Source organism: Calonectris borealis, chromosome 19 (genome assembly GCF_964195595.1).
Source record: "Calonectris borealis chromosome 19, bCalBor7.hap1.2, whole genome shotgun sequence".
NCBI classification, from domain to species: domain Eukaryota; kingdom Metazoa; phylum Chordata; class Aves; order Procellariiformes; family Procellariidae; genus Calonectris; species Calonectris borealis.
Window position 1 is genome coordinate 2,940,461 of NC_134330.1, and position 123,837 is coordinate 3,064,297.

Genomic DNA, 123,837 nt, shown 5'->3' on the forward strand with positions numbered 1-123,837 from the left:
TGCATTTCCAGGCACTGGAAACGGAGCTGGCCAACACCTCGGGGCCGCCGACGCGGGCTCGGTGCCCATCGCAGGATAAAAAGCAAGCAAAGAATTTGGGAGCATGAGCAACGGAGCGGTGTCATCAGGGCCACAGTGACCTCCTCAGCCAGGCTGGATACAGCCGGGGCAGTTTGTCCTCTTGATGCCCTCCAAACTCATCAACAGGGACACAGCTCATTCAAGCCAACGGCCGAGAATGGGAACATGCAGTTTTCATTATGAAGGTTAAGTATATTTCCTAAAAATAACCCCCTGTTTGGGGCTTTTAGTATCAGAAATAAAACCATATACACCCATAAAACTTGATTATAATTAGTCACACAAGTAAAATTGTAAGTGTAATTAACTGCAGCAATTAAATGAAATGCTTTTGGGACATTATTTCCCTTCTTGAAATTGAATGCAATTTGCATTTAAGGTTCTATTATAAAAGGTGTAAGATTGTAATCAATTTGGGTTATTTTACTATATTTTACCTACTAATATCTTCCAAAATGATTTAGACGTCTAGTACTTAAACACGGTTCCGATTAAAAAAAATCCGAACAGCTGACACTATTTTAATAACTATGGTTTTTGTTTTCTTGTAATCTATCTCTTCCTAGCTAAACTTTTCCATGCCCTTTCTTTTTATCATATGAAGACAACCTCACAAAAATATATCAGTTTCCATCGACTGAAATTACCTTCATAATGTCAACACCCATTCACTTCCCACATTACTAAGACTACTCGTTGTTCCCAGCACGTAGGAGAAAGATCTTGATTGATTAGTTTCCAGATATGTGTGGTTATGAAGAATTTATGAGAGAGAAAGGAAGGCAGAAGTTTTACATTTTTCTGATTGTGCTGATGTGGAGATTAAGCCCTAAATAAATCATAGTCATTTTCTATCAAGAATGCTATATCTTTGACAACATAGAATCATTTGAGTTTGTTGTACATTAAACACTCAGCATTACATAAAATGCTTTCTTACATGCAGTAAAACATAATGTTTTATGTCCTGGAACCCAACAGCCACTGCTGAACCTATGAATAATTCTGGGAGAAAAACAGTAAGCTCCCTATGGTAATGGAAAGCTGCTGCTGAAAAGAGCAGGATAAAGGCACAAAGTCAACCACCGAGGTGCTGAAGTCTTCCTCCAGCCCCTTCAGCTGAAATTCACTGCAAATGGTGGCTACTTGGCTGTCTGTGCAGCAGTTCAATCCAAACACATACAAGTAAAAGGGAGGATTCACCATTAATTTCCATGTCCTCAGAGAATTTCAGTGCTCCAAATCATCGATATAGCTCAAACATTTTGGGAACTGGGTGTGGGACAGTCCCAGTCCAAGGAGTGTCCCTGTGTATAGAGAGCTCAGATGAAGTCTACGAAGCAGGTTGTAAGCAGAAAAATTGCCAAAGCTCCATTTACTTCAATGGTTTTACAACAGGGTGATTGGCAGAGAACACGGCGTCTTATCAAGCACTGCAAAAAGGACTCCAGTGTCACTCATATAAAAAAACCCGAAATGGGTTTCTATTGTCCCAATTGTTAATATTGCGGTGCCAGAGCATAAACGGGAAGTTCGGGTTTATGATCCCACAGATATGAATGCACATGTTATGGAACAAGATTGATTTATTTTAAAACACAGCTATTAAAGCTCATAAAACACAAACATTCAGATTGCATGGAAATACATTTAAAAAGTCAGTGCAACTTCTACTGCAGCCATAGGAATGTTCTGAGATTGTGACAGAGAAGAGTTGGTAGGACAACAGGCAATCCACGGTTCATGATTTCCAAATGCCTCACGTAAAGCTTATTAAAAAGAAAAATCACGCCTGACCATTCCTCAGCAAGGACCGAGTGACCTCAGTAACAGATTCAGCCTCAAGAAAGAGATTTCAGCTTGGTGAAACAGAGTGGTTTGTTTTGCTAACATGAGGCAACACACATAGGAAGTTTATAAAAGGGCTGTACACCAGAAGTATATACACAGAAGCACCTCTGGCAGATAAAATTCGTTTACAAAAGAAAAAGAGTACACACAGTAAGCGTTGTAAGATGGAATTAACTCTTCCAATAGCTCATTTCCCCCACTTTGACTAAGACATATATGGCTAAGTCAGTCTTAACTTCTCCAGAAAAGAGAGCTGCCTAGAGTTTTCAACTTTCTGGCTAAACAGACTAAATAGAGGCTTAAAAAAAAAAATAAAGATTGAGATAAGGGTAAAAAAACCCCAACGCATGAGAAAGTAAAAGTTTACTTTACGAAAGTTATTTTGCAAAATTTGCCCCCAGCAGAGCCTATAGAAGCAATAGCGTAACTTGCTTTTCCATTTAGAAAATCAGGAAGACCAGTACAATAATAAAATCTGCCGGTCGCATGAGCAGTGGTAATAAAAACTTCAGTATCAGTGCCTGCTTCGCTGTAACTTACTGCCAAGTTCCTGTCAAGAAAGCTGAAATGGAATGATTAACACATCCTGCGCCCTCATTATAGAGCACTCAATTATCCCAGGATATTCCGTGGCAAATAGATCGTTTTCAATACAACACTGTACCACGCTCTCTGCACTGCAAACTCTGTAAAGCTTGGCCAGCAGCGGTCTGCTTTTCTGCACCTGATCCTAATCCTGGGGTTCTCTGTTTGGTTTTCCTGTCTTCAAACTTACCTGGAAGGGAATTTAAGAAAAGGCAATGCTGTTATACCGATGCTCTTAACACTCCTGGGTTAGAATTTGTGTTTAGTAATTTGTATAAGAAGCTCCTTGCAGCGTGTTCTCAATAAACAGTGCCGTTTGTTCTTATTAAGAGGAATTTGACTGTCACTGATGACTTCTAAGAGTACTCTACCATCAGTAACATTATTTCTAATCCTGGAAGGACAGTACTTTCCTCTCCTCCTACGCCTTGCTCCTTTTCCCTTTTTTTTAAAAACCATCCCAGTGTTACAAATGGCACCATTACCGTTCTTTCGTAAGCAAACCAGCTATGCAACACAACCCTCGACTCTTAGAATTATGCCTTTCCTGATGGATTGGAGGAGTTATGGGAACTCAGATTAAACGGACAAGACAATTGTAAGACTCAAGACTTCCATATGTACCTATATATAGGCATACGCACACATATATATACATCAGTGGAAGCAGTAACACATGAAATAAAAGGAAATGGCAAGTACATTTCTAAAACGTAGAAGGATACAAGACATAGAGAGGATATCGTAATACACAGCTACATTGTACACAAGAAAGAAAGGTAGCTACCTTCATCTATAGCTGAAAGACTCAATCACATATAAATAAGCTTTTTGTAATAGCATTTACTAGATGCAAATTGTAAATCAGAATGCTAGCAGCATTCCACAAACTCAGCCTGCTGCTCCTGCGCATCATGTCGTGATACAGTAAAATGGCTCCGTCGATTATCAGTTCATTTGCTCTCTGCAAGGTGTTCTGGGACAGGGAGTTGGAGAAGTGGGGCAAAAATTGACCCAAATAAAATTTTTGTTAAAAAAGATGAAGATAAATAGCAAGCCAGCCTGGAAGAAGTTGTCGTCTACACAAACTACTATAATAGCGATTTATTTTTTTTAACTGATCTGTAACAATTTCCATTAGAAATTATTTTAAGTTCATATTTAAGTTTCAGTTTTCATCGGGGCAGAAGGCAGGGAATCCAAACACTCACAGCTAGTGAGACTTCTTATTGTGATGGGAGTTTGACTTTTTTACCAGTATGCAGTAATGCCTACTGGACTCTGAAGATGGGTTCCTAGCACCTCCACCAGAACTAGCAGAAAGCCAAGGAATTCAAAGACAGCTTTGTAGGTCACACCGAACGGCACTGCTCCCCCTAGACCACCGCTTTTCTAGAGAGCTGCTCTCCACTGTTCCTGTTTCCAGAGTCAGGCATTTGGGCTCCAGGCATCAGCACCGCTTTCACCCAAATCCATCTGGAACTGTTTGTTAAAGCAAATGAAATCAAAGCGATTCATGGTGTGACTCTGTAAGCCTGGCAGGATCACCTATGCAGAGGCCGAAGGTCCAAAGCTGATAGACTGAAGTGCACAGCCAGGGAACAACCTGCCACATGAGGGTCTCTCCAGCAGATAACTGCAAAGACTAGATGACAATACTAATATTCTGAAACAAAAATTCAATTAGGGCCCTAACAAAAGAAATAAAGTCCCACATAGGGCACAGCACAGCACCCAGAAATTAACACAGCCGCGTAGCACGCGAAGGGTATGAACTCCTGCAAAGCAGAGAGCAGAGCTTTACAGCCACCCTGCTAGCAATTGCATCATGTGCTGCGACAAATTAAAAGTATCTAACACATTTTTCAGGCTGACCTTATAACATTTATTAGAGTGCTGTGGCTTTGAGGAAGAACACACGTGAATCGCAAGGCTTTCAGTTAAACTGTGAGAATAGATAGCAGCAACCGTTTAAAGAACCCCAGCAGAAATAAAGGTTGTGAGGACACTTGAAAACTGGTTCACTGGGGATCAATTCACTCGGAGCCAGGGCGTACAACTGTGGACGTGGAAAAACTACAAATAGTACAAGCGACCTGCCCATAACACATTCTGGTTTTGGTAGTCCGATTATTTGGGGGATCTAAGTAGTAGAATTACTGCAAAATATTTGGTACAGCTTGCAAGGGATTGTCAGCATAAGTCAGTTCAGCTAGGGTAGGTATTCTACCTTAAAAGTAATTGTGGTAAAGGCAACTGTAAGCAGGTTGAAGGTCTCTGTAAATTGTTCAGGTTGTTCTCTAGCTGATAGGCCAGAACAACCAGCCAAAATAAATCTGGCCTCTCTCTGCAAGTATTCTTCCTCAAATACCTTCCTTTGGAGTAATCTTTTATTTTAAGCAAAATACATAAACAAAAGAAAATAATGTCAGTGTTTTACTATTGTACACGTGAATCCAAAATACCCCTTATAATCATCACCAAAATAAATTATTGTACCGGTTTGAAATGGTGGGAAACTTCAGTTTTCCTTTCATTCAGATGGAGAAGATTTTATAGTAAGACATTCCTCCGGAGTAGTATATATTTTCATGGATTCAGATAAAAGTTATCGCATATTTTTTCATATCAAGCTTACGTACATTAGATTTAATACTGTGGGAAACAGAAAAAGAGCCTGATGAGAAGCTTAAATGATCATTTCTATGCAAGAGAAATAAACAATGCCATTTCCAATGCTCTTGTAAGACCCCCTTAAAACAACAGCTTTCCACAGACTTCTGAAAACAAAAAAGCAGATATTTGTGCAAAGAATCTATTTTCATATTTGAATGACTGTAGCCTCTTTCTGTAGGCTAGTAACTCTGTGCAGCATTTTTCCGGTAAGCAGTTTACAGCTGAATTATAAGACAGAAAACCCAGCTAAGAAAACACTCCCCTATCCCCCTTTTTGCTCTTTTTTTTTTTTTTTAACCACAGAGCAAAGAAAAAGAAGTTTTGTTTAACAGACTGGAGCGATCTGAAAAATCAGAGCTCAGGTTGCGTACGTGTCAGCTTTTCCATCGCTGACACTGTTTTCTTCAGCTATTCTGCATTTATGTTTAAAAGGTCATTAAGCAAGAGACAAAAGGTGAAGTGCAATGTTACAGATTTATAACCTGCCTGAGCACTTGTTGGACAAAGGGTCAATGCTGCCTTGAACACAAAGGCCTGGGTAAAGGAGGCGTCTGCTTTCTACCCTGAAACATCAAAGCCAGCAGCTAAAGGAAGCAAGACCAAACCCAGCTAAGAGTGAAATCTATTAGGAGGGGATATTCACATCTGTGTTCTACCCCTTACCTTCCTTTAATTAACTCCTAGTATTTTTTATTTATTTATTTGAACTCTACCCGTCTTCACACTCAGCCTCTCTTTTGCTGTATTCGACTGCCTGCCACTCACATGAAAGAGAAGCAACTTCAAAATATAGTGAGCGTTTTTGTCCCAGTTAAATCAAGTAGGTTAAACAACAGTCCAAGCTTCTTATCCCTACAGATTTTGTGCTAAAAGCTAATCTTTCCTCAGGTCACTCATAATTCTTACTTCTTTAATCTGCTGCTAGTTTGCCTCGTGCCTCATTAAGCAGTCAAATCTCTGGATTATGCCAAAAGTAAAATTTAATGACTTCTTTAATTGAGTCACTATTTGAAAATATCATATACTCTAAAGGCAATTGTATTCTAGCTTATATTTCATTCATAATCATTTAAAGAAATATAATTAGAAGGAAAGGTAAGAAGTTTAAACAGCCAGTGTGACTCTTTGTTCACATCTCATGGTCAAATTGGTCCTCTGATACGCTGCCAACTTTTTATCAAAAAGCTTCCACTAAAATTCCCTTTGTTACAAGTTAAGTACTGGGGCTGCCTATGCTCAAAGAGGCTGTGGGCCCAGAGATTCATTCCCTCGCGTATGTCTTTTAAAAAGGAACATTTTTATAATCAAAACTGAAGATAAAAAGGCAAGACCACGTGGCAAGCAAACATTTACAATTCACTTGCTTGTGAGCAAGGTCATAAACATGAGCGTGCGCTAATGGTCAATGTGCATCATTTGGGTTTTCCTGCGTAGAATCCTTTCCTGCCCCTTGAAGAAGCGTGCTGATATAACGTGAATGGTTTTGATTAAAAAGTTTCCAAAGGGGTTTTATTCCATACCAAAAGGAAAACGTCAACAAAAATCTAATATTCTGTTCAGTTTGCTGGTGGATCACAAAAGAAAACCTCCAGCATCTAGATGAAGCATTGAGCCATGAACATCTGAACATCAGAGCTTAAAAGTTCAGCCAGTTCTACCCTTGTGAGTTTGGAAATGAGTTCAAATCATAGGAGAGTTCAGGCTGGAAGGGCCCTCAGAGGTCTCCAGTCCAGCCTCCTGCTCAGAGCAGGGCTGGTGGGCAGTCAGACCAGGCAGCTGAGGGTTTCGTCCGGGTGGTTCTTGAAACCTCCAGGGTTTCACCTCACAGCTGCTGTGTCAGCCTGTCCCCCTGCTGCACCGCCTCTCGGGGAACAAGTTTCTCCTTCTACCAGGTCAGAACCGCTCTCACTTAAATTTCTGCCTGTTGCCTCCATCCGCCCGCCTTGCACCACCGAAGAGGCTGGCGGCATCTTTGCAATTACCCCCTCCTCTGTCTTGAACTGGAGGGGGCTCGGGGAAGCAGACGCTGTACTCTAGATGTGGCCTAACGAGCGCTGAGCGGAGAGGGACGATCACTTCCCTCAATCTACTGGCTCGGCTCCTGCCAACGAGGCTCTGGGTGCTCTTCGCCTTCCTCACTGGCGTCCTGCTCTGCTGGCTCCTGCTGAGCTCCTTGTCCCAATCCTGAGCATGCTCTGAGGCTGCATCCAGCAGTACTTGTTCATCCAACCCCCACTGCTGAGCTCTTCCTCCCTACTCTTCCTCCCCACCTCAGGCAAGCCGCCTTCACGCACAAACCTGTGTACGTTCTTCTCCCCATGGTACACGCCTGCGTGGCGCCGGCACCGAGCGCGGCACAGGGGGCAGTTGTCAACGTGTCAGTGGAGCGCTTTGGAGGAGGAGGGTCTGTCTGAGGAGGGGCCAGATCTCTGCAATCACGTTGTTCCTTGCATTGTCTCGTTACTCCAAACATCGTAATACAAACACCGTTTGTAAGGCTTTCTTAATTTGCCACTGGTGGTGTTGGATCCTGTTTCTGGCTCTGAAGCAGCAGCTTTCCTTTGTTGTTATCCAGTTCTTAACTAACATGCTCTCCTCAGTTTTCCTGCAGTTCCTCATTGGGAGGCCAAGGTTTATTTATAATACATATAAATATTTTCTCCATCAAAAAGCTGCATTAAGCGAAGGGACAATTTTTAATCTGCAAACCATCTCAGTCATTGCATGCTAAACATAAAGAAGGTTTAGATTAATACTGTGCTTTCTATATCACATTTCAGCAAATTTTAAACAAGATCAGCCACGTACCCAGAGCTACTGAAATACCTGGCCAAGCTTCTCTCCGATGTTATGATTGAGTTAAGCCTGTTGCCTCAAACCATTTCTTTGACTCCAAACATAGCCAGCACATAATCCACCACCTTTCCCATTTATTTGTCAGTTTAGTTCCTTTCTTTGGCAAGGAACCAAAAAACCCTCAAATGGATGGTGTAAAGACAATATAAGTCACAAGATAATTTGAGGAAATAAAAAATTTATAAAAGATTCAGTAAGAAGAAGATATGTATTTGCAGACAAGATCTGAAAGTCTAGATAAGATGACCTGGCTGTTACAGAATACTGACAAACCAAAGTAAAATGAAGGTATTTTAGAAAAGAAAATATCTTCATTTAACTTTTTTTTTTTAAATTTATTTTATTTTATTTTTTTAAAATCAACTGTATCTATAAGCATTAGGGCATGCCCAAATTCAGTGACGACACTGCTTTGAGCAGAAGGCTGGACTGGATCAACTCTTGAAGTTCCTTCCAACCTGAATTATTTTAGGATTCAATAGTTCTATGCAAAATTATACACCATGCTATTATTTAATTTGTGTTAAGTCTGTGTTACACTCTGTGGGAAAGGCAGATGCTATAAAACAACCCTGATCCCTTCAGTTAGAGTAAAGGGGAAATGTATCTGTTTCCTTCACAAGAGAAACTGAAATCCGCCTTGGTGAGGCCCCCAAGAGCAACCCGTGCTTCCCACTTTCTGGAAAAGGGAGAAGCACGTTATTTTAGCATGTTACACAGAACTGAGAACCAACCTACTGAGAAATGTTGAGAGCAGTTAGGATATACTATTTCCAAAATCCAGAAAGCACAGTCATCACGCACAAGAGCTCTACGAGCTACCTCGTTTGTACTTTGCACCCAATAGAAATCTAATGCTGAAAAAAATTTCAGCAGTACGTAAGATAAATAACATTGCTTAACCGAGTACAAGGAGTCCTGTATTTTCAGAGATCAGACAAACACTTTAACAAAGGCTGTGAAGCATCTGCTGCTATATTTATTTTTTTTGCAGGGGATGGGACTTCATGAACTCTGATAAACAAAAGCAGCACGCGACCCCCCTGAGGACATCTGTTTGCTCTGCAGTCGTGATTTTTAAACACAGTGATAGAAGTCAGAGGGCGAGGTTCAGTAAGTCAGGTAACGTGGGGCAGGGGATTCAGCTGCCTTAGCTCTGTTTTTACAATTTTATATTGACAGGAGACTTGAATGGCTGGAACCAGCACTGCGGCGATGGTTTATATCTAAAGACTAAGGAGAACATCAGAATCCGAGAGTTTTCAAGAACTGCTGTTAGGTATCACACACACTGCTACCAGCCGGAAAAAACACAGGCCGTTCCTTGAAACCGTGTGATCCCTTCGTCTGGCCCCAAACGCCGACAGGAAAGTAAGTAAGGACTTTGATGGAAGCCTACGCGGTGGCAATCAGACTGGAAACACGCAGTAGGACCGCAGCTTCAAATCCATCCAAAGGAAGTATTTAACTGTTAGAGATCTGTCTGGAATGATCCTAAATACAAACGAAAGGTGTACTTTGCCATTATTTTTCCTCCTTTGTTTTCTACGCTAACAATTAACAGAGAGAGCCTGCTGGATGTGCTCTTGTACAAATGGATGTTCTTTTCATACTTATTTATTTTTCTTTTTTTAGTCTTAAAATGAGTATCCATACATGCTTTTGTTGTCTCTGCACTTCTCACAGACTTGAATAAACAGAGGAAAGCAGCTCGGGTTGGTTTTATCCCCACTGCCTGTTTCAGGGCCACCACCACCACACCAGACGCAAATGCTGCCAGCAACCGATTGCATTAAAGCACAACGATTAACTGCAGTGTAACAAACTAAAAGAAATTTTCCTTGTGATTTTCAGTCTTGAAGTCACTTTTCATGAAACCTAAATAAAAGACTAAACTTGATTTTCCCGTATCTTTCAACTACGCCTATAGATGAACACTTACATGAGCCTCTGACATGTCCTACGGACACCCTGATGTCCTGCTCAGTTATCTTTCCTCAGAGCCTTTGTTTGCCCAGACAAAAGGACTAAATGGCAAAAACTAGGAAAACTGATAAAGTCTGTCTGATTGATAAACATTATTTAATCCCAAAAAACCAAGAAACCTGAGTTTGTGTGTCTATATGATAAAAAAGCTGGGATGTCACCCATCTGTTTTAGTTTCTTTGTGAGCTGCTGAGACTCGTGAAGTGAGCAACCATCAGCGAGAGCAGCACTTCTGGATTCTACAAATACACTCAGAAAATTTTGTTTTTTATTAAATCCAGAAGCATCCTTAATATATTTTCTAGTTTGTGGCTGATTTTGCTAAAGGGGCCTTATCAAACATTGCTTTTAATTTTCACAAACAGGAAATCTTTTACACATGAACAAGGAAGTTGGAGGCTTGTCCCAAACAAAAGGCACAATCTTCCAAGCTTCTGTCAGGTTTTTATTTTCCTGAAACGATAAGTCAGCAAGCATGGATGACTGCATTTTACTAACTTCTTGCTTCAATTTACTGGACCTAAGGGAAAAAGTGTAACAAAAGCTGCAATTAATACAGACGCTGATCCTACGGGCCCTCGGCCAGCCGGGGCAGCGGTGCCCGCAGTCCGTGCGCTTTCTCAGGACACTGAATGGCCCCGATCTGTAGATAACGGATAAATCTACGATACAGAGAAAAGCAGCGACACAACCTCCTGTGCCAGCCACACGGAGCGCAGGGAACAGAAGGATACCCTCCGGCCGTAACCAGCCACTCCAGAACAGATGCAAACAATAGGATAAAGATGAAAAATACTTTTGGAGTTGGGCTTTTAAGATTTAAGGGGAAGTGAGGGTGGCCATCTCCTATTGCTAGCAGGGCATTGGCAGGAGTTGGTGCATCCACGCTTCCCATCACGCTGGGGGAAATAAAGAGTGGTTTGCATAAGAAGGTACTTCCCCTACTGCGTCTTTCCCCTTCCCAGGAGAAAGGCCAAAAGCCATTCTATCGATGGACTTTACTCACCGTTAAAAGGAAGGCTACCGAACTACCTTCGAGTGTAGGCCATGTATTTTTAGCACTTCAGACACATATACAGGTATGTGGGCAAAATTCCAGCACAGTTCATTTCACGATTGCTCCTACCTGACAAAATGCTAATTTCAGGAAAGTCCTCACCTGAAACTTGTACAGTTTTGATCAGAGAAGTGAAAGGCATTCAGCAGCAGAAAATGGCTGCATTTTTTTGCAGTGATATGACCCCTTCATCTATTTAATGGCCTCTGCTACACCGCTGAATTGATTAAAGCTTTACTACTGAAAACAGCACGTACAAACATCTTTGGTAATTAGAAATTTTTTTTTTTTAAATTGTATTTTCAATACCTAAAAGCCTTAACAGGGGAAATTCACAATAGGAGCAACTACAGATTGTATTCCTTGATTCAAATTAAATTTTCAATATTGAAAATGCACAAATGACTCAAACGACACTGTGGAATTATCACATCTGTGAAGAATGACCACTGTGAATGCTCTGAAAAATTATCACTAGGCAATAAAAACGACTGCATTGAGCAAGCATTATCATTTAATGCTGCACAAATCTCCAATTGCAGCTGATAAATACAGGAAGAGATGGCTTCATTTCCAGAGACATGAGCTTCTCTGGCATCATCCTTGGTGATACTGATGCGTGCTAATCCTTGGTTAAATCTATTTAGTGTCTTCAAGGGCCATAAATAAGAACAATAGTTCATTTCCAGCTAAACATAACCACACTGTTTTTGGAAACATTCAAAAAACAAACAACCCCAAGCTATATGTGACTCCTGATAGACCAGCTTGCTGTGGACTTTGGTTCAGTTGCCAACTCAACCAGATTTACTTCCTTTTTGGAAAAAAGCATTATTATAATTGTAGTCTCATACAGTCAGTGTCTGCTCAGAGGAAATGTCTCAACACTATATACAATCAAGAACAAAATACACGAGCAGACACTCATAGATGCAGAAGCAGCAGCAGGAACATATCTAAAGTACCTTCAGGTCCTTGTTTCAAAGGCACTGTTTCCGAGAGCAAAACCTTCATGTACCTAAGGGATCATTTCACTTACTTTTGAAATGGATTGTTTTCTAAGAATAAGTGTCATTACTATTAACAGCAGTACTGAACAAGGGATTCAACTGAGAAAATACCAAACTTACCTTTTGTAAACAGTAGAAGAGTTTCAGATGAAAACACAGCTCAGGTACAGTCTGCTTAACAGAGCCATTGGAGTTACAGTTTCCTTTTCAGAAATTCCATGAACCAACAACTGGATTCATCTTCTGAAGTTTTATTTTACTTCTAAACTGCAATCCATCTGCAAGTACACATGTCCAAGCAACAGCAAGATCAGTTTTGACCTCTTACTGCATGTTTGCCTCCAAGTTGTTACCCCTCCAGTGACTAAGTGAAAGATTTTCGCCTGTGACTTTCCACTTTATTAGCCTTAAGTCTTGCATCAACTAAAACCTAGCAGTAGAATACATCTAAAATACACTGGCATACATTAAAATAATATCAACAAACGTGCATCATGAATGGAAAAGATTCTAGAAGAAATCTCCTATTCAACTCTGATAAAAAGCCCCAATACTTGCTCAAATAGAGTATTCTCTTCCTTTCCTTTTTAAATCTCGGTGTTATGATCTGACACATGCAGGGAGTGCCTCCTCTAGCAGTAACATATCAAGTGAGCCAGATCTCCAGTAGAATTTACCTTGATAAACTTAGTTTGTACCCTGTGCAAAATTTTCCCAAGGACTTTTTGCTATTAGCATTAACCTCACAGTTCTTTGGATTCATGAAGAAGTGTATCTTCCTAAAAAGCCGTTGTTAGTCTCTGTTTAGATAAAACTCCATCTTATTTCTGCAGGTAGTACCAGAAAGTGGGCTTCAGGATGGCTTCAAGTTTTTTTCCCTTCTTAAAGAAAAGAAACCTAGTGGCACATTTGCCACAACTTGTAAAGAAAAATAAAATGTAACCGAACACATCACCCTCTGTATTAACCACAGCCACAATACAGGGAACTGCTACAATACGTGAACCGTTGTAATATGAAAAAATTTAACTTCAGAAATTGTTCCTCCTGGTGAGGCAAAACCCTGTGCTAATAAGCAATATGCAGGTGATTCCCACTGCAGATAAACTTTGTTCTATTTTCTTATTTTAACAGGTTAAAAATAAGTTCTTTTTGTGAGAGCACATTATGAAACGCAAATTCAGGCTTCTGCTGAAGAGCGGCAGAGCGGACAAGGCGGGCAGCGCTGCCGCCGCGTGGTTGTGAGCACCGTTGCACTGCCCCAACTCGAGCTGAACGCAAAAACTCAGCACATGCCATTAAAAGATTTGTCTTGTAACTTCCTATCAAACCCTCCAATGATGGAATTCGTTGCATTTTCTTATAATCCCATTCTTTCTGGAACATTTTGAAGCAAAGCCTTTTTTTTTACTTACTTCGCTGTTAAAACTCAAAAGGAGCCTTATTTAACACAGCATGAGAACCTGAAAAAAATTATTACAGCTCGAATTTTAATTGTCTGAGTACACATATAAAAATTAAGCAATTAAACATTTTAAAAGACTTTTTTTTTCCCTCCCCGCTTTAATAACCTGCAGAAGGATTCTCAAGGGTAGGTAAGAAGGGATCCCATGCGCAGCCACAGTGATGTGTGTCATCACTGATCTCACTTCAGATCTATCAAAATGACACCACAGAAAAATGTGAGAACCACTGAATTAACATGGTTCAGTGCACTAGTTCTTCAGACTTATTTGTAAGAAGGAGAAGCCTCACTCTCTCTCATGTACACAGGCACACATTTTAAATAGGATTAAATAGACTAATTCTAAAAAACTGAACAGAATGTTCTTAAAAGGAAAACTAACATAACTTAAATACAAAACTTAGAAGAGCCGAAATATCTTGGTACTTAGAACTAAGGGCTACGCTGGACAAACTCCAAAGAATTGCTGTATGCTTACTCACACTTTCCAATCTTTTGGATTGACAAATCCATTTAAGCTTAATGAAAACAGTACAGAAACTTCAAAGCAGGAAAACAGCTATTAAAAATTATCTGACAAGAAGTGACACTTTATCTGCATCCACAGTATTTAATTTGTTTGAATAATATAGTTACAGATAAACAGGTTCACTCCATATACAATTACCGATACCTTTTTTTTTAATACAGCTCATATTCCAGTACATCAACACTATTTTATTTACAAGGTATTTATGTACATTAACATCTTTCTAAAGTCAGTGCATTGTCAATAAGTTTTATACAATAATTTACAAAGTGAATGTAGTTAATAGTTAACTTAATAAATTTACTACTAATTCATGAATTAATTTAATTTAAAAAATTAATTACAACCAATGTAACAAACACAGAAGATCAAATAACATTAGTAGATTGTGCTACCTGCTTAAATAAAACATTTTAAAGTAAATCAGTTGAAAATCTTTCACTTTTCATGGAGTTTGCGTAGGGAGGAGTAGACAAATGGGTATTGAAAAAGCTTCTAACCTAGAAATTCACAAGTCATGTTTGCTTTTCTTCAGTCTCAATGTTTAGACCACTTTAAAGATAAAAGACCATATAGGATAGGGAGCAACACTTTACAAGTAAGACAATACTTATTTTGGAACTGATCTGCTGTCCTCGAAGAGGCACGACCTCCAACAAAGGCAGGGAGGTTTTTGCCTGAGAAAAGACAGCAAGATCAGCTGATATAATTTCTTAAATGGATAAAACTCAGATCTTTCTGGAAATTATAAACTTACTGGTAGGTTTGGCATTCTTGTAAAACACATTAAAATGAATCCAAACATTTATTTCAGAGAGCAACCGTGTAAGTAATCACTTTTGTTAGTGAGGATACAAAATCTAAAGAATTTGGAAGATGACATATGACAAAATTAGTAAGCTGCTTAGACTCAGCTGAAGAACAAAAGGCCGAAAGAGTGAAACTTTTACCTTCATTCGGATATGCAAACAATTTAACACTGAAAATGTTTAAAGAAATGCCTACTCAAAATAACCATCTTTTCTCCAGTCTCTGCTAAGACTCGCTCATGCTTTCCTTCACGCAATAAGCCCATTGACTTAAAAGAGCATGTTGCAAGGGCACGGAAAGCAATTCTGGTTTAATTGCAAGTATATGCATAACCTGTTGCAAAAAAAGAAAATTTGAAAAGGTAACCAAATTTTGAAGAAAAGAAACTCCATTAAATTATGAAAACAATAAAATAAACCATCCATGAATGCTACGATAGCTACCTGACAGCCACAGCTTCTTATTCGTTTGAAATACACAGTGGATAATTCACAGCCATTCACTCCAGAGCCCTTACAACAACAAAAACAAGCTATGTTTTTGAATTTAATCATACGAGTTTTTAAAAGTGCAAATTTAAAAGCAACACCAGTCATGAAACATAAGCTCAAGCATCTTTCCTTCCAAAAGCTGGGAACATTTTGTGCAATGTGCACATTTTAAGACACCATGCGTGTAACCACAACTACTCTCCTCAACCTGAAGTGTCTTCTTGAGGCATCTCAAAAGTTTGAGATAGCACTCTTCAGGCAGAAAAGCCATTCCTGAAACATGTTGATCTGCACAGCCAACACATGGAGAAAACAGAATTATAACAAACCATGTAGAAATTAATCTCTTCTCAAATTATGATTTGGTTGTGCTCCCAACATACAGAAAGAAATTGACACACACTAATGGTGGCAAAACTGGAAACGTCTCCTACTCTTGATGTTCATTTTTTAAATTTGTGCACTTTTCACTCTCTTGCTTTCCCTGTTTTGCCAATAAAATGCAATAAAACTGCAGGAAAAAGGAGGTAGCAATATCATGTTGTCCAAAGACAACACTACAATTTTTCTTCCCCATTATCTTGAACCTAGAGAGAGCCTTAGGGGTTTGTTAGAACAGTTGGTAAACTCTACACTACTTTGTTTAGCTCTTATTTGGACTATTTAATTTAGCTCTTATTTGGTCCTAGTCGGCTTTTCTCAAACCATTTTATTTAAAGGCCAATGGCAGTCTCAGCCTGATGTCTAACATCAGAAATGTTTAGAGCATGTAGTGAGATAACAGAACAAAACAATACTATCTTTATATTAACTGCTATTTAATTAGGGTTTTCTTTTTGTGCTTTCAGATCACAGGGTACAATAACTACACTTAGGTTATCTGTTTCAATAACATTTTTGCCAAATTTAAGTTTCAGGATGTTATCCCTCACATTCTCAAAGCAGGCCATGGAAGATCATCTGCTTACTGTAAAACACAGTACTTCTTATAATCTGACTCAAAATCTTCATCCATGCTGCTTGTGTCTGCCATCTTTTTGCCGTCTATCTTTGGCAGAAATTGTGCATAGTCTACCCCCTGCTGCTCATAGAAAAGAATGTAGGCAGAGTCGGTGTCGATTTCATCGGGATGCAATTCCTGCAAAAGAGAAAAACGTTCTGAAATGCGCAATGGGACAATTGTGTTACTGTCACTGAACTTAAAATACGTGCAATTGCCCTAGAAACAGGATTTTTAACTGGCTGTTTACAACCAGAAGAATCCCATTTTCTGTCTCCCTTATTACAGTTATCAGGCTCTGTTATTTACTTGGAAAGCATGACAAATTTTATAGTGATAAATGCACATGCTTAGAAATGTCGGAACTTAATTATTCAGTAATTGAATACAAAACAGCTAGCATAATGAAAAAATATTCTTGGACTTCCATTTTTAGTAGTTTTTCCATCTTTGTACAAAATAAGCATCTTTCCTTAACCATGGCAGCAGCTGACAAACAGATGTTAAATTGAAGAAAAAAATCTCTGGTACAATTTCAGTTAACGATTTTAATATTTATCTAATGCAACTTTTGAGATGCTCATGATTTCAAAGAAGAGTTCTCACAAGATGTAAATTTCTTGGGCTCAAGGTAACCAAGACAAAAATTATTTGCTACAAAAATAAATTATTTACCTTACAGCTACTGTCATTGTAGCAGTACCACTTGTTGTTCGGGTTTTTGGCATAAGTGACATAATGACCCCCTCCCATAATTCCTGAATGGCACTGAAGAAACAAAGAAGAAAATAAATTCTGGATCAAACATCAAAAGTCAGAATTCACAGAATAAATGATTCATAAATCATTCATGATCTTTAAGTGAGTGACAATGGTTCATGACAACCTATATATCTGGAGCTGACTAAGCTTACATACTCAAGCAGAAAAAACATTATACAGAGATATTCTTTTCAGTTGTACTCAGTTTTATGGCAAATTTCTTTTGCTGACAATGGCTCTGCTTTGTTCTCCTTCTCAATAGACCCCTACTTTTTGTAATGAAAACAATAGAGTAAATGCGTTTAGTAAAAACAATGCCACATAAAGATAGTTTATTTGCATAAAAAAAGTCAACTTACCGAAATTGCATATAGATTGTAAATAGGGTTAACACACACTTCTTCTCTTTGGTCATCTGTAATATCATCCTCACTGTGGTTATCAATTTGACCGTTGATACTGCCATTACTGTACGCATTCTGCTCACAGATGTATCCATTGGCTAGAGTCATCTCACTGTCCTGAGCAGTATATAGTTCACTCTGGCTACCACCCAGAACCTGCCCTCTAGTAAGAGCATCACTTTGATCAGAAGTAAATCTCTGTTCCTGGTCAGTACCATTCTCTTTACTTGCATCCAAATTTTCTTTGCTACTTGACAGTTTGTTTTTACCCAGTTGTGGTAGCCGCAGACGCCCTTTACCTCTTCCTAAAGTCCTTGGGCTACTATTTGGGCTACTGTTTTTACTTGAAGGACAGCTGGTCCCACTTTTCCTCCCCAAAGACGGAGATGCTGAAACATAAAACATGTGGACTACTAAGATAAGTAAACACATAGTCTAGATTTTTTTTAAAAGTGTTTTTTTGAATAACTAAACATTTAAAAATATTGTTTCACTACAACTAATGAGTAGTACATAAAACTATCTTTGCACACACACATACATACACCTATGAACTGAAATTTAACTCTTTTACGCAGGAGCACATTCCTCACCCTTAATCCAGCTCACTTACACAAGGAGACAGTGCCAATATCTATTGTCACTGAGTAACTTTTTCTTTTAATCTTTTTTTATGGTAAAGCTTCACTAAGCTTTCCAGGGCAAACAACAGAAATGAGTGTTTCAAAATAAGTGTAGTGCTTTGGCCAAAGAAACATTAAAATTTTGTTCATAATACAATTCCCCCCCGCCCCCTCCAAATATCAGTATTGACTGGAATTTTCCCTAATTATTACCTACCTTTGATATTATTCAAGACAGTAGTGTTAAGGGAGGATGGACTTCTGTTCAGTGTATCTCCTTCTCCTAGTGTGTAAGTGATCTGCAGATCTATTTTTCTAGACTCCCCTTGGAGAGTCCGTGGTTCAGGAAGGCTGTCAACCTGGAGCGTTAGCTGCTTTCTTTGAAAATGACTTGGATCCCTTTGCACCAAAAAGGCACTTGGGTCAAAATTTTCTCTGGGAAATTTAACAATTTTCTGAGATTTTATCCAGCGGCCATTTACGAACTGAAATCTTTTCAGGTGAATGATCTAAGGAAAAACATGTTAGAGAAAATTAAAGGAGGACAATTATATCGCAGTGAGTAATTTCACTGTTTAAAAATAATTTTCCCCCAAACACACACATTTTATCATACGCTAATAAAAACCAGTAACAATGCTGTTGTGTGACAATTTGGATTTTGGGATCAAGCTGGTAAAATACGGAACTAATATTTTCATGGGGAAATGATGGAAAAGGTTGCTTCAATTTGGTGATCAGCACTGTGTGTTTTGAATAACCTACCAGATTTGGAAAGCAACAAACGCAGGTGTTACACAACTAGACAAAAGATCATGTTAGTGGAAAGGCTGCCTAAGCGTGAATTCTATGTCAGAACAGATGACACTGAATGCAAAATGCCACTATTTCCTGCAATGTATCAGCTAAAAAGATTCAAAAAAGGATTTGAGTTTTGTTTTATTTGCCTGCGTTACAGAAATGCATGAAACAAACTAAGTTAAGGCCCCTCCTGAGACTGTGAACAAAAGCAAATCTTCTTATTCCGAACAAGATGACATACCTAGTGATTCAAATTTGTGATCAATGTACTTTGGTTTTGTTGCTGTAGAGGAAAATTACACAAAATCATACCAAAATAGGGGGAAGTCTCCAAAGATCCAGTTTTTTGGTGGCCAAACAATGGGTCTTGCATTTGGAACAGTAGTACATCTCATCCTCCCCCAGTTCTTCCTCACTGGTGAAGGCTCTAAGACAACTATCCAGATTGATGGGCTCTGCTTGAGCTCGTCGGCTTTGTTCAACACTTTCATGTTCTTCTACAATCTAAAGTGAGATAAAACTGTATCTGACTTGGAAACATATACAAACTACTCAGAGGAAGGAAGGCTCTATTCACAGTAACATATAAATAATATCATATAGTTATTTAGGATTAAAGATAAAAAACTAGGTACACCAAGTTTTAGCAGAAATTTTATTGCAATTATGAAGAGGCAGACACACAAATAATGCACTGTCCTTATTCTTGGATTCTGCTTACCAAATTATCCGTAAAGCACAAGTTTATAGATTCAACTCACAAGTTTGAACAGCTATTCTACATTGACTCAGCTATAGGCTTACCTTTAGACATGTTTTGTTGACTCAATGAGGAAACAGATTTACTCACATGCATAAGTGTTTATAGCACTGGTGTGCTTAGAAAATGTATCAAATTAACATATTTTGTAATATATTCTGGAGGCTAGATCAAAAGCAACTCACAACAGACAGAAAATACACTGCTGTGGTTTCTTAAAAGCTTCCCTTCCACATTATGGTCACATAAGAGGTCTAACACAAAGACATTAATTTATCCAGAATATACTGTTCAATGATTACTGACTTTATTTTAACATTAAATGGACAACAGAAGCATCAATTGCAAAAAAAAAGAAAAAAAAAAAGGAAAAAAACTTGGTGAAATGGGTTGTGCTTCAGAGCTATTAACAAAGGGTTTGCATGGAAATTTTACCCGTTCTTGCGATGTCTGGTAGCGCAGATGGAGTGCTGTCGGATCCCAGTCTACAGCAATGTAAGCATTCCCAACACAAGCTCTATCTTCTGTGCACTCAATTTTACAGCCACGGCAAAATCTAAATCAGAAAGTTCTAACTGCGGTAAGTAAACTGTCCAATAACGAAGTTTTACATTACTTCACACTCCAGTTCTGCTCCTTATTTTGTAACATATGCACCCCCAAAGTTTCAGGCCTTGCCTTCAGTGTAAAAGAGAGGCATTTTTATAAAACAATAATCAGTGTCGGTTTGCTATTTTACTACAAAACTTTAATAGAGATGAGAAATTGAAGCAGTTGGGTGAGCTCAACCATCTACCTTGGTATAATGCTGACCAAGCCTACCTATGACACCAAAAAACTACAAAGCTTTGTCTCCATAAATATTTTACAACATGATAGTTAACATACTTTATCTAGTTGTAAGAGACTTTTTTTTTAACTGAGTATATGGTCTGAATACCTTCCAGCAAGCGTCTGAAATTTTCATTAGCGTGTCTTTGTTTAGGGAAAATTCCAAGCGTGCTTCCAGGGTGAATTTCTTATTGTCCATTTTAGTTCTTACTCTTCAAATGGCACAGGAACTAGCAAGGGCAAATGATTATATCTAGAAGTTTGGTTTTGTATGAAACCCCCCAAAATCATCCAGATATGTACACAAATGTGCCTGCATATATGCACAAATGCACACAGAATATTATAAGGTGCTAAGAGGGTTTTGATAATCTTATGTCTGTCTCCTAATTCAAAGTTTCTGTGTCAACAGAGCTTCCAGCTCTCCAAGTCATAAAAGCTATTCAACAGTGAAAGTCTGCCATATGAGGGTTTTGGTTAAATTAGATTCTAGATTCTTATAGTTTGGTATTACCTCTGAAGTCTGAAACGTATCAAAAACCCATTACCATAAATTAAATTTCTGCTGCAGCGATTCCCTTCCTTAAATCTAAAAAGGACAATTTACCTGTACCATGGACACCAAGCACAAGAATTTCCATCCTTCTGAACTACCCTTAGGGTGAACGGATACTGATATCCCATGCTATCATCACTGAAACAGAAGAGAACGCAACAGGAAACATGAGCACTTGTTCAGACTGTCAATTACCTTCCTTCACTACACTTCCTCTGATTACTTTAAAAAAACCACCAACACACCCCCCCCGCCAAATTATAATTTTGATTAGATTAAGCTATTAAAACAAGACCAGCCTTTACATTGCCTAAATTTGTTAGATATAATGAATTATCAATCACTGGATGAGAATGAACCAACCAATTTGTGTAAAGTCAACCTGTAAGTGCAGCTAGAAGGTATACTACATTTAACTGTATTAAAAAGGATTAAAAGTTATGTATAATTATTGCCGTTATTAAATTGCAGGACTCCAAAATGACTACTTGCAAAAATAACCCACTAAATGGAATCTGCAGGCAGAAAGCATCTGGGGTAAAAGCACACACAATTGTTCCTGAAGTTGTTGACATTTAAAGCTTAATTATACATTAAAAAACATACGTTCATTCAACAGAGGTATTATGCCAAGTCAAAACTGATAAAGATGAAGAATGAATATAGTTTTAAATCTTGTAAGCAAGTCTACGCCACTGTATTATGTCATTCAAGCCAAAGACTGAGATGCCAAACTCACCAGTCTTGTGCATGATTACTAGCTTCCTGAGGCGGGAGAGGGCTAGCAAGCCTGGAAACCTGAATCCACACTGCATCATACAGGTCTTTTTTCCGTGTATGAACTGTACAAGGAACAATTAGTGGCATTCCAAAGAGACTAGGACGATTCTTCTGAGATGAAAGAAAATATAATTCTGTCCGCATCTGCGTATGTGAAATAAAAGAATGACTCAGATATAAGTATGCATTAACTCACATTACCGTAATTACTAGGATGTTGACCTTGTTACTTATTTCAGGCTTTGGCAATTAAAATAAACCATTAATTCTATTAAAAGTACTCAATTTCAGCAATTTTTTCCGATATTAAATACTGTAAATCTTGATCACTGACTTTAAATTGCCTGAAAACTTTTTTGTATTTTATGATACTATGGCAATGTTATTTAGGCATTAGACCACATCAACATAAATCTGTATTTCCACCATGTGCAATATTTTATATTTCATATGACACATATTTCTTACTTTTCCCACCACATGGTAATATTGTTATGCAGACATGCACCTAATGATGCTAATACCTGTCCCAAAATGACCTCTACACTAGGCAAGCTTATGTTTGCTAGAGAAAGAAAACTTTTACGTCTAAAGGAGGCACTACAGACTCGTACACAACTTATTCCAAGCAGACAAACTAAACTTCGTGCTACATCTCCCATTTATAAGAAAGATTTAACACGCCAAGTTAATGACATAAGTTTTATACAATTAATCCCTTCCATTGATAAGATTTTTGACAATGACAAGTGTGGATTCCTGGAATAGCTTCACCAACAACTTTTACTGGTTTTAAAGCAGTGTAACTAGCAGCTTGTAATGGCTTAAAAGCATTATACCAATCATCTATGAGACTCTACAAAATCTGAATCAAGACAACAGTGATGACAGTGGTTAGTGGCCACTACTTGAAAGAATAAAGCAAAGAAGCCTCATACAAACACACAGTAAAGAGGGAAGTTAAATGGCCTCCTGGCCCATATCCACCAGGCTCTAAACATCAACAGACTCTGAAGTCTGGACACAGGGTGCACAGAACCCGTGGCTATTTGAGGTGTTCAGTCATCCAGCTTTGACATTTAGAGTTCAATTTAACTACAGATGCTTTTACAAAGAATAGTTCACGCTAACAGAATGACCCAGGAAAGTACTATATATCTTCACTCTGTTTCCATATAAGAAATAAGGCTTTTCCACATAATGGGAAAGAAATGCATTTCTAGTAGCTCCTCTAATAAGAATTTTTTCTGCTCAAAGAATCTGGAACATTTAATCAGAGAGTTAGCGAACGCCTAAGTATGCATCTCAGCATTAAAGAACTGGGAAGCATGCCAGTACTAAGGAAAGAAAAATACACCAACATTAGACATTACGATTTAAATTTACAAGAGTTGTGTTTCTGTAGAACTTGGCGCTCACTTAAGAGGGAAATGTATTCATGCTCCCTCTTCTTAAGAAACAAAGATTAATTTATCATATGGACATTAAAAAATCCTCGCTGACTTTTTCTCAAAGTGTGTTAGGCAAACAATTTATAACAAATGCAAAATCTACTAACCATTTTTCTGTGGACTGCAATTATATACCCTGTACATGGACTATCAGAAAGCAAGGGCACATGACCGTTGAGAGTCCAGTTGGCAAGGTTACGCTCTGTTCCACATGGCACTACAGTATTTGGCATTCCGTTTGGAATTAGGGTTGGTTTAGGAAGGTCCCCATTCATCATTATATTGGGTGCTCCGTTAGCTGATGGCCCAGTTGAGACATCTGTAGATAGACAATTACATTCTCAATTATCTACAGTAATCAGAATTGATCACAAGATTTTTATCCTTTCCATTCTGTTCATGGCATTTCATGAAACATCTTCTACCCTCCTTAAGACCAACATCTAACCTTTTACTTGCCTACAACTTTGCAAAATCAGAGCATGCAAGAGCAAATAACAACAGAGGTGTTTACAACCCATATATGAAACCACAAACAATAAAACCAAAAGCGAACACCATGCTTCCAATATTTTACATGTCCTGCCTTAGAGCCAATCCACAAGTAATAAAATATTTTGCGTGTTTCTTGTGTCTTTAACTAAAATAAGTATATAGCAATCTTCAGACTGCTATCCTGGGCATGATCCTAAAAAGGATCACAGACCATCACTGAGGCTGCTCACAGCTTCTTTGTGGATCAGAATTCTAACTTATTTGTCTTTTCTTTAATCCTCACTGTTTACTTATTGCTAAGAAGTAAGGTTTTCTCCTGAATTTCTCCAGTACCTAAGCACTGTGCGTTTTAAATGAACAGGAAAATAAATATGTTTTCTTTTACCTGTCTGCACAGGACTTGATGCTGACGTCGGGGATCCTGGAATTGGTATTTCAAATGCACACAAAAACCCACTCACTGATAACCGGACTTTCTGGTTGTCTTGAGGAAAGTTCTTCAGTAAAAAAGGGAAAGTTAGTCAGAAATGTATATACTTCTGTCTGTGACTCCAAACATGTTTTGTTCTTTTGAAAACAGTGTATCTATCAGCTCATCTCTCCCCTCTCATCTGCTTTCTTACATCTTCTTAGAAGGTAAAAAGGGACCCAACAAGCAGACCCCTTTGCAGATCCCTGCAGCAAGACCTCAGAGAGTTATTAATGGTTCTCTACGCAGGCTGAGAGCACCAGTTTCAAGCAGTTTTATCCTATTCAATGACAGCAAAAAAATTATATATATATGCACACATATACATACACACTATATAGAACTAAACCAATCATTACTTATGCTTCCAACACCTTGACAGTGTTTAAATTCATCACAGCACTCTAACTTGAGATGATTTTATCCTTTTTTTCCTAAAAATATAATTAGTAATCAATTCAATTAAGCTTCTGCAAGCTTGTATATCACTATTAATTTTGTTTACAAGTGGTTTATTTTGGTTCAGTTTACTTTGATTTTAAATCTATTTAAAGCAAGCCAAATTATGGTTTACGAATGAAATAAAAGTTCATATAGAGATATAACTAAGCTGACTTTATCACACTTTCAGTTAAATTATTTCACAGTTCTTGCAAGCAAAGCTTAATGTCAAAAAGAATGAAAAAGTATGCTGATGTAACTAATAAAAATACCAGAAGTATGCTGCCCCAATGACTAATATTTTTTCTTCTTACCTTTATATTGGAGCTATGCACTTCTGCAAGTAGAATCTGTTCTGGTTTTAGCCCACAGAGTTCACTTAACTGTTTTTTCAAACCTGTATACTTTTCATCCATGTTCAATCTCAGGCCATATCGAACAGGAGTAGTACCATCTAATTTAATTACTTTAAAGGGGTAAAGAAACACACTGGTCAGCAAACCAGGAAAGTTTTAATGAGAATAATACATTACAGCTACTTACTTATTAGAAAGTATTTTTTCCCCACTTTAGGATATGATTTTTTTTTCTTATCAACCGATTTTCAAGGTCTGCAAATAAATGTCAGAAAACTCCTTGCTGCATAGGCAGTAGAAAATGGTTTCAAAATTTGTTTCATTTTTTATCATCTTTCCTTTTGCCTCTTTTCCAACAATACTTGGGTTCTCCATAGTATAGTTCATGACTCAAAGTATTTTTTGTTGGTACGCTCCCTCCAGGCCTTCTTTTTCACTCCAGGTAGATTTAGGACCACCTCCACAATACAAATTTTCAGTGAACAGAAGGAAAGTTCTCAAAATCTCCATTTTACATGTTTCTGTATTAAGTCCTTTAGTCAAGACTGAAAATGGGCCATCTATGCTCCATTTTTAAAGGTTTTATTTTAGTTTAACTGTATTCCAATGAAAATTCTTGTACTCTATTATATTAAAATGGTTATATTATTTTGAAGCGTAAGTGCTAACATAAAATTTGGATGTTTTAGAGCTCTTCTACATATACAATTTTTATTTTAGCAATGACAAGTTTATAGGGAGTTAAACACTACTACTCACCTGTAATTTCTAGGTGCATGTAGCTATCCATTGGCAAAGGCAAGGATAAAAAATTAAAAGGGTCAAATCTAACACTTATATGTCCACAAGTTTTACATTTGACTTGTGATTTCAGCTGCCCATGAAATAAATCTACAACAATGGATCTGTTTCTTCTCAGATGGTTTTCCCAGGCCTAAAATGACGTACAAAACAAAAACAAAAACAAAGTTAGAAACTGAAGACTACTTGCTTCAACTGCAGGAAGGAGGATATGCTGCAAGACCTCCAAAGCTTCACTGGCCTTTGAAATTATTTCCAAAGAAGTTCTTTACCAATTTCTAATAAATAGGAAGTATTTAGTTTCAACGTGAGTAAAGAAAAGTTATTTCAATAACACAATAATCAAGGTATGACATCATTTAAAGTACTTCTGAAAGGATCATCAGGTATCTTGAAAAATTTTGATACTCCATAATTCTGAGGAATTGTTCACAATTATTGTGAAGTATCATCTTTATTCCTTTATTATAATACTTAAAACTCATTTTCATTTCAAAGGTGAAATTGACTCCTTAAATCACAGATCTAACAAATTCCAAAAGACAGTACAGTCCTGAAAAGAGTATTGCCACAGACAGTCTCAACAACTTAGCAGCTTAGCACTATAAGGAAAGAAAAAACAGCAAAAAACCAAACCCTAAACCCCAAACTTTAACCCATACCTCTGCTGCTACTTCCCAGTCTGGTCGACCATCACTATCTTTCAATTCCACATATGGCTTATCATGAACTCTGTTCAAATCCTCATGAAGACCATCCAAAAGAAAAGCCAGAAGCTCCTGGGAGTCTTGCTGCTGAAAGCCATTAAATCTTGGAGCGTATTTTGCTATTGTCCACTATAAAAAAAGCCAGAAAGTTATTTGACATCATGTAACAGAAGTTGTAACAATAAATCAAAATATTGTAGACAAGACACATGCTGTCAACGAGCACAAATTAAATTGCCAAGAGTTAAAGGTAAGTCCCTATGCTTTCAGGACAAAAGACCATTTACAGTCAAATGCATAATCTGTTGTCCCTAACAAGGGCTATAAAAGCCTTATCTTATACCACAACCTCTGATTCGTATCAGGTAACTCCTTTGACCTTACAGCCACTGAACCATGATTAGATTCCACAGAAAGCTGCTCAAGCCCTGAGCGCCAGGACTGATGCACCGTGGCCTCCTCCAGACGTGCATCTTGCCCCTGCACAGCCCCTTTCTGAACACCTCCCCTACATTCCTTACAGGCAAGAAAGCAAATTCTGTGACCAGTTTGCAGTAACATATGGGATGACTGACTGCCCAGGATATGGTCATTGGCTTCACAGCCAACTTCTAACACGTGAAATATATGCCCGTTTCCTTCCCTTCCTCTAGGGGAGATACCGAGTTGAGTCCCAGAACCATTACAATACAGGTGACATCAGGAAAAAGTGCATTAAAAGATTTCTGCTATTCTGCTATTGCTTTCTACCTTTAAACAACACACATCACAGACTTACCCGCAGCTTTAACGGTGCTATGTTCTTCTGAGTTCCACTCCACAACTCCTGAACCAAATCCCCGTAGCACTTGGCCATGTGTCCTTTCATTCCTATTGGATTTGTCCTAGAAATCATCAAGTAATTAATACCACACAAAGTTTAAACAAAGTTCAAGCATGGGCGTAAACAAGAAAGTGCAAAGGCTTCTTGCTGAACTGTTTTAACTCTCCCAGAAGCAAAAGAGATTGTATTTTCATGTAGCTAATCTAGTATCTACTGCATAGCTGATGGTTGATAACACTGAACTTAAAAGGATTTATTCATACTGTCTACTTCTGAAAGCTGAAACTCATTTTAAAGAAATGTTACAGCATCTAAAATGCCAATGGTCTCAAACAGAAAATTACCTGTTAAGCTCATAAAGATGTCTTCCTGAGATGAAATACCGTGTTAGAGGTTGTGTATTACTGACACACTGGATACTGGAGTTCATGAAACATGTGTTACCCAGATTGCTTAATCCAGTAGCACCCTTTTCAGTAGGAACTGAGAAAAAGAAAACATAATTATACCAATTGTGCAGATGTGAAAAGTTCAGAATGGTATATCAGTAAAGTTAAGAATATGACCTTTTTACAATAACCAATTCTATTTAACCTGCTCCCAATTACAAGACTACAGCTGGCAACAGAGGACCAGCCTGTTCAAAATACTTGCTCTCTTAACTCTACTTAAGTTAATAGAAATTGAGGTATTTTGTTGGAACTGATACACCACAGACAATCCATACAAACTATTTTCAGGTAAATAATTATGGTACTGAAATTTCTGCATTAATTTGTTAAAATCTTAACTATTCTTTATCTTAAAAAAATCCAAGATAATAAACACAAAATTGAGAATTTGCTATGTACCATTTGCTACTGCTGCATCTGAACATCTACAAATTTATCTGTCTATACATCCAACCCTCCCACATTTCCAGCATCTAAGTTAATAAAACAGAAAGAACAAGCAAAGCAGCACAGGCATAAAAGACCTCTTCCAATGTTAAGAGCACTTATATTAAAAAAAATTGTTCCAACATAATATAGCCTCTTGGATTTTTCTTCTCATCATAATTCAATTACTATGCTGAAATACTTACCTTTATGTCTGTCTATTTTACTGCTGTTTGCTATAAAAGACATCTCTTCTGGCCAGCTCATGTCTTTGTTTCGAACTAGAAAGAGATATGGTATAAGGATTTTTTAAAATTGTTTGTTCTTACTCCAGAGAGCTTATACAGCTGAAGAGGTCTAATTAAAATTTTCTAATATCTAATTGAGATTAGAAATTTGCTTATTTTTAGTTATTATTTTTGCTAGTTTTCATTTCAATGTTTCCAGTCATTATTGGAAATCATTCTAATATTGGCATCATTCCCACCATGCCAGTGACATCTTCAGAAAGCAGCCTTGAGATTTCTTTCCTGTTGGATAACAATTTTTTTAGTACTTCTTCTAACACTTAATAAGGATCCCCCAGATTTGAACAAATCTGTTCACTTCATGAGCAATCACTAATATTTTTTGTTGTTATGAGCCAATAAAAGATTCACGTGTATTTCAAAATAGAGACAAATTACATGTGTTTCAAGATAAAGTGGGACAAAAAAAATGCAAGCTTTCCTAGACTAGTTTTACAACCACCTCCCCATAGGATCCCTCTGTAAACCTCTATCTTGCATTGACACAAGCCATACCGCAAACTGGCTTAAGGAATTAAGCTAGCTGAAAAAAGCGAGTTATTTTTCACTAGATCACTTCTCACGGCCAGTTATCAGATAGGTGTCAAGTAGTTGTCCACGGGTAAGGCAGGTGGCATAATACACAGAGGAAGGGCAGACTGCTTCTTTCAGTGGCAATGTTGACTTAATGCTGGTTTGTTTATGGAACTACAGCCTCAGGGTTCTGTTTCACCTGATACAGCAAGGTGCAGTCCCTCTCCCCTCTCTCTACATATAAATTCCCGTTTCTTCTCTTGTGTCTAGTGATTAATGCAGATACACAGTGAACTGCATCAGCCACTCTGTCAATTTTAAATTGATTAAATATGAGCTAAGCCAAGTGGCAAAAAGGATGAGTCCATCTAGCACACCAACCTGAGGTGTAATATAAAGCTACACTAAGAGAAACTTGTACGGAAACAATGCAAGACCCGGACTTCTATATAGCCTCTGTGATGTAAGGACAACAGTAGAGCGGATTAAGTATGTATGCTTCGGTTTCTCACAGTAAAAGATTAGACAAAAAGTCAGGTCAAACTAGCTGAAAACACAGCTGGTCCATGCACCCTGATACCTTTGACAAAGGCTTAATGTATTTGTGACTGACAGCACTGCCTAGTGTAGTAGCGCATGGCAGGAGGATGAGAGACAATGGACATAAATTGAAACAAGAAAGGTTGAGATTGTTTATGATGACTTTTCACCATGACGAGAGTCAGTCAAGCAGCCAAGTCCAAATGCATTAGGTTCTCTCCAGATGTGAAAATAAAAGCAGCTTGCAATGAAAATCTTAGAAATGAACCTGACATGGACTGAAACATGCAGTTTTCTTCACCTTTTGCTTTATGAATAAGAATGTGTTCATGCAAATATCATAACCTGAACTCTTGTAAAATTAGTGAAAGAAAAATCAGATAATGAAAAAGCCTCAGATGCCTCAACACCACTTTTGTTAAATCTCTGGTATTTTAGTTCTTACTGTAAGCGCAGTGGATTATTCGAAGCTTTGGTATTTCTTCCTTTATTTCTTTCAATACATACATATATAGAGATAGACATCTATTTACACATACTCTTCCTTCTCAAAACATATCAAAAAATAAAATATTTGGGCAGTAGGCCTATATATTTGTGTAGTTTGCGCTATTACAAAAACAGGTACTACACACAATTTATTAACCATATAAACTCATATGAAACTATGTGGTTTTAGTGTGTAAACCAATTATAGGCCCTTTTTATACCTTCTATTACTAAATGCTGCTCATCTTGGATTTTAAGATACTCCAGTCTGTGATCTTCATCATCCAGCAAAGTAAGATAGTTCTGCAGGAGTAAAAAATACGTCATATAGTTATTACTTCTAGATTTAAAATTCTCTGAGGATATTTTAATCTCGAAGCAATGAAATTAAAACAGTATTAACCATTTCTTCACAAAAATGAGAGCACCAGTTTCCTACCTATGTTAATTAAATACTGATCTCCAGAAGCATCTAGTTCAATGCTTTAATTTTATGTGGTATTTCTTTAGAATGAGAGAATTACATGCACTTAATGATTTGGAGGAATACATTCTGCATGTTCATTGTGATTTGTTCACACACACATTTGAAAAAGATCCTGGATGGCTGAGCATCATGCGTGTCAACGAAAGAATATATTTTTATTTCCATTTAAAACAGTTTCTACGAAACTTCATATTAAGCCTTTTAATAGGTCAACCAACTGCCAATGTTTAAATACATGACAGGATAATTTAATGTTTATCATGCTACTAAGAAAACAAACGATAAGTTTTCTGGGTCATTAACACCAAAATCTAAATTTCACTGCTTGGAGTGCACAAAAAATTCTAGAAAATAAGTGGCAAGAGTTTTCCAACCTAGGCGGTTAAATTGCAAAGGAAACTTACGTACACTGTTTTTTTTCTGTGCATGTGTATTTAATAGTTTCTAGAAAAGATAAGATATACAATATCCAATAGTCAATTAAAAAAAAAAAAAAGAAGAAAAAAGACCGACATTACCTCACTGTTGTATAACCAGAGGCGCATATCTTCTTCCTTTATACGTAGCCTCTGGGAGAGATATTCATGTATCTCTTTAATTGTTTGCATTCGACTAAAGCAGCCGGTGTAAGCCAACACTCTTTTTAACGGAGCATTTGGTGAAGGTACGTTCCCTGGATTCACAATCATAAGAAAAGGGAAAAGGCAATGTATATACCCATAGGCCAACTGAAATCAGATCAATAACAACTTATATACTACATATACTACAAGCACTTCTTGTGAAAAAGTTCTACTCCTTTTGTTTATGGATAAAATAATGAGTTAGATTGAAAGCTAGTTGTTACTAACCCTTTGGGACAACAAACTTGCTATCAAAAAGCAGATAAATTTATCTCTCTTCTTACCAAAACCTGTTAGAAAATTGCTCCCCTAAGATTCTCATAGGAAATAAATAATTTAAAAGACTGGACTATTCTTTTTTTCTCTTAAAGACAGAGTATCAAAGACAATGGTAATTTTCAAAATAAAGAACTTCAAAATTCCATGAGAATTTTCTTTTTGAGAGCACATTGTAAGTAAAAAATAAGGTCAAAAAAGTCAGTCTGACTGTTCTTGGAAGTAGCATAACTTTGCTCCAGCTCTTCTACGAAGATGAATGCTGATCTGTGAAGATGAAATCAGCCTGGAAGTTTCACAATAAAAGTATTCTTAATAACTAACTTCCTCAAAACATATTCTGTGAAGATGCCTAGGATTTTCATCAGAATTTCTCAACAATCTCATGTTTGCAACACAAACTAATTCCATCAGTCGAGATTGTTGCTATTTCTATAATATGAGCTCATCTTTAAATAAAACATTTGCACAAGCTCAGTTTGAAAGAGATGAGACCAACTTTACATGCTTTATTTTTTGAGCTTCTTTAGTTTAAACTTAGGAAGTTTCCCATTCCTCACAGATACAGGTCTGTAAAAGCTTTTATTATACAGCCAAACCCAAGTGCACAACTGCATTACTTCAGTAACCATAGAAGTGACATTGTTCTACATTCACTGTCAAAAGATTAAAATAAAATAAATAGTACCATATGAAAAGATGCAATATTACATGCAATTTGACAAGGGAGTAAAACTATACTGTAATCATCTTATAAGTCAGCAAAGCATCAGTTTTGCTTCAGTGTACCAAGCAAAGTACTCATTTTTTTTAAAGAACACGAAAAAGCATTTTCTGAGATTAGGGATCAGAGGATTAGTCATAAGATTACAGCAAGAAAGCATATTCGAAAACTCAAAAAGATTAATAACTGATTGGACAAATAAATTAGTGCAGAGCAAAATAATTCCAAATCAAGATAAAATTTGGCACATCAGAAGATTCTCTTTATTTGAATTTGGGCATTTTAGGATATCCAAACAAAGCAGTTTCCATTTTATTAGGTCTAGTAGGAAAAATGAATTTGGGTAGCAGGCAGTTTCTGTAGCGGAACTTGATCAAGCAGGCAGCCACTATCTACATGTTAAGTTTGAGATTCTACCAAAGCAGTGAAAAATTGAGCATCTGCATGAGATTTTTAAACACAGGCTAACACTAGCAAGGCTGAAGGATTTAATTTTCAGTCAGTTGAGCCCATTTCTGGATATACTGTTATTGTGAATGCATATGTATATCTGTGTGTATCCAAACGCACATGCATGTGAACATCAGGTATTTCTTCAAATCTATTCCGCAAGGCAAGTATGCAACTGTGCATACAAACTGGTCACTGAAAACAAATCCTGTAACACTTTTGAGCTGAAATGTGAAGCTGCAATCTAAAGATTATTCTTTTATCCCATTACTTGTACAATCTTTTGGTGCGCATCACCACCACAACTATGGCACATATATTTTAGCTGGATGTTTATACTTTCTACCGAATTGTCTTTCTGAACCGCATCAAATAATAGTCTTCATATTCCATCAATTCAATCCCTTTCTAAAGAGTATTAAATAATTTTGGGCATTAAAGCCTAGCTGCCCAAGTAACTCGGAACCTGTTGGCTAAACAATGATTTAATTTAATATACCACTGTACTATCAGATACACACACCCACCCCAATGCACAGATGCATCTATTCTATGGCTACAGAATTAACTACCAACAGGATTAATCAGATCTGCCCTTCTCAGCTGTTTAGTTTATGCAGTGCTCATTTCTCACTTTCAACTCACCAATCTATTTGCAGTAACTATGCGACTTAACTGACTTCACTGAAAATGCTCCCTCATGCCTCTTCCTTTCAAGAGAAGATAGAAGGGAAGCCTTTAAATCTTTACCAAATGCTGATTGTGCCTTACAGTTGATTAGCTGGTGTACAAGCACAGTGGCAGCAAGCTTCTACAGCTGTGGGTCTCGCTTTCTTAGAAACTGCGCACTTGTATTCTTGCTGCATTCTTAAGTTACCTCTAGGTAAATGCTGAGGAAACATTCTCAGGCTCATCATACCCATATTCACCCAGATGTTTGACTGCTGCGTTCGAGTGGCAGGCTGCTGTCTCAGGAAGAGCAGATAGCGAGGAAATAACTCTAGTTCAGGCACATTTGTTTTGCTGTTTTTGATCACCTAGTAAAGACGTTTAAAACACATTTTAGAGACTGCTGTTCTAAGCGTGTAGAAAATCCCAATAGGAACAGGAAGTAATGATTAAAGCAGATGGTTAAAAAAACCAAACTATGTTTTACTAGGAGACGAGAAATCCTCTAAACTACTTATGGGGTCTTAGGCAAATATCCACAGGAATAACAATTTACTGATTTCTAAGCACTTTTTAAAGCTTATTAGTCGCAGATTGTCAAAAGCAAACACTTATTTAATGGAGCATAGATTCCTGTACAACACCATGGAAAGAACATTTTTATAATTCCTGAAGTATATGTGAATTTACAATGAACCTCATTAATTTTACTCAGCGTACACTTCAATATAAAAGTTTACAACTGTTGAAAAAAACTTACGCATGCTGAATAAGACATTTGTTCTGAACTTTTTGAACTATAGGATTGAATTAAAACCTTCATACTGTATGAACAGACTGAAACTTACTTTTGTTGCATTTTGATATGTTGACAGAAAAAGCTGAAATTACCCCAGAACATGACCTGCAGCTTTTCAGTCACCATTTCTACAAAGATTTTGCTATCTGGATCCGCCCAAAGTAGACATACGTAAATGGCAGGAATGTTCACTATTTTTGTGACCATGTGAAGCAGAAGAAAACACTCAGCTTAAGCTGTGAGAAGCAATATAATGCACTGAAGTACCATGGTATTAAACTTCAGTTACAACAAAAACAATAGTCATGACATTTTCTGGAAAGAAACAACATAACAGTCCCTACTGCGGGGTGGGACACTGGGACTGTAAGTGCCTGTATACATGGTTGCAAGTAATCAAATGGTCTTCAAGAATTCAAGCGTTCAGATAACTGTCAAAACGTTCCTTAATTATGGACTGAAAAGCTAAAGTTTATACATACATTATTTATATTTTTTTGCAGACAGGATACCCAAACTAAAATTTTCTCATTCTGAATAGAAGTCTCTTTTCCAGTGACCCTATCGCAAAAATCTCAAGCACATTAGTTTGTGCTGTGCATAAAGAGATGTGGCCTTTTCTGGATCATGAAAGGTGTTTGTTTCCATGGAGAATGTGTGGGAGGAGGGTAACAGAAACCGGTGATTTTTCACTGTAAAATACTACAGCTTCACTGTTAGTACTACGGCTAACAGACCAAATCACCAAAAATCATACAGCTAGTTCTCTCCCATTTGTGACACTAAATATTTGTCACACCAACCACCTAATCTCTATCGCTACCATAAAAAGAAAAAATCCCCTCAGTTCCTTTTTTAAAGCGTAGCTCCTGTAAGAGACTACCTGACACAGAATAAACCAACCACTATATGGAATAAATATACTCAACAGAAATTAAAGAAAGTTTCCAATTACTCTAAGTGGACAGAGCAAATTACTTCAATCTTTCTTGCATCTAACATCAGCCTTTTTATAAATTCAAAATTAATAATTCAAGGCATGCCAGCTTTAACTCTGAATGATTATGACCTATCAATCGTTTTGCAATATTACATACAGAGAAACAGAGAGATAGCTCAACAAATTGTGAGTAAATTATATGATTTAACAATGACTATTGCTATACAATTACTGCTTCTCTTTCAGAAATACTCTTGCTGTTTTAACTGCAACCAAAAAATCTCATTGGGATAACACAGACTAATTATTAGTCCACTTAGTCAATTCCATTTAATATATAGCACTTTCAAGTTTGAAAATTATATTCTGCAATACATTCTGCATTGTACCCAAAATTAATTTTTAATTACAGATATTACAGCTTTAATATAGAAAAAACTAGTGATAGTTACAGAAAGTGAATTTTAGTTCTTCAAGGTTTTTTTCTTTTAATAAAATGTTTATGCAAACAAGTACAAGTATCACCCTACCTTTGATACGCTCTTTCTAATTAGTTAATTTCATTGCAAGGTTTTAAGTGATTACAGGCAACTAGATAATTGTCGATATAAAAACACAGCATTACCAATTTGCAAATACATTTTTTATTACACAATGGAAACACTTACATTAATTGTCTGTAAAACTATTTCACAATTTTATTGTGATTCATTGGCTTTTCTGCTTACCGTCAAATGTAAGAAATGTAAAAATTCACTACATATGAATTATTTGCTCACAAATGAGTATTCCATAAGTTTGGAGGAGTGTTACTGATTTTGCGCTGAAGAATGAGAATGATCATCACTTGCCTCACCAGTAAGATTTTTAGTTACTCATTAGAAAAAATAAAGGCAATTACTGTAATACTAGAAGAATGACACAAAAGAACTATTTATTTTGAATATGTGATCTGCTCAAAATAACAATTGGTATTCACATGGCCACGATACATAATACTTGCAACAAAAATCAAAACTGAAGAATTAAAACAAGAAGAGAAGCCTGACCGGATGAGCGTATCAGTTGAGATTACTGGTCTTTGCTTTTAGCACTGAACATGGTTAATCAGAATCACGCTGATTCTGCCCTAGACAGTAGATGCCAACTCAGTTTTAGCATCTACATCTTGAGGAATTGCTTATGACAAATGCTTTACTGAAAAACCTTTGACTAGAAGCTGAACGACTTAACTAGTCTGTGCAGTACTCAAAAGCTGATATGCTCATATGCAAATTCTTTTCAGGAATACCGACTCCTGCTGCTTTTTAGATCTTCACCAAATCTTGCACGTTGTGTCTATGACACTGAACTTGAAGGACAGCAATTGTTACCTTCCCCCCACTTCATGAAATTGTAAGAGAGAAGAAATGCATTTTCAAAGCTGCAGGTGTCCCAGTTTTAATTTTACTGGTTTTGCAAACCAGTTGAAAATTTATCTTAGCTTTTAAATGTGAGTGTTTTGATACCAAGTCTTTTAAACTGATCTCAAGTTTACTTTTGTCTGCTTTAGCAATCATGATCAGTTGAGCAGCACTTCTGCCCTGTTGCAATATCTCCTGGGGTTTGTGCTGCAAACCTCCTGGTAAATATCCACAACTTTCTATCCATGTCCATTTCTGAGACTGCTTTTTCCCAACTCTTCAGGACTTTTCATTTAGACTATCCATTTTGGATGAAGTGGGAGATGACCATAAAAGATTACCTTGTGCAACTGGCAGAAGCTTGGACACATTAGGTTGTTATATTATCAGGGTGGTTATGGCAAGTAAACAGTGTCTAGAATCACAACTTACCGGCCTGGGCAGGGACAGATTTGCTCCATACCAATGGTAAAGTGCTCTCCAAACTGGTTCTGGTACCATTATGTAGTCCTTTCCTTCAATCAGCTGTGGAGATCGCTTTAATCTTCCACCCTCCATTGTTAATGATGCAGCCTTTAAACAAAAAGGGATTTTGTCAAATCTCAAGTGCAAAAAATAGTATACAGCTACAGCAATTTCAGTTCATGAACACAGAACACTTTTTAATTATTAAAAAACTTTTAAGTAGCAATTAGCAACTGCTTTTCAAACTGAAAGATGGTATTTAAATGTAACAATAATTAGCGCTGAAGTTTCACTACTTACTATTTCTCTAAAAGGCTATCCAATATAAAATTTGTATTACCTTTCTCTCTTGTGTCACCTACTCTGACAACTTCAGATACTGCATAGAGAAATCCAATCTATACTCATCATTGATGGTGCTGGTCTGTTTTATGTTTTGTTTGCATGAATACTGGAAAAACTGTCAGGTTTTTTTTACTATTTAATCATTTTCTGGTTTTATGCAATAGCAATAAACTCTCATATTTAGATTGGAAACGCTGAAGAAAAGTGTTTAATTATTAAAATATTTTACAGTTAATGCTGAAAGTTGTGTTTTCATAAATGTCTTTTTCATTCGTAAGTTTTGTGAAGCTGTTTAAGAACATTTTGAGTGTTTCTCTTCTCACAAAACACTCAATAATAGCCTCAGAAACAGAATACAATTTTCTCCTCTTAAAATATGAGTAAGAAACCCAACCTTTGTTATATGACAAAGCAGTGTCAATTTAGAATTAATCCACTAGCTGAAAAAACCAACACATAAAAAGCTGTGATAAAAGTATGCTAAAAGATACTTTTCCTGCATTTATATGACTCAGATACATTTACCTTCACTGGTTCTTGCGTTACTAGGGGTTGGTTATCAATAGCTCCTGGTTTCTGAGGATTAAGCTGTAGCAAAGTATTCCCATTGGTTCCAAGGAAACATTGGTTATTATTGTCCGAAGTATTATGCTGCCTAGCAAAACATACATCAGTCCCTGGTGTGCCAGCGTAAAGAGTATCTGTAACAGAACACAAGGAAAAAAAATCTCCATTTCAGTTCATGAGTCCATAACATAAATAAATCAGTTAAACTGTTGTATCCTTTTTTTTTTTGTTTTTAAAAAAGGCTGTTGAAGAAGTTTGCTGTCCTTCATACTTCAGGAAAACATGCAACTCTGCCAAACTACAGAGTGAGAAATATACTTGTAGTCTCAGAAAAGGTAAAGAAGTGGATATATGAGATCCAAATACCAAAGCAGATACTTACACAAATACTGGTTTGAAAACAGCCTAACTAGGTTTGCACGAGCAAATGTGTTTGGCGTTTTCTTGTTGTCTGGATGTTTGAATATCAAACCCTTGAAAATCTTATATACAAAACTGAATATATATGCAATAATGCCTTATTTTTATTTTGTCCTCTTGAAACAGCAAGTATTTTTATTCTTACAGAACTTCCTTTTGTTATGCAGAACACTAAATCTAAATTTCAAGTTAGAAAAAAGAAGAAAGAACCTTTAATCTAAAACTTGTCTCCCTTCCTGCCCTTCCTTTATTCCCCAACCCCCACCCCAAAAATCATCACAGTAATTTATCTTCTTTAAATTGAAGTTACAATTTTAAGATACAGATTTTAAAATACCAGATGCAACATTCAGCTGTCTTATAAGGAAAAAAACATCATCTCAAATTCTCCCAAGAACTGACTGAACTAAAAATCTCTTCTTCTTTCAGAAAGATGGCTCCTAGATTCTGCACAAACTCACTTAAATCACATACCCTGTAAAACTGTAAGTACATTTTTCCTAATTTTTTTTCTGCTTCTTTCCTCTTTGTAGTATCTGAGGTCATCTCATTGCAAGACATAGTACAATACCAACTAGGTATAAACTAGAAACAACTTAATGTGAAGGACGGGGGGTGGAAATCCACTCAGAAAATAAATGATAGGACAAAAACTATCTTGGAGACAATTCTGGAAACTAATCACAGCATAAAAGATGAATTGCTGTTTAAACAAGACTGTTTCTTGTTTATCCACCACAGACTAAAAAATCCCAGTAATTCACCGACGTCCACACGTAGGCCACTTCTGCAATCTAAACTGTGTTATCTTTTCGCCTGGAGGAATCCATGCAGTATCTAGTTTTCTCAAAACCTGTTCTACATTAAACCTCCAAGGAAATAAGATGTTATGCTTACTGCTGCTAGTAGTCTCTGAGGCTTCTGATGCAGTAGAAATATTATCTGAAAACTTTTCTTCTGTTGCACTGAAGTAATTAAGACCTCCCATTTTGTCTTCTCCCTGTTCTGAAGTATTGGCTGCAGCAACTATGAGTGAATTCTTACCTCCACTCAAGACAGATGAAGGCTCTATCACAACAGGGTTTGCATCCTAAAATTGGTAGGCAAGTAGAAAAGTTAATTATAAGCCAATACCGAAGACATTTAGCATCAGCCAAATCAATCACCAACATTCACAGCTGTGTGACCACTTTTGCATATCACGAGCTTTATAGGAAAAAAATACTTTCTAGATCTACTGATGAAAAATCTCCAGAAACAAACAGCCAAAATTGTGAAACCAATTGAATAAATGCTTCTGCACAATATAAAAAATTGTGAAATACCAGAATTATTTTCTCCATCTAGATACATAAAAAGACAAACATTTTAGACAGCTATAATTACAGACTATAAATATGTGAAGATTTGTGCTTGTTGAATTTCATATGGTTAAATGAGAACAGCAAGCACAAGAACAAAAAAACATTCTTTCCTCAAACCTGCAACATTTTAGTCTTCTCTAACTTTGTTTTGAAACAAAGTTCCTTTGTTTCCTTTGGAGAAACAGCATTGCAAAGGCACTCTTAGGCAAGATAAAGGTGGGTGAAAAAAATCTGCATCCCCCAAAAGCACAACTTGCCAGTCCGCTACAGACAAGATGCAAGAAGAATCCTACCCAATTTAGAGCACCAGTAACAACAAGAAATGTCAATAAATGAGAAAACAGAAGAAAAAGGGAATTAACTGAGCCTTAGAGAGGAAAAAAGAAAAGCCATGCAATGAATATCACTGTAACAACATTGGAAAAAGTGCTTTATGTTGTCCCCTATTTATCACAACACTAAACATAAAATCTTGTCAAATAACAAAACTGTGCAGTAAAGCTAAAAGTATAAAAATAAGGCTAAAATATATGTTGGAATTACAGTAATCATTTATAGAGTTTCACAGAAATTCTGAGTGTTGTCTTTGCTCAAGAGGTAGACAGTGATGGCATTGTGCTATTATGCAAAGGATTAGGTATGAAATCATGTGCACATCTGAGCACTTATACTATGACAAGGATCGAATTACCTCGTATTTCAGGCATTTAAGCCATCATTTGTCCAATTCATTGTGCACAAAAAATAACTAATTACATGGTTAGTTAAAGCATACTTTGCAGTTTTCTGAATATTTTTAGTTATTTGTATTTATAAAACAACTCAAATACTTATATGATTACTTATCCCTATATAAAACTCTTTTGAGAAATAGTTTATTTCACTTATTCTACATTCTTGGTTGTGTAAGCTGCAAAGAACATTTATTTCCATCTCAATTAAATTTTATTAAATTCAATTTTATTAAATATTTCTTTTGTAAAATTCATAGTGATGCTTTAACTTGGAATATTTTAGTTGGAGGGTATTAAAGAGCACCCTGTAACTATAAGGTTTTAGTAGGACTCCTTTGATCACCATCAGGTACTGGACTACTTTTCATCATTGCCTATAAATCAAAATATACCAATTCCCTCCTTTATTTGTCCAGAAAATGCACAGTGTGTATTTGTGGCCTAAGCAGAGTCAAAACCAAAACAGGTAGCTTTATTATCAAATGGATCAAAAGACTTAAGAGAAGTACTATTGTGAGAGTACATTTTTATTCAGAAAAGTATTCTGACATGCAGGAATGATGAAACAAAGTACAGAAAGAGGTGACAGTTTAATGAAATTATAGTGAAAAGCTCACCATGTGACAATGATTCAGCAAAACAATTATTTTCCACTAAGAGACAGGAGATGCTTAATTTCAAGCATTATTGGTAAGCAGTCATTTGCTCCCCACTCTTTTTTCATCAACACATTCACAAATACAAAGAAATCACTTATTCAGTATACATTATTATTATTATACGTACGTATTTGACATATTCTTTCCACTGATGCCACCATGGCATTGCAATAAGAAACCAGTTGTGCCCTGGCTGAAGGCCATACCTGCTTTCTCTTTCTAACCAGCCTCTGCACATAAAGAATGAACAACATAAGTTGAAGCAGGGAAATTAAAGTCCTTCTTTTGAAAATATTAAAAGGTGACTCTGAAACCCATTTAAGATTCTGAGCAAAACACGTACCTAATAATCTGTCCTTCCTCTTCTGGAGTGGCAGGTCGTAGCCCCAAAACTATATGACACACCTGGAAAAAGAAAGTAATTCTTATTAAGAACTACTATGAAACAAGCATTAAGTAAATGAAAGAAAAGAATAACTGTAATGGGACTTTTCAGAAAATTCGTTTTAATTATGTAGCAAGATCACCTCAAATTGAACAAACTATTAAAAAAAGAAGTATTTTGAGCTATGAGATTCACAACCTGTTCCCACTGTTAAGAGAAAAATACCAAGAATGTCAAATGCCCCAAGACAATTTAAGGTGAACAGAAAATGAATTTTCATTATTTTCATGTCTGAAGCACACGGTATGAAAGATCACAGTAACTGACATGGATCGGATATACAAAAAGTTAAGATGTCTATATGTACTGGAGAGAGGGAATGAGGAATTGGGAGAATGCAAGCTGCTGGAAGAGGATAAGCCAAAGGTGTTTAAAAAAAAAAAAAAAAGAATGAAAAAAGGAAGGGGGGAAAATGTGGAGAAGTGTTTATATAAGGGACTGAAAGGAAAACAAGCACACGAAGAGACTGAGGGAGAAGTTTAAAGTAGCCCAACCAATCAGTCACCACTGAAAATGCTCTCAAAATTGTACATCATTCTCCAAATGTCTGACGCTTTTTTTTTCCTTTTGCCCTGTTTTGGTTGTGGGTTTTTTTTTTTTGAAACAAACACAGAAGAAAAAGGCACCATCCCTTAGGCAGGTACTTGATTTGGGTGGGGTTTTCTTCTGAGTACGAGACAGCAGTCCCAGCTGGCTAATATTTTACTCCTCTCTTCCTAGTAAAACCGTCCTGGCCTTGGCTGCAGTGACGTCTCTGGCTGGTTTCTCCCAGCAGCTCCCCAGCCACAGGGCATGCGGCAGGGAGTGATGAGCGGAGGGAAACAGACTCTGCAGGATTCTTTGTTTCCCATTGCAGGGAGGAGGGTCAGCTGTCTCGTCTCCGAGACGGTTTTCAAATTGGTTGCTACTCATAACATGATTTATAGTCTTTTCCTTATGTCTCTTTTGAGGCTATCAATTTGCATCTCAGCTGGAGATTTCTAATGACTGGTGAGATCTCTTATTTAAATTTATATTACAATGTGAGAGACCATTTCACATTCTGAATAAAACAAAGGCCATTTGCTGCTGGGAAGCAACAGATTTTCCAGCACACACAACACAGCTGGCTCTAATGTTTCTTTTTAAACTCATGTAACACTGTGCTAGTATCAGATTCTTCATATAAACTAACCCCGCTGCAAACAAACCAATTTGTTGTCAAGCTTTCCAAGGCGCTCCACTCAGACTACTTAGCTTTTCTGTCTGCAGATGAGACACACAAGCCCATGACAGTTCAAATAAATGCCCAGACAAATAAATGGCAGACTCTGTCCTGTGTGAGTTTGCAGTTGAGCCTCCAGCACGAGATGAGGGTGCCTCATATGATAGTTATCAAAGGAAATAAAAATAAAAACCTAAACCGAAAATCTAGCAACCCTGTCAGGAGAAAAAATATTGTAAATGAGACCTCCAACAAGCAACGTGTAACAATTGTGATGTGTAATCACCATCAAGACAAATTTATTAAATGTTCATTCATTCTACCTCAATATTGCATAGATATTTGTTAGTTAATCAATATTAAGTTGTGATAAGATATTTGATGCTATACAGTCCAAAAATAAAGACAGCCCTTCTTGAGAAGGTTGCAATGTAAGCAAAACCCGATGCAATTAGAGATAAAAAGAATTTGCAGATTTTATTCTGCAGAAACAAAATCAGTTTTATTTCTGATTTTATTCTTTTCAGCTCTGGTGTAGCTGATGGCCTCAGAATACTCTCACTCAGCCCCCATGAAGTTCTTGGAAAAGTATAGTTCAAAATACAATTTATAAAGTAGTCTAGGGTCATAAACAGGAGAATCAGTAGTATGCTATTCAGGTAGCCTCTCAACATTTTTTTTTTTTTTTAAAACCACACTGCTTCTTTCTGATGAAATATTTTTCTGCTACAGTCTGACCCTGTAACTGATTAAGCTTCACTCGTAAGATGAGAACCGAGTCCACTGGTTCTCCCCGGCCCTCCCTGGAAGAACTAAGACTATCACACGGGGCTGGAGGTGAATACTAAATTAGGGCAAATCTGCAAGGCTCCATTAGAATTATTATTATTTAAATTCAAAGTATCAACCTCTACAGAAAATGGGTAAGGAACAAACTGCAGTGAATGAAAATACTCTTAGGGCGCTATTTTCTGCACAAAGTGAGCCAGCGCTAAAATATGACTGGTTTAAGGATTTATAAAAATCCAATTCAAGCTCAATTAAAAACAAATTCAGTACACAATCCTCAGCTTCTGCAACACAATAGTGATATGATATCACAGCTTTCAAGGACTTCTCCATTAAGAGAGCAATAGAAGGTTCCTTAGACGGCCTTAACAGAAAATGTAAAGGGAAAGTGGTTGTAAAGAGGTAGCAATACCTTTTCTCATTTCCTGTGTCACTTTCACGGCAAAGATTTGCAAGAACAACTGTTTAAGAACACAGCCTTTTTCTAACGGAAAATATAACTGCTGATACACTTGAAATTTCTTTTCATTTTATAAACAGTACACTACGCTCACTTTAACAAATTATGCTTTAGGCATCTCCATACACTGAAAAGAAAAACAATCAAATAGAGAATCATTCCGTCAAGGTAATGCACAATTGCAAAAAACACATAACTTATTGCAATAGACAAAACTGTAAGCATGTTGGCACAAACGCTGATGCTGCACTTCGTGGCCACGCAAAAAGCTCGAGTCAATTACCATAATTTTCAAGTTTAAATTTCCTCTAAACATACCTGAAAAAGTAGATTTAAAAATTCATTGGCAAGTGCACTCTTCACGCTCCATATCTGGTAGTCCTCCAGAGTGAGGTGTCCAAGCTTAGTTAAAGGGAGGAGAAGGAAAGAGGAAGGAAAAAACATCAAACCATTAAACTATTTCTATTAAAATGCTTATTAAATGTGTCATACAAGGCACGAAAAAGCCAGTGATTTGATAAAAATTTGCATCTACCACTCTGATAACAAAATTTGATCCAATGAAAGAAGAAAAATCCAGTTTTAGCATAACACATGCAACCTAGAGAACCAAAAAGCTTTGAGAGTACAGAGGACGAACTATGCACAGCATGTAACTTTTGCTCCTGCTCTCCATCATTCAGATTTAGTATTCACACTCAACTGCAGTAGTCATATTTTCTCAGACCACGAAACCAGCAGAAGCAGTATGTGACTGGTCAGGGCAACCACTTTGTAGGAAACAAAACAAGACTAAGACAATCTAAGACTTTGTCCAAATAAGCTCTGCACAGAGATACTTGCATCCATTCAGAAACCCACCATCTTCCTCTGTGGGTTGGGAAAAAACTATTTTGGATCATCAAGTCCTTATGATCTTACCTTACAACAAAAGTCCTATTAATTCTTAATCCCTTGCAAAGTTACAGTAGCATAACACTGACCAATGTCAGAGGACCTTCTGATTTTCAATAATTCAGTGATAGGATCAATCTGAATTTTTTATATTGTAATATAATTCATAGCCATTTTTACAGCAGTGGCAGTTACTCCACCTCTTCTTACAGACCATTTTCTCCAGAGTTCACACAGGTCAAAACTAACATATGAAAAGAGGTTAAGTAATTTATGTAATTACTGCACCATCAGCTCTTTCCAGCACTACATTCATGATGCAACTATGAAAGATATTCTGAAGACTTAGTCTTCTTTTTTAACTCTTCGTGGAAATGAGACTGCTATACACTTGCTTATAAACTACCCTTTTTAAAAAAGCAAACAATAAAAACCTCAAAGGATGAAAGAAAGAGCTCACTGAAGACATATTTTCTACTGCTTTGGTAATGAAATAACTATAATAAAGTATTTGCCCACCACTTTGTTGGAGTACAAGCAGGCAAGACAACTATTCAAACAAGTAATTAAGCATTTCTAGACATTCTTTATAGTTTTTCTTAAATTATTTATAGTTTCCAGAGACTCTTCCTAATTAGTGAAGCAAAGGATGAAATAATGGAAACAACTTCCCCTATATTGTTTGCAGATGATAGTGCCTATCTCGAAAAAGCAAGAACATAATTAAAGATTTACACACAGCTAACTATAAAGCACCATATGAACTGCTAAGACTTTTTGCCGTGTGTCACGACAGTCATGACAGACGCCTCCATAGTTTCACGGATACTTAGCTCAAACAATATTGTTGTATATAGTTCACTGGTTGTACGTAATATTATTGCAAAGTAGATTGATAATGCTAATGCATAAGTTACTGTTCAATTAATACAGTTCTGTTCCAGCACAGGAGGATAATGTGTCTTTACATAGCATAAAATATAAGATACGCTAATGCACTACCCCTTTTTTCCTAAGATCATTTTTAACATGAAACAAAAGAACAGTTTCTCCAGAACAAAAGTCAAGCATCAGATTTAAAGCTGGTATTAATTATGCATAGCAAAGCCTTGCAAACACTATATGCTTCAAATTAATTTCATCTGGTTATGTATTTTTGGTTTAGTTTCATATATAAAAATGGCTTATAAAATTCAAACATGTTCTTTCTCTCACAGAACAATGTGGAAAGTTTTAATGGAAAACGGACATTTCTCGAAAGAGATTCTTTTATTGACACATCTCTGCTTTAAAGAAAGCACAAGATTTTACTGTCTGTCTTATAAATAAACTGAAGATACTAGGGTATAAAAATGACAAGGAAAGAACAGCAAATTCCTACCTTTGTGGTATCATGCATATTCAACATGTCTTCTACAATTTCAGACAAATCCATGTCCAATTCCTTAACAAACAAAAGGATTAGAAAACAAAGTTAAATTCTCACAGCACTCTCAGCTGCATGTGTTCAGAATAAAAATATAACTGTAAGAAATGTTGATGATACCTCTACGTAATTCACAACTGAGTGCTTCCAGATAGTTGTACTTTTGTACCTAAGGTTTCTTTATATGAAACACCATAAATTATAGTCAAATGATTCTGCTTTGGTTAATGGCAGGTCAAAGTTATGCAAGGTAAGTTACATCCAGTTATCAGTACTCCTCAGCTAAGGTAGTTCAAGGAAGCCTGTATTTCACTGACACCATGTTCAAACAACATTGAAGGATGACTTTAAGAAACAGAAGCAAATGAATAAAAAACCGAATATAACTTACAGGTATTTTATCAGTACGGTTATCTTTCCAGACCTCTAAAAGTGCAACCACCATTTCTTTCAGTTCAGTGCGAGACAACACACCATCCCGGTCAATGTCAAAAACCTTGAAGCAAACTGAGAAAAAAAGGAAATTACTTTCCTATGTTAGAACTACTCAACAACTATTTTTTTTTCTCGCAGAATGCAAGTCTGCAGAGTCACACGAACATGATTTAGTGCTGACAGTTTTGATGAGGCAGGATGCATGTGTGGTAGTGAGGAAATGGAGCAGCTGTGTTTAATAAACTGAAATCTAGATTCCTGCAATTCTGTGCTGTGTTTTCTGATGTGACATAGCAGGGAACATATGTGCATCCAGAAATTTCCTGTGAATGATAGCTTTTAAGTTGCAGCAATATGGCTTTGGAAAAGTACAGAACAAAGGTATTTCAAAACACAAGAACCCTGCAGGGAGCCAGCTGAAAACTGGACAGTAAACAAGCCAGAACATGTCATTTACCACAAAACAATCAAACAGGACATTTGTTTTATATTATATATAATTAATAGATAAGTGTTTGCACTTTCTATATTGAGATACACACTTCTGCATCATAATGCACAACACTGCAAAACAACTTCTGAAATATTCTCCCCCCCCCCCAACAGGTTGATAATTTATATGAAGCTACGGATAAGTTATAAAACACACAGAATTAGGTTTAATCAGCCTTTATAAAAGGAAGCCTTGATATTTAAAATTCCTTCTAAAGTCTGTCACCTTTCACAGACATACACTTGTTCAGTGGAAAAAATTTCTAAAAAGGTGGAAACAACTAAACTTTATTGCTCAAACTGAAAAACTTCTGTAAGATTACTAGTTAACATTTTGCATACTTACACTTCTGTCTTTCCGCCAAGGGTCCCCTGCAACATGCTGAGAGCCCACAGGAAATTTCTTTAAAATCTATGTGATTGTCTCGGTTTTCATCAAAAGCATTAAACAAACCTGCAAACCACAAAAGCATCTCCTGTTACAGCTTCTGGCTGAAACAGCTGACAATCATACTTAGCTTTTACATGAAGGGTTAATGGTTAACACTTGCAAGAAGTACAAACACTTATGATTCTAACTAATTCTTACTAAGTGTAATAAAGATAATTAAGCACTACTAAGACCATTTTAAAAGTGAATTAAATCACTCATGTATGGCTAGACAAAGCCAGGGGAGTGGGGAGAGAATCAAGAATTCTCAACAGTAGCCTTATTCTCATGCCTTTCTTGTAATAACTGATTTATAGAGTATAAATCTAAACCAGCATGGTCAGGACAAGCGTTTTCACAAAAGCTAAAGGACCAAAATAGTAAAGGTACTCAGATGCCAAATGCTTTGGCTTTTCCAAAGTGCCTGATGGAAACTCCTATGAAAATCACTGAATACCATTGCAAATTTGGCCCTAAGGAGTTTTAGTTACCAGCCTTCAAAGGATTTAAGAGTTCTATTCATCAGCACATATAACTTTTTTTATCCTATAAAAATTTTTCTTTTAGTGACAATGACTCAGTTGCACTATCCACAGAAGACATATAGAATGATCAGAAACCATTCAAGTTTCCCCATTGTAGCTGTGTAAATTTATATCACTAAGTAAATAAAACGCACTTGCAAGCAAAAGGATGTGGGGATATATCTCTATTGAATTGAACATAAGTTCTGGTGTTTTAACAGCTTGCATCCACTGCAGATCAATTTCCCATTTTCTACTTACTGCTGCCACTTGTCAGTAAAGCTGACCATTTGGTGATAAAAAATTGTCACTCTAGGACTGCAGACAAAAACTAGCATGTAAGTAGAATGTTACTTAATGTCCTTATGTTGTGCAGTAAATGGCAGTTAGACAACTGCAACCTCCAGTTATTACCAGAGTGGCTTCAACTTGAAAGACCAGCTTGGTTATTAATATGTCGGTATCGCAACATACAAATCTCCTGACCAAGTCTTCTGAGCAAAATCTTCCTTAACTTACACTATTAGGGAAGACTGTTTCACTGACTGCATGATACAACTTCTGACTTGCATGCTGAATTGTCATTTAATAGATGAAACTCACATTTGTCAGTTTGAAAATGGTCTTCTCTTTTATCTCAATTCAGGGTCAGCAGTATATTTTGTCATTACAGAATCTTAAGGAACCCAATGAAAAATTTTAAGCAAGTACAGGGCAAATTATACATAAAGTTTGACATATTTCCTGACAACTAATAAGAATGCAACACACGGAGGCATCACTTCCTTCATCATTCTAGATTTCCCAACAAATAGAGATTTCTCAGGCATCTTTTCTCATTTTCAAACATTCAGAACTCAGTGGAATGAATCTCTGTAATTTAAGCTTAAAAGACATTTTAAAATAGGCCCACTTTTAAAGCCATAAAATTTGTATGTCAGTAGACCAGCAGGTACTGAACCCCACAGCAACATCACTTCCTCGCACGTTTGATCCAAGTTCCATACCTTCACTCAGAGATGGATGAATAGGAGGGGAGACTAAGGGGGCAAATGTTTCTAAATCAAAACGTCCAGTTCTTGATTGAGCTTTTAGCAGCCAGTATCGTTTTTCAAGATCGATGATGTCGGATTCTTCCACTATATAATCAACAAAAATAAAATAAATTTTTGGTAATATCTAGACCATGTTAGAATTCAGCACCAAATAAAAATGCATTATTTTGTCACAAAGAGAAATTATGTTAATTTTTTTGTGCCTGACTTCTGCATATAAAAATTTAAAATAGGAGCAGTAGGGAAATAAAGGTCCGATTTTACCTTCTTTATCTACAGAATCATCTTACTTATTCACCTTCTAGGAGTTCAACATCAATAACACATCATCACAAGTGTTTAGAAATACAGAAATTAACTCTTCCCACTGCTAAAGGCTCCAGCAGTCTCTTCACATATTTCTTCTTCGTGAATTGGACAGGTAAATTATATGTGCAATATCTTATTCTCCCAAGGTATCCAGTATTTAAATCCTCTAAAAGGATGTGAAGTAGCATTTAAAAAAAAAATCCCAGAACTTTTGGGGGGGGGGGGGGTGGGATGTGGGGAATTAGTACTTGGCTGCTCTTGAAAAATTCCTATTTGAAATTTTTAGCCTTCTTATACAGTAATAAGGCTAAATTTTAATGTGACATTTAAACACTGTATCTCAGCATTAATTTTTTCCAAATATAAAATAGTTTATTTCACTTTATTATTTATACTATAGATGCACTTAGAAACCCAGTCAACATTGGGGCGTGATTATACAAACCTAGAAGGCAGTTTATACGGAGGAACATACAAGTTAATTTAAAGAAGGGGAAAAAAACAAAACCCCAAAACCAACAATGAGTAAAATAAGGTGCTAGGCAAAGGTGAATAAAAATAGCCGGAGGAAGAACTTGTGTTTTCTTTCAAAACATTATATACAAATGCCAGTCTACTTATGTTTTATCCTTGAAATTAAATATATATATAAAAATATTAAGTTTCTGCTCAACAATACTTTTAACCTTTTTACATATGCAAGTGTGTCACAGCACTGCTTTAGGTCAGTGCAAATTAATTGGCTCTCAAATAGATATGTAATGACAAAGCTGTCTATATTAAGAACCACTACGTGTGATCCCATTCCCAGATGGTTCTGAGTCTTTAAATCCATGCCAGCTTTCTAATAGGTTTAACTTGAGCTATTTGGCCTGGTTTAGTCCACAGAAACAATAATAATCCTGAAAGGCTTAAGGACAGAAGAGACCCAAAAAAAGTTATATGTCAAATTGAAGTTGTATTGATTTCTCTTCCTATTTCTGTCATTAAGAATAGTAATTTAATCGGAATAGTAACTTAGGTAACTTACAATAAGCATGAACTAGTTGTAACTACCCAGCAGGCACATCATATAGGGCATCAAAAACCACACAATACCTTACCCTCATGAGCAGAAAGTTTGGAAAAATTTTAACAAAAGATTAATATCTGAAGTAGAGTTGGAGGAGTGGAAGGGATTTGCATCTTCCTGTGCAATATTTTTAGACAGTCTAACTAGAAAAGTAACATCAATGAAAACATGTCCTCCTTTTCCACTGTACATTCGGTACAATCACTAGACAGACCATATACTAGCATGCAGAACACCCACACCAAAGCTGCAGTTCTAGGGTCATGTTAAGCTAACATAACTTCAGGCGGAACAGAGAAAGTTTACCTTCCCCCTTAACCCTGGGCATGTGCTGCAGCATCTTCACTTGCATCATTATCAGCTATTGTGCGTTTACATAGTAAGTGAGATAAGAGAACTGATCCAGAAGAAAAACTAAACTGATTTCCTTTCTCCTCTCCCGCTCCTTCCTAGATGGATCAATTCCCTTATCTGGCTTACCGTCTCCTGGCTCTTGGCTGTGTTGTAATCATAGAATCATTTGAGTTGGAAGGGACCTTTAATGTCATCCAGTCCAACCCCCCTGCAGTGAGCAGGGACATCTTTAACCAGACCAGGTTGCTCAGAGCCCCGTCCAACCTGACCTTGAACATTTGCAGGGTTGGGGCATCTACCACCTCTCTGGGCAACCTGTGCCAGTGTTTCACCACCCTCACTGTAAAAGATTTCTTCCTTACATCTAGTCTAAATCTAACCTATTTTAGTTTAAAACCATTCCCCCTTGTCCTGTCGCTACAGGCCCTACTAAAAAGTCTGTCCCCAATGCCTAAGGAAATGGCAATCTAAACATATAAAGGAATGTTATTCTACTAGAAAACAAGAAAGAGAAATAGAGTAGTTATTTCTTTGAAGATCAGCATATAGAAGTATCATAGGTGCTTAGGACTGCCACAGATGAAGCAGCTTCATGATCCTAAGCAGAACAGCCAAGTGATGTAGAACCGCATTTGGTATGATTCAAGAAATACAGGGATGTCTTCACAATTTAATGACATACCTGCCCCACAACGGTCAGCATATCAATAGATGAGAGAAAATCTGCCAAATAAAATACACTTTCCCTCAATCTCGTTACCTCTACAGGTATCAGGGTGCTACACTACTGATAAGAAAGAGCTCGCAAGACATGACATTAGGACTAGAGTACCAGTATTCTGCAGGAAATACAAGAAAAAGTACATTCATGGAGTTTCAAGAACAGAAATAAACAAAAAGTAAAATAACAAATGAAAGGTAAAAGCCACTTTATGATACAGAACCTTAAGTATATGAAGAGAATCACAGTACTATTACACTACCTAAAAAACTGTACATAAAGGGCAAGTTTGTACTGTCATTTAGAAGAATTGCACGTACACGTTATTGCTCTCATTAGCGAATACAAAAGCATTATGCTAACTCTCTCGAGCATGAACATGTAAATCACTTTGTTTCCTTTTAATCTACCTTTGTGACTAGGAAGAATAACAAATGTGCTAGTTGCACTTCATTCTTGAAATGATGCAACACTAAGAATATTCAAAAAACATAAGGAAGCTCACATTGTCTTTACTGAAGAGCAAATCTGCAGAAACCTGCTTTCACTGGCAGGTGCATTATTTATCTTTAGTAATTAAGAACTGAAAGATGGTTTTATTTTGCCAGAGAACCTTTCTCAAATATCTGTAGTAGAAGCTAGTTGTACTCCATTTTCAAAATTGTACTTCACAGATAGTTTCTACACTGCTAACTTTATTGCTTTATTATTTTAATCTCAGAAAAGAAAGGTTATCAGAAAGCATCTTATCTGCATTTCTGTCAAGCAGTGGTTGAAATTACATGGTCATTTAAAAGACAAAGAATTTTTAAATAATCACCTTCAAAAGAATAGCTGATAAGTATTAGCATAAGTGCTACACTGATATTATAGCCAAGGCAGGTCCAGTGTATTGACTTTCCACAGAGGAGCCAAACGTTTTAGAAAGTAAAACTGACAAAGTAGTAAATAATCAGTAGTACTGATTAGATTTACACAATTTAGGTTGAATACAAGTAAAAAATGTGACAAAAGAATATTTTTCATTCATAGTAACAATGAATTGTAGCCCACTGCAATAGTTTCACTTAGATAAAATACAGAAAGATTTATTAAGATTACAGCACATGTGAAAGTTTAACTCTGCAGTTGAAAAGGCAGCTGTTTTATAATTTGATTTCTCCAGAGTGACTTTTTGTACATAATCTTGTAAATCAGTCTCAGGATATGTAGTGTACCATCTATTCCTCCCTAAACGTAATTAAAAGAAATCTCTTGCAATTTATGATATGTACATATAATCATATTTGTTATTGAAGTTGAAATGAAGCATGATAAAAGCAGACTGCACTTATCCAAACATACTAATGTATATGAAAAAAATGCCATATATTCTAAAGAGGTTTTATATAGATAAAGGATTTTACCCTTTCAAAGTATAAAATTTTTTTCCTAATGCCTGTTCAAATCACATCAGGAAGTCTGAACTGGGCTTTCATTCAGTAGTTCAAATTTTAAATAACTTACAATTATTTTTAAAAAAATGTATCTTATATATACAATATAGTCCAAAACATCAGAACAGACTGGCTTTCTAGGCCAAGTATTCATTTTTGTCAATTAAATACATGATATGATTATTTGAGGTCGCATGGAGATATTATGCACCTGTGAAATTCAACCATATACTACCAGTTTACTACCATATACTATTTTATGTCTGCCTCATCACATGTCCATTAAAAATATGAAAAACTTTCAGATCTGTAAAATCATGACTAGTGTTTCTTAGTTCAATTCTCTAAGAATTAGACAAGTATAATCAGAGGAATGGTAATGTTAAGTACACCTCAAGCTACAGTCTTCACATTGTAAAGGAAGAACAGGTAAACATTTTCAGCAAAAATACGCATCTGAGAAACTGTAAATCTACTAAAAATGAGTTAATTTAAAACTAGCTGCCACACTGTGAATGACAGTCAGGTTGCATGACAGTGATAAACACTAAAAAAAGCATCCTTCATTTTAATGCCATTCCCACGAAATGCATGCTCTTCTTAAATATTACATAGGTACCAAGCCATGAATAATCTTCTGTCTTAGAAAAAAATTTAAAAACATGTTTTCATTTCAGGCACTATCTATTACAATTCTTTACCCGACCAGAATTAACTAAGTATTTCAATATATTTTAAAACTTTAATTTTTACCCACCTATTGGTACAATCCTCTCTGGTTCACAGCAGTAGAAGCATACCATATTCCCAACATCTTAAATGAAACTTGGTTTGTTTTACTGTTTACCATGATATCCTCCACGCAAAACCCAGTCCCCAGTCCCAGAGAGAGCTCTTCATCGTGCAATGGCTGAGTCAGAACCAGAGACCGAATGACTGAACACCACACTATTTCTGACTAAACACACTTGTTTGTCGCTTTCAAATTAACACACAGAAGACTCTGGGACTTGGGCACAGAGAGCTGCTTCGCAAGACGTAAAATAGCCTGGGAACTAAGAGGATAACAAAGTGGCAAGATGCAGATTAAGCGACACTGAGGCTTTTTCTTATTGGCCTAGTCTGCTGTAATACTTTCATCTTTTTTTTTTCCCTAATTGAAAAACGGACATACAGAGAAGGGAATATTATAACTTGAACCTAGATCCTTGTGTGTGTCAGGCATGACTATCCAGGCGTTTATCTAGCAGAATATAGTACTTCACTGCCTTGAGATGGGAACCCATACATAAGAGGTATTAAAAACTACAGTTCCTCTCAAAGCACAAGTGTTCACGCACTGGGAATAAAATAGCACAGAATGAAATATGCTCTTAAAGGCACCTTTAATAAATCCAAAACCTTCATAACTGTCTTCTAGTAGCCTTCCATACATCATTAAGAGATGGAGTTTCAAGAGTGGGTACCACAACTGAAGTAGGCAAGCCACAGAACATGCATTTAACATCCAGACAGCCTTTTAATGTGAGCAAAGTTAAGTGATCACTTCATTTCACTTTCCTTTTACAGACATCTTCATCTTACCATAAAGCCCTACAGGTTTATAAACCCATCTCTGACAGAAGAGGTTATTTCCACAACATTCAGTTTCAATTTTATACTGTTTCAAAAACTCACTCTTCCATTTCAACCATGCTGTCTGTTGACAGCCCTGTTATCCCTGTTATCCAGGGCTTCTCTCATTTATTATGTTAAATTAGCTATAACTGCATGTTCTAAAATATAATTATTATACTGATTACACACTGTCTTACTGCATCTCAGTACGTAAGAGCTGTCAGAAAAAGCAGGAGCATTTTGATGAATTTTTCTGATGACAGAAGAGAGTCTCTTCAATTCAAAGGAGAATTAGGATGCGACTTAATAAGAACTCGGTGACACAAGAACTGGACAACAAAGTACAAATCACACGGTCTGTCAGTTTGAAACCAGTAACCCCTCTGATAAATGGGAGTATTCTCCCCACTGGAAAGGGCTGAAAACCTGAGTATATAAGCCCATCACATGACACTGAGACACACCAAAATGACACAGTCATAAAAAAGGCAACCACCACCTATGTTGCAGCAGAAGAAATATTTCCAGCCAAATGAAGGAAACCAATGACGTCTCACCTGGAGTCAGTATGACAGCAATGTATCACCCAAGTCTGAGATGGAACAGGGGATGGAGGCACCTGGTCTGAAACAGTCCTGAACTGAGCTCATATTACTTTGACAAAAAGGTCAAGAAGATACATAAGGGTCACTTGCATTTATACTGAATGGTAAAAAGGAAGGAGAGCAGACACTGTCTGAAACCAAGAACAATGTTGACAGAAATTAAGACATAAACTGCCCACAAATACATGTAGAAGATGTACTGCAATAATTTTCCCCAACTGGAGAAGAAAAAAAAAAGTAAGCCGTAATATATTATGAAAGGAATGATAGTGACCCGCAGGGTCTGCACTTGGTGGGACAGGAGGCTCTTCCACGTGTCTCACGTTCCCATACGTCTGTCTGCCAAATTAAGCCACAGAAAGCTGTACGTTGCAGGTAAGGATGGAGTCAGTTCCACTCTGATACTTACAAGAGTGCAAACCAGCCAGGGCAGGCAACAGAATGACATCCTCCAGTGGCCAAGAACTGTTGTATTATTGAATTACTGCATTTGGACTTAGAGTACCAGAGAAGATTAGGTGTTTAATTTGTAATTATTAAAGATGTATAATGATTTGGGGGAATATTCCCCTACAGAGAATTTTAGTCTTCGGAGTAGTCCCTGTCAGAATTTATCTTTGATTTACATGCTTCACTACACTCCTATTCAATATGATGGTTTAAAAAAAAAAAAAAAAAAAAAAAAAAATCGAAAGGTACCCAATCATACCACGAAACTGAGAAAATCCAAACTAGTGCTAGTTGGTCAGTTCTCAGATGTAGGAGAGATTCATATCCCTGAAACTGTTTTTTTGGGAACAAAGGTCCAAGAGAAACTTTAGTTATTTTGGTAGCTTTCAAACGAAATTATTCATATTTATGATTTAAGTGAAATGGAACAAAATTTCATTAAAAGCAGCAAGTGTGTGGCAAGTGTGTGCAACTTCCTGTAACCTTAAAATTTATTTTCTAATTATGTGTTGAGAAATATAATTAAAGTCATCTGCATACCAAAATAAATGTTATTTACAAATGAAAAATTAGAATTCCTTTGTTTGCCTGATAGCTTGGCTCATTAAGCAAATTTAAATGGAGTCACTGATGCTTTGCAATAAAATGTTCGCTGCCTGTTTCTAAATCAATGTTAATAACTTTCACTATTTTTATCACTGCAATTTTTCATGTCTCTGACATATTATTCAAGACGTTTAATGGGAAGCACGCTGTGAAAGGAGGTAAGGCTTGGTAGGAGGGTCTGAAGCTTGAGCCAGGAGAGGGCGCGCTGCCACCCAGCCGAAGTCCAGCAGCCAGGTGAGAAATCCGAAATTGCACTAGCAAGTTTCACAAATTAGTTTTCATTTTACAGTGGAAGAAATTTTAAAACCTTTCACTCTTTCACTGTATTCTGCTAACAGTGTTTGCCTAGGTTCAGTGAACATCATTTCAGTTACTCGTTTTCCCAAAAAGCAACCATTATCCTAGGTAAAAGAATTAAAAACAAGCCTTCATTTAGAGAAAAGGAACTGTCATAACAGATCTTACTGTTTTACACATTCAGCTGTGTTAAGAATACTTCTGTACTGAATTTCTTATTTTTTAGATTGACCTGATTAGACTGCAATTATTAAACTTAAAAAACAAAACAGCAAGGCCCCAAGTATTCATACTTTACGGCAATTACTTCCAAGTGCTCAAGCACTTATATTTTCCTTACTTTTGCATCTGTTGTATGAGATTTCTGTACTGTCTCAAATCACAAGGGAAATCATCGGATACGTTATAAAGAAAGTATTTGTCCAGACCTGGGGGAGGCTGGTTAGTTCACCAGCAGGTTAGCTCACCAGTTCATCTTCCTACTATCTTAAATTCCTGTCAGTTTTCCACATCTGTCATTTGAAAGATACTGGGCTGCAGACATTGTAATCCAGCACAACCACTTTCTGTTTTTTCTTATTACCACATTTAACTGGAAAAATAACAAAAATACAGTAAAATTTAATTTTATCTAGAGGTCCAAACATAACTGCCAAATGAGCTTTCCAAATTGGGTTAAGTATACTGAGCCTGTGGACAGTATGCAGTTTGAAACATTTTACTGATTCAAAAATACATGTAAGCTATAGTTTTCTGGAATACAATGAAAAGCTTGACCCCAGATCTGACATGTATTTGAAGATTCAATAATCACTTCAAACACTCTCAAATATTTTATTTCAGCTTTTTAATCCTAACAATGGAAAACTTAATTTTTCACTCAGTTCTACCTTCATTACACTCAGCCAACGGCTTATAAAAGTAAGCTGTCAGTAAAGAAACCGAGACCCCCACCAGCTACTAGAAAACACTGAATTTCTCAGTAGTCTGATGCAATATATAGCACAGAAATTAATTTTTTTTGTCAGAAGTTAAATTTTTTTCCCCTGAGGACATAGGTTGTGTTGAAACACCCAGCAGAGACCCAAAACTCTGCAAACATACTTCACGAGGCTTAAAAAAATCTGATAACTTCTCCAACAGAACAGGTAGCCATACGAACTAGCACGCGTAAAGAGCAACCACGCATGCATGTTTCCTAGAAAAGAAAGACGACTAAACACTTCCTTCTGTAATTCGATTTACAGTATCAGATGCCGCAATACACAGGAGCGTTATGAAATTACTATAAACCAACTTGATCATACAGAGATTAAAACCAAATACAGGAATATTACTTGAACTTCTAACCTTAAAACATAAAGAATTACAAGATACACCTTTCTAAGAGGCAGAGTGAGCTGATTTCCAGACTGAAATTTCAACAAAGATGATGGCTGCACTGAGGTAGGATCACTGAGTCTACTATGTAAATTAAACAGAGAGCAAGACAGTTGCTTCACGAAGGAGTCAGTATACGTAATAGCAATTAAGCAAGATTTGAGACTGTACAGTTGAAGATGTCAAAGAGGTAACTGGAAGTTAGAGGGGACAATAGTCATTAAATGGAAAAAAGGCTATGCTCCTGTAGAAGGCATGCTAAGGAAAGGATTATAGGGCTGAAATGGTAGCAGAGACACCATAATTAGTTGATAGGTCCTCGCAATCAAAAAGGCTCAAATATAAGCTGAGGTACTTGAGGCAATTTGATTTGATAGAGACTGATTAAGTAACTGGGATTCTGTTAAGCCAAAAGTTGAAAAATTTGAGATAAGATGAAAATACTCTCTCTACAAAATGAAAAGAAAAAAAAAAACAACTACTACAGTAGAAACAAACATAACATGGAATCACCTGAACAAATTTTTCCAAGAATCGGAACAGATTTTATCCCCATTCATTTTTTTTTAATATACTTCTCATCCAGTCTCTTTAATTTTGTTTTTAATTATAGCACTTCAGTCCCAATTTCTCTAATTTTTTGTTTAAAACTGAAAAAATCTCTTAGCCTATAAGTTGAAGAAAGGAAGGCTTTCTTCTTGATACAAGAACATAGGTGTGAGTTCGCTAAAATAGAATATTATGCTCTTTAATCTAAAGACCATTTCTTTCTTGAATCATTTGTTTTGCACATCTGAAATAGCTGGGAATACAGTTGAGGGCCTGCCTGCAGGTGGTAACAATGACAGGTATATCAAAAACAGAAGAAGTGAGAACAACATTAAATATTAAATAAAATCTATTAAAACAGTAGCTCTTAATTTTTTTTTTTATTATAAACCTCAGTTTCAGTACAAATAAACTTTCTGCAAAAAGCATAGTAAAAATTGCTTAGAAAAAGTTTCCATTTCAAAGCATGAAAAAAAATGAAGTAAGCTCTGAGGTAACATCCAGAGGCCTGGGGTAAAGCTTCTGTGCTGGTTTTGGCTGGGATAGAGTTAATTCTCTTCACAGTAGCTGGTATGGGCCTGTTTTGGATTTGTGCTGGAAACAGTGTTGATAACACAGGGATGTTTTAGTCACTGCTGAGCAGGGCTTACACAGAGTCAAGGCCTTTTCTGCTCCTCACCCCACCCCACCAGCGAGCAGGCTGGGGGTGCACAAGGAGTTGGGAGGGGACACAGCCGGGACAGCTGACCCCAACTGACCAAAGGGACATCCCATACCATATGGCGTCATGCTCAGCATGTAAAGCTGGGGGAAGAAGAAGGAAGGGGGGACGTTCAGAGTGATGGCGTTTGTCTTCCCACGTCACCATTACGCGTGATGGAGCCCTGCTTGCCTGGAGATGGCTGAACACCTGCCTGCTGATGGGGAGTAGTGAATGAATTCCTTGGTTTGCTTAACTTACACACGTGGCTTTTGCTTTCCCTATTAAACTGTCTTTACCTCAACCCACGAGTTTTCTCACTTTTACTCTTCCGATTCTCTCTCCCACCCCACTGGGGGGTAGTAAGTGAGCGGCTGTGTGGGGCTTGGTTGCTGGCTGGGGTTAAACCACACTTAGGGCAAAGGAGACTTGACAAGGTTGGAGGCATGGCAGATCTCAATTTGATACAGCTTGAGAGATTTCTTCCAGGGCTGAAGTCTAGCAAATTCAAAGAGGGTTTGGGGTCTTTTTTAGCATACCTCTTTCTCTACCTTGTCCATTAGACCTCATAGTATTTAGTGGTCTTCTGTAACCTCAATGTGTACTCTAGTCTCTCATGTACTGCAAATAAATTACCTGTCTATAAACTTCTATTTTTATTATGCATTTTCATTTCAGATGGTCAGAACAGAATTTTAATGTTCATATTTAAAAGCAAGAGAAAAAAATGTACGTCGCTTTATTCAAGTAACCCACCCATTAAAGAGATTAAATACCATGCTCACATCAACAAAGAAAATCGATGAGTGTACATAAAACACAATCAGATTGCTCAAATCACTGACATCTCAATAGCAAACACCCTTCTCCTAGGAATACCAAAGTCCCTTAGATGCTTTATTGTAATGTATCCTTACATTATACTTGCACATCAAGTATAATTTATCAGTCTTTTGTTTTTACATTTAATTTAAAAAACAGCTGCTCCTTCTTTTACATTAATATAGACATAAGGAAGCATTTGTTCCTTGGAGATTATTCCTAAATGCAAATCTTGAAGAGGCTTCTCTTTAGTTAATTTAGTTCACTGACAACATCACACGCCAGGAATATTACTTATTTCGCTGCAGAAAGCAAATTAAGAGTTAATCTTATTTTTGAAACAAGCATTATTTTCAGAACTGTCTCAATAGTTTTACAATCCACTATATCTGAAAGACCAAATATAAAACCAGTACTAATGTCAAGTCACTTCAGATAAAAGTATTTGTCAAAGAAGATATTTTCCTTCTTTTTTTTCTTTAAATTTGCTTGGTAACAAACTTCCACTATAACAAGTGTTGTAATCCCAGTATTGTTCTCTCTTAAAAATAATGACCCACTGTGTTCTCGTACATAACAATGTTTTACATGTCACAGCACAAAAAGCAGAGAGCAAATTAGCACGGAGAAGAAATTTATCTCACTGAACAGAACTGTATGTATCTCATCAGAGTAGTGAGATTTAATGAACAACTACAGCAAGGCAACAGTTCATGTTTGTGAACTCTGAAACAGTTTTAAAAAATGCGCATAATAACAAGCATCATTTACTTACAGTGTGTGACTCCAGCCAGGGTTTGATAGAAGGTAGGGGTATCACTATCATCAGTGAGTGTCACATACACACCTCCAGACAGCAGCCAACGGGAAAATGTGAAAGCATCTTTGTTGTGCAGTAGCCAAACCCTGAACTTCTCATAGTTTACCTTTTCACCCTGTAAGAAAAATAAGAAAATGTGAGCTGTTTTTCTCTGCTTTCGCAGTACCAGTAAATAGGAACCATCCAGCTGTATGAACAAGAATTGGGACAATTTCCTATAAAAATAAGTACTAAAATAATTTTTTTCTTTGGTACCGTGCCTGTTTTTCCATTTCATTCTGAAATACAGCATTGAGAGGGAAATTAGACCCCTCAGCTCTCTCTGCACTTCAACCACCTACTCAATGAGGCCTTTGGAAAGTCACTTACTCTGAACCTCAGGTTACAGGGATTAGAAGAAAAATGGTTACTTACAACTCAAACAGAGGTTATTTTTATGAATTTAAATTTATTACGATAGATAAAAGCTCTTATGTGCCAAATAACAGGTGCTACAAAATCATAAACATTCTGTTATATTTACGCAAGTATACAAATACTTAACATAGAAAAATTAGGTTTGTGAATAACTAATAGTATGATTAATCACTGCAGTATCATGTCATTTTGACCAAAACCCACTTTGGAGCATACATGTAAACATGACATTCACTGTATCACCTAACTCAGTCTCTCTTGCTGGACGTCTTACAGAACTGCCTGTTCAGGAATACATAAAAAAATACAGATTTACAGAGTTTAAATGCTGGAGAGGTTTAAATCATTTAGCTGAATGGTTTCCAAACTGTGGCCATGAAACCGTAGGGATCAGCAGACTAATTTCTACAGCACCTACAAAACTAACTAAAATAAAAGCAAACCTATTATGAGTAGACAAGCTCGTTATATGGAGATCCTAATCTCCATGGGAAATAAACAGGGGTCTGCAAATTGAAAGAGGTTTCAAGTCACTGATTATTTAAACTTCCCTAATATCAGAGACCATTGAACTTCACTGAATTACACCTCTACAGAATCCAACAATTTGCATTTGGCCACGACCACCTGCAACTGCCAACTGCAGAAAATTGAAAATCCACTACTTCCTTTGCCAGGTTGCTGAAATGGTTAATCGCCATCACTGCTAAAACATTTGCTTCATATTCCAATTGTAATGGATTATTTCAGGTTCCAGATACTCATTCTTTTTATGCCTCTTTTTCCTAGACTAAAGACATTTTTCTCCAACAAATACATGCAGAAATACCCCGATACATACAGCTACAGTCATACTATCATAGACTTCCACATGGTTATAATTCAAGGAAGTCAAGATGCTACATTGCTATTCCATTACCAGTTTAATCTGTATATATCCACACTACTGACTGACAGCATGGTCCTAACCTTCCTCTTACCAACACTGTTTCTGATCCCTCATCCCTTCTCTTTTGTGACAGCAATCACATTAGTGCAGTCATGTGGCAAAACAGATCTAGCTGAAAAAGAACCTACAGGATTAGGAGCTACAGAAAAGGGGTCTACTTCTCAGCCAGATCAATTTCCCAATCCAGTTCATCAAGGCATCATATAAATACTTGAGCCAGCACAAAGGTAGGAGAATGAATGACAGTTTGGAAAAGGGTAACTCAACAACGTGGACTTTGCAGGATTTAACCCATTATGGAACCATTTGCTTAAGCAAAAAAAAATCTACTGCCAAACTAACAGAGAAGAAAAAAGCAGCCCACAATTTTTTTTTTTTTTAATTTCGCTAACAGTTTGGATCGGAGACAAGATCATTTTCTTACTACCTGTTCATTCCACTTTCCCTCTACTTTTTTCACTGCTTTCTGTAAACACAGCAAGAGCTGTGTCACGTTTCACTAAGACTCTGCATTGTTCAAATTAATTAGAGGAAGGACAAGGAAGAAGCGGGACAGGAAAGCTTTGGACAGGGGGTGGGGGGGGAAGCATTTGAAGCAAGTAATGTTTACGGCTGAGCCATGATGGAACTTGAGCAACTAGAGCAATACAGGTATCACTGAATTTGTTTCCTGTATTGCAGAAACAAGAGTGAGGAAAACTCACATATATTTTAAAGCTTATATTTCTAGATGAGTACGTGAATAATTCTGAAAGAAATAACAGAAGTACCTATAAGCATAATCCTTGAAAGCATAATCTCATCCACCATACGGCAGGAAGGAAGGCCCACAGCAGGAACATTAAACTTTCTCACTCTCCAGCAATGACCTGGTATGATTAACAGCCCAGTAAATCCTGCTGAGTGGGTTATTACACTATTTTCATTTTAAAAGAAAAATCAATATACAGAATTTTCTTGAACAGGAAAATGGTATGAAGCCAGATTGATACTTCTCTCCCTGCGAGTCTTCATAAAGTATTTCTGGATTTCTTGGACAGTGTGCCATTAACTTTTAGGGTATAATTCATCACACCATATTGATGGGAAATTATAAATAGGAAATACTGAAGTGGGTCAGCTTCAGAAACTGGACTGCAGTATATATATGATTTATGATTCCAGGCAAGAATGAAAAATGTAACCATTGCCTACAAAGCCAACATGATACCACCGCCAGTTTAAATGAGTCTGCCCCAGCCAACACCCATAACCAAAGTTATCTTCAATACAGTACAATAAAATTTAAGGTAATTAAGTAATCTGATATCCACAAATAAAGCTTCTAGTCAATCTGTTTTTCAGTGGAATGTATAACGATGACTAGATTTTGCTGATCTATAGTCCTCTGATAACAAATAAAGCAACAAAAGCACAAAAATCTAAAAGTTCATCAGGATCACTAGTGCCAAAGAAGTATCTGTGAATATTTGGAAGTAACAATAGCCTGTTTTAGAGGAGGACTTCAGCAAGCTTCATAAAAATTACATCTCTCAAATAACCTAAAGCATAAAAAATGCTGTAGCTCCTGGCAGGCACAGTGAGACACAAGTAATACTATAAAGCTATTATTTTTAAGCAACCACTGCTGGCAGGCATTGTTAAATCCAGGACGTAGATTTTCTTTCCCCTCTCAGATCTGTGTTCTAGATTTCTTCCCCGATTGCAATAAAATGTCCACACTAATGAATAAAATTCCACCAGCAATATTGGTAGTTAAATTTACTTGATAACATGATTACCCTTGGGAAATTCTATCCTTCAAACAGTAAGTAAAGCAGAATGGAGAATGCCTACATTTATATTCCAAGCTGCTATTTCCATCAATACAAATTACATGTAATATTACAGCATAAAAAACTATGAGCTTTTACCCCATTTAAACAAGGTCTCTTTGTTCCCATACATGCACAAGCATGTATATGTCAGAGAAAAACAAACTACCCAATGTGATTTTCACTTTTTTGTAAATGTAATAGGATAAAACCTGTAAGAAATACCTCAGAGAAACATTTCTTGAGTGACTCTGGGACCTTCCCATCAACCACATGCAGCATCTTCTCCATCTCTTCACGGACAACATAACTCCCAGATTCATTAGAAAAGAGACTGAAAATGTCTGAGGAAGTAGAGATATGTTTAAGCAACTATGGTAGTTACATTTTTCAAATATTAAGTTTACAACTGGCTGAGAATGCCAAAAGCTATGCAACAACTAAAGGACTAAAACCTTAGATTGATTCAATTTCAATATAGCTCAACAAGGTTTAGGTCAAGAAGTATCTCCTTTTTCTTTTACCATTGTCCACTAATGAAAAAGAAAATAAATACTATCAAGTCAGATTAACAAGGAAGACAAAACAACAGAAGTCAGTAGGCAGATGCTTTCATTTGTTTTGAAAAATATCAATGCCATCCTCCTTCCTCTGCCCACATACAGTGATCAACAGTCCTTCTGTAGGATCCTAACATTTACATTCATGAAATATTTTATTTTGGTGAGGATAGAAAACTAAAATGCACTGAATTTCAAAATATACAGCTAAAAATGTCTAAAAAAACTACTATCTTTATTGGCATATGTATGCCCTGGTTACATATAAAAATAGGGACTTAGTATAACACAGTTTATGTTTGCTTTACGTAAGTGTATTTTAAACTCACTATCCACTATTCTGTTGGTACTGCTGTTAAGTTACATTACTTACATTTTGCTTTCTCTTCCTCTCTGCCTCTTGTAAGTAGAACTAATCCGACTATCAAGTTATTGAAGTGCAGCCCTTTGGATATTCCTCCAAATGAACAGTAGATAACCTAAAATAATAAAACAGAGAAGTTAACCAAAAAGTTAGCAGGGAGAACAGATATGTCGGAACTAAAAGCAATAACTTATACTGAGGCTCTGTCTTACGTGGTTTTTAGGCTAGTCATGTCACATTCAGCTAAACACACTTCTAATACTAATTCTGTTACACTTTTGTAGCTCTTCCAGTACCTACAAAATAGCCTTTTCAGGGTCTTTTATTTAGTGAAATGCAGGTACTTTTCATAAACAGCAATATAAAAAAAGATTGTTAGAATCCTCCAATGAAGACAGCTTCTTGCTTACTCACAGGTGCTATTTCCCCAGACTTCTTTATCAAGGTAATGAAGACGAAATCTCCTCCAGACTAGGCTTTGATAGTCTCGAAGCCATCAAGAGGTTGTTGGAGCATCAAGTGTTTCATTGCCCCAATCACAGGAGATGCACTTCCAGTAAGCCATCAAAAACTACTGCTTTGAAAAGATGTGACAAACACACAAAAAAATCTTCCATCAACTATACCTTAACTATCCTAACACTGCAACTGTTGCTAGAATGACCATTCCAGTTTAGTACCTCGCTCTAACAATAGTATTTAAATCTTTCTTCCAATAGAAAGCAATAGAAATCAAGACTTCTATTCAGAAGTTACTCAAAGATCCACAGAGCAGCCACCAGGAACAACGCAGTCAACGGAAGGGCTGAAGCATTTACCTTTCACATGAGAAGTCTGTACACTGCAGCATAACTTACTCAACAGCATCTTAACAGTGATTCAGCACTGATATATGAGATACGAAGGAAGTCAGTCATTTTAGGACAAACAGCAACTACTTTTAGTAAACAAGAATTACCAGCTCACTTATTGCAATATATTACTTCACCTTGCCTCTAATACTACAGAGCACACATCAAAGTATGTATGCTGTACTGCTCTTCAAACTTGGACTCCTCCTGTAATCCCAAATCTATTCCTACAAGCACTAGTACTTTATTAGTATCACAGGACAGAAATCTGCATTAGGTATTAGAATTTTAAGCAGTCAGAACTTATAAATTACTCTTACATAGCAGTATTAGTTCAGTGTCTATGTCTTAATTTCATTTTCTTATAGGTATCACACTGAGCATCTAACCATAAAGAGAAAGTACTAAGTCTAGCTGATGGGGAACTATTACCGTGAAAGACCAGAACAACGTGATTTGTCACTGATCATGGTTTGGACAGCAGACTTATTTGCTGAACTTGTTTTTTAAATATAACTTTTTCAGAGGGAAAGATAAAGAACAGAGATCAACTTCTATTAAGAAAAGTGTTGTGCATATTTTAAATAGTATTTTCTTTGCTTGCATTTGAATTACATTTTAAATAAACAATATTAAAACAAGGACGTGTACATGCTGTTAGGTACTGCTTTTTAATTTTTCTCCAGTAAAGCCTTGAGTATATTCTTTACATGAGAATTTAGCCAAATAGCAATAGCAGACTTCAGAGGTCAGCAGAGCTTCAGAATTATTGTGGACAGATTCACTATTTTGTGTATTACCCACAAAGCAGCGTGAATCATTAGTAAGCTATGGGATGAAACCCACAGATCTCAACTGCAACACCTCTATCCCTTCCCCCTGCCTTTCATTTGTTTTTAAACATATGAACTACAACCAAACACAATTCTAAACAGCTAAAGCAACACTTTTAACTTTTTTTGACCTTGTAAGCTCTGTTTGGTTTTTCTTCCCTTTGAAACTACAAATGCTTGCATAATGAATTTTAGCCATTTTTGCAAGCCTACCAAAGAAGCCATGATGCCTTGAGGCCCACAGACAAAAATCCACCAATCTACAGAATTAAACACACTTTTTTACAACTTCCACCATAACCATCAGGAAACATTTACATTCACATATGATTAGAAAACAACAGTGAAAGATGGTATGTGCAATTGGAGTGATAGCCTTGTCTTCTAGGCTATCAGCAGTTCTGGAGAAAACACATGTCACTAACATTATCTTAAGTGTGTGACACCCTGTGAATCTACCCAACAAGTTAAAGTTTTAAACACATCAAAACAATCTACTTTTAAACCATCATAAAACAAAATCACTACAGGGGTATACAAATTCTCGTATTAATTAGGACTTCAGTTTTGAAGTATAAAAGTTGTTACAGCACAAGGTCTACCACTGCATGACGACCTCCCACAAATAGCAGAATTAGGATCATAAACCTACCAGATACATCCAGTGAATACTCTAGTATAGTAAATTTATCTTTGAAAAAACACAGGAATAATTATAAACTAGATTTAAAAAAAAAAAAAAACAAAACAAAACATTTAAGTATGATTAAAATTTTGCCTGTCTCTTTGCAGACACATACAACCTACTGTTAATTATTTTTTTTTAAAGTACTTTCCATCTTCTGCCTCTCTTAACACTGTAGTTTCATTGCTGGTTTAAACCAGTGCTAGCCGCTCCCCTGCCCCAACAACTCATTCCCACCCACACTCCACTTCCTACATCTATGCCAAAACAAGCATTCATGTAGCAGGACTATGAATGAAATCAGGGAACCAACTTGGATTTGAATTAACCATTTTTGTTACCACGTTTCACTAATCCAGCTCAAAGTGGGTGACCTCTTTGGGTGAGAATAAGTAGCCAGGATTAAGCTGACTGTGAAACTGGTACAAAATAGCTACATAAATGACATTTCAAATATTACAAGAGAACTTCTCTATACTACCATAACCATGTAGGACATTGTATGTAATCAAGTGCAATCTGCTATCAGTTGTGCCCTTCAAAGGAGTCAGACAGCACAACATTACAATGACGTGTAATAAGGAGGAAACCAATTCTCAACAGGCTGAAATCCCTTTGCAAAATGTGAGTGCCATGTCTCCCACAATAAGACTGAAAAAAGCTACCATCTCACTGATGCAGGTCTATATGCCAGAAAATTGTTTACCAAAGAACTGGCAGCCATCTATATTTGTTACTCTAACTGTAAGCTAAGAAATCAGTAAAGTACTTCAAAAGAATTTGCATCTTTCATACTGATAAAGCAAAATGTAAGAAAGTTTGTTGCCAAAAGGTTTATTTACCTTAAAACAAATAGCTGAACACTGGAAACAGACATGAGAGAAAATAAAATCTTCCTGCATTGTTAAAAAGAGCAGCTTTCGAGGTCATCTGCTGACCACTATTCGTTATTAATAAAAGAAAATTTAGCTTCCTGAGTAGTTTAATCACTTATAATAATGTTTCATAATAAATTACTTGTAAATCACGAAATGACAGTAATCTGACACTTTTCAGAGACAGTTCTGATTAAGGATGGAAACAAACTGACAGCAGTTAGAGGAAGCCTCTATAAACAGGTGCAATAAGATCACTGTGAGGCTTTGAACCTGCAGTTTTTCCTATTAAAAAAAAGGCAGAAGAAATCAGCTAAAAATTCCCAAAGAATACATTATATGCCTACTAAACTTCCACATCTGCAGAGGCTGCCATATATCTCCTTTGAGTCTCTCAAGGATAATGGTGTGGGGCTCAAAAATGAGCTTCAGAAATGCCTAACGACAAAGCTCACACACAAAGATCTGTTTCCTCAAGTACCTTAGCCTAAATGAGGTGGGATTCTACAAGAGGTTCACAAGGTCAAGTGGAAGAAGAAAGTTACTGGAACCAAAATCCCTCTTTCTATCCCATCTTTTCCCTCCAGTAACAGCAATCACAGTGCTGCAGCCAGCATCCTCAAGCACAATTAAAGGGTAGATGAGGAGAGCTAAATACCAGAGCCATGTGAATGAGTGTGCTGATTTTGGCTGGGATAAAGTTAATTTTCTTCACAGTAGCTGGTATGGGGCTGTGTTTTGGATTTGTGCTGGAAACAGTGTTGATAACACAGGGATGTTTTAGTCACTGCTGAGCAGGGCTTACACAGAGTCAAGGCCTTTTCTGCTCCTCACAGCGAGCAGGCTGGGGGTGCACAAGGAGTTGGGAGGGGACACAGCCGGGACAGCTGACCCCAACTGACCAAAGGGACATCCCATACCATATGGCGTCATGCTCAGCATGTAAAGCTGGGGGAAGAAGAAGGAAGGGGGGATGTTCAGAGTGATGGCGTTTGTCTTCCCACGTCACCATTACGCGTGATGGAGCCCTGCTTGCCCGGAGATGGCTGAACACCTGCCTGCTGATGGGGAGTAGTGAATGAATTCCTTGTTTTGCTTCGCTTGCATGTGCGGCTTTTGCTTTCCCTATTAAACTGTCTTTACCTCAACCCACGAGTTTTCTCACTTTTACCCTTCCGGTTCTCTCCCACATCCCACCGGGGGGGAGTGAGCGAGTGGCTGTGTGGGGCTTGGTTGCTGGCTGGGGTTAAACCACGACAATGAGTCACTGCTCTTAGTATCTCAGGTGTGGTTTCCATCTCAAGTAAAAATTAAGCCAGGACTGGGAGTGACCAAACAAAACCAGTCATGGGCCTGTCAGGCTAAGCCACATAGTACTGTAGTGGCAAAAAGAAGAAATACCTAGCACAGACTAGCTACATTAGATTCACAACAGTAACTGCCCTTTACGCTTTGCGTATAACAACGTATAGAAAATCCACCACTGTTGCCTTTCCAGCAACAGGAATCAGACCAGCAAAATTCATTTGCAGAATATGTTCTAGACCACCTCCAAAGTAGTACTGGGCAACAAGGTAGAAAAAACTCTAAATTTTTTGTTCGCCTCTTTACTATCACAGTTATTACCAGACATAATGCTGAAGCAGACAGATTCCCTAAAGACACTTACCTCAATATAGTTCTGTGTGTTACCTGCGGTAAATCCGCTCCTTTTCCACCCATCAAGCTATCACTTTCATTGCTATCCACTTAGGATTATTAAAAGATGTCTGAAGGCAAGTAAATGTAAATGAGGCAGATAACATAGAAGGATCTAATTCTGCGGAAAACATTACATAGAACCTGCAGTTTCATTCTACTATAAGACATAGCGCTACTTAAATACATTAACTTCCCATAGGGCTAAATTATTAAAACTAAATTTGTGCTCTATTTGGACACAATGATTGCGTATGCTTCATGGACAATGTCATGGCAGAGATCTGACTTCCACACTTTCTACTTCTAATCGTTCTGATTTCACAAGATGCCTTCAAGGCTACACTGCATATGTAAACAATTTACCTTTATATTACATTGGAATCATTACTTTTTTTAAATGCAGTTAGCTCTGCTGAACACTACAGTTTAAGTCTTAATATAACTATTTCTGATCAAAAAAACCCACGAAGAGCACAAAAAGGAAGAGAATTCTTACATTTCAGATTTACAGGACTTCCAAGACAAAAAATATATATATGAATAAACAAAAGAGAAATCACTGGTTTTCTTTCACAAATTTTAATAAAATATGATCTTTTCTTTACACCTTATTCTTCTCCATCACTCAAATTTAACCTTTCTGTGCTTTTAGACTTTTTAAGAACAGCTACTTTATAAATTACCTCAAATAAAGCTGTCTCCTCTCTTCATCCATCTGAAAGTGTAATTCTAATTCACACCCATTTCTGAGTTTTTCCACTCACTTGTGTTGAACTTTGTACATCTCAGTTATGATATCAGTTGAATGCCAAATATTACATCTATATATTATTTCAACACATTGACTGCTCATGATATAAACACAGAAAAGAAATTCTATGGATAATGTCCAACGTATTAGTATTTAACATAGGTAATTACAACCATCGGCAGCTGGCATTACTTTGAGTTTAGCTGCTTAATCATTCTTCAGTAAGAGTTTATAAACACTGAATAGTTATGTAACAATATATAACAGAGATTAGTTTGTATTTCTAAGGAAGGAGCTCCACAATTTTTCACGTGTTATTTGGAAAACTTCTTCTAATGAGATGCACTGTCAAAATATGATGCAAGTTTGTATTTTCCAAAATTACTTAATACTGTTGCAGCTTTACTTAAAATAGTCAGACCCAGACAGTATCATAGCAATTTACATTTCAGAAGGTAAAATTTAGCGTAATTATATGGTACATAGCTATAGTTTTCTATAAAATTTAAGCCTAGCATGTTATGTTTCATGGATAACTGAAGAGCATAACAATATGGTTCCTTTTCTGTTAAAAAAAAGTCTCAGTCTATACAAACAGTTCCCCTCAGGTCCAAATCCCTGGCCCTGTGCCCATATGCTCTCGTAAGCCTGCTGGAAGAGTAGGAGAGGATGCTCAAGGCATTCTTTTGGCTCCTTTCTCTAGAGTATAAAATGTCCTGGATTCTTTCCTGATTTTATCCTCATGACCCCTCTTCTCTCTCAGTCCTTGAGAAGTCTCTGTTCTTGTTCTTCTGGCAGCCCGCTCAACATGTCCCTCATGTCTCTGTTAGCATCATCCCTCTTCTCTTTGCATTACTTGGACTGCACCTTGTTAACCAGTTAGTCCCGTTTGGAGAAAAAGATGCACTGACACTTAACTACTTAGTAAGTATCACAGAATGCTGTGTATAAACCTTCTCACAATCATAATATCTGTAGGCATATACATAAAAGGTATAATCTAATTAGTCATTGAAATGACTGCACGGGTCAAAGTTAAGAGGTCCTTTCTCAACATTCTTCCCCTCCTCAGTCTAAAATACAAAGCTACTAAAAATGGTTTCTTGAAATATCACCAGCATGCCATCTTTCCACCTCCTCTAAACAATACTTTTTCTATCAAGGTGCCCATAAATGCATACGGTAATTGCAGTATTTCCTTAGATTTAAAAATAAATGCTGTGTTCATACATCGCACCACTTGACCAGCTTTCCTGCCATTAAAACAATGCAGACACAGCATATCTCTTAATTTCATTTTATTGATATCTTCAACTCCATTTTTCCAAGAGATCCTTTCAGAACACTACTGCCCCGAACATTTAAAAAATGTTTCATGTGCACGACAATCATGCAAATTGTTTGAACAAAATTCTACTGGCTTCAGTTCTCTGTTTTACGTCCCTGCTATAAAACTTAATGTTTTTAATTTAAGGAATTCCTGAAGGTCTATCACTACTCAGGTATGAAAAACTATTATTCAAAACATGCAGAGAAGACAGCCCAGCAATCTGAGGCTCAAAATGATCGATTTTAATGATTGAAAGGCTGAAAACTCAGTACAAGGCTTTAAGCTGCCTAATGACTTTGCCTGCCTTTCCACATCCTGAAGCCAGGAACTACAAAGCATCCCTTTACAGTATGAGCAGAATCAAATCCAAACTTTGTCCAAATTTACAGTATTCAAGCTCACAGATATGACTACTGCATTGCCTGAATATGAATGCTAGAAGTACACAGTAATTTGTACTAGAATTCTGAGCTGTCGATGTGCCAGTTTTGATGAGATGACATCAAAAAACAATTATGATTCTTCCATTAATTTTATTTCACCAACTGGAAACCAAGAACTAGTATAACCGTAATGAGTGTTAAAAGAGATAATCGTCACCAAAACTGTGTCTTTAAGGACAGATTTTTAAAAAATAAAGTAGAAGGCAGCCAGCAGACATTTGAAAACCCAGAGTCTCTATTTGTGACCAAAAGCTTACTTCATCCAAATCAGTAATTTAATCCTTAATACTGGCATAAAAAGGATAAAAAAGTACAAGTTAACTCAAAATGTTAAATTCTCAACATTTTATGTTATTTCAAACCAGTCATACACAGTGTGGGATACATTTTTTGTTTAATCTTATGGGCTACTAACAGTCAAAGCATCCAGGCAACATATACAGAGATTAATACTGAAGACATGCTTTAAGCTACGGGCAAATCATACACTTTCTTTTAATTTGATAGTGCTAACACACATTGCAATTTTTCCTGTTAAGCGCTTGAATACCCATATAAAAATCAAACTGTTAACTATATTACAGAAGCAAGTACTATCATCCTCTTTGTCAACACTTAGGAAAAACAGAAAAAAGATTGGAGAAAAGATTAAACTTAGAAAAAAGGTAACTCCTCCACAGTGTTAAACCTTTTGCAATGCACACTTCACTACTCACATTATCTAAATAAAACTGGAAGACTCGTACGCTGCCTGTGAGGTCAATAACACTGAAGATACCAGAAATAGAAGCTGTGATTAGAAATGACACGGAGTAAGATATCAGTTGAAAGGTCTGGGTAATCTTTTTCTTCTCTACCAACAATATTTTAATTTCTCTCTCAAGACAGGGGCAACACTATGAAAGAAAATAAATTTTTTAAACATGCACGTGTGCAGGATGGTATTACTATTTTTTTAGCTATATACACACACAATATTTATATCCATGTAGGATATTTTGATTCTGGCTGTTTTTCAGTTCACTTATACATTTATTATACTTAAAATTATTTTTAAGACCTTGTAAAGATTAATCTGCACTTTAGAAAACAAAGTAAAAGCCAATGGAATCTCAGAGAAACCAACAGCAAATGCATCTCCAGTGTAACTAAAATCCTCCGTCATAATGCCTACGTATAGTGTTAAAACTTCCCAACCTTTTACTTCCCCAAATCTACATCTGGATATTCAGGTTTACTTCCAAGACAACTACCACCTATTAGCTGGGTTGGAATCAGTAGCTAAGTCAAGCACACATCAGCGACAATCTATGATCCAAGTCTGGAACATTATCTTCAGATAGAGAACATACATTGTGACATTGTATGAAAAATTGAAAGAAATTAAATTAGCTCGTGTATCTGTACAGGTATATTTGCATGTGCACATCTATAGGTGTACATCATCAACCGCATATGCCTCGCCGGAAAGACAGCAAGTTCATAGATTACCTCAGCAACTTTTGGAGGGACTCCATCACCAAGAACTTCCCTGATGAAGCACTGTTGAGTCATATAATATGAGAGTCCACAAGTTCTCTTGAAAGCATCTTTCAGTCGCTTTAGCTCTATGTCTGTAACTGTGTCGAGTGAGAAGAGAGGAGGAAAAAAAAAGATTTGATCAATAAAGATGTCATATAAATGTAACAGCTTAAGGACTCTCAAAATCCTATACACCTTCCATTTACCTTTACAATAAAAAGATAGGAAAAAATTAAATGCATGATTTCAGCTAAATAGAGGGAAAATCTGACTACTAGAAAATGAGATCTAATAATCTAATCTTCCCAAAAAAAGTGAAGTAGACCTAAAGTTAACATCAATGATTACAACAGTTCACTGCCTAAGTTTTCTCTGACTACAATAGCATATTATAATTTCTTCTAAATTAAGCATCATTATTGTCACACAAAAGGAAAATAAGATAGCTTTATGATCAATTTTATATTGTATGTAAGCCAGAGAAATGATCTGTAACCAACAGTGGTGAATATTATTAAGAGCAGCTCCAGCAGCATGCTTCAGTTTCATCTAGCAACCAGTCTACTTTTCTGTATATATATAAAAAAATTTAATCACCACTTACATGCTTATAAGACAGTACAGTGAAGCATAAATTTAACAGGAATACTACAGTTAAACTTTGGACTAAATGTAATTCTTCACGTAAGAATTTCTTGCACAGTCAAAATCTGATTGCCAGCTAAAACCTGTTCAAACTTGTTCACAATCTGTAAATGTGAAAAGTTTGATGACATCCCGTTCATACTTGCACAGGAGCTTCCTGAAAAGCAGTCCCCCAAGCATAAAGCAACTTTCTAACAAAGCGTTTAAGAAGAACAAAACAAGTCCTTTGTCAAAAATCAAGTTGCAGAGAATAACACACCTGTGATCATAACACATGGATCACATGTAAGTTACCATGTAGTGCAGAAAGAGCTATTTACCACCTCGAAGCCAAAAGAAATGATGCTGTACATGATAGCTATTTCACTGTATTTATAGTAAGGCATTTTCCTTCCCCTGATATAACAAGCCAGACAGAAACAACACTGGCATGGCCAAAAGCTTGTCAAGCTTTTTGTCAGCCAAAATAAAACAGAATACTTGAGAGCTTAATCCAGCACTCTCTTTAAAACTTCTACATTTCAGTTAATTCATTAATCAAAAGAAAAACTACTCCTTAAAAGTAAATCACATTGAAACATTCCTCCCTAATTTTAATCCTAGTCAACACTGAAACAGACTAGTGACTTCACTCAACAATTGTGTTTAAACAGAAATTGGGTCATGTTTCTTTTCAAACTTATTATAGATTCTGGGTACTTTTGACCAGAAAAAAGTTCAAAGGATCTAAGAAATAAACTTAAAGTGTGATCCACTCAGCACTGGTGCCATCAATTAACATGGATTTGGCAGAAGACATACTCAAGTTATCATCACCACATACCTTGTTTTTAATAAAACAAGCATACTTTAATTATATGGCAGAAGAACATTGGTGTAATACTGCTACCTGGCTTACATGGTGTTTAAATTCCACTATTTCATATTAACATGTGTCCACAGAGTCATTTTCTTTCTTTGTGTCTTTACACATGATGTTTTAATGAATGTTCAAACACTGGAACACCAATTAAAGTTTTCTTCCAAGATTTTCCCTAGCTAACTGGAAACAGACTCTCAGATACAATATTTACTACCTGAAGCAACATTCTCCACACTCTCCAGCTCTTCTGAGTTATGGAAACAGGAAGCAAAATAAAGATTCTGCAAAGAAACCGACCCTCACGCTGCAGTCTTTCCTCCAAACAAGTGCAAAATATTAACGGCAGTTCTTCACATCAGAGGGATGCTTCACCTCGTCTCCTCCACACCTCTTATGCACAACATAACTACAGCAAATTTTCAGCCAACAGGAACAACTCCCCACCACATGTTTAATGAGTAAAAGCTTGGGATTGCTAAGGGGACATAAAAAGGGGAAGCTACTGGCTTCATTATTTTGGCAAGGTAAAGCAAACAACCTAAATCCTAGACAAAATCTAGCAGCCGTTCTTGGATGAAAATATTTTAATTTATTGTATTTTTTATATGCATGAGCACACACACACTTTTAACAAAAACAGACTCTGTATTCTGGTTTTTTCTCCCCCTCAAGTTAATTTTTTTTTAACTCCTCACCAGTTAATCCAATCTCGTTTGTGGTCATTTGGCAAAAAAGTTTATACACAAACAAAGCGTTAACTAACCAGATGCTTACGGCTTTACGCACATTATAATGGACTTTCAAGTAACCTAATTATTGCTTACGGCAAAAATAAGGTTGAAACATATAGAGCCACTTAAAATAGCACTGTGTCATTATCGATGTTTTTAGGTTTAGTTTCCTGGCTGCATAGAAAATTCGAGCATTTTTCATAAAAAATTATGAAGGAATTTTTTTCCCCAGCATTCATTTATAACTGTGTCCCTTGATCCAATTCCTTAAAGTTTCTCCCCAGCATGCCAGCACAGTGGGAAGGAGCAAAGGAGGCTCCGTATGAACTTGGTTGCACACCGGCACAGCGCTGCATTCCTGCTGTACCGACAATCCCTGCAACGTCTGGGCAGAGCAGTTTCACACAACTCCAGCTACCCTCCAGCTGCTGTCACTGCTGAGCCCACTTACTGCAAAAGCACTTCTCAATAGATACACAAGTACAATCTTGCCAAGTTATACTTGTACACTATTTTCTTGCTAGGATTAATTAAAAGAAATACAACAGCCCATTGCCATGTAAAGCTTCCAACTACTGTTTTAATAGAAAATTTTGTTTATCCAATAAATGTGAACTGACTATATGTAATAGGCTAGAATATAAAGTTATTTTAGTCAGTCAAGTACTTTCATAATCATAAAATTTACTGGCCATTCCTTTATGAGATTTACCTGTATTAACAGAAATTAAAGCAATTTGTAATCTGACAGCCTTAACTGCAGACCATATTAATACTCCAGAGATATTTAATGTATCACCTTACATCCCTAAGTGCATGAAACAAGTCACCAAAACGCAACCACCTCTCTGGTGACAAAACTGCACAGAGCAGCATTTCTTGTGCTAAACCCTGATGTAACATAGAACAGTGAATTAATTTAACCTTGGTAGAGTTGCTGTTCTGCAGTTTCGCAGGACAGAGAAGGCCTCTACTTTAAGCAAACAGGTCTCACTGTATCATGAGCAAAGACAACAAGCATAGCGACGACACTTAGGCCAAGTACATCTTGGGAATACACTACTCCTAAAAGCACTGCAGGCAGCAGTCGTCGGTACTTCCTTGAGCACCTACAACAGCCAAGTGTGTACTTCAGGCAGTGTTCAAGAATAGGAAAATCCCATACACACATATCTACCATGAAACGCAGAAGTTACTGGGCTCCTACTGAAGGTGAAGAGAAGGTTGGGAAGAAGACTTGTCAACCAATACTACTAAGACCTTCAAAAAGAACTGTCAGTATATAATTTAATAGAAGATGCTAAGTTGATAGTGCTAGTCCATGTTACATTTCAAAAGCAAGTTATTAGTGCTAGAAACCACTTAATATTACTGTTTGCATGCAGAAACTACAAAACAGGTCATGGAATTACAGGAAAGGTAATTGCTTCCATCTCTTCCCCAGGACACATTAAAATGACTGATGCTGGCCATTTAAAATCATCTGCAAAGCTCTGTAAAAATAAGTTCATTATACATTTAGATCCAGGCACATGAAAGTACTACTGAAATGAGCAGAGTATAAATCAAAGATATCATCAACGTTTACTATGAGTCTGGAAGACAAATAAAATATTTGAATACAAAATCCCAACACCAAAGTACCAATTATTCAACACAGAGACAGAACATGGTGGCGTGTTGAAAGGAAATAAAACTAAGTCTTAAATTATGAAAGTAACATTTCTAGAAGCAATACATCTATTACTATAATAATATTAAAAATTAGAACACTCACATACCCACAAGCTACCTTTTTTCCTCTCACTTCCACAAGTCCTACGCAGCGAGCATCACAGACCATGGAGATATTTTTAATCCCACTTTTAGACATAAATGTAGTTAACAACCCCAGCGTTTCCTACGCTGACTTAAGTTCCTTCATTAAGTATATTCACTTATTCCAAAGGCACAGTCTCACCAAACACTTTCAGGAGACAGTTGTCTACAAACACCTAAGAAAAGACCATTCACAAGCTGCTTTCATTAGATGTACAAGACAGACACTACACTACCAGGTACACTGTTGCTGCATTCATAACTTGACAGTGAAAAACAGAACACGTAAGATTTCCCAAAATAAGTTTATGGTAGCCAACACAGCAAAAACTATCTCCACACTGCTCCTACCAATAACAGGTGGCACAACCTCAATATTATGGCAGAGAAAGCAATGCAATTGGAACTGCACACCTAATTCTTTACACCTCAAGACTATAGAAGCTAACCTTTTATTGTGAGGTTCTAATTCAAAATAATAAAAACATTTTTCAGTAGTTAGACACTGTATTCTAATTAATAAAATTATATCTGCTTACTTCCAAAAACCACTATTGAAACAAATGGTCTCTTCCACAAAAGGAAAAGTCACAGACTATGTCATTCTGTCTAGGCAACTTTTACTAATACAAACCTTCTCAATGCTAACTTGGCTGGATGGTTTCCAATAAAGTTAAAGACAGTTTAACAGAAGATTAGTGCTGCTTCCAACTCTCCAGGGAATATTCGAGCTCCAGTTTGTTTAATAAAGTTTAAATGAAACCATGCAACCTCAGCTAAAAATGTCACCGTGACTTACAGTAATTGTAACAAACCTTCAGCTCATTCAACTGCCAAGGATATTTTTAGTTTAATAGTGTTACTTAAACTTAATGCTGTTTATATCGATGTACGACTCTACTATTTTTTGAAACTCACATCTGTCCAGGTAATAATTTGTGTAGTGCCTTCCAAAACAATCCCGTGCTGGAAACGACCCTCTTTCCACTGCTTTCACTCCACATATTCATTACCAAGTCATCCTGGAGTTTTCCTTTTAGAATAATGCTGTATCTGAAGCTCAGACGCAAGCCTAGATGCCCAACTCCAGACTTAAACTTTATTTTGCCACCCACATAAAACTGACCTGAATTTCAGAGGGGATCCCCACCAGCTGTGTCACTGATATAAACGGGAGCTGCAGGGAATCTGCCTCAGAAAAAAATATGCTACATTTATGTAGAAGCCTAATGTTAGATACCCACATTCTGGACATTACATATAACATTCCATTTGAAAAAGGAAGGCAAAAAACACAGCTGAAGTTACTCGCCTCCTCCTCATCCTACTAAAAACTCACAGGGGTGTATAAAAACAAGGTTAATTATCTGAAGTATTTACTGTCTAGTATTCAAATTCTGTAACATTTACATGTGCTCATTCAACTGCTCTCAAATTTAAAGTCTGTTTTGTATAAAAATTGTAGTCCAAATAGTATACATAAAACAATAATTTTGGTATCACGATTTCTCTTCAGGCAGCAGATACTATTCTTTTTGCTTACCCATTCTGTAATGTTAAAGTACATTTTAGATGTACTTTAGATGTACCTTAAGTTCTGTTTAACTAAACTAATGTAGAGGAAATCAACCCTTACAGTGGAGCTTTCGCAAGTTTTGCAGACACATTCTCTATTCATTTTAGAAACTTTTTTTCTTTGCACATCCTGTAGTACTAATCCCACCCCCACCTTCTTGTCTTTATCTTGGAAAGTTTTAAAATGCATTGTGAGTAAGGTATGGTTCAACATACAGCACAACCTCGGTCACTTCAAGACAAAGGTCGTACTGAAAAGCACAGGACAACCTTATACAACAAACACCTGTGCAGAACTCAGCAAACTGGGAAGCAAATACCTGTCTCGGCAAAAGTTACTCTGCTGTTACAAGACTGCTAGTGAAATGTATTAGGAGTCATCAAAAAATATGACTACATAACTAAATACACCCAATATTGATACTTTTGCTTGTTCACTTCCTGTTTTGGAAAAAGAAAGAGAAGAAAATGGTTACATCAAAGCCAGTTCCTCACTACTAGAAGACCATCATTGCATAGTCCATCCTATTTCCTTAGAGACTAATTAATCTAAGGTTTGTACAAACTACCTCAATAGTATGTTTTATTCAAATACTGTAAGAAAGTAGTTAAAATCTGCCTTAATTTTTTGTATTTTTTTTTAATGATGCAACACCAGGAACACTATTGAGGTCAAGAATATAAGAGCTGCCATGCACCACAGTCTTTGCTTGGCACCAGTAACTAACTTGCACCTAAAGCAAGAACCAACAGAGTAACTTATCTTCCCATTTTTCAGCATATGGCTGCTCTTCAATGCCCTTGGAAAGGAGTTTAAAGATTTACAGATGCACTGAAGAGAAGCAACACCAAAATTTACGAGCAAGCACTGCTGCTTAAGATGCAACAGGTCACATGTGAATGTTAAGCATTGTAAGAAACAAATATTCATTTTGAAGGGAGCTTGTCTAAAGGTTAAAAGAAGTGGTTAGTCAGGCTTAATGGATTTATTACAGCTTATATAACATAATTACTATATACCTTGCCTTATGACATGTGCAATGAGAGTGAGCACAATAAATGCATTTTAAATTCCTATTTAATATTTCTTAGGAAAGTCAGACCAGCCACAACAAATACCTTCCTTTACAATGCTTCTTCCCCTACCCTTCAAAATCCAAGCACAATTATGTAAAATGCTGTGGTGATACAGAATGAGATACAATTGAACTCTTTAATACTGCCCAAGACATTCAGGCAAGAGGCACTTAACCTCTCCATGTCTTAATTGTCTCAACACTAAAATGAATATAAATTCTAGTCTACATCAGACAGATGTTTGATAAATGATCTAAGATACTCTGTAAAAGTACTATAAGCTACTACTAAGGAGCTGCTTTAATCAGGGAAAAGCACAGAATCCCAATAGTTTAACTGAGGGTAGGTGGAGTTAATCTGCCATGGCTACTATAAATTGACAGCCAATTAACATAATCTATAACACGCTTAACACAGAAACAACACGCGTATCTGTCTTCTATCCTTTCACCTTACTAGAGTACTTTCTCTAATGACTGCTGAAAACAAATCAGTCATTTGGTAACCTCTGTTTACACCAGAATCACAAAAGTAACATGCAAATCATCACTGCCATTAGTATGAGTAGCAGTAATAGCACCAAAAAAATGATAAAATCTTTGTATCTCAAAAGCCTAAAGTATTTTACTTGGCTACATAAAATTATTTATTCTAGTTTACAGGCAACCTGGGGAAAAAAAAAAGCCAAATCAAGGCAGAAGACCACAATGAATCGACGATGCTGAAAATCAAAACAGGAAACAAATTACTGCATAAGCAGGAAGAAAAAGACGGAGAGGATAAAAAGTTCAGTTAAGGTGAAGGGTCAAGAAACTTTGAGCTCATCTGACTAAAGTATCTTACAAAGTATCTAGTAGGGCTGGTACTTTTTTCATCAAAATGCCCCCAATACTCTACAAACACAGACACACGCAAAAAAAATCTGAATTTCCAATGTCACTACTGGATGAAAAATAGCTTGCTATGTCAGTGCCTTAAAAAAACAACAACAAAAAACCCAGCCCTGCAGATCTCAAGTATACAGAGCAAGCAATAATTTGCAACCATAAACATAACATTGCATTTATTCTTTACTAAAAATAACCAAACCTGAATTTTAATAAAACAGACAACTTGATCATCCTTCAGAAAGCAAGCAAAATTCACGTACCCCAAGCTCTTCCTGACTTCCAGCTCCGGTTTTAATAATTCTAATATTTTGATTTTTAAGTGACAATTTTAGAGGTTCAATATCAAACTCACAGGGCATATAATTCTCTAACCAGACAATTATCTTCCCTGTAATCACTTGCTCAATATTTCCCCCAGGAATCTTCATCCTAGTTATACACGGAAATTTTATTACTTTTTTCATTAGTCTTTATTGTGACTTAATGGCTGCGGTTATGAAGTTGTCAAAAACCAAAGCAATTACTAAAAAGCTTCAAAGAGGTAAAATGTGCAAGTGAACGTAAAGCGTGTTTGGGAACAACCCCAAGTAGGAAGAACAAACTGCAAAATACAATTGAGATAAATGAACTATGCTATGACTAAAAAGACAACCTCCACACCCAGCTGTCCCTGCCAAAAAGAAATCCACTTGAGAATATTTTTGGGGGAAAACACAGACAAAAAAATCCTGTGTCCCCTAATGAAAAAATTAATCTGCTCTTAAGGAATCTTTCATAAACAGATTATGAAAAACGGCACTGTTCAAATTACACAGTGCATCTCACTAAAGACTTAACAGTCTTAACATGACATTTACCAATAAGAGGAATTTAAGCATAACAGCAACACAGTTTTGGTATTTAAAAAAAAAAAAATCAAATTATTCAATCCATTTGTATTTTTTTCTTCCTACCTATTCTTTGTGGTTTGGTAGTAGTGGCTCATCCTGGGGATAAAGCTTTTGTTAGTTCTATTAGACCTAACCATAATGCATATCAAAGGTTTAACATCTTGTGTGCGGAGAGCAGAAGAAGATTTAGTTATTACAATAGGATTTGCCAATTTTCTGTAACATGAGTACTTAGCATTTATGTGACGTTTTTAATCTTCAAAGAGCTTACTTCTCACAGTTACCATCCTCAAAAAGAATGCCATTAAGTATTATTAGCCTGTTTTATCCATCTGTAAAGTATCTCCATCAGGGCACACACTGTCACATTGCTATTTGGATTATGTTTGCTTCAAGCAAAGCTAATCAGTATAGGTTCTGTGACAACCCTCCCCATAAGACTAGTGTGGATAGGAATTGCTACATAATAGCCCCAACAGTGAAATAATCCTCCCACCATCTGAGCACTTAAATCTTATTGGCTATATTTTATAACCTCAGGAATGAAAGGAGCCTAGTTTTATATGCTTACCAGTCCAACCCTGTAAGCCACAGAAGAAACCTGAAAGAACCTGAAAATTCAGAAACCTCTGCAGATCATTAAAATAACTTTTACCATACGTACAACTGCAAATTTAAGTGCAATAGACTGCAATATTAGGGACAGAAATAATTACTGTTACCAATTCAAGAACTGGTAAACTCATTCTCAGTGAGTGAACAAACCAATTTCTAGCCCCGATTAATCACAGGATGCCACCTTTCCCGGCCACAGGCCCCTGTCAGAGCACTTATCACTTCTTCCAAGATGAGGTGCTGTTACTGGCCTAGATGCTCTGAATAAATTATGGCTGACCCTGGAGAACAGAAAACACTCAGCTAGCTGACCAGCACAGCCAGGCACGGGAACAGTACAGAAAAGTAAAAGTAAAGGAGGCAGAGGTACAAGTTTTAAGTGGTTTTAAACACAGAGCATAAGCCATCTTGCAGCAACAGCAACAAGAACCCTGAACTCCCCTCCAAAAGACAGACGCATGGACAAAAATGAATCAGAAGTTAGGAAGCCCTAAAAGTAAGCAACCCTGCCTGGGATGACTATGCTCAGGTGAAGGTAGGCATCGCTCATTACCCAGTTTCTAACCTCTTCATTCCTCATTTTTCTTTCCTTTTCTGCTACTATTTTCCTCTGATGATGCTTCATAGTTCACGCAGTTTGTACATGATTTCCTAGGATGATCGGTTTAGCTCTCAATCTTTTCAGTATTTTGAATGGTTATTTAGTCCAATTTAGATTAGAAACAAAACTCTGCTCTTCTGAGCTGTCCCTTCATCAGTTTTCCAGGCAAATACACTGAAGGTTTGTACTGTCATAGGTGAGTAGAACAGCTTCTATCACAGTTCAGAAAAGCTGCTTCCAGTTTATTACCACCATGAAAATCATCTAGACTTTATGCCTGTTCAGATACACAAAATTACATTACATAACCCATTTCCAAGAAATAATCAGCCTATTAAAATGAATGGCAAAGGCAAAAGCCAACTATGTAAATGCAAACACCACATAAGGACCTTGCTATAAAATAAATTGTAATATAACAAATATTTCATATCCTCTCTTCCAACAGTGTCAAAGATATTAAATGCGGCTATACTATGAATTGTTCTTCAATTAAAAAAAAAATAGTCTAAGCCTGAAAGTTAAACATAATCTGCAACTTCTGCATAGGAAGGCAGTGTTTCCTATAGCCTTTAGTGAGGACAAAAGGCAAGGAGTTCTCATTTGCGATTGCTGGTATAGTTTTGGTCAAGTATTTACTCAAGTGTTAGTCTCTGGCAGCTAAAAAAAGTCAACTCTAGTTAAGCATAGTATTTAAATACTATGACAAGTAAAGAATAATAAAAGATTCAGGTAATATTTATACACTGCTAAATCTTAATTTCTAAAGTTAGAAGAAAAATATTACTCACTTAGAAGTAGTCAAGTGTTTCAGCATAAACACATTATACACATGTATGTATACATACAGCCAACGGACAATAAAAGGCTCTGTATTTTGAAACTACCTATTCTCAGCTTTTGGGGATACATGTGTCTAAAATACAATCTCAAACTCAGATGCAAAGTTTTAGTGTCAGGTCACAAATTTACGGCTTCTGTTACACTGTTATAAACATATGATAACAAGTTTGCTACGCAATCTGCGAATGGCTGAAAAATAAAAGCAGAATCACAAATAGAGACACTAGTCTATATAGTCAAGAAATAAAATTAACACTAACATGTGGTTAGTTCTGGGACCCTATTACATGTTTGGTAGAACACCAAGAACTGAATCAGAGATTTTTTTTTTTTGACAATAGCAAACAATTAGCATCATTGTTTCCAAACTCCATTTCCACTGCTGCATCTCCTGTTAAAAGAATTCTCCATAAACATCCAAGGACTAATATTTTGAAGAACTATCCTGAAAGACGCCATACTAGTTTTAAGTATATCTGTGCTCTATTACAAAATTTATCGCTAAAAATATTCATCATTAGATGTACACTATTCCTAACGTCCTAGATTCATTCAGAAGAATGAAACAGCGCATTTAGATACACCACGTAACAGCTGTATGGGAAAGCACCTTCTCGTAATTTTACTGTCACCGACCAGTTTAGATTGACGCAATGACTCAAATTTCAGAGTTTCATATAAACACACTGTCCATTGTTCCACAGAAAAGAAGTATAGAAACAGAAAAGGTATCAGAATGACTTAACACCAAAGAACTACAATGGCCTGAATAGCATCAGCAGTTGGAATCTCTCCCTGAATCCCTGAAGAGACTCGCAAGATATCCCCAAGGACATTACCGTCTCTATTAGAAGAGTACATTTACATAATAAATTATGAACATTTTATATGAAGAGATATTTATCAAATATTTTTTTATTCTGCTTTTTAACCTCTATTGCTGTAACACTCTGGCTTCTGCAGATACTTAGCCAGTGTTCTATATTAGAATTAGTGCACATTATGGTTCCTTCCTCCTTTAACCCATCTACATTGCAATCTACTCATTATTTAAGGAATACCATTAGTTCACACAAGACATCTACACAACTATTCTTTAAGCAAGGTGATTAGAAGACAACACTAAATTGCAGGGAACACAAAAAAGCGGGGAATTTGTTAGTGGCAAAAAGATCGATTATAATTCTTTAAGAAAAGAAAGATCATGTTGTTAGCTGCAAGGTTAGAAAACAGGAACTAAAAAGTTCTTATATTATTTTTCTACTGATAACAACCTTCATTAACATACTCAGAGAATACAGAGCAGGCTATACTACACTAACTGCTGGTGATGATTTTTCTTAAAGCAATGATGCTTCAGCTATGCTAAGTGCAAATCCACTTTTCTAATTTTTAAACTAAAATCCAGGACTTAACTGTATCACATTGTTAGGGAAAACATGGTAAAAATCTTCTTTTCAAGACTAGGAAATTTCCAGTGCAGAGTAAGATTTTGTTTCTGGATAACACCTACCAACTAGAAACACGGATTGAAAGGAAGTGCTTCTTCAGCCCAAAATAGATTCATGATGCCATATTCAAGTTCATTTTTAGAACAAATTTAATCTGCAGAACTGAAGTTCTCATAATTACTAGCCCAATACTTTCAGCTCTTTTTCCCTACATTCAGACTTATTAAATCTGGCACTTCCTGTTCTGTTTAGGTTTCTGAGTTTCTTCCACATTTTCTTCATTCAAGGTTTCAAAATTTTAAAAGAACAATTTTCCAAACTAATGCAATAAAATTGATCATTTAAAACAACTGTCAAAAAATCCAACTAAATCAGTCTTATGATCATTTGTAGAGTTCCACTGAGACAGTAGCATACACCTGTTAAAGTATTTCAGTTCACGACTTGCTGCCAAAGCAGTCTGCCACGGGACAAAACCTGGGCATTTCCATTATCACTATAATTTAAGATAAGGAATATCAATTCAAAACACAAAGGAAATGTAAGCATACATTCTATATTAAATACTTAACATGAAATTAAATTGTATGAGTGGATGACAACTGAAAGACCAGCTAACAAAAAGACAGATACAATGTGAATTAAAAACACAGCTTGTGAGGAAGAATTCAAAAGGGCTTGTAATAGGCTTTATTTTTAAAGGACAAAGAATACATTTCTATGCAGAATGCAGTTATCTCTTATTTTGGCCTGGTGACATTGCCCCTGGTAACTTTGGGGTCCAATTCAGACTCTAAACTAAGCAAAACAGCTTCAAATGATTTGGACATTAAAAAAAAAATCATCAAAATAAATGGTATACAAGACACTGGTAAGTATAGCTTGGTTTTCCCTTTGTAGCTGATGGTTAAAAGTACGTATGGCACACTGACAACTGATACGGCTGCCTCACTCCAGACCAGTTCTACACTGCCTTTCTCTGCGGCTCATGATGTGCACCTGCAGAGAACCTGACCAGAGAGAAGTCAAATCCCCTTCTAAGGTACAGAATGTCTCACTAACTGCTCAAAACCATTCTAAAAGTAAAAATTGAAGTGTATGGCAATATATAAAGCCAGATGATATTTCTGCCCATCTTCTCAGTTTGTCCAAACCTACCCATTTCGAGTAAGGGGCTATCCTGTTAGTTTCAACGGCGTCCTTGTCCCAGAAACTCTGGATGGTTGCAGGGCATTCCACCTTGATGCATCAGTGAACACATTAAACTATGCAGCTTATGAATACCATTCCAGAAAAGAGATCGTTATTTTGCCCCAAATACACCACATGGTAAGCACAAAGCGTTGTTACCGTCAACAGCACATTTCCATGTGATAGGAGAGGCTTGTTTTATGTTGTGATAGGTTAAAAGGAGAAGGGAGAAGAGGATGTAAACACCCTAGAGATCACGGCATGTCACTTGATATGCCAAGTCACCCTACCTGTGATAGCTAATCACTTTGGTGGACGTAATGATTCAGATAAGGAACTATTTCAGTACTTTCACCACCTTTACATTATGTAGTGTATACCACAGGAAATAAACCCTGTTCATTACAAACTGCCTTGATTATCATTTGTCCAAACCTTTCTCAGACATATCCTATTTTGCTTCAAAACCAAACAAAGGCCTTGTTGCAAATGTTAGCATATTTTTAAATGAAAGTAATTTTGTTAAGCTATTAAGATTATTTAACCAAGAAACACACATCTCTATCTCCTAGAATTCAGCCGTATGTCAGTATTACAGTAAAATAATGAAGGATTTTTTTTTTATTGTCATTATGATGAATGACTTAATGGTCTACACAGAAAAATGCTGTGATTGATTATAACTTGCATTGGTTTTTAAACAGATTTGGTGAACCACCACAAAAACTATATGCAGACACATTTTGTTTCAAACCAAGATCTGAACGCAGCTTATACCCATTAAGAATCAGAAATCCAGAAGAGCTTTTACATCAGTTTAATAAAACTGCAGTTAAAAGAGATGCATTTTTTCCAAACATGTCTCCACCTATAAGAAGGACTACGCCAACCCTGCTCAATTGTAAACACAAGCTTATAAAAAAAAAACACTTCTCAGAGGTGTTAAAATTCATTATGTAAAAAAGAAATGCTAAGTATTATTAGACAGCTAAGCTGAAAACACTAACGCTATACAGACACAGTCATCACTAACAAAAGAAAGATGTCCCTGAAGAAATTACAAAAGAGAACGTGCATTAGGATTTTGCCACTCTTTAGGCAAGCAGGGTATTTTTATTCCAGTAAGTGCTAGCAATAACATAGTATTCAAAGTTTTGTGAATGAGACCCTTTCAAACTCTTGGGCAGAATCTACATTAGTGGATTTTTCTTCTACATTCATCTTTGCCCAAAGGCTTCATTGTCTCATTATGTAAATGACCTTTTCATATGAAAATTAAATGCTAAAGATGCTTTTGGTAGTTCTTCAATACTGCAAATATCACATGGACATTCACAGTAATTCAGACTAAGTATAACTTAAAGAAAAAGCAACTGCTTCAAGCAATATAACAAATTAAGAAATAACCTGTTTTTAAAATACTTAAAAATTGAAAGTCTCATTTAGAACTAACCCCCAGAACTTTCTTTCCTATACAGAAACTTAAACTAGGAAATCATCAGTTTTATTATGATCAATACCGAAGACTGGATTGTAAAATGCAGTTCTGAAAACATGTATGCAGAACTTGAAGACCTGCATATAAACCTCCAGCACGCTTTCCACCACATCGGTTGTTCCTTGTAGAACCCAGCTAGCAGTCAACACCCAACTGGAGCTCACCTAAAGAGAGGTTGGGCAGTTCAAATCAAACGCTGTGTGCTCCTGAGTAGCCTCCACTGAACACCAAGTCCCATATGTTATTCAAAGTAATTCTGTAAGTTACCACCAAATAGTTCAGTACTGCTAGCTACCTAGAATACAGTAACAAAGTGGATAGCAAACATGGCACTCATTACAACGGCAAAGACTTATCAGTCAAGGACAGGTAGAAAAACTCTTACACTTCCCCTACTCATTAAGAACACCACTTCATAGGTGTCCGTAAGTACCTTACTCTGTAAGGTTCCACGATGAGACACCAAACATTTCTTGGTGCGCTCCCAGTGCCTCAGTCAGAAGCAGTAAAACAACACTGCAGCTCCCAACCCAAGGAGGAACATAGCACCTGCCTGGCCCTGTAGGACTCAAGTGGATGCATAGCTCCCCACTGAGCAAATCTTTAAAATTAATAGACTGTTAAATAACCCAGGAGGCCCTAAAAAACCCAACTAGGTAGCTCTGGTTTACAATAGTCCTTGAAATAACTTAGTCAGTGGACAGAAACAATTCTGGTATTTGACAATGCAACAACCTGTTCTGGCCCCCCCCGCATTTCTTTTCTGTATGTTCACTGTATTTTGAATTTCTTCTTGGACCAAAAAAGAGCAGGATTATTTTAAAAATAATTAGTAGCTAAGCCATACAGATGCCATGATAAGAGCTCAAGGACATACAACTCATTAGACCTACCAGGCACTCCCCATATACCAAATTATTTAGAACGAATGCATGAATTCACAACGTAACCAAAAATATACTCAATTTTCAGAAGATATTCTGGCATTTTTAAAATGACAGGCATTAGTAACATCTGTTTTTTTCAAATACAGAAAAATCATAATCAGTCCTATCACAAAGCAGCAGTCCTATCACAAATAATCTTTAGAGAATTAAATAGACATATCATGCCTCACCTAATCACATAACTTGCTAATGCTATGTTCTTTTTTATTTTCACAGAGCTTGTCATCCTTTCACAGGCCCATTTTTTGAATGCAATTTCATTTTTGGAGTACTAAAGAACTGAATGCCTTATTTTATGAAATGAGACAGTAAGTTGGCTTCCCTTTGAGCAAAAGAAAGGGGGTGGGTAAGGGTTGTTTTACTCATTTTTCCCACAGTGCCAGGAGCCAGAAAGCCTGATACTGTTACAGGTCAAGTACAACAGGACTGATGTAGCCCCCTCTTTTTTTTTTTCCTTTCACATTTCATTAGAACTGCTTCATATCATTTTGAAAAGCTTCCTAGGTTCTACTTTTGTCTTTTTTTTTTTTCTCTGTAGGACACGGTCAGGTAAATTTAGGACCCTGATGTTATATTTCATAAAAACAAGGCTTTACAAAATTCAAGATGAACAGAAATATTTCATAGAATCTACCAGGTTGGAAAGTATCTCAGGAGGTCAACTAGTTCAACCTAGCGCTTGAAACTGGGTCAACACTGAACTCAGACCAGATTGCAGAGGGCTTTGTCCAGGTAGGTCTTGAAAACCTCTAAGGACGAAAGCTCAACCACTTTCTCTGGGCATGCATATATCAAAAAAAAAAAAAAAAAAAGCAGCCTGCTGTTACAGGAGTAAAAACTAGAAACTGATTAGAAAGAGGTGACCATGAAAATAACTGATTTCATTGATTAAAATACAAGAAATAAAGCAGAACAAGCAACAGTTATATGAGCTATGAGATATACAGGCATATAATCTATAAAACAAACAAATGTTTCAAGTACTCAATTTTACTCTGCATCAATATAAGAAAATATATTACATATATAATAGCCTGACAGTGTACTTTTAGCTTATATCAAGATGTTTAACACTCAAAATGAGGATTTGTTCAGCTTATCTTCCAGCCACCATGGCTAGAATTATATTATCTATTTACAGTCATTTGGCAGCTTTCCTGACCGCTTTGATTTGAATCTCTAGTAACACGCTGACAGGACAAAAATGCATCTAATATTATGAGACTACTGTTATTTAGAGACACGGTTCACCTGTTGAAGTGAAAAACCAGAGGACTCCCAACATATTTCAAGGTTTTGAAGGCTTTTTGCTTTAAGATGTTCAACTGTTTCTTCTTTATGAAATGCCTATATTCTTAAATCCTCTTTTACCAGACTTACATCACTGTGTGCACATCCAACGTTTGAGCACTTACTCACCAGGTTACTGCCATGCTTGGTACAGTTGGACTTGGGAACCATCTAAGAATTACTAAAAACCTACTAAAAGGTATGCGATCAGCTCCCTCAGAACCACAGCACTCACAGAAGCCTAAGCAGAAGGCAACATTTTCCTCTAATTCATAAATTTTCAACTGGTATTTCGTAAAGAACTTCTAAAGACCAGAAAAGGCATCTCAGGAAAGGAAACTTACTGTTAGTTGACTTAAGTTCACTATACAAATGTTCCTCATTTCCAGTAGGAAACAACTTGGGCAGTTATAAGTAAGAAGAGATTGAAAACCACTGAGTACACTTCTCTAAACTTGGAACCTGACGTAAAAGAAGAGAAAGTGGTCACTGCAACTTGGCAGATGAAGAATTACAGATAAATAACCTCTCTTCTAATAGTAGCCTCTCTTCATCAGTTCGTGGAAGTTGAAGTAGAATTCCCCAAGTCACTTGTGCATTGTAGTACATGTTCAGCAGAGACTACTGAGGTATACTCCCAAAACAAGCATCAGAACTGAATGCCAAAGTTGTGAAATAATTACTGCTCTGTGAATTTGAGCGGCTACTTGCAGCTCTACAGCTTTATAAACAGGAAGTGTGAAGCTATGCATTCATACCTGCTTTAATCATATGACAGAGCCCTAAAGCCATCAAATACTGGCTGACATAACAAGTCTGTATAATCTAGACTGTCTCAACTGTGGATCCTATTCATTCTGATAGCTAAAAAAAAAAAAAAAAAAAAAGAAGGCTGAGAGAGATCTAGGCATTTTCATCACATGCATCTGAAAACTCAAAGCTCCTTAAACAGAAAGACACAGGTTTATACCCCTAGAAAACAACATAACCTGAAGAATATTAACCTATCTGTGGTGTTCAAGCACTGTTTTTCAGATATGAGACAAAAGAAAGTAGAACAATTGCCTTCGTGGGATACAGAAACAAGAGAATAAACCACTAAAATGGTTCCCTGATCATTTTTCCTAAAAATGCATCTGGGATTTAAAAAGTGAATTTCATAGTCTGGAGGAATAAAAAGTAGTCTTCTGTGGGCTCGAGGGCTGAGTCCATGGATTTTGTCACAAGGTTGAGATCAAGACAACCTCAAATAGATGATTCTACATTTGCACAAGTTTTCCAACATCTTTTTGTCAGATTTATTACATCTGTACGCTTGAGGATGTTAACGATCAGACATCAGATATATATGCCTTGATTTAAATAAAACAAATGTAGCTATTTTTCAAAATCAGTCAAGACACAAAAGGTCACTAGCAAGATTTATCCTCTGCCCATCACATAACATTGGTCATTATTGAAAAGCATACTAACCAACCTTTTTGTGGATTATAGCGGGTTTTCATCGCTTTGACGGGCTTGTTGTTTTCTAATTGGTAGCATCTTTGAGATACACATACAGGAAAGAAAACTGTCTTCAAAAACTACTATTTCATGACCTCTCCAGAGGCAAATCCTGTGAAATTGATACAACTGCAAGTTTTGCCTCAATATTAGCTGGTATTTTAATGGCATGCACATTTTTGAAATACGGCACTATTTTTGTTCTTTCTTTTTAGTCTTTTTCTCGGAGATCATTGTGCACAAAACAAAACACAATGAAACGGATCTAACAGCAGCCACTCATTTCTCCAAACAGTATACTCGCTGATCACGCTGACGTTGTGGCCGTTCCCCCTTCTTCCATCCCAGCATACATGCAACAAAAATTTTACCTTGCTTTAAGCAGAAAGAAAACGTCGTCTTCCTCTCTGGCACAAATTTGACAGAGCCATGATTATTCACTGACATTTTTTTGTTTAAGTGGTTACCTGACTGAATATTTAGCATACATAAGCTGAAAATGGCCTGAGTTAGCATGACCTGCTCTAAGTAGCGTTCACAGAAACTTTGACTATAGATTCTATAATTTCATAATTTTCAAGTACCTTCACAAATTTACGCTCAGTCTGCGATTATATTCTGAAAGTTACTTGAGCAGAATACATTAGCAGTCACTGAAAAATAGAGTCCCCAGGGATCTGAAATAAATTGGCCATCAATATCACGCAGCCATCTCTTTCCTGGGGAATCCTTACTAAAATATTCTATACACAACACAGCATAGTGCAGGAGCTGCTGTGCTGGAGCTAATACAATAGTAATAGAAAGTTCTTCCTTTTATAAAGTTTTACGGGCCCAAAGACAGCCCTTTAAGCAATCAGGTGTCAAGGCTGGCAGCAGAACAAGTAAAAGATAAGGCAGGCTTTAGAGCGCTACCTGCTTGGCATAAGGCAAGGCCTAACGCTGGGCAATTCTCAGAAAGAGCAAGCAGCCAGACAGCCTGATGAACAGAACGGTAGTAGAGGAGTCAGAAATCAGAGGCACGTGTTGGAAAAGGCACCAAACCCAAAACTGACCGAGCTAGGGAAGTCTCCCTGACTTGCAGCACTGCCCTAGGAAGAAAATTGCTGTTGGACCTTAGGGCTAAGAAAAAAAGCAACAAACTCAAGAGCCACATTACCAGTTTATGCCATCACAAACTTAGTTTGATAAAATAACCAAAAATCTTATGCAGAGTTTGGAATGAAGCACTTCTTTTACTTCATCTATAATGACCTGTCCATGAATTTCACCTCCTTACAAAGAAGTCATCCTCAGAAGGAGGTCTACAGGGTCAGGAAGAGCTCTCACCACAAGTTCAGAACCCACACCTTTTCCACAGCAACAGGCAAAGTAGTGTCTCTGGCTACTATAAATAAGATGACCATAATTTGGCAACATTCACAATAAGAGAAGAGACATCTGAAATAGCATCCCTTACTTTTCACTCCCAAACTATACAGCTGGACACAGATTTTACAGGGCATGAGGGAGAAAGGGAGACTAACAAGACTCGGTGTGACCTACACTGGTGAACACAAGACAACTTCATCATGCCCATCCACATGGCCACGTCATCCACAGCACAGTCAGCTGTCTGTGCCAACAAGCAGAAAAAAAAATTGCAGTACTATATCATGCTCAAGGGTGAAAAAGACCATTAACACTAGACTGCTCTCATATCTCCTTGAATAGAAGTTACATTTTAGCTACAGTTATTTATATTGTGAGTGTTTAACCACAAAAACTCTCCTCACCTTCACAACCTTTGGTTACTCCCAAAATGGAATTGCAATAAATAAAATTGCAGCCATTCACAACTTAAAAGTCAGCCTTATTTTCTGAAGCTTACAGAACCAGCAGCACTCATTGCATTTTTCCAGATATTCTGAACAACTGAAATTAAAACTAGTATCTCAAAAATACGATCACAACATTCTGAATGATTACTACAAGTATAGTTAACCACTATTGATTACATATGAAGAATTCACAGCTGAAGAATTTCACAATATCACCTAATATAAAACTTTCTTGGCATTTAAAGACCAGGACACAATGTTAGAGAAGATAGATCTAATTGGACATAAATATATTTGGCTTTCTTTTTTTAATGTTTATGTTTATCCATTATCACTGTTTGTGTCCACAGAAATGCCACAAGTACCAGCATGGTTCTGTGCAAGTAATGATGGCTTAACAAATAATGTTTTGATAACTAGCCTTTTTTTATACATACAATGATTCACTGGTTAAGTAAACAACATAGTTATTTAGCAAAACATCAATTTATATTAGAGAGCCTAAAACAACCTTTCTGTTCTCCTACAGAAAAACAGTATTAAATGCCTCATACGGACAGAATAACATCAAAGAAAAATATTTTTCACTGTGCAAGAAATAATTTTAAATAACTTTAAAAAGATCAATCTTATTTTTCTGTCAAGTAAACTTTTAATTATGAAACATCCAGATCAACTTCCTAGATTTTGAAGCAGTATGAGTTTAAATCTAACTTTAAAATTCAAAACATTTGGTTTTCCTTATTTATGAACTTCAGAATATACATCTTGACCAAATCAATGTCTTTTCCACCAAAGAACTTATTTCAAACACTTCCTGTTATATTCAACTTCACACCTCTACCAAGCTACATTTATGACTCCAGCTCCTCTAAAAACACATACACCAATGCTTTTAAAGACTTCTTATACTTTCACTAGAAGTGAAATTCTACAAGGCTGTTATGTTTAAAATCTGTAATGAAAGTGAGTTTGAATCACATATTTGTTTCTTCTGCTTGACAGTATGTTGCTCCATTTCCTATTTGACATGGCATCCCCCAGAGGCTCCACCATAAAAAAGAAAATTAAAAAATATTTAAGAAAAATCCCATTTCACTTTAATTTGATTCTCCTTCAATTAACACTCAATGTTTCCTCCCAGTTTTCCCTTATCAATCATTACATGCTTCTCAGATGTAAGTAGAAATAAAAAGGGCAGCCATATATTGGTTTGCGCTTATGAATTTTATCAATGCTTTAAATATCAAACAGGTGAACTGCTTTAATTATCTGTACTACATCACATGAATCCACAACAGACGAACATTTGTAAAAAACTATCCTCCCTGCAAACCATTTACTGTTGAAAATCGCTGTCCCTCTTTGTCCTTGGACTTGGATATCAGTTCTAGAGCAAGATAGCTGACAGGGTGTAGTTTGCCTGTCGCCTTGGAGCCCTGCAGCTGCAACCATTCAGCATTCAGCTTGTTTATGTTTTCCCTTCCTCTTTAAATTCTCCAGGAGGAATCTAGAAACGGACTAAACCAGCAACATATATAACAAACCATAAAAGCTACATCCATCTTTCAAGCTAGAGATGCAGATGCGTGCTCCCCATCACGGACAGCAGCAAGTAAACATGAGGAGCCAGTAGGTACGAGCCAGCCGTGAGCTGACAGGCAGCACGGTGAGAGTAGCAGCACAGCAAGTCCCGTCACATCGGGATGGCAGGATTTCCCCACGCCGTTTTCCGGGAAACAGGCAAAAGCAAGGCCGAGGGCTGCGAAGGCAGCGGGAGGGTCTGGCGGCATCAGCGCCCGCCGGGTGCCTCTGCCCCTGGCCCTGGCCGCCCTTCCTCCCCGCCTGGCTGCCGGCTGAGCGGCGGGAGCGGGACGGCACCGGCGACTGCTGCCAAGGCGTGGAGGCGGCCAGGAGAGGAGACCTCCCCGCGGCTGCTGCCCAGGCCCCATTATTGAGATAGGGGAGGCAAATAAATAAATAAATGGGGGGGAAGGAGAGGAAGGGGGCGGGGAAGGAGCCTGAGGGAGAGGAACGGCGCAAGTGCCTCCGCGCCGGGGTCTGTCATGGTGGTGCGAGGAGCCGCCAGACGCCGCCTCGCCGCGCCGCACGCTGACAGGGGCAGCGCGGGGCCCCCCTCCCACCGCCCCGCAGGCCCGCCGCGCCCCCTCCCCGCCCCCCCCCGCGGCTCCCTCCGCGCCCCCCCCACCTCCCCTCCGCCCTCACCCCTTCGCAGGGCCTCGTCGTAGCTGAGGAAGCCGATGCGGGACTCCTTGGCGCCCATGATGCCCCTCAGTCCATGGCCTCCCCCGCCGGCCGGCTCGGCGCCGCGGAGCCCGGGCTGCGCCGCTAACGACTCCGGAGCACAGGGCGCGGGCGGGGGGGGGCGGGGCGGGCCGGGCCGGCCGGGGGGAGGAGGCGGCCGCGCGCCCTCCCCGCCGCCGCCTCCATGGCGGGTCACGTGAGGAGCCCGCCCGCCGCGCCGCGTCACGTGACGGGGAGGGCTGTTATGGCCCGGCACTGCCGCCCGCTCCCCTCCCTCCCCCCCGCCTCTCCCTTGGCGCCTCCTAACGGACGCCGCGCGCGCCTCTCTCTCGCTCCCCTCCCGCCACAGGGGAGCGCACCGCGTCACGTGAGGCGGCAGCACCCGCCTCCCTCTCGCTGCCCGCCACAGGCGCCGGCGCGCGGTTCCCGCCTCCCCTCAGCTGTTGCCGGGGAAGGGGGCGGCTGACAGGAGCGGCGCCGGCAGGGCCTGCCGCCCCCGCGCCAGGCCGGGCAAATTGGGGCCCTTCCCTTGGGATAGCGAGGCTCGAAAGAGGCCGGCTGGGGCTGTGCAGCGGGGCCGGCGTCTCGGGCCCTGCCTCAGAGCCGTAAGGCGCCCAGCCGTGCCACACGGTACAAAGAGGAAGGGCCTGTGAGGAAGAGCTCTTCCCCCCCCGCACACACGCTTGAAAATGTGGCACTCGCGAAACTGTCAACACTTTCCTTAGGTGCGCACACATGCGCCGAGAGAGGGGTGCGGGGCCGCGGTGCAACGGGGCCCTGGGCAAAACGGCCTCTGTTCCCTGCAGCGGTGCGAGGGTCGTGGCCCTGGGTCTGGACCCTGTGCCTCGGCCCTTCAGTCCCCCTCATACCTCACAGGGGACCGCGGCTCTCCTCAAAGTCCTCTGAGGAGAAGTACTGCAAGCATGGGGTGGCAGGAGCAAGTTCCTGTTCCATTAAAATGTCTTTTCAATGTCTGAAACAGAAACACGGACTGAATTGTAAAAGGATCAAAAATACCTCTGTCCTTTGCTGTTCTTCAGCGTGTTTGCTTTTAGCATTCAGCCCAGTACTTATACAGAATGGGAGGATTTCCCAAATGGCTTTGTTACAACATTAAGCCTGGTAACATACCCTGGGTCACTCCTGAGCAGAAAATAAGGAGTTTGAAAGAAAACACTGATTTCCAAGGGCAGCTTGTTCCAAGGATTGTTCCTGCACAGAAACAAAGCCTGTGAAAACACCAGTTGCAAGTCATTCCCCAAGTTACGGTTTCTGTACTGAATGATCTTACCACATCAGACTGGAGAAAGGTCAAGCCGAAGTTACTTTCTCGCTGATGTAAGTTAACATGTAGGTATTTTTACAGGAAACATTCCAAACAAATTTCATATCTGATACGTAAAGCCAGGAATGCTGCTTACAGAGAAGCTAGCTTGAAGGCCAAATTTCTCCTCAAATAACACTACTCAAGTGCAAAGGCACTACAAATTAATTAAGCTTCATAAGTCTCCTTACATTTTTTTCTGCCATCATCTGAATTGTTTATTATCTTAAATTTGTGACAAAGAATATAATTATTACACTCCAGCATAAAATCTGTCGCAAAGGACCTTTTGCCTCTCTGGAATATAGACTATGGGGGTGAGGGTGAGCTTAAGTGCTTTTTAAAAATATAAATGAAATTGTTGGGAACATACTTCACCCACCAGCCACTTATTGCATACTTATCGTTTAAAGAGGATATAAGCTCCCTTGTATCCTCTTATTCCTATGCTACCTTTACATATCTCTTCTCAATACAGTCCCTCACCCAAGCAGCTTTCAATTTAGATACCATATAAACTCTTTAAGATACTTGAGAGAATGAATTCAACAAACATGGCAACACGTCAATCAAAAGCATAAGTTGGCAATATTGGAAACAGCTGTAGAAGTCAGTTTATCTTACAATTAAATGAAGTATTCCAACCCGTAACGATGGCATTTGTTGTGCCATGCTCCGTTTGCAGTGGATCACTTTTTTAAAGTATTAACTCGCAGCTGAGGAGACAGTTTAATTCCTGACTTCACTGTGGTATTCCTGTGTGACCTTATGTCTAGTAATAATCCTTTAATGTTTTGGTTGCTTTTCTGAATTACAAAGATAACGATACATAGAGAGTCCCGTTTTGCTTGGAACAAGCTGCACTGGGATACAGCCAGACTCAAACTGGCAGAGCAGTTACAGAAAGCAATTAGAGCAGGAAGCAACTACAATGGTGTTGTAAGACAGCTTCACACCAATTTCTTCTAGTTTTCATGCCGATTTCTCCATGACTATTTATCCTTGCCTCACCTCCCTGACGTCTCTTACTTTCAGTAATTTATATTATTAAACAGCAACAACAAAACCCCAAGTAACAAGGCACACCACAGAATTGGCATTACACTCCCAGGCCTGTTTCATCTAGACATATAGGAGTGAAGGAACCTGCTGGGACAACGATTCCCATCTGATGCAATTGCAACCACCGCAACTGCTGTCCCGCATCTACTCAAGTCCATGTTGCAACATGGATGAACTACTGACATCTCTTTCTGTATATTTACAGAAACTCATCTCTCTCTTTTCAGCTTTCAAAAAAGCTTGACAAGTTAAGCTCTTCTAGTTGCCCCTCTTTAAAGAACATCATTCCACCAATTCTTAGCTCATAGACTCCCTCTATGCCAGTTTCAGATCACTTTTTCAAGTATTAATAACCAGACTTCTAATCCATTTTCAGCTGAGGCCTCACCAGCACTTTGCAAAACTATTCCATTTATTGATGGAACCTCTACTTGTAGCATAAACAAACCCTGTTCTCAGGCAGCAGAGATTAGGCAGTATAGGGTTTTTAATGACAACTGGTTTACTTGCTAAATCATAAAAAAAATGAATATCTAAAATTATAATTACAAGTCCAATCCTGCCACCATCACAGCTTAAAGTATAGTCACAAACAGCTGACTTGGTATTTGATGCAAATGAGGAAGCAGAAACCTCTAGTGAGGAAGCTCTTCCTTTAGAGGAAGGAAAATGGATTGGAGTGATGGTTAATAATGATGGTTAGCAATTCATATTTTTTAAAAAATGCTCATTCCAAAAATGGTTAAAAATATGTATTACATTAAAGCTTGCTGCTTTTCACAGCTAGCTAACTTGTTTAGACTTATACTGCATTTTTGTATGACATTTTAAAAAATCCAAACTAAAGTGACATCTCTCTTATGTCCCAGAGATACAAATGATGTCTAACAAGCAGTAGAATTTTGTTTGAAGAGTGCTTTAAAATAATTTACTTGATCCATTGTATGCACCATGGCTTGCACCAAATTTAATAACAAAGATATTCTAGATTGGAAAATCAGACTGGAGGCTTACGATGGCAGTGTCTTTGTTCAGATTAAATTAAGCATGTTCTCAAAGGCATTGAAGCAGGAACCTAGAGATAAGACTTTGTATGCTAACCATGGATTAGATCTGGCAGTAAGTTTTTAATGAAGCCTTATTGGGGAGCATAAGATTATAGATGTTGCTACTATTTAAATGTAATGTCAAAGGTAAATCAAATTAAGATACAGTGAATTTAGACTTGTATAGATGAATTGAGCTCTTCTCTTCTGGTGGAAAAGTGCTGTATATGCAAATCTAACTGTAACTGGCCACGTGTCCTTTTGATTGCTGCAATTTATTTAATTATTTGCTAATCACAAATTAATTCATAAGCACTTAGCAAATATCTTTAAGTGTCTTTGCATCATTGTCAAGTATCTGTGGAAAAACAGACATTGACTGCCGCACAGAAACTGCAGGAGGCTTGCAGCAACGTTGCCTTCTTGGCAGAGCAGCTGTTGGTCACCAGGAGGGTGGTTGGCAGTCCACAAGGCCACCAGGAACAGGGAAAAAAAGTCACAAAGACTTCAGCTGAGGCTGAAGTAGGCACCTCCTAAGGAGAAGGGGTTTTGAGTTGCATTGAAAAGGCCTGAACTCAAAAGAGATAAGCCAGGTTAATTGTGGAACTGCTGCAGTGAATCAAAAACAATTCTGAGAAGAACGGTATAAGTCCCTAGGATTTCCTGATTTTAAATTCACTAAAAACAGGAACCAAAAATGCAAGTTCTAGGCCCTGCTCTATTATTTGCCTCTAAATCTCTGCCTCTCTTTCCCCAATATCTGTCTCCCCCCATCCTGGAATATTATTAATTTTTTTAAGGATCAGTTGATTTTTGCAAACTACTTCTAAATATACAAATGTATTATGCTATTCTGTGTAAATGCTGCACTCTATTCTCCAGAATAGTTGCAGCCTTTATGTTGAGGATAAAAAAATATACAAAACATTAGGCTACTCTTTAGTATTTGTACTTAATACGAGATTAGGAAGTAGGGCTGAAGGGGTTTTCAGCACAAAGATGAAAAAGCATCCAGAGCGCTAAAACTAAAGCTGAAAGTGCCAGAAGTGTTGTATAGAAACTGACGGCCCAACAGACAAAAAATACAAAATAGCATGAGGGGATGAGGAATTGATAGATTAATAGGAAAACTCATGTCAAAGCCTAGGTCAAATAGAGCAGAATGGATCTCAAATCTTACACTTCCGCAGAATAGTAGCCCATAGCACCAAGGATTCTCTGACTCTCCATATCTCATAAATATTACCCTATAATAATTACTTAGTTGTAATTTTTTTATAAAGTAGCTTCATATTATTATTACAGATTATTCACAGAGAGTAGAATTCTGCTAAAACATGCTGTGGGTCATCTTTAGGAATTTGTATATTAGGAACCCAGTAAGGGCATTTTCTGGGTTTTTATTACTCCAGCAAGTGAACTTCTGGTCATCAAAATCAAATTGTGACTAGGAAAATAACGTGAGTGTGTCAATCGTGTCAATGCTTAAACAATCATTTAGGGCTTAAATTTTTACATGTCAAAGGACAGCATTTCAGTCTGTCCTGTATTTAAGAAACCCTTCCTTGTCTGTCCTGATCTGCTCCAAGCAACTGGTGGCAGGGAGGGGAAGTCCACCCCAGGCATTTAAACTTGTTAAAACTTTTTTTTGTTGTTTAAGAAAAAAACCCCTAAACCTGAACAAAACCACAGTCCCACACTAGAAGCATGTAGAAAACTTTGTTTTCTCAAATGGTCACAGAGCAGAAACGTAAGAGTAGAATTTGTAATTGCATTTAATGGATTCTGGTCAGACAAGTCCTACTCACTGCACTAGGATTTATTCTTTTAAGACATTTATGTGCTTTTGAAATGTACATCCCAAATCTCCAACACAGACACAGCTAACAGAACTATCTTCACCCCTCAGTCTGGAAGGAAACTTGGTAAAGGACTATAAGAGCCAATTATCATCTGTAATTGCATTTATTGCCACTGGTGAGGATTTGAGACACACTGTACTGGCACTGTACAAACATGAGACAACTTTTACCCCTTGCTGCTTCAGACAGTCCTGCGTGGAGTGCAGCAGAGCACATCTCAAATATTTGAAGAGAGCAGAAGGTGGGAGAGATATCAAGGCGCCATAAGAGTATTCATTCAGCATAAGCCTGCAGGGTTGATAGCTGAATGGTTTCGTATCTTTCTAATTATAATGAACAAATCAATGAGAAAAATAACCTCGAATCATAATCTGCCAATCTAATTTTGATGTTATCAGAGGGAGAGGGGAAAATACAAAAGGCTTCCTCAACGAACAACAGAACTACATATGCAAATTGCCACTTTTATCACATCCCACATTTTCTAGGAAACAAGTGGTTTAGAATAGTAGTCAGAGGATGACATTCGCTACAGATTTATATGAATCAGGAATAAAAAAAAAGAACAGATTCTTACCAGGACCTCCTATGTCACATTGTTACCATATAAACCGCTCTCCCACCCTATTGCCAGCATTAACTTTGTAGCAGAACATTGCAGGGGAGAAGGTCATGGCTTCCATGGACAAAGCTGAACTCCAAAAAAAAAAAAAAAAAAAAAAGGAAGAGAGGGAAATACATGTAATACTTACAGAATTCAGTTTTAATAAGCTCACTGTAACTAGCAGCAGCAGATAAGAAAATGAAGTCTTAACATTATCTTCTTTCTCAGGAAGCCCCACCCTATTTCTAATACATTTTGTGTTTATTTTTTAACCACAAACACTCAGACAGGATTTCTGCAAACCCAGTAATCATCCCTCTTGTTGAAGGGACATGTTAATGAATGCAGTGCTCACCAGGGTTGCAGTGTGGTGTAGCCAGGGATGTCTCAGAGTGAGATGACTCAGATTTTTTCCCCCTTATTTTCAGGGCAAGGGCACTTCTCTTTTTACACCTGCCCTATAGATCCCCACTTCCCAGCACTCTCACGACTTGTTCAAGCAGTTGCCCTTCCCTACCCACCCAGACACTGCTGCCTCTGCCATAACAGCCAGGCCCTTTACCCCGGGCTGGCAATCATCCCCTGCTACTTCCCAGCAGCAGCAGACACTTCATACCTTCCTCTTTCCTGATGAGTCGATACCATGTCAGCAGGGTGGGGAGGCAGGAGAGAACAGGCTGTCCCTCTGCCCCAAGGGGCTGAGCTCTAGTGACAGTACAGCGCGGAGGTGACAACTACTGCTACGCGGGCAATAGTGACAGCAGGCCTGCTATGCACACCCACATGTGGCAACCACCATACCTGTATGTCAGGTTGTAGCAGACATGGGAAGAGGGGTTTGGACAGTAGTTCCCAGTCCTCTACAGGAAAAGACAGCAAGGGAAGTGGAAGTATCCCACAGGCCTTATTTGGGCTGTGGGCTACCTCTGTTTAATTTTGTCATCCCTTTATAAGAGAATTAATTAATATTTTTGCTAAACCACTTCCCTCTGGATGTTTTTGTTCAGGGAGTTTATGACAGGTTTAAAGCCACGCAGAATTGCTGCTCATATTACTACTCAATGCATAATTTCAGCTCATGTTATTAATAGTATTATCTACATAACCAAAGAAAATGAGGTACGTCACATGCATTCTTAGCTATTTTAAGATTTGTAAGTGATCCCCTACTTTTACTGCAGTTGCCTTTGAAACACACAGAAGAAAACACCATAAGGCACCCTCCACTCTTGATGTTCTCTTAAGTAAAGCTTCCCTGTGCGTGGAAGGGTGACACAATCACACTTGAGGCCCACAAAGAACAGTAAAAAACCTTTTTTTCCTGGCAGACTTTGCTGACGTTCCTCCAGCCCAGAAGAAACAAGGTGCCACAACTAATGAAAGTCACAAGGTAAGTGTAATGCATTAGAAATTTTTATAAATATCGCGTCCTTCCTGATTTTCTATCAACCTGTTCGATTATGCCATATAGGGGGAAAAGTGTGATAGAATTAATCAGCCTGCTGGAGTGAACGCTAAAGGAACAGATGAGCTTTGGCAAGGCTGTTGCTAGCATCGAAAAAGACAAACTGTGACAAAAAAAAAAAGTAGACCTAAATCCAGAAGCATGTCATTCAGAAAGTGAGACATGCTATGATTTATCAACGTAACAATTGATGGGAACATAGATCACCCATTTCAAAGTGTTGTCTCAGTGTAGATTAAGACTAGTATCTGTCATCAGGAAACAATGGGAAAAGAAATATGTTTGATAAAAGCAATTCTGTACTCTCTCGTAGACAGAAAACCGCTGTGTCGTTGGAATGGAAGTAAAGGATTTCTCTGCAGTTCCATCCTCAGCAACAAAGTGTTGTGACAAGAGGAAGTGCAAGTAATTAATAACAGCAGATCAAACGAAAGGAGTGGCTTTGCAAGAAGTGACTAATGTTTACTGTGTTTCAGAAAAGTTCAAATTTCATTGTAGAAAGAGGATGCTTGCATCGCCCCCAGAGTGCAACAGCAAACCCAGTGCACAGCAGGCGATGGCTTACCACTGTGGCACAACAGGGCAACTTTCCCTTTCAAAGAAAGAGCTGCTTTCTTCTCAGCGCAACAGCTGCTGCACACAGGGTCTCCAACATGTTAGCAGTTTTATTGTTGTATATAGAAAAAGCAATACCAAAGCATAAAACATGTAACAACTTCATGAACGTTTTGCCAGCAGCTGATACAATGGAAAGCGCATCTCAAAACAGCGGGACAGCAGAGTAAAACAAAAAACATGGAGCCAGTACCATCATGTCATTTGGCACATCCTTGCACTTACCTTAATTCCGTTTCAGGTCTTGGAAGGGAAGGCCAAAGCATCTTATTTGCTAATTAAGGTTTCACACAATCCAAACACTGTACAAACAAAGGACATCCCCAAATAGAGAAACCTGCCAGCCTTCATGACCTTGCCAACAGACTGATGTCTCAGTTCAGTGCTTTCACAACACAGATAGTGAAAGAACTCTGAACAACTGCATATACAAATGTGGATGCACACACTACCACTGTTCGTCATCCAAAAGTTACACCTCCCTATTTGAGTTAAGGACACTCCAGACATTCTGCAGACAGGGATAAAAAAAAAAAAAAAAAGACATTAAAATAACAGACCTCTATTTTTTATGGTGTGAAACAGCTAATGATAGTAATTAAGGATTTTAAAGTTTTTTTACCAAGTGGCATTATCTAAGACAGTATCATGCCTGTAATCTGTCCAGAGTCAATGAAGAACTGCTGATTAAGCCAACAAAGCAACAAAAAATGTCCGACGGCTTGCCATCTGCTCAAACCACTACATTACACCTCATTCCCCTAAATACAGCAATAAGCCACAACAGGATGCAGATGACCAGATTGTTTAGCTGTCGTTTCAGCTGAACACGCAGTGGCTGTTGATGTGTTACAGTAGACTCTCAAAACCAAACATGACATATCGCTGCTGGACAAATAGCTCCTTCAACATTATGCCTTGCCATTTTTGTGGATTGATTGTACCTATGCAGCAAGGTAAAGCATTAGGAGTTAGCCAAAATTTTGTGTATTATATTAAGTATTTGCATGTGTTTTTATTATACAAAACATACTGTTAAATGATCCATAAAAGCCTTGGCACTCACTCTCCCTTTGGTTAGAAGCCCAGCTACTCCTAGAAGAGCTTTTGGCCTAGCAGCTCCTTTCGGCTACTGTAATAAAAATTAGGCCTGGAATATTGAGTAGACTCTTGAGCAGATTCTTAGCAATCGAAGACAAGTTCAGAATAGCTGGAGGTTGCCAAATTGTTGCAGCTTGAAAAAGAAAATTGGTACATTCAAGGAAGGGAGCAATTTGGAGTTGTTATAAACCTTGGACACCATAATGATGGGCAAGAGTTTCTCCTCTCATTTCTCTTTCTCTTATCACTTCCCAGCTGTTTCTTCCACTTCCAGGTAGTTTCAATTTTTCCTTCCATTTTCACCCACACAGTTAACGAACAGCCTTCTAGTTGAGATTCTGCTGGTTTTAGAGATGACATACTAGCTGTGCATCCCTGCAAGACGGTGCATCTATGACCTTGAAATTTTCCAATTGCCAATCAGAAAATGCCTTTAAACAGTGTTTCCTGTCTCCCAAAGAGCATCTCTCAATTTTTAGCATTAGATATATACCACTTTTAACATCCAAAGTGTTGTGCAAGCATTAGCTAGCTAATACCACTCCTCTCCCAGCCCATACCCTGTTACTGTCTTAGTAACAGTTCCTCCATTTCACTGAAGCCAGCCTAGGGAGTTCTTTTTGCTTGCTCCTCTGCAGGAATATTAAAACAGAATAAGAATGAAGATAGCTGTTAATTTTATGTCACAGCTAGGAAACTGAAGGTCTTCAGATCACACTTTCTCCTCAGTCTTTTAATTGCAAAATTATACTTCAAGATTTGACACAAGTCTCTCACCTCCCTATTTTCAAGCTACTAGCAAGCAAAACCAGACAAAAAAACTATTTTTTTTCTAATCTGCAGAGCCTGCACAATGCTTTAATTTCAAATAGGTGAAATACTGCTAATTACTAGCATATTTAACAGTCCTTGCGATTTTACAAAGAGCTATGTCAAGCTAAACCAAATTATAGGTCAGAATGTGTTAATTTTTCATCATTATCACTAATTTCCTTTGTGGTTTACGTCCCTCACCGCCCCCAGCCCCCAATGTGTGTCTTACCAGGTTCTTTGAGTCTCTGGCCAGCATTGCTCAGCCACTCCAAATTATTCATCACACTAGATCCAGCAACAAGACATACACAGCATGCTCTTCTCACATTTTGTTTAAACTTTACATACAATAGCAGATAATAAAAAAATTTAGATTTTGAGGCAAGAGACACTGGAATTTGGGTGGAATCAGATGACTCACAGAATTATTGCTAAAAAAAAAGAAAGGGGATAAAAAAAGATTCTTGAGCAGACATAATGCCATTCTTCTTCTTCTGGCTAAGCACTAATCTAGACCCTAGAATACTCCCACTTCTAGATATGATGTTTAGCAACCCATTCCTAATTAAATTTTAATTGAAATGATGGGAATGTTACCTAAATAAGTTAGTTCATAACTTCCTGTGATCCTCTTCAGTTCCCACACTTCTTGCTTTTGCCATCAGACCTACATTAACTCAGCAGTGCTTTGACCAGCAGTGTCCTTAGATCCTTGCCTGGCATCCCAAGTTGTCCTGCCCCACCATGTAGCCACCCATGGCCTCCTTCCCTGCCATTAGACCCCACCTTCTTAAGATAGAGATGCATGCCCTGCATCTGCATAGCACCTAGCACAACCGGATCTTATCTAGAGTCCTGGCTGCGAATTATACAAGCAATAAATCATCAAGACCAATTTTTTTCTGCTGATTAATGTTATACAAGTTATGCCTGCCATAAAGTATAAACAGCATAAAATGCACCTCTTTGCATTCCAGCATGTTGTGGAAGACCATAAAAGCACTTAATATATTATTTAAGCCAGTTAAGCTAGATAGCACAACTGCAGTAATTAGCAACAATTCTCCAAATCCCCATATGCCAGACAAAGGATCATGTTTAGCATTTTCAGGCTGGTAGGAGGGAATCAGAACATTGCTGAAATTAAATGGCATGCACTGCTTTTTCTTCTGCCTATCTCAGCAGAGCCTATGTTTCACTACAGTTACCCCACTGCACTATCAATTCAAGAGACTGAAACCCATCATGTAAAGAAGGCTGGCCTTTTTTGTTGTTATTATTTTAAGCATAACAGGGTGTTCAATGCTTTAAGAAAGAGAAATGAAGCCACTTCTCTTGATAGCTACATTCTGTAGGCTGGAGGGGAATTTTCTTGCCTTTTTTTTTTTTTTTAATAAAACCAAAATAAAAAAAAATACCCCGAATACCTGACTTCCTCTGGAAAATCCATGAACTGAAGTGAGTGTTAAGTGGAAATTTAAAAATACTCCAAGCACTGGCCACCCTTCTTGCATACAGGGTCAGGCACAGGGCAGCGTGATGCGAGGCACAGGTACGGGAGCAGGAGAAAGACAGGAAACGCAAGGTGGGATGTGCACGAAGAGGGCATCAGTGACAGAGGGATGAGAGGTGAACACTACCAGGAGACTGAACTTCATTACCCGTTGCAACCCTAGCACACACCACTCGCCCAGAAGCCTCATCAGGCTACGTGCCAGCGGGCAGCCAGCCCAGCAGCACTGATTGTACTAGGAATCGTAGCCAGTCTGACACTCCTGTGCAAAGAACAAGATCACTGGAGCCAGACATCAAAATCTTCTATAGGAGCAGGGAAAGAAGACACAGATTTGAGAGCCTCTGCCATAAAGGGAGGCTTTGAAATTGGGGGTGCCATGACACAGAGAGGCCAGAGACCTGATGCAGGCAGTGTCCTGGCTCTGAGCCCCAATTGCTCCGACCAGTTGTTGTTTTCCATCCTCTTCGTATGCACAGATACAACAAAAAAGTTTTTCCCCCTCGAGTTGTTCAGAGAAAAGCCTCAAGACTGGGAACAAAAAGCAGGACAGGACAACCCCTTCTGGTGGCCTGACATTTTATTTCTCTGTTGCAAAGAGAGGAAAATCCCTTTTTATTCTTCTCCAGTTTTTATTATTTTATGGTTTATTTTATTGTTTTATTCCTCTCCATTGCAAAGAGAGGAAAAATCTCATGGGAGAGCAGCTGTTTGCTGAGGAGGGCTCCCAGCATGCCCAGGGCAGAGCTGTGAACGTAGGGCACAGGGCACACACAGAAGATCTGCAAGCTCCTCACTTCATCTCCCTGGCACAGAGCTGTGTGCAAGGGGGCTGGCACTTTGCTTTCTGAACCAGCAGAAAGGTTTTTCCTAGGAGTTAGTTTTCTTTATAGCCAACTGGAAAAAGCATCACCAAGTTCTGTACAGCCTCCCTGAAGGCATCCTTGTCTTGATGGGTATTTCTCTACTAGGTTGTCTCCCTCTCCCTCTCTGTTTCAGCTTGTTTTCTTCCATTTTGAGACTAGGAGAGCTCTTTCCCTGGCTCTCAGCACAACTGGGCTTCCCACCTGGTTATGCCCCCCTTTCTCCCTTGCTGTTGATTTCAAGCCCTCTCTTCCCTCCCAGGCAGTGCTTAGCTCTCCCATCTCTCCCTCATTTCTTTTTTTTGCTCCCTACCTCTACATTGTGGCTCCTATTTGGCTTACACATTCAGTGCCTCTCTGCACATCTTGCTCATCTCACGCAAACCCCTGCCACATTCCCCAGGCAGAGCTGACCTTTTGGCACAGGCATACCAGTCTCATAATTTTCAAGGCTTCTTCTGATAGTTACTAAGATGGTGGGTAAATTTGTTAGGGCGGGGGAAGTGGACAAGGCAGATATCACCTACCGCAGTTTGTATTACATGATCCAAAAGATTATCAGAAGAAGTTAAATTATTTTCAGTATTAAGATATACCCAACTTGTTATAGATTTGATTTTATAAGCAGCAAAGGGATGGGCTTATTAACATCTCATTAACAATGCCTATTTCAGTTTACGTGAAATAAAAACCTGAAAACTTCTGAAGCACAGTAAGAAGGAAAGCCTTTAACTATCCTGTTTCTCACAGGCTGCAAGCTGCGAAGTATGGAGGAAGCTGATAATGCTCTTCCAGTTCCTGAGTACTTCAAGCAGCTTAAAAAATAGTTATATGACATTAGCAAACATCATTAATAAGCTCACTAACAGCTGGCTGAAAAGCTAAAGACAAACATCTACAAAACTGTTGAAGTGTAAAATAATGTAGAAACACCTGAAGATACATCTATCGACAAGGAGGTGTCCAGCACGTGAGGTTAGTCACTGGTAGCTTTGGGCACCATGGAAGGTTTGGCTAGCTGTGTCTTCCAGTATGGGAATATGTGGACCACATCTGATCAGATTTTGCAAGACGAGATTAAGTGGATAAAATTGATGCAGAGGTATTTGTGGCTTCTACACACCACTGGTCACAAATTGTGTTTGTGTTCTTTACCACATTAGTTCAAACAAGTGATTAAATGAGCAACTCCCAACACTTAGCAAAAACGAACTGCTATGGTATATTAAGATGCCTCTAATAATGCCACATAACTAGGTCCAAATTCTTTTTCGGATCTCTTCCCCTGATACAAGATTTATTAACTTGAGCTGTATTTGTTGGCATCCACTGCAGGGAGAAGATGGGTCTCCAGTTGGCTGTGAAAGTTTTCATCATCCTTAAGCACCAGGAAAGGAATTTCCAGATCCAATTAGCAAAGCCTCCGCCCCTACAGTATGAGCAGTTGCGCCGAGTACCATTAATCACTCTATCAAATGAAGCGTTCACCACCCTCCTGGTAGGAACAAGTTACTGAAAAACATTCCTCATTACAATTACTATTTAGTATTACATTGCAATACATCTGGCAATGATGATTGGTTTTTATGTTTAACTAAACCACGTGTACTTGCAGTTGGCTTAACTATAATGTAAAATACCTGTATATTTACCTGCGTTTATCAGCTCTCCTTCCCTGTGACCTACCAGTAAATAAATATTGCATCAGATGCCTGCATATATTATATGCAACCTGACTCATCACATCACACATGATATTCATGCTAAATCTGTCTAAAGCAGCAAATAACAAACAGCAGCATAAACAGAGCATCTTCACAACTGTTTCCTTTTTGGCTACATGCTTACTCTTGCACTGGCAGTGCTGCTGGACTAGAGAAGTTGGTTAATGTTTGCACTTCCATGGCTCCTGGAAGACTAAGACACTCAAATAGTAGAAATTAATATTCACAAAAGAGCTGTCAGGGGAAATAGAAAAGTTTTCCCTAAGGTGCACAGTTACAATACAGTGTGTTTGACTGCCACTTAGGCTCCCTTTCCTTCACGGGGAGAAATATGAGATGCATAATCTGTTTGTACTCCTGACTTTTCCCCATCCAATTAGAACATTGTTTCAAAGGACTCTTGCCCTTAAGTAGGCAATGTAATCCAATAGATTTACATAGATGTGGTCTGGGTTATGCCATCTTCCGACATGACAGGCTTCAAAGTAAAAAGTAATGTCATCTTCCAGAGGGGCAGGGGGAAGGGATACAGCCACAGACTTCTGAGGACTCAAAGGCATGTCTCATGCCTGATCTCGCAGGATTGGACTTGTCCACGAGACCTTCTATGATGAACAAAATGAACTGAAATCTGACTAAGTGCTACCAAAAAAAATTCAAGAGACAGTTTATAGCTTCACTGGTCAGAGCACAGCTTTGAACATTATATATGGTTCAACAGTGAAAAAAAGGTATTTTGCAACCTCAGCTGTCTAGTCTCCTGCTCTGCTACTGTACCGAGTAATGTCAGAGAAGGCTACTAAGATCACTAAGATCACTGCTCCACTGCAAACCAGGTTAACGGACAACAACAAAATACAGTGAGATCCTCAGATGAAGACAGGCCAGGGAAGTCCATCTATACCTCCTGCTTGTATATTTATGGCTTTGGCTGAGCTCTGCAGCGTACACTGAAAGGTAGAAGAACAAAGACTGGGATTTTCAAGGGGAACTCAAGGCCTTCTCCATCCTCTGAAACATGATAAGCCAAGAGAGCCACTCCATGCTGTAGTCACATGCTCCACGGAAGCTGTAATCTCACAAGGACACAGATACGGCCATGCAAATATGCGTTATGCCTATGCTAACAACCGGGGTATGTCCCCAGAGCTCCTAAACGGCTTTTAATCTAGCTGCCAACATGTGTGAAAGCTTGTGCTGAACCAGCTTCATTTCTCTTGTGCTCCTGTTAGCCAGGAGCACACTACCCTTCGATACCCTGACTTGAGAGGTGAGAGCATAAGCTGGCAAATTCTTAGTTTAAACCTCTGGAGGTGACAAGGAGAGGAGCTGCCTGCCGCACTGGGGATGGATGTCACAATTGCAGGCAGCAAATACAGCAAGAGGGCAGCTGGTAATGGGCATTGAGAAACCAGCTGCATTTTCAACATCCCCTTCGATCAAACCACCTCCAACATAACAGTCCTTGCAAAAACCAGGCTGAAGCTAGCATAGCTAGCTATCCGTGCTATCACCACTGCTTCACTCTGCATAGCTTATCTCATGTTAAGTAATATAGAATACACTGTAAAATCCTAGTATAGGCTAAACAATTTGTAACATACCTCAGATGGTCAAAGCAAACCTAACTGCAAAGTGTTAGGAGGTAATTGTCTTTGCGTCTGCTCAGCACCAGCCTGTGCAAGGCTCCTGTGTCAGAGAGCTGACAGCAAAATCTCAGACGTGGGGGAGGCAGAAAGCAGACACAGGAGGGAAAATGCCGCAAACATCTTAAGGGGAGGGCTTGTCTTAATGGATTTTTGTCATTATTGAATTCAATCACAGGTAAAAGCCAAACTTCCCTAAGACAGCTTGAAAATAAGAACCCGTCTCTGTTTCAAGACCCATCAATAGGTACTTTCGCAAGGTTACTACCTGCACCAGGCATTTGGCTCTGCGGGTGCTCAGCATCGCCGGATGCACAGAGAAACGCTTGACCAAAAGCATCCAAACTTCTGCCAAGAGCAGTGCTGGTCCCTCTGCACAGCCATTCTGGGGGGGACCTCAGAGAGAGGGGGCCTTTGTACAGCCTTCGAGACGACTCCCAGTGCCAGAAGCGACCTGGCACAGGAGCACAGCTGAATCACAGCTGCAGCAATTACACTAATTGTCCAAGGGACAAAACAATTGCACTTGTCTGACTGGTCAGGGCATGACAGGAGCCCGACACATTTTTCTTTGTGAAAGCATTTTGCCTTGAAGTAAATTTCCAAAACAAAGTCCCTTTAACTCCAAGCCTTTCCAGACTTCTTCCTGGCAAGTGCAATTTATTCTTTCTAAAAAGAAGAGCTTTAAAAGAGATGTTACTCAGGAGAGTGAGATCTCGCTGCTGTTGGCTTTCACTGCCATCTGTGAAGGAGGTAACCCTGAATTTCCATTACACTGTGATGAAAATTGAGGTCTCAACTCAAACCAGCTCCCTGAAAAACACCTAGGGTGCAGCCCAAGGTCCCTTTTCCTTGTTGCATCTCTGTTCCCCATCAAATGGGACTGCCTCGGTTAGGGGGATCATCCCCAGCCCCATGTCAGCCAAGCTGCCTGGCCCCTGCCTCGGGGCCGGTGCTGAATGGTTCAGCAGCTGCGGTGGGAGAGCTGGAGAAAGGCCTGTCTTGAACTTACTGGTGCACAAGCTGTGGAGGAAAATTGTGATTGCTCACACCGGGAGCTGCACCCACACTCACAGACAGCCAATGCAGCACACAGAGCCACGCATCTGACTTGGAAAGAGCTGCACTTTGCACCACCTTCAGAGGCCAAAATAATCCAGACTGATGCACAGTTACAGGTGCTGGACTCGCTGCAGGTGCAAACCCAGCACCAACCAAGAGCCCCAGAGACTCCACCAAGCTCCAGGTGCAAACAAAGCAAAGCAAGAGGCCTTTCCCTCCCATTGCCCACAGGAGCCGTTGACAGCATTGAACATCCTGACCATTACCAGCAAGGAGAAAATTCAGACTTTTCTGCCTATTTCTTTGGGACCACAAATCAATGGCAAAACTGATGGGGAGAGGGGACTTTGCCCCAGAGGGCCACAGTGTTGCGGAGCTGGAGGACCCCAGCAGTCCCATGGCTGGTGGAACTCGGAACCGGTGTCCGGGCACCCTGGTCACCTTGGTCACCCCAGCACCTTTTGGTCCAAACACAGCTCCGTGGCAGTTTTCCTTTCCTACCTGGTGCGAGTGAGGCCCCGGGGAAGGGAGAGGGGGTCTGTGTGCCATGGAGGAGACGGGCTTTAAGGATGAAGTGGACAAAGCCAGGGCAAGGGATGGCAGCAGGAACAGTATGGACAGCCAGGTGAGCACAGGCAAGGAGATCGGCACGTAGTGAGAGCAAAGCAGAGTCCAGCTTCAACTTCACCTCTGAAATGTGGCTTGGGATCAAATTTGCAGAGAAGTAATCTTCCAAGGGAGCAGAGCATGTCAGAGGAAAGGACTTCTCTTCCTACACACTTCAGCGTGTTTTAAAAGGCAACATAAGCTTGTGTTTAAGTCAGCTATATAAGTGTTGCTTTCCAAAAGATAAGTGGGGGAGTTACCTAAACAAATGTTGACATAGGGGAAACAGCCATTGCCCTTTGCAAGAGAAAATATCTCCTTCCCCGGACCAGAGAGATGCAAGTGGCTGGGGATTTTAGATTGTTTCCAATCTGGCTTTGCAGTAGGTCAGCCATGGTACCTTTGCCATCAATAAAAGCTGCGGATGGAGCAGCGTGGCGTTACAATGAGCCCATTGTAACCACATATTTCCACTTAACACGTGACTGCCAGCCCGTATTTGATTAATGCCATTAGGAACGAGTGGCCATTGTTTACCTTGTAATTTATTAGAGGTAGGCTTTCCAAAAGGGACTTCAAGTAGACACCTAATTCTTATGGACTTTTAATTATAATTGAATTAGCTTCATTAAGCACCTCTGAAGAGAGGATGCAAGATTTGCATGAACTGGGAGACTAACCTATGGCTTTGGCAATTTCTAGACCACAGAGAAGGATCTGGCTGGCACAGCGGTGGAGGCAGCCTTTGTAACGGGCAGTGCGAGTGCTCCGCCACAAAAGACTCCGCTCATCTGCTGCGCAGACGGCCTTGATCAGGACACCTTTAAAATTGTGAGATACTGAATAGAATTTAGGAATAGAAAAAGTCAGTGGCATCTCAGGTTCTTGAGAGAGAGGGAGCAAATAAAACCCAGGAGTTTGGCAGAGGGAGCAAAAAGGCAGGACAAGACACCTCATTCTGTAGCTTTCCTCCATGTCTGAAAGTTTCTACCTCATCATTCGTTTCCAGTCATCTGAACATCACACTTTAAAAAAACCACTTTTTTAGTTTTTTTTTTTTAAAAAAATCACAAAAAAACCCAAAACAACAACCACCAAATAATTACATTTCACATACACTGTTAAGTTTTTCAAACAAGTACTGCTACATTATTTCACATGATGCCACGTGCTCCCCGGCTATGGTGGTTTGGTTCCTCTGCATCACTTACACCGCAGCCACAAAGCTCCATCTCATACTATCCTGCCCCACTGTGGGATACAACCCTCCCGTTCCTGGTGCATCATGGCATAACCACACACAGCCCCAGTCACAGTCCAGTTCACATAACAGACAAAAAAAAAAAAAAAAAGAGACGGACAAAAGGGAAGGCATCCAGACGCAGCGTTTGCTCCTGCATCACGTGCAAACATTTGCAACACATCCCAGGTTTGGCCACAGGAAGAAGCAGCGTGAGAAAAGCAGTAAAGCAGTTCCCTTTCCCCCTCCCTGCAGAACAACAGCTCTTTTGTAGCCTGAAATTTCTCTCTTTCGCCCTACAGTGTTAAAAAGGAATTCCCAGTCTTGGAAAACCCTCAATTCCCTTTTCACGTCACCTTCGCCCTGGGTGTCACCAACCTTGGGACAGGAGCGACTCCTGCAGAGCGATGGGAGCACCTAACAGAGGTCCTGCTGAAGACCCACGTCAGCTCCCCCTGTCCACACAGAGACGCTCACCAAAACACAACACTCCTTTAGAGCTTTCCCAGCCAGCTATTTAATCAGTTTATTTAGTGAAAAGGAATGCCTGAGGCCTGGGTTTAAAGTGCTGAACACCTATGCCAACACTCTTTCTTTACAGTGCAAGGAGTTTTTGAGACCCTTTAAGAAGCCACTTAGGAAACTGCATTTGCCCCAGCACCTCCCCACAGAGAAAAAACTGAAGTACACGAAGGAAAGTTTGACCATAATCGGGGACCGCATCGATCTGTTTCTCCAGCGGTACTGCAGAGCCTCGGAAGTCAAGCACTGGCAGAAGTAAGGGTCTCTTACGCGGCACCGGCGGTACTGCACCGGCAATGCTCCCAGCGAGACGGGCTCCTGCCCCTGCTGCTCCCAGCGGGCATTTAGACACATGCTTTGACCCTACATTTCCGGGCTCTGGAAATGAGATTGGGTGTCAACAGGAGACTTCTATAGTTTGCTTCAACTGCTGAATGCTCACAAATTTTACAGGTAATTTTAGCAGAGGCCGTGTGGCACTTACTCCTGCCCAGAGCGAAGCTGTCCATCAGCAACATCCCTTTACAAGTAAAGGGGCTCTTACGTGGCAATGAGAGTTGATAGATAACCCTTCCTATGCTTAGGGAAGAAAATTGTTTAAAAGTTTATAAGCTTTGGGGAGAAAAAAAACAAAGGGGGAGAGGGGAGAGAGAGGAAAAAAGCCATGCAAAGGGTATGTCAGTGGTTACACTTGCCACACCAGAACTAGGGAGCAGAATGAGGAGGAGGAGGATGAAGGTTGTACTCACATGCACAATCCATGTGTCTTTTCCCAAGGAATTTCTGGCAGTTTGTCTCCCTCTTCTCAGAGATGGATGCAAAGCAGCTGCAGAAGCTGTATAAGTACATCAAGAACAATCAAATGGATAAGCTTCTGGTAAGCGAACAGGAAATTTAATACCCCACAAGGTGTTCCTGCTGTGCTAACTTTAAGGGGATAACTATACCATGCAGCTTACATGGGTTGATCCATGTCAAAGGAGAATCCTCCTACCGAGAAGCCTGTTTATCCAAAGGCCACAAATCCTGCAGATATTGCCAGTTCCTACCATAACACAGGCACTGAGCTATCGCAACAGCCAGTAGCTTTCCCTGGCTAGCTCTGGGAAGCGGAGCCGGTGTCCCCAGCACTGCAGTTTACAGTTTTCAGAGCTCTTCACTGATCTCATGTTTCCAGTCATGCTTTACAGACCAAATCTGATCCGTAGTTTTGTCTGATAATATAAAAGTTAAACTTTGCAAGAAGCAACTAGTTCAGGTAAAGCCTGTGCTTGCCAAAGCTAATTTCTGTGCCTGAGCACCAGCTACACATGGAAACTGTAATGAACAGTTTCCCAAGAACACCGACTGCAAAGGGTTAACCCATTTAAGCACATTCATAGCCAACCATAAACATATCTCCTGAGCAAAGGCTGAGTACACCAGGAAGTTCAGAGGTCCACAAGAAACACATACTTTAAGAAGTTTATTAAAAAGAAATTAAAAACAGATCTACAATTAAAAAAAAAAAAAAAAAAAAGGAGTCAACTAGGAAATTGTTTTGAGTAAATTAGAAAACGGCAGCCGGCAAGACCTCATGGGTTACTAGAGCACTGCTTGCTTCACGTTAAAAAGGGAGCTGTGGTCATCTGATAGCTGGCAGTGATAAGGCCATAAATAAGTTCGAGGCCGCAGGTAAACAGCTGTCTCCTGCAGTCAGAGAGAAAGGGGGAAACTGGCCATGCAGTTTTTGCTTTTAGTTTACGGGGAAGCAAAACCATTTATTTATTTTTAAGGCTCTAAAAAGGTATTCCAAAAACGAGGAAATCAAACCTCTTGTAAAAAAAAAAAACCCAAACACAAGTCCCTGTTGATAGCATGAGACGCCGGAGATTAATTGGGAGATATTAAAAAAAGCAACTGGCAGCTCCGGGAGGCAGGCGGCGACAGGCGTTCTTTCTCCCTTAAACTCGTGAGTGCTGCGGAGGGTGAATCGAGCTCCATTTCCATCACGGCCCTTCTCAGAGGCCCAGCCAAGCCCAGGACACGACCTCGGCTAAGGACAAGCCCCGCTGCTCCCGCAGGGTAGGGGTAGGGGCAGGCTGAGGGTAGCTCCCCATAGCCACCTCGGAACAAGCACTAAAAAGCAAATAACCTCCCCAAACGCCTTCCCATCCTCTTGTTCCCCAAAATAAAAAACACAACCAAAACACACAATTCCACATCTTCCTTTCCAAGGAGGAGGGAAAAAAAAAAAAAAAGGAAAAAACCGAATGGTGGGTGACAAGCATTAGTCACGCTGCGTCGTGCGCTATCGGGATGCACCGGCGCGTGCCGAGGAGCGTGCATCAACCTGCAGCCAGCAAGAGCCTGCCGGCTACGGCTGCGCAGCGTTGGGGACCAGGCTGCCTCCAAAAAGGCCGGCAAAAGCAGCGACAAATTCTGCCGTTATGTAACGGTTGACAAATGCCTTTTGTTATGCAAGACAAGTGGGAGAAAAATAAGCATCTTTGCCCTTTGTGGGAAGGGAACAGCAGTCGGCTCCCTGCTAGAGCATAAACAACAGGCTGTGGATCTGGGGGGGACCGGCGCGCTCTGTGCAACAGAAATAGATTATTTGGAAACGCCTCATTATTTAGATGAGTGAGCATAAAAATACAGAATCAATATGTAATTAGTAAGCAATTGAGGTTGTGAGCGTGGTAATTTGATAATTTTGGGAGTTTTGTCAAAGGAGAGAGGCTAGCGAGCAGCTGTCCGCTAGCCTTGTTCACCAGTTGTCTTAAAATTAGGGATCTATGTCCCCTTCCCTCATATTTGGTCTTCTAGGCTTTTTAAAAATGATTATTAAAAAAACACAACCACATTTGAATTTAAACACTAGTCCCAAAACTGTTTTTAGACTTACTGAAAATACCAGACCAGACCCACTTCTCAGCTTAGAGCTAGAACAGAGCATCATTTTCCTTTGCAATCTGCTGGCTCCCGTACGCGTAGAAATCAGCCCCTCGTTTCAGTCTGAAAGAGTAAAGAAATAAGTCTTCTGGGCTATCTGAGACTCTGGAAGTTGTTTTGGGGTTTGTTTGTTTGTTTTCTGTTTTTTTTTTTTTAAAAAAAAAAACCACAAGTCAAACAGCATGACCACTGGCAACACAAAAGTTATTTTTCCCCGGGATTGCCCGGAAGGCTGCGCAGCGCAGGCGGCCGCTCTCCATCCAGCTCCGTGGTACCATCCCACCACCCTCAGGGATGTTCAGCGCAGGGACCCACCGCCACCCCCAGCTGTCCTCCCAGTGCTGAGTGCCATAAAGCGACAGTGACATCCAGTGGCAGCGCACACCCGTCCACAGCACCCCCCCGCCCGTGGCAGCGGGGCTGAGCAGCACCCACGTCCCATTGCACACGCTTAAGCCTTGGTTCAAACGCACCGTCAGCTACTGACCATCTCCTCAAAGTGCCTGAAAAGTGAGAGTCCTCTCGCTAGTGTGCTGAGAAGGGTTCTTGCTTTAAAACACAAATTTTAGGTGCTTGGGGAGACTGGGCTGGGTGAGCCAGGCTGCACAAATAGCTGCGCTGGGCTGGGCATCAACGCAGGGGAACAGAGACAGCACAGAAAAAACAGCTTTGCAGAGTCCAGCAGGACTCGCTGCTGGGTGGGATGGAGCCTCAGATCTCAACTGCAAGGAACAAACACTTCGCAGGGCGAGGATTTGTGCAGACAGCACAGTCATTTCTCAGCTCATTGTTGCTACCACCCAACAGGACCATGGTTAAGCAAGAGTTATTGCCCAAGCATGAGTCAATGTGTGGTGTTTGCTCATATAAATATCTTTAAAAGTGTTTTTTGTTCTTTTTTTTTTGTTTTTAAAGCAATCATGCTGTCCTTCAGAAAATCCAGATTCAGTTCCAGGACTCGAAGAAAAGAAACTGAAGCAGCTTTACATCACTTGGGGTCTCTGCAGAGGTTCTGCAGGAACACCTGGGTCAGAGATGGTCACCACCAACACACCCGCGAAATCACTGCCCAGCAGCAAGAATGACAGATGAGAGGTACTGGCATAGCCAGCGTCACATTGGCACCAAGCAGGAAAAGCATTTCCTTGCTCAAGTAGAGCCGTCTACACTTGGCATTTTTGCAAAAGGATCAGCAAGTGAAGACGTGATCAGTGGTGGAGCTAGAGGAGTTGGGCAGGTTGAACTGCTGTCTCTGAAGAGACACGGGAGTAGGAAAAACAGCAGGAAGAGAAGCTATATCGCATAAGGCAGTAGTAAGGAAGGAGAAGACATCCCCCTTTGTTGGCCCACATCAGTTGGCATTAATTAGTGTGTCTTTACATAGCAATCTGGATGCTCAAAACATACTTGTGGTTTGCCTTTGGGCCCAGCCTAGCAAAGCCACACACGCTTGTCTTCTGGAGCAAAAATGCAGACCAACCTGTAGCAGGCGTGTTTGCTAACCAGAGTCACTGGCAGCCTGTTTACTCCAGCCAGACTCCGGCAGACGCAAACCCCGAAGGAGGAATGAAAAAGGGACATTAGAAGCAATTGCTGACGAGATTGGCTTTGCCACAAACAGGTGCCACAGTCTGCCTGCGGAAGGAGGATTTGTCCCACATAAGCCTATTTTCAAGCTGGTAAAATGCAATCACATGTCCTGTGGGAGTTCTCATGCACTCATAACCATCTTGCTTTTCAACTCTTTTCTCCCCAGGCTCTCTATTTACCTCTAAAAAAGTCCAATCTGGTATGTAACAGCTCTGAAGGAGCACTTAAAAATCCAAATTGATAAACTAAAAGTCAAAAAACAAGAGCTAGCTAGACAGCATGATCTGGGAGGCTGAGTAGGAGTCCCACACTAACCTGCTGGCTGAGCGGCTGCAGGCAATCCTCCTCCGCTTGTCTGCTCCCCTGTAAGAATGGGGAAAATATCACCCAACCAATTCTTACGTAGATAAACGCACCAGAGACACAAAGTGCATGAAATACTAAAAATTAGTGCAACTGAAACGTAGTGAACATAGCAAAGGTTTGGGATTGCTGGTTGCTTGAGGGCCTGGGTGACGAGCCATCACGAGCAGCCTGGTGTTCCTACAGATCTCTGGCGACAGTGTATTTGTGGAATTGAACCCTATGCAGAATCCACCCAGTAAAGCCCCCAGAGGACAGCTTGGGCATACCAGTAGTAGCTCCTGTAGAAGATACAGCTTCTCAGAGGAGTTATGCCTCCCTTTTAACTTTGTGGGTTTTTTGTTTTTAAGGTTCTCAGAGACAACTTCAGAGGTCAACAGAAAGACAGAAATCAATTAATACAGTATCATCACCTGAACAAAAAGCAGGGAATAAAGACAGTCTTCATGGTTTCCCAAAAATCACCAAATACTGAAATACTTGCAGCGTCATAGCAACAAGCTTCGACCTGAGCAAAATGAAAATTATGCTATTTTAAACAATGTGATCTTATTTATTATTATCCTGGAGTTTCCTAACACCTATGTGCCAGCATCGAGACTTGATCGAGGATGTGTAAGTATCAGACCTACCTTTACTACATCATTCTTTTTGTATAAACCCCAATAATGGAAGAGCAGCGTCTGTAAGGAAACAGGCAGCTGCTCTTTCCTTGCTACGGCAGAAACCTTTTTCTAACGAGAGCAGGGTCTGTTCCCCATTCATTTCTACTCAAACATACACACACACATGCAATCCCTCCACGTGGTCAGCAGCCGTACCGACCGGGGAGGAGAAACCAAGAGAGGAAGGGAAGAGACCAGTGCACAGAATGTATTCTGGTAAAAAAAAAAATTTCATAGCTTTTACACATACACTTGCCATTTCTAACTCTTTTAAGCAAATAATGGCTATGAGCCCGTACACAAGCCAGCGTTCTTGGCAGATGCAGCAGCTGCCGTCCATTGATCCAGACCGAGATGGCTGTAGCCCTGTTCGACTGCTGCTGCAGGAAGAGGCTCACCTGAGAGCTAACGCTTCAGGACAGAAATAGTGAGAAAATAGTAACAAAACTGGTTGGGCTTTAGGGTTGGCTAGATTTGATTTACGGTAGAATCCAGGTTTTAAGAAAACATCAGAAACATCAGAAGCTTGGCATGGAAATCTTTGTCTGACCAGTAAAAGCCCAGAGATCCTTCCTTCCTACATGCTGAAAATCAGATGGTTGGGCAGGGGGCTTAGTTATTGTCTTCAGACCTGAACTCAAGCAAGAAAAATCCCTCCTAGATCCCTTTGGAAGGGCAGATAACACAGGCCATTTTTAGCATCAAGACAAGAGATTTCCTTTTTAAATGGCATCTTGGATCACATCCACAGACCTTGGCAACAGACTAAAGTCCCTGGCTGTGCTGCCCGCGGAGGCACCGCTGCCAATCGTACACAGAAAATCGTTCGTGAGAGGTTGCGAAGGAGGGTGTTGTGCATTGCCTTCGCCGGGCAACAGATTCAGCTTCTTGCATTGGGTTTCACTGCGTGTAAGAGCAGACACTTGTCTGGTGCAGGCCTGGTTCAGCAGCAGAACACGAGGAATTTTCTCAGAATAACAGAATATTTCTTTCAGCTAAAGGTTTCAATCTTCCTCCGTAGCACAGACTCTATAAACCAAATGTAGTAGCGCATGCAGCTGCATCAGAAAAATACTGCACGCCCTCAAAATGTCACACTAGTTTAAGACAGAACTGAGCAAGATTAAAGCCTGCTCAAGACTTGGATTATTCTACAATTTTTCCAGTAGGACTTGAGGTGGCTTAGAAGTGACAGGAAAGCTCTCAAGGAAAACTGAGCTCTGCCAGAAATAACCTCACAGTTTCCTGAATGACGTGGGCAAAGAGAAAAGATTTCACCTTCGGAGGTCCCTGCTCTAAATGTATAATGAGAAATCCTTCGGTATAAACTACAGGATGCATCAATGCCACTCACACAACGTTACAGGGATTGCTTTTTCCTGCTGTTTAATTTTGGAAGCTGGCGGGCAGTGGTGCTACCACAGCAGACTTGCACAACTGCACGGCTTGTAGCGCTCAAAGCACATTTCCTAACTTAGGCTGTTTGCTCTTTTCAATTTAAATGGAGCATCAGGGAATTCATGGAAGTGTTGCAAAACCTTGGCTTTGGCTCTCAAGGAAAGTCAGATTTTCATGCATTTTATCAAGTGTCAATGCGTAGTCTAGAACCAAAGGAAAAAAAAAGACACAAAAACCCATTTACCCCCGAAACCACAAACCTGAAGAGATGCAAGCAGAGGCCACTACTGACAGTTAAGTTCAGGATAGCGAAGCACACATTTTGTGCCATAGAAAGCAGAAACTTTGTTCAGTGGGAAACAAAAGATGTCAGGAATAAGCAGGACTTGTGCTGTCCGGGGCCCTGCAGCAGTGATGCCTCGTGGCAGCCGGTCACCCTGGGGCAGACATCCCCCGGACAGGAGCTGTCCCTGCCAGGGATGCACTAGACTTTCTGCCAGCCAGAAAGAGCTCCCCGTGCCTCAGAAAGTCCAAGGGAGCATTTCTCTCAATTCTTAAAAAAACCCAGACCACCCGCAAACAAACCAGCCTCCCCCCAGCAGCTCGCCTCAAGCCCGTTCTAGGGGAATTGTGGTCACATTTCGTCAGCGTGAGGAAGAGCGCGGTCCTTGCTGATGTCAGGGTTTCGGACTCCACACAGGCTGACCAGGGGAAGAAAGTCATTACTGGGAGGCAGCTTTTACCCAGCTTGATTTGTTACCTCCCCAAAAATCAGCAATACAGCCTCACACCTCTCTTTTCAACACCAGGTTACCTTTACCTGGGCAGGAACAGCTTGGGGTTTTGTTGTTAGTTCTTCCTTCACACCAAACGAAGTGAATAGACTTTTTACTCAGTCCCCTGCTGTTGGTTTGTGCTTGGTAGTTTGGCTTCAGCACTCCCAAAACATCAACGTTTCCCTAGGGAAAAGGGAAAGAATTGAGAAAGCTGCAGGAACACACGCAGACGCCCGGGGACTTGCATCTTTCACCCATTTACATTTGCGTGGCTATGACATATCGGGCTACACAACCGCAACAGGCACCGCCACAGCCCTGATGACTTCAGCCTCACCACCTCTGGAGTCATCCTTGTTTTACAGGAGGGGAACCTGGCACAGAGACCTTACCCGGGTTCCTCAGAGTGCAGCACCTTTCCGTTGCACTTGGCCT

General features: G+C 38.6%; 2 protein-coding genes across 5 annotated transcripts; one reads left to right on the top strand and one right to left on the bottom strand.

Annotated features, from left to right (window-relative positions):
* Positions 1–14,151: 14,151 nt before the first annotated feature.
* USP32 (ubiquitin specific peptidase 32) lies at positions 14,152–96,713 on the bottom strand. 4 transcript variants are annotated; one of them, XM_075168413.1, is made up of 34 exons: positions 96,570–96,713; positions 74,067–74,194; positions 65,116–65,221; positions 64,408–64,526; positions 60,958–61,117; positions 49,217–49,348; positions 47,602–47,709; positions 46,720–46,835; positions 46,284–46,346; positions 44,327–44,410; positions 41,454–41,515; positions 41,238–41,340; positions 39,398–39,443; positions 37,892–38,067; positions 36,989–37,129; positions 33,665–33,782; positions 31,191–31,345; positions 30,407–30,488; positions 28,542–28,616; positions 27,802–27,940; positions 27,413–27,518; positions 26,590–26,763; positions 25,886–26,060; positions 25,085–25,236; positions 24,246–24,357; positions 23,473–23,684; positions 21,874–22,058; positions 21,186–21,272; positions 20,183–20,303; positions 19,300–19,491; positions 18,404–18,695; positions 17,519–17,952; positions 17,073–17,165; positions 14,152–16,535 (listed from the first exon to the last, which is right to left on the bottom strand). In XM_075168413.1, exons 1-34 carry the CDS (start codon positions 96,625–96,627, stop codon positions 16,362–16,364), a joined length of 4,680 nt encoding a protein of 1,559 aa, XP_075024514.1. In that variant the 5' UTR covers positions 96,628–96,713; the 3' UTR covers positions 14,152–16,361. The 4 variants fall into 4 exon arrangements, with proteins under 4 accessions (XP_075024514.1, XP_075024513.1, XP_075024512.1 ...); XM_075168412.1 differs by having other exon boundaries at positions 33,623–33,782; XM_075168411.1 differs by having other exon boundaries at positions 39,251–39,443.
* A 17,142-nt stretch (positions 96,714–113,855) lies between these two features.
* CHCT1 (CHD1 helical C-terminal domain containing 1) lies at positions 113,856–119,702 on the top strand. Its single transcript, XM_075169113.1, has 5 exons — positions 113,856–113,933; positions 114,617–114,745; positions 115,756–115,931; positions 116,454–116,553; positions 119,526–119,702. Exons 1-5 carry the CDS (start codon positions 113,856–113,858, stop codon positions 119,700–119,702), a joined length of 660 nt encoding a protein of 219 aa, XP_075025214.1.
* Positions 119,703–123,837: the final 4,135 nt, after the last annotated feature.

Excerpts from the sequence above, each read along its gene's own strand:
- CHCT1 (XM_075169113.1), top strand. The coding sequence starts at position 113,856 with ATGGAGGAGACGGGCTTTAAGGATGAAGTGGACAAAGCCAGGGCAAGG. Across the intron at positions 113,934-114,616 it reads GGAACAGTATGGACAGCCAG|ACCACAGAGAAGGATCTGGC; the intron begins GTGAGCACAGGC and ends GGCAATTTCTAG. Across the intron at positions 115,932-116,453 it reads GAAGTCAAGCACTGGCAGAA|GAATTTCTGGCAGTTTGTCT; the intron begins GTAAGGGTCTCT and ends TCTTTTCCCAAG.
- USP32 (XM_075168410.1), bottom strand. The coding sequence starts at position 96,627 with ATGGGCGCCAAGGAGTCCCGCATCGGCTTCCTCAGCTACGACGAGGCC. Across the intron at positions 74,195-96,569 it reads CGACGAGGCCCTGCGAAGGG|TTACAGACATAGAGCTAAAG; the intron begins GTGAGGGCGGAG and ends CACTCGACACAG. Across the intron at positions 27,519-27,801 it reads CATCTTTATGAGCTTAACAG|GACAAATCCAATAGGAATGA; the intron begins GTAATTTTCTGT and ends GATGATTTCTAG.